Source organism: Copadichromis virginalis, linkage group LG10 (assembly GCF_057382275.1).
Source record: "Copadichromis virginalis isolate Kocher_CV1m ecotype Utaka linkage group LG10, C_Virginalis_male_GT1.1, whole genome shotgun sequence".
NCBI classification, from domain to species: domain Eukaryota; kingdom Metazoa; phylum Chordata; class Actinopteri; order Cichliformes; family Cichlidae; genus Copadichromis; species Copadichromis virginalis.
In genome coordinates this window covers 34,006,595-34,128,490 of record NC_140627.1, presented here as the reverse complement: position 1 = coordinate 34,128,490, position 121,896 = coordinate 34,006,595, and the positions used below count along the sequence as shown (strand labels likewise).

General features: G+C 43.5%; 9 protein-coding genes across 18 annotated transcripts in view; 4 read left to right on the top strand and 5 right to left on the bottom strand.

The window, feature by feature from the left end:
• Nucleotides 1-1,014: 1,014 nt before the first annotated feature.
• On the bottom strand, nt 1,015-6,107 carry LOC146700908 (P2R1A-PPP2R2A-interacting phosphatase regulator 1). Its single transcript, XM_085471151.1, has 9 exons — nt 5,310-6,107; nt 4,523-4,607; nt 3,356-3,412; nt 3,171-3,217; nt 3,042-3,099; nt 2,731-2,795; nt 2,597-2,652; nt 2,429-2,513; nt 1,015-2,354 (listed from the first exon to the last, which is right to left on the bottom strand). The coding sequence occupies exons 1-9, from the start codon at nt 5,396-5,398 to the stop codon at nt 2,231-2,233; spliced, it is 666 nt and encodes a 221-aa protein (XP_085327277.1). The 5' UTR covers nt 5,399-6,107; the 3' UTR covers nt 1,015-2,230.
• Nucleotides 6,108-8,658: 2,551 nt separating this feature from the next.
• On the top strand, nt 8,659-14,595 carry LOC146700907 (uncharacterized). Of its 4 annotated transcripts, XM_085471148.1 has the most exons (8): nt 8,730-8,792; nt 9,712-9,776; nt 9,899-10,094; nt 11,592-11,704; nt 12,476-12,557; nt 13,381-13,491; nt 13,572-13,689; nt 14,427-14,595. In XM_085471148.1, the coding sequence occupies exons 3-8, from the start codon at nt 9,903-9,905 to the stop codon at nt 14,519-14,521; spliced, it is 711 nt and encodes a 236-aa protein (XP_085327274.1). In that variant the 5' UTR covers nt 8,730-8,792; nt 9,712-9,776; nt 9,899-9,902; the 3' UTR covers nt 14,522-14,595. The 4 variants fall into 4 exon arrangements, 3 of the variants coding, with proteins under 3 accessions (XP_085327275.1, XP_085327274.1, XP_085327273.1); XM_085471149.1 differs by lacking the exon at nt 9,712-9,776 and having other exon boundaries at nt 8,659-8,792; XR_014922638.1 differs by lacking the exons at nt 8,730-8,792; nt 9,712-9,776 and having other exon boundaries at nt 9,789-10,094; nt 13,572-14,210; nt 14,427-14,486.
• Nucleotides 14,596-22,630: 8,035 nt separating this feature from the next.
• On the top strand, nt 22,631-25,230 carry LOC146700906 (P2Y purinoceptor 3). The gene is made up of 2 exons (XM_085471206.1): nt 22,631-23,216; nt 24,304-25,230. Exons 1-2 carry the CDS (start codon nt 22,774-22,776, stop codon nt 25,211-25,213), a joined length of 1,353 nt encoding a protein of 450 aa, XP_085327332.1. The 5' UTR covers nt 22,631-22,773; the 3' UTR covers nt 25,214-25,230.
• Nucleotides 25,231-27,952: 2,722 nt separating this feature from the next.
• LOC146700905 (uncharacterized) lies at nt 27,953-38,572 on the bottom strand. 5 transcript variants are annotated; one of them, XM_085471212.1, is made up of 9 exons: nt 38,365-38,572; nt 36,722-36,952; nt 36,308-36,446; nt 34,837-34,982; nt 34,225-34,277; nt 32,696-32,820; nt 32,212-32,319; nt 30,612-30,821; nt 27,953-30,461 (listed from the first exon to the last, which is right to left on the bottom strand). In XM_085471212.1, the coding sequence occupies exons 2-9, from the start codon at nt 36,922-36,924 to the stop codon at nt 30,150-30,152; spliced, it is 1,296 nt and encodes a 431-aa protein (XP_085327338.1). In that variant the 5' UTR covers nt 36,925-36,952; nt 38,365-38,572; the 3' UTR covers nt 27,953-30,149. The 5 variants fall into 5 exon arrangements, with proteins under 5 accessions (XP_085327338.1, XP_085327341.1, XP_085327336.1 ...); XM_085471215.1 differs by having other exon boundaries at nt 36,722-36,947; XM_085471210.1 differs by lacking the exon at nt 38,365-38,572 and adding an exon at nt 37,719-37,925.
• Nucleotides 38,573-39,152: 580 nt separating this feature from the next.
• Nucleotides 39,153-41,194, bottom strand: med31 (mediator complex subunit 31). The gene is made up of 4 exons (XM_085471146.1): nt 40,931-41,194; nt 40,046-40,120; nt 39,871-39,967; nt 39,153-39,755 (listed from the first exon to the last, which is right to left on the bottom strand). Exons 1-4 carry the CDS (start codon nt 40,938-40,940, stop codon nt 39,539-39,541), a joined length of 399 nt encoding a protein of 132 aa, XP_085327272.1. The 5' UTR covers nt 40,941-41,194; the 3' UTR covers nt 39,153-39,538.
• An 11,519-nt stretch (nt 41,195-52,713) lies between these two features.
• LOC146700903 (Na(+)/citrate cotransporter-like) lies at nt 52,714-72,932 on the bottom strand. Its single transcript, XM_085471145.1, has 13 exons — nt 72,672-72,932; nt 65,607-65,735; nt 65,307-65,443; nt 64,977-65,209; nt 62,591-62,758; nt 59,808-59,991; nt 59,599-59,721; nt 59,262-59,474; nt 55,801-55,904; nt 55,598-55,719; nt 55,010-55,171; nt 54,647-54,784; nt 52,714-54,554 (listed from the first exon to the last, which is right to left on the bottom strand). The coding sequence occupies exons 1-13, from the start codon at nt 72,915-72,917 to the stop codon at nt 54,426-54,428; spliced, it is 2,088 nt and encodes a 695-aa protein (XP_085327271.1). The 5' UTR covers nt 72,918-72,932; the 3' UTR covers nt 52,714-54,425.
• An 11,500-nt stretch (nt 72,933-84,432) lies between these two features.
• On the bottom strand, nt 84,433-89,184 carry LOC146700902 (GTPase IMAP family member 9-like). The gene is made up of 2 exons (XM_085471222.1): nt 89,132-89,184; nt 84,433-85,975 (listed from the first exon to the last, which is right to left on the bottom strand). The coding sequence occupies exons 1-2, from the start codon at nt 89,154-89,156 to the stop codon at nt 85,059-85,061; spliced, it is 942 nt and encodes a 313-aa protein (XP_085327348.1). The 5' UTR covers nt 89,157-89,184; the 3' UTR covers nt 84,433-85,058.
• A 7,245-nt stretch (nt 89,185-96,429) lies between these two features.
• serpinf2a (serpin peptidase inhibitor, clade F (alpha-2 antiplasmin, pigment epithelium derived factor), member 2a) lies at nt 96,430-115,748 on the top strand. Of its 3 annotated transcripts, none has more exons than XM_085471140.1 (9): nt 96,430-96,589; nt 101,934-102,002; nt 102,095-102,323; nt 102,899-103,042; nt 103,139-103,181; nt 103,560-103,705; nt 104,084-104,226; nt 105,950-106,145; nt 114,647-115,748. In XM_085471140.1, exons 2-9 carry the CDS (start codon nt 101,949-101,951, stop codon nt 114,988-114,990), a joined length of 1,299 nt encoding a protein of 432 aa, XP_085327266.1. In that variant the 5' UTR covers nt 96,430-96,589; nt 101,934-101,948; the 3' UTR covers nt 114,991-115,748. The 3 variants fall into 3 exon arrangements, with proteins under 3 accessions (XP_085327266.1, XP_085327267.1, XP_085327269.1); XM_085471141.1 differs by having other exon boundaries at nt 96,432-96,500; XM_085471143.1 differs by lacking the exon at nt 96,430-96,589 and adding an exon at nt 98,378-98,400.
• Nucleotides 115,749-115,821: 73 nt separating this feature from the next.
• Nucleotides 115,822-121,896, top strand: part of serpinf1 (serpin peptidase inhibitor, clade F (alpha-2 antiplasmin, pigment epithelium derived factor), member 1) — an 8,856-nt gene continuing 2,781 nt past the window's right edge. The window contains exons 1-4 of the mRNA XM_085471144.1: nt 115,822-117,784; nt 119,923-119,983; nt 120,800-120,995; nt 121,383-121,538. Of these exons, the coding sequence (XP_085327270.1) occupies nt 119,924-119,983; nt 120,800-120,995; nt 121,383-121,538 (412 nt within the window). The 5' untranslated portion in view covers nt 115,822-117,784; nt 119,923. The remainder of the gene's footprint in view (nt 117,785-119,922; nt 119,984-120,799; nt 120,996-121,382; nt 121,539-121,896) is intronic.

The window sequence follows — 121,896 nt, the reverse complement described above, 5'->3', positions numbered from 1 at the left end:
AGCCGCCATGTGAGAGCGTCTGGAACAGGACAGACTCAGAGTCGTGACAATAAAGCAAGAACAGAAAAAGCAGCAGAACTGGACAGCATCCTTCCACGAGGTTATGTCATCAGTCTCTGAATGAAAGGACGATAAAATGGTCACACTGTGCAAAGTGGTGACGGCAAAATATAATCTGCCTCTAAAAAAAACTACAAAGCTTTTGTGTCTGCGTCGCCGATGGCGACCAACGCTCAGCGGGTCTTTCTCTTTAACTGGGAATAAAGACACTTCATCAAAGAGCATATAGAGACTATTTACAAACATGTCTCACTGAACCTCAGGCCTGACCTTTGACCCGACCGCTGCTCCTCCCAAATGAAGACATGTTCAGGCACGATGAGTGATCGTAGGAAACTGTACAGCACTGTGCAAACGCTGGAAGCAGAACTGCAGCTCGTCCACATAAAGCATCGCCTCCGACCTCTGACCTCAGATTTGTGCTCACATCATCACAGGAACATCATTATATCCAGACCGGTGAACTGGTGCTTCCAGCAGGAATACCATACCACCTTTATTTATTGCTGTAATATTCTTACAGCACAAACCTGCTCACTGACATGCGGCGTGAACTTTGAACCATGCACCACATGGATAATACTTCACGGTAACACCACACGGCACATACATCCAAAACCACATCAAGTCAACTGATGTTGGTAACTGTTGCTTTGGTGTCAGTGAGCTTTCATGTAACTAAATGCTGCTAACGCTGAAGAACTGACCGGCCCCTCTCTTTATGGGGGCCTGTACCTGCACAGTCTAGCTTCCCCCGTCAAACGGCCTCAGGAAGCACTCAACACTCTAAACTCTCTGTAGGTCAGGTGTGGCTGATAAATCAGAGCAGACTCAAGCAAACTAACTTTAGTGGGTTGAGTCAAAGGAGCTTGCAAAGAAAAGCGTCTGGACTTCTTTAAGTTGCTTGAAAAGCAACTTAAAGCAACTTAAAGAAGTCCAGATGCTTTTCTTTGCAAGCTCCTTTGACTACGATGACCTGGATGACTGAGAACCTTCACAGACATTTAGTGGGTTGAACGAGTTCAATCATAAATGTATATCAGAGGAGGAAGAGCACGGCTTCTTTCTGCAGGCCGAAGGAAGGTCAGCGCACACCAGCTGCTCAAAGTATTCACATATAGATACACTATTAACAAGAAACCACCTCTTTCCTCTTACTGGAGACCGGCTTAAAAACGGCCTCCAACTGAGATCTGACAAAACCAGAAGGATCCAGTCTCACCCATAACTGGAAGTTTTCATTAAAACACAAAAAGCCTTCGAAGGCTGAAGTGTTGTTCAGAGGCAGAGCTTCAGCCCACCTTCATGTGGTTTTGGGATCGGGAATGATCCTTGATTCGATGAAGGGCTGTGAGTCCAGATGATCATGAACACTCGTGAATTCCTCTAAATAAACCTCATCATTTCTATGTCTTCCTTACAGAAAGATTTCTGAGATTTTACAAAAGCAACTTCAGGAAACAAAAGTTGTGCTGAAGTTTCCAAGTTTGATTCCGATCCCGTCGATTGAAGAGGAAATCAAATGTTCCTGAAGTGCCTCCGAAGACAGAGGGACAGCGGTCTGCGTTTAAGTCCTGAATACAACTCAGGACCTCATTTGAACTATCTCAATAATAAACTACAGAGAAACAGGAAGTTGAACATGAACAGCATCAGCTGATTGGTCCGTTTGGACAGGAGCCTCCAGGTTTCATCCTTCCACGAGCCGAGATCCGTCTTCAACGCGTTTTTAAAGAAAGGAAGCAAAAGAATGGGACATCCTCTGGCTTTTCCTTTTTCTTCTTCAGTCCTAATTTCTGCTCCATGTTCACGTAAGGATTACCCACAAACCCCTTCACTCCAAGCTGCGCTTGTTCAACCCGATTACACAACCAGCGTGTCTTCAGTCCTACAAAGTTTCCCGAGTTTACTTCATGATGTCACGATGACACTGATGTCGAGTCCTCTCGGCACTGTTTGATGGCAGTGGGGTGGAGCCACAAAGTGACATGATTGTGGAGATGAATCTTCAATCAGCCAATGGGGACAGCTGGAAATCTACAGAGGCGGGGCTTACAGGGACACTGGTGGATGACTGGAACAGATCTACGATGTGATGAAGGTTGAAGTTCCTCCAGCTGCTGACGGGCGGTCTGTGCCCACTGTGACGGGTCGGGAGGTGAGCTGGTCTTTAGTGTCCAGGGTGCTGGTGGGAGGTGAAGGGAGTGAAGGCGGGTGGGGGCGAGAGAGACAGGGGGTGGGACTGAGGAATGGACCCTCCCACAGGAGGAGAGTCTGCCGCTGACTGTGAGACGCTGAGAAGAGAGGAGGAAGATCAGGTTTCACGTTTTAGGTTTTGAACACAATGCATCTCTCAGGTCATCCTCACCTAACTGTGTAGCTGCTGTGGTGGGTGGGGTCTGTCACCCCAGCAACAAAGAGCTTCTTTGGGGGTCCATCTGACTCCACCCCCCCTGAGGGATGAGTTTTCACAGATTTACACACTTTTGTTTCAAGACTGCAGAATAAGAATGATCCACAGTAAAATGTTGGTTACCTTTCCTCTTCAGCGGAGTCAACGCCGGCCACCTCACCGTGGTGCTGACCGCAGGTCTGCGGGGCAATCGACACATTCGTCAGCACAGTGGCGCAATGACTACACAATAAATCAGGCTTAGGCGTTAGACAAACCTGAACCTCCTGGTAGGACTCGGGGACGAGTTGGGCGTGACGCCGCTGTCGTGTGACGGAAACCACTGAAGAAAAAAAAGCTCCAGTTTAAATGAACTTCATTCACTGTTTGATCGGGTTTAGTTTCAGGGCTCCAAGTCAGGAGATTCAAACTACATTCAAAACTAAAGCTCTTTCTTATTGGTCTAAAAACTACAATACCCATGAGGCTCAGCAGGTTAGAAAAGAATAAAGCATCCTGACAGGAAGTGCAGTTGTAAACCATCAAAATAAGAGTGAGGCAGCATGAAAGCTGAAGTGGAGAAGCTCACCACTGATGTGTGGTTGTGCCACTGGCTGCCTGGAGGAACTGGGACCAGACTGGAAGGACTGGAAGAGAGACAGAGGGTTACCGACTGCTTGTTTAAACCTCAAAGATAGAAGTAGAGTTTCTGGATTACCCGAGTCTCTGCAGAGTCCCTCTGAGCGTCATCTCCGTGTTCTCCTCCTGAGGTGAAGCAAACACAGACACTGAAGCACTGCTCTTTGATTTAAAAATAGCTTAAACATGTTGTAGACGATGCTGAGCAAAAAGAGAAGGAAAGTGGCGTGCTGGCGGGAAGCAGAGCAGGAAGTCTGTCCTCACCTGCCTCTTGTGGTCGAGTCTGTATCCGGTCAGAGAGAAAGGAGACAGAGGGACGAGCTGAAAGAGGAAAAATGTGTAAAACAGGAGCTCAAAGAGGCTAAAACGGATAAAAAGTGGACTGAAAGGTTTACGTGAAGCTGAAATGAAGAGAGCATCATTTAAAGGACAAGCTTCAGACTGTGCAGGTCAGAGGTCACGAGCTGTGAGTTTGTAAGCTGTGCTGCCATCTTTGTTTGAAGGCTGGAACTGTGCTTTTCCATCAGGCTGAGTCGAGAGAGAAGGTCATTTGATTTGATTCTATCATCACTGATCGTTTTGTAATCGATTGTCTGACCCTTTTTATTCTATGTTACATCCTGGTGTATTTCTGGCCCTGCTGTCTGAACTTAAGTTAAAAAGGTGCAACATGAATAAACGTTTTATTATTAGATCTGAAAACTGTCTCGAGATTTTTTCCAACTCTGAGTGATCTCCACAGTTTATCCTTTAACTTCAGAACAGATGCAGTCAAAGTGCTCATCACAGTTTAGTCTGACTTTTATCACTGTTTGTAGTCCTGCTGAGTTCTTCAAGGATCCAAGCAGGAAGTCCTGACTGGATATTTGCTGCTGATCTTTGTGGTGAAGACAAAAGTACAAAAACAAAGTTACAGAGAAGTCGGAGGAGAACGTGGTGTTTGGCCCAGCGTCTATGATGATCGTCAGATTAGAGACTAGCTCTGCTCTGTGTTTCAACGGCAGATTAAAAGGTCAAATGTGGTGCTTATCTTATAATTTCTCCTCAGTACTTGAACATTTTGAGTTAAAAGTATGTTGAACAGTAAAACATGAGTGCAGTTGGCTCCTTGTTTCCTTCTGCAAGCGTACGAGCAGTCATAAACATCGGCATGGGGTGCAGTTAGGGGAGCTGTGATTGGTTGATGAGACCTTCCAGTTTCAGCCCTCGATAAAAACTTTAATATCCAGATCAGAGGGTTTTTCTCAAAGCTGGTGCAGCTGTCACATCTGGTTCCTGTGCAGCTCTCTGTCTCTTCTGGTTTAAGTTTCGGTCGACCTCTACAGCTCAAAGGAAACACCTGACGCTTCAGATCAGGTGTGCTTAAACACTGTGTTATCTCACTGCTTATGAACATTTTCCGGTAAATAAAGTTTTTGCAGCACTACTGACCTGCGAGGGACAGCTGGGGTTGATGGAGATGCTGCTGCGTCTGTACCGAGCCGAGGACACGGGACTGAAGACCGTCATCCCGTCACTGAGAGAGAGCAATAACGTGATAAATAAGATAATCAATAACCTCTCGTGTAATTTTCACAGAGCCGAGGTTTGGATATTTAAATATATAAATAACTATTTATTGGCATCAGTATCTTAAACAATTATGAACAATTATGTTAAAATTTTGTTCTCGTATGTTCAGGGTTCAAACTGATTCTTGCTGCCCTCATGGTACGTGTCATTTTTAAAATCTGTTTAATGATTTTCAAAGTACAAAAATCAAAAAGGATGCCAGGAGTGTTTTTTATTTTTATCCAAGTAGCCATAGAATTTTTTAATTTCTCATATTTACATTTTTTAGATTTGCAAATTATTTCATGTGTAAATAAACTGTAGTTTAAACTAATTATTATATGGACTATAGTGGCTGCTACTTTCAAGCTAAGACATTAGTATTCACAGCAGGAGATTAACAAACATAAAAACAGTAATAAGTTGGCCATGTTTACAATCTTTCTGTATAGTTCTATTATTATCTAAGTGAAAATAAGCACAAGTAAAATAAACATTTAATTTTATTACATCACACCTGGCATTAAGCCGAATAAAAGACCAGGACTGTTGTATTAAGATGACTTACTTTATCTATTAAAATAATACCTTCGAGCTTTCTGTGATCAATACATTAAAATTTAAGTTCTTTTGGACGGAGTTCAACGTGTGGTGTAGAACCACTAACCTGACACTCGTGATCATGGGGGCGCTGTTCGACCTGCGAAGTGCCCCGCCTCCTGCGCCTGCGCACTGGTCCACTTCCATCCGTTCCATACTTTGGTCCACAGGCCCGACTGCGCCGTCTGCCGGCCTTCAACCGCTTGACGGCGGCTACGGGCTCTACTCGAGCCCGGTGGAAGCCCGACCCGCAGGCCTCGCTAGCAGCAAACCCAGAGCCGCCGAGTCAGCGGGCTGAACAGCGAAGCTCGCCTCTCTTTACCGCATCTCCTTACGAAAACCTTATTATCCGCGTGTGACTGCGGGCCACGGCGACATTTATGACCCACAGCTGGCTTCACTTGCTGCGCCGCTAACGTTATTTTTTACGACTGCGTAAAACCGCGAAAAATACGCAGAAACAGCCGCGATGAAGTTCCCTAAATGTGCCCAGCAGAGCCTCCTCCTGGGCCCAGCTTTGTGGGGAAACTTTTAATCCGCACAGCTGATGCGACTTTTAGGATTAGCTGCGGAGCTAACAGCAAAAACCTCCAGAGATCAGAAAACCGCTAAGCACCCGCGCCACACTGTCCTAGGCGGGACGGTCCGCCTGTCCCCGGGAAGAGGCGGTCACGCCGGCCCCGAACCCACCGAGCACTCCTGCGGAGGAGTCGCGAAAACTCCGAAAATTAACAGTTTGAAAGATTTTTACAACATAGTCCTTCAACCAAATACAGGCAGTTCGCCAACTGTGGAAACAGCGCCGCCGGCCGGCCACAGGGGGAACTGCAGCCTGCCATGCAAATACATAAAAAGTTCTGTCCTGTTTCTTCCTCCAAAACTCAGAGATTATCATACATGACAAGCGTTTCCACACTTTAACATAAGATCCACCGATATTTAATACACTAAAAAATCTAAATGCCTTTAATTTAGTGAAGAATTGGTCATTTTCTTATTGTCCAATGGTTAATCCAGCTCACACCGATTTATCATTATTATCATTTTTAATTATTCTAATCTACAGAACAACGCGTGACATCATAGCATGTAGCTGTAGTTTATATCAGTGTTTGTCACACTGGGTGTTGAAATTGAAGTTGAGTTCTGTGTGAAATTATCTCTTAAAAGATTTATGACTGTAATGTTAACAGTGATGACTTTAAATTTTATAGTGGTAAAATGAAGCATTGGTATTGGTTTTGATCAGTGATTTAGTTTTCCTTTACTGTCTGGTTCTGATTTTAAATAAAACAATTTTAAGATAACTCTTTATTGTCGTTTCAGTCATATTTAGTACAATAGTACAATGACATTGGAAAATTGTCCCACGCCAGAAATAAACACAACGCAGTAAAATTTAAAGTGGATAAAAGTGCAAAAAAGTATGACATAATAAATTCTAGAATGGATGTTTGTTGCACATTATTGCTCCCCAAAAGTCCAGGGAGGCAGTCATGCCAGCTGTTAGCACTGATTAGGGCTATTGCTAGGGCTGGGTATCGATTTCTATAACTGATTCAATTCAGATTCAGTGAGAAATATTATAATTCTGGTCATTTATCCGTACAGTCTATATTTTTATATCCATGTATAAACACAAAGCTGGCACTTGTGAGACTTCGGAGGTGTGAGCATCACAGCAGATGTCTTTGTGTCAAAGTAACTGAGGTAACACAGAAAGATGAAAAACAGAAGAAAACCATGAATCAACATCTGAACATTACCTGATGCTGCTGAAGATGAAGCAGAGCAAAGTTACAGAGGTTTGATTAGAGACACAGCTAAGCAATCATTTGTAAAAGTTTACATTTCTTTGTTATTGAACAGCAGAAATGAGGCTTTTTTGTCAGTGGTCAATGAAAAAAAACACGACGGTAGACTGGGGTGTAACAATCAAGCGAATACTGCAGAAAATAGAGGTTTTTGATGTAACCTGGTCTCTGAGTACACTGAGACAGCTGCACAGGTCCTTCAGGATGTCCAATGATTGATGTTAATGACCCTCTGAAGTGCCTTTTTGTCTGCCGTGGTGCAGCCAGACAACCACACTTTGAATGTGAAGCTAAAGTAAGCTACGTTTATTTGCTTAATAAATTTAAAAATTTGTTTCTTAAAAAATTAAAAATGAATTTAAAAAATGGTGTAACTGTTTAAACAAAGCACGTTTGTCTTTTTATTAATTATCATTAGTTCTGTTTTTCCTGAGTTTACTTTAACAGATGGATGGAAAAGAAATGAGGGACATTCATTTATTCATTTTATACCATCTGTAATCTGGTCTCTAAACTTTCAGGAAGCAGTCATACATCCAGGGTGGCGTCTTCAAGCAGTTAAACTCAGTTAAAGTCATAAAAACTGAGTGTTTAGTATTTTATGTTTAAATGATCATCAGCTCAGACAGGAAGTTCTCATGACTGAGCTCAGTAACACGGAGCGTCAGGACGGAGCTTCGATGGCAGGAATGTTGTGGTGTTTCCTCTGTTGTTGTGAATTCTTCATCTGCGCTGAGTCGTCATCTCCAAAATATGGTGAAACTGGACACCGGCAACCGTAACCCCTTCACTGCCGCTGTGCAGATGTTTCCCACGAGGAGAGAATCAGCTGGACCTGAACCTGGACCAGAGTCGCACCTGGACCGAGTCCAACACAGACATGAAGTTATTAAAAGATTCCAATATTTTACTGAAAAGCACCCAGAGTGTGTTTCAGCGAATCTCCGTTCAACTCTGATCCACATCCAGCAACAAAGATCATTTCAACATCCCAAACCTTCAGGTTCACATCGAGGCAACCACGGCAACATCCTCAGTTGGCCAACCTCTGCATGCAGCAACTTCTGCCCCAAAACCAAATATCTAAGCACAACATACACGACTACAGCAACACCTGTAACCAGCCTCAGCAACCACAGTGAGAATGCCTGCATATGCAACTCACAGCAACACCACCAACTAGTACAATTTGCAACTAAGATGGCAAATATTCCAAAAATAAAAGCAACTAAAGCAAAACAAGCTTATGTAATTGGTGCAACTAAGTAGCCATAGTAACAGTAGCTGCAACCTTAAGCACACAAGGCAACCATTGACACAACAGTGTACAATTAAACACAGCAACTTCTGCAGCCAAGCTAATCGCAGCAGCAACAAGATGGGGCAACTCCTGCAACTAAAGCAACCACACCGCGCTCCTGACTGCACCTAACAGTCCCCACGCACGCACCCGCACACCGGAGTACTCCAAGTACCGTCCCGTTACCGTTAGCGCTCGTGCCGTCGGTCACTTTAACGATCAGACGAGAGGTTAAATCTGGGAGAGCGGAAGGGGAGGTGGAGGAGGTGCTCCTTCCTCAGACGGAGTTAAAATAGTTTCAGGAAACTTTGAGCTGCTTTACTCGAGGTTCCCGAAAAAACTGTGAAGCTTCGCGGGAGGCGCACACGGAGCACCCGGGGGGCCGCACACGGACGGCGACATGCCGGGGAGAACCGGAGCCGCCTGGATGTGACTGGTAGGTGGGGTGTCCCCGCTGCTCCTAAACAACATGCGGCCAGAGCAGCGCGACAGCAGCGGGACACTGCGGAGCCACAGCCGCCGGGAGGGCTCAGAGAGCAGCAGTCACAACTCTGATCATTCACCTCTATCCGCAACCACATGGGCAGATCATTTACAACCAATAAATCTTCCGTAGACATATTTAAACGTTACCAGATTGTTGAAACTATTCCTTAATTATTGATCTCTATTGATTGTATTTGGCATGTGTGCAGCTTTACATGATTATTGCTGGGTTATTAATGATATTAATAACTTTAGCTCACACCACTGCTCAGTCCCAGCTCCAGATGTTTATCCTGGGTTTCTACAGTAGCTTAACATGAGTTAAAGTTCAAAATAAGCCCTCTTTATCTTAAACTGGACCTTCAGTTCATCAAACGTACAGAATAGCATTGATGTTAATACTGTATCGATAAATATCTTTGTGTTTTGACTGTATATTGTATTAACAGCCTGTGAAACCTTTAAACAGCAGAAGCTGAGCCAAAGGGCTTCACTGACAGGACCATTCAAATTCCAGCTCTAAAAAATCCCAGTTTCAAACTACTACTACTTCAAACTACTACTTTTGTTGTGGAAAGTTAAATTCGCTGTGATTTAGTGATCATTAAAATATGTCCAGAATTATCAAATATGTTATGACACACTGAGAGGTTGCCACATTATTAGTATTGGTATCGGCAATACTGGCCCAATATTTGCTTAATATCAAATAGATACAAAAATATGCACCGGTGGCACAGCATTTTAGCCCCTCCCTCTTTAAGCCACTTCCATATTATTGGCTGCCACTCATAAACAGAATGCAAATGGGTGGGGCTTTGCTGCCTGAGATAACCATATAAGGTATTTCTCTGTGTGACTTCTTACAGATCCAGGAGTAGAAAAAACTGCAACATGTTAATGAGTGTTGTGGATAAATCGTCTCAGACATTCTGTAGGTTTGAGTTTCCACTTTGGTCTTCAGAGTTTTTAAATGAAAACAACGCTGTTTGTTGCTTTCTGTGTTTACACATGTTATTGTTTACTTTTTGTTGATCTTGCTTTGGTTCATTCAAGGAGGATGGAGGGAGAGAAAGAGACGTCTGAGGAGAAGGAGGAGGAAGAGGAGGGGGAGGAGAAGGAGCTTCATCAGGATCACCCCATGGAGGCATCCTCTCTGGACCAGGACCTTCCCATCATGCACTGGGAGGAACTGAGCCAGCGGATAGCTGAGCTGGAGAAACAGGAGCAGGAGCGGAGGGAAAGGTCAAAGGTCAGCTATAGATAATGTTCAGAGTTTGAGGCTCTGTTTCTCAGTCAGTGGGAAAGACTACATTTCCCATGATGCACTTCGCTGGACAAAGAAGGAAAAATCAAGCACCAAAACCTGCAGTTCATCTAATGTCCACGAGAGATTCCAGCAGTTAGTTCGAATTTTAAAGTAAAAACAAAAACAAGCAAAAACAAGGCGGTTTTTGGTGCATCGCCTTCTTAGCGACCACCTAGCAGCAGCCAGCCACCTTCAGCAGCCACTGGGCAACAGGTTGGGCAGCACACACAATCCGTAGCCAGCTGTGGTTTCCATAGTTTCAGGCTGTAACCTGGAACTAAGCGTTAGAGCCTGAGAGCAGAATCTGCAGGAATACGAGCAGAATTAAACCAGCAGAGCTGAGCGCAGGAAACTGCCCATCTGTAAACATTGCCGGTTGAAAGAGAAGCTTCACTGCAAATTTTTAGTTTGCTGCTGTTCAGTTGCATTGTGGGAAATGTAGTATCCAGCATGGTTTGCCCCCCCCCCTCTGCTCTTTACTTCAGGTCTCTGAGGAGCTTGTTCCTGATAGTCTTTGCCGTTTCCCCTGTTTTTTAATTCGATCCTGAACAGGATGAGATCGTGTTTGTTGTGTCTGAAGAGCCGCTGCCGTAATCCACACCGAGCTAAAACAAGGAGGAGGAGGTGGTTCAACGACCTGGTGTCACAGCTGCATGTTTATACGTTCTCTGGTGACATGACGATCACTCAGAACTTCCCAACATCAGTTTCCTGTTTGCTCTGGGCGACAGCCTCTTATCTGTGCTGCTTTTTGGGCTAATACCCATCACACTTTAGTTTTTACTACATTTCCTGTGATTGGCGAGAATCTGCTGCTGCTGGAGTACTTTTTTCTTTCACCCTTGCTTTGCTGCACAGAAAAATCTGAAACCAGTCTGAGTGGTTTGTTGTCAACATAAACTGTATATAAAAGATGGATGTGACCACTGTGGCGTCACTCACTAAGTTTTGAAAGGCCAACGTTAGTTCATGGTTGGTTTTTAAAGCCAGTAGGAACCATATTTGTAGTTTCATAACAATTTAACATTATTTCACACCTGCAGTTAAACACAGCAACGTCTTCTAATAAACCAACCCCTGCAACCAGCAACACAAAATAGTCTCAGCTTCAGCAACTAAACCAACTGCTGCAACTAGAGCAACAGTGCTACACTAAGTTTTTGTGCAACTGAACCAACAAAACCAGTGCAAAGCCAGCAATGCCTGCAACTAAATGTCAACTTCTGTAACTAAACCAAAATACTGAAACTAAGGCAACCAAACACAGCAACCAATAAGACTAAACCTTCCGGTCCAAGTCCTGGATGCACCTTTAGAGCATCTAGTGGTCATCGGGGGAACTGCAACTTTTGATGCTTCATTTTTCAGTCCTGGATGTTGATGGTTAGTCGTCAGGTGATCGGTGGAGAATTATCCTCAGGTTATGTTGTCTTCCTGCAGAGAGGGGCGGGGCTGAGGACGGAGGGAAATCCAGATGGAGTGTGGAGCAACGTCTGGGGGGAAGAGGAGGAGGAAGACTTCAGGAGGTGTCGAGTGGCAGTTGTTACATCACGGTAATGAAGCGTCGTGGATAATCTCTGTTTTTTGTTGAGTTCGTGTTTGTTGGTTTGAATCTGTCAAAGTGTTGCCCAGTGATGACGGTGACCTCGCAGGCCAGCTCGCTCCTACACCGGTGCTCCATCATGCAGGATGGAGGAAGCAACACTTGCTGGTTAGCGAGGTCCCACCGTGAAGCCTCCAGATGCATTTTCATCATCTTTGCAAGAAATTAGCGATGTTTTTGTTTCCAGCATCAAATCGATGCATACGGTCGGATAATTCTTCCAAACTCTGATAATCCGATGACTCAGCAGAACGTTTTCAAATCACGGTAAATTCCAGCTAAAGTTACCGTCCGGTAACGTGTGGCGTCGCATAAATGATTGTGGTGAGGCAGATGCTGGCGTCAGCCCGTTGCAGGGATATGGTCTTCCTCACAAAGAGGTGAGAAGTTAGTAGCCAGCTCGACTGTAAGGGCTACGGGCTGTACTCACTCTGGGGGTCTCTCTTCCTACCACGATAGTAGAATGACACCCCCTAGTGGTGCTGTGCTGTAATAACAGTTGTTACAGACTGACTGCAACATGTTGGCAGTCTGAAGTTATAAGTTTGGTCACCTGGCAACCACTGAGTTTCCGTAGTCACGGGGAGGTTGCCGTCCTGTTTTTATTCGAGCGTGGCCGTGCCGTTACCGTCTGTGGATTCGGCCATGAGATGCAGCTAGCTGATGACCGTTTCTTCCCCTCTCATTTGTGAAGAAAATAAAGCATTTTATTTGTTTACAGATTTCACAACCACAGAAACCTGCAGCTGTGCTTCATCAACAACAGCGACAGTGAAGAGGAGGAGGAGGGGGCCAATAAAAAGGTGCTTCCTGCTCTGCTTGCTGCAGCGAGTTTCAGGACACAGATCAGGGACAGATTTTACTGCAAATGCAACAAACTGATTCAGAATCTAAGCTTCAGAAGTTTCATGTAGTGAAAGGAGAGTTTGTCTGTTCGTGAAACCTTCCAGTGTTGCTGTTTGAAATCACTGAACATTTTAAGCTTTTGGGATCTGTGAACCTCTAGCAGAGTGGCAGCAAAGCTGGGTGTGGACACAGCTTTTCTCAAAGGATATTTAGACACTGCTAAACATTTGAGAGCAGCAGCCGAGCCAGTGTTACTGCCAGAGATCTGCAGGAGAGTCCAGCCAGAGCAGGAGAACATCAGTTCATCACCAGGCAACAATAAAAATAAAGAACAGCTCGATCACGCGGAAAAATGGGGTCAACCCTTAGAGTTTTCGGAGTCCATTGTACAGAGAGATCAAATTTTGAAGAAGCTGAAACACTGATTGGAAGTCACTGAGGGTTAAACGATTAGTTCTCTGGGCTCCATGTGGGAATCCTTTCCTTCGTCTCTGAGTCATTATCAGGCACTAACTCGTGTTCTCACTCGTCACTGTCTGAACACATCGCTGCACAAGGAGTGTAACTCTAACTGTTATTAAAGCTACTTTTTGTGATTATCTGCTGCAGAACGTAACGGCAGCTGTCACCAGCAGGGGGCAGCGTTTCTCCAGCGAGTCTTGTTGCTGTTTTTCTGAACCCAGGCTCGCCTTTACCTCACCACTTCCTAATGCTCAGGTTAAAACACAGTCACAAACAGGTGCTATCCACAGTCTGACCTCTGACCTCTGACCCTGTCAGGTCACAAAGGGAACAGGGCACAATGGTTGCCATGCCGCTGGGTTGAAACAGGAAGTGGCCACGGCTCTGAGGACGTTGAGAGACAAGTTGCTGGCCGAACAGAAGGAGGAGGTGAGTCCGAGCCCGAGCCCGACCAGCAGATCGATGACCTGAAGCTCATCTGTGTGTGTGTGTGTGTGTGTTTGCTGCAGCGGCTGGCTGGCAGCAGCTGCGTGGCCCAGCGGAAACATCTGGAGCGCTGGGAGCTGCAGGAACGCTCGCTGCAGCAGCTCGGCAGCTTGAGGGCGTCGCTGGAACGAGACGTTCACGGTACGCAGAGCTTTAACGGAAACACAACGGTGCTGCTCACAGCCTCACATCTGGGTTTCATTTAGAGTCAATCTTTATTTCACAACTTTGTCTCTGTTAGGTTTACGTCCAACAGATTTGTTCTTGAAAATAAAGAAACAAATTTATATATTTGTGTTAATTATATATTTGTCAGTGCGCCCCAGGGTGGCTGTGGCTACAATGTAGCTGCCATCACCAGTGTGTGAATGGGTGGATGACTGGATGTAGTTTAAAAGCGCTTTGGGGTCCTTAGGGACTAGTAAAGCGCTTTACAAATACATTTACCATTTGCAGGAAAAGCCAGGCTGGTTTTCTAAGTAATGACATTCCTCATTAGCCTCATAGTGAATCTTTTACTCTGTCGTGAAGACTTTAAAACTTTGAATAGAAAAGATGTGAAGCTAATCGCAGCTGTCAGTAATCTTTCCACAGCCCTGAGACTTTACTTCCTGTAGAGCCTGTAGACTGAAGGCTGTTTTGTGCTGCAGTGAAGGAAACAGGTGCGTTTCATTTATGACACAAATATCAGAGCTGTTCTGTGAAAAGTGGAGCGTTTGATCACAGTTGTCTGGTTTTAATAATCAGACCTGATTGATCTCTCAGCCTCACCTTGTTGTGGCCTCTATCTGACTCTACCGGGCTCAGAAATTTCTTCCACTTTGTTCTGGGGACAAACGCCTCGTGTTAGCCCACACTCTGCTTTGCTTGTTTTCCAGCTCTGAGCTCCGAGCTGGTGGCCCACCTCCTGGTACGAGACCAGCTGAGGACGAAGCAGGACGCCATGCTGCTGGACGTCCAGGACCTGACCTAACGCCAGAACGGCACGGCGGACACCTCGCACAGTCTCTGCCCAGTGCTCCTTCTTTCAGCCTCTCTGGGACCAGGCTGACTGTTCGGGCGTGTCAGCCCCTCAGCTGTTTACTGCGTCAGCGACAACCTGCCGGTTCATCTAAACTGACCAATCAGCACCATCCAGAGAAACGACGATGACATGATCCTGGAGGACTCACGTCGGTATTCACAGAAAGGAATAACGTTCATAACAGAGCTCAGATGTTGGAGGGTTTTTTGGTGAAGTCAGATTCATTCATCGGGACGGCCAATCAGCTGCTGGCTTGTGACAGTTTAAACCGAAGTCTCGGTCGTTGTTCTGACTCCTGACAATCGGGCTTGTTATGTTTCTGTTGTTAGAGCAGCTCGTTCATCTCACAGCAGCTCCGTATGTGACGCCCCGAGTTCATCCTCAGCCTCAAACAATCCTTGGAGCTCATGTTCCTTTAAGGCCCGCCTCTCTATAAGCACACTCTCTTCTGATTGGTCATCTATTAAGTCCCTTGTACGGAAACCTCAGATAATCTTCTTCATGTTTTTCAGCAGGTGACATGTTCATGCAGCATTTTCTCAGCATGTTTCCAGGATCACTAAATCGTTCTGCTCCAAAACTGCATGACAGGGGTCTTCATCTGCACCACAGATTTACAGGCTCGGCCTCTGAAAATGAAACTGACATTTTGGGAAAGGTTAGTATATTTTGCTGTGACGTTTGGAGAAAGCTGGAGCTTTTCAAATCTTTTTTGATACCTGTGCTCCTCTAAATGCTCATTTTAAGCCACCGTGGTAGCACGGTGTTATTATCCTCACTCTGTCCTACAAGAGGATTTTTGTGGAGACTTTATGTTCCTCAGAGGATCCATTGTCTTCGTCAAACAGCCTGTAACCGTGTTTTTGCCTTGAGACACAGGTCTTAAAGCTACAGGATGAAATTTGGGAGACATAATCATGGTCAGCAGACCAAAAACAATGACTTTGATAAACCCACGAGTCAAACGTTTGTGGTGAGCGACCCCCTGGAAACCTGCGGTTGCTATCAGTACATGTATATTCCCACCAAGTGGTGATTGGTTGCTGGTTATCACTGGGTGAAAATGGGTTGCAAAGGGAGCGCTGCACCCAAAAACCTCCCTGTGATTGATTTGGTTGCCACGTTTGTGTTGAAGACAACATGTCTGCAAACATTCACACTGAGCCAAGCGGTCGGGAAAGGCAAACAGGAAAGTCCTTCAAAGTAAAAGTTGTACCTTACTACTGAAAACAACACATTTCAAAAGGTGCAACTTTTACTGTGGAGGTTTCAGGTTTGTGTTGCACTTTCCTGTTTGCTTTACCACTCGGCTTGTTGGTCGAGTGTTTACAGGAAGAGAAGTCACATCACAGCTGGGAGCGACAGCCTGCCAAACCAACCACAAAGAGGCTTGTCGGTGTCTTCCTCTGAGCTCATCTACCAACCTCCAGCAACCTCACAGTTGGTTAAAACACATTTTTCTGTAGCACCTGGTGGTTGGTAGGTGGTTGCCAACCGGTCTCTAGACCTGTCCAACTTTGGACCTTAGACAACGAATGTTACTCAGTTCATTTAGAAGATGCATTTTGGTAAAACGGTGTTACTTTACACCGTGCTGAAAGCTCAGTGACTCATCGGTTCAAACATCCTCATCGAAGTCAAATTGGTCAACTTTCTGACTCCTAACATTACGTTCAGATTTGGGAGTTTGGTGATCAAATTTCATCTAAAAAAATCCCATTTTCACATATTTTCGCTGTGTTCTCTGAGTTGCGGCGAGACTAATTAGACATAATCAACAAAAGGGATCTAACTTATCTTATTTAAGTTTTATTGTGTTACTTACTGAACCACTTTTACCTGTTACTATAAAAAGGGAACAGCACACAGATATAAGCACGTGGAATTAAAGAGCTTACATGATATCTTGATTATTGGACATTATACTTAGTTTTTGTTTTGTTTTTTAATTAAAGGGGAATTTCACCCAAACTTGATGTCATCATCACATTAAAGCAGAAAATAAATAACTGAAACAACTTCAGACTAACAAAGTTGCGTTTCTGTCACAGTGGTGAAATTCCTCTTTAACTGATGCTAAACTCTTCAGGTACCGTCTGTGATCGCGCTATCGTTGTTTACTTTAAATGTAAGGGAAGAATCCACTGAATATAACCAACTATGTGCCATGATTGCTGCCTTACTTTCATTTTCTTCTTAAAACTAAATGTTTTGCATCTCATCCATCATGTGCTTTAAATAACTCCCTGAATCTGTTTTCATGAGCACAGTAGTCATTGAAACAGTAGTCGAGGATATTTAGCATTGTGCTCTCGTGCCTGTGATAAGAAGCTGAATGTCATTTACATTGAAAGCGATGTACTGTAATGAGAAATGTGCTTTAAAGTATATAAAGTCACACTGAAATGTGCTGTTTTGAGGTTGTGGAAGGTTATGACACTGATACAAGGCTGTTAATCATTTCACCGTGACTTTAAGAATATTTGGAGAAGTATTTTAAAATGTAAATAAAATTAACTACAAATATATTTGTATATGTAAACATTAATTCTGAAATATATTTTTAAAAGCAAAACTTAATGATGTCATATTACTGTGCTTTGCTGTAGTTCTTCATATATGTGCATTTCTATGCAGATGATACCCAGGTTTATCTGCAAAGACACAAAAATCACTTCTTTTATTAATTTTAATGCCTTCGAGCAGGAGTGGGGACCTCCAGGCCTCGAGGGCCGGTGTCCTGCAGGTTTTAGATCTCACCCTGGCTCAACACACCTGAATCACATGATTAGTTCATTACCAGCCATTGAAATCGGCTGCGATGGATCAAGGACACATCCTGGAGTTCCACCCCTGTTTTAGACACATAAACACCTGCAGGATAAATTAGGTGTTTTATCTTCAGGCTATTGTATGCAGCCCTAAACATCTTGGTTCTTATCACTTCTATTATTCATAGAGTTTATAGTTAGGTTGGATCAGGTAATGTAAAAAAAATAATCAGAAAAATCATTATTATGATTATTATTTTTGTTCTGGGATTTGCAGGTCATAATAATCCTGGCTCCACTTCTTCCCAAAAAATGAATCAAAGACTTGGTGGTTATGGGAGCAGACAGCTTGTATTGTCAGATCCTGGATCAGTGCATCGGTTGTTTGATGTGGAGCTGCTGTTTCGAGCTCCAGCCCACACTTCTTCAGTCTGAGATGACTATATTAGAAGTATTTCCTTACTATGACATCACAGAGATCTGGGAGAAGAAAAAACTGAGATAAACTGTCATACACTGAGCTCGGTGTTAGAAACTTTGGCCGTGTTTAACAGGAGGAGGGGATGTGACAAGAATGAGGAGACCGCGGCTGTTTGAACACTGATCCCGCTGCCGTGTTTGATCACACTCAACACAGCTGATAGTGTTTGGTCTGCCCCTCAGCTCTCTGTTTATTTAGTATTTACTGTATGAATCAGAGCTGATGGTGGTGATGATGGAGAGAAGAGAGCGGACGGGTTGGAGGAGGAGGGGCTGATCCATTCACTTTTCTCTCTAATTAAAGCCTCAGATAACTGGAGGCAGAGCGAGGAGCTGAAAGCTTCAGGATCTCCTCCGGATGAGAAGGTGAGTGATCCTGTTTCCACACGAGAAGCTTTTTAAAGTCCACTCTGATCAAATTATTTTTAATTCCTTTGAACGTGTAGACTCTGAGGATTTATGAACATAAACCTTTGACTTTCTGGCTGCTTGTAGAAGACGAGGAGCTCATTAGTTGAAATGTGTGACTGATTTTATCTCGGGTCGTGTGGAGGACAGTTCATCACAATTACAGGAGAGTTGGCGTCGAGCTAATTTCTATATCCAGCATCCAAATACTTCATTCAATCAGCAATAAAAAGTAAAGACATTAAAACATCCTAATAAATTCAACAAATATTGGGTGGCATCAACATTTAAACTTGAGACATTAAAATATTTTATGTCTACTCTGAATTATTCAAACCTCGGCTGCTCGTGTAAAATCATTGGCGCTGTGAGCACCTCCTCCTCCTCTTCCTCCTCGCCCGCTGCAGTCCCTGTATTGGGTTTCATTCCTGCAGCTGTGGCTGAATGAACGCTGATCAATTATTTACAGAGAAGCTGAAGGTCAGGAGAGAGACCCAGAGAGACCCTTTGGGCCCGAAACAGAAACTTCTTAACCACAAGTCTACCAAGAAAAGCCGGAGGTGGAAGCTCAAAGGACGACAGGCTCTGATCCACTGATGCTCGGAAGATGAAGTACTAGAAACAGAATCAATTTCAGGCCAGATTCGCTTCAAATCTTTCAAACGCACCCTTAAATTTCCGTGGACCAGGAATGTCTTCATGGAAATCAGGCACCAGCTGACAGCTGCTGTCAGCTTCTGTCAGTTAATACCATCACAGGTGAGTCCACAAACATACAGACTGGATTTAATCCTCTGCTTGCCTCCAGATGAGATGGTGTGTTTGCTCACTTAGTAATGAATGATTGCTATAACTGATCATAATGAGAGTGATAAATTATAAAGCAACTTACATTTCCTTCTTTTAATTATAAAGAAGAATAAAAAAAACAATATAACCCCAACAAACGTTGTGTAAATAACAAACAAATGCAATGATTTGCAAAGCTGGTAAACCCATATTTTACTCACAACACAACAAAGAAAACATAAAAAGTTTAAACTGAGACTGTTTCATGAAAGATGTAATGGCAGCAACACATCTGTAAAAAGTTGGAACAGACTCATGTTTCCACTGTGCATCAGTCTGTAAATGTTTGAGAGCTAACAGCAGCTGCTGGGCTCACAGAGGAACGCTGTCCTGTTCTGGTTTGATGGAGGTTTCTAGCTGCTCAGCAGTCCTGGCTGCATGCATAGATTGTGCATGCAGCATATGAATGCATAGATTAGTGTGTAATTGTGTATTCTGAAAAAGTAGCCAACATGGAGATTGCTGTTCTATCCGTTCATGCTTTAAAATATGTGGCTAAACACTGGCAGTGTTTAGCAGCTAACAAAGGTCAGTGGAATCTAACAGAGGCTAACAGCAGCTAATGGAGGCTAACAGCAGCTAATGGAGGCTAACAGCAGCACACTGATAAAAAAAAGTTAAGGATGTTCTCTACAATTCACCTCGGTATTATTGTCATTGTACAGAAGGGAGCTTTACTGTCTTTACGGCTCTTATCAGGCTGCTTTCACAACTTTTACAGCCTCTTCCAGGGTAATTAGATTTGGCCATATACTGAGAGGTGAGGTAAACAGCAGACTGACAGCCCACACTTACTACAGACGAACAGCTGTTTGCCCTACTGTGGCCACCATACCTAAGATTATGCCCTTGAGTTGCCCTTGCCCACAGAGATTTCGCACAAGTCGCATAAGTCAGAGTAATACAAACATTAGATGGTTACCTAGGCAACCAGAGCATGTCCTATGAATGCCCAGCGTGATAGTGTAACCACCCATCAGCAAATCAAATCACTTCCTCTGTGGATGATCCATAATTAAAGGATGAGAGTAGAACTTCATGCAGCAATAACTTCAAGGTAGCCCAGCCCAAAACTTGCCCTGGCTTCTGTGACTCTAATGGGACAATGGTAAAGATCTAAAGGTAACTGAGACCATGAATTCATCAGAGTGCTGTACAGTGGACTCATTTGCTTCTCCTTCTCCTTATAATTATGTCAGCTGGTGTAGCAAAATAAATATCAGATCAATACAGTAAAAATATTTGCATTATACACTCAGACTAATTTTTAAAAGCAGACTGATCACCAAAATCATTTATTTTCTGGGGATCATGAATGCTCTTTTAAATTTCATGATAACCCATCTGATAGGTCCTGTTTGGAATAAAGGGCCAGATTTACTAAGTGAGGCAAAAATAGGAGCACTTGGTTTTACAGATGATTTACAAAAGTTGCTTTTTCTAAACACAGTTAAAGTTGTTTTCAGCATGACATGCCCAATCTGCCAAAACCTGCATGATTTGGTTTGTTAAAAGGAATCAGAAAAGTACATAAGTAAAGGTCACAGACACTTTCATGTTGACCACAATAATGAAAATAAGGAGAAGCAGCGAAAAGAAAAACTTTCTGCACCTGAACTGGAGGTCCTAGTTGACCGAAACAACATGTTTAATGAAAATCTGAGCGTTCAGTCTGGCTGTCAGAGAGCTATTCTTTTTTAGAAAGGGTGAATGCAGTGCAGCTCCACTGAAGACGTTAAGAAAGGTGGAATGATTGAGGCGACTCACAAGACCAAAAACTGTACAACAAGGTGTCAGCAGAGGAGACGGTTGTAGGTCCTGTGGGTGAAGTACCAAAACAGTCAACACTCATTGGTTCAGATCTGAACAGGTAACAGGAGTTACCTGTTACAGAGTGTTGAGCTCGAAGCGTTTTCTTCTTCTTCGGCCATGTTCTCTCAATAATGCGCACACTTGGTTTGTTGCTTACTTTTCCCTTTTTCTTTATTGACAGCAACACCGGAGGGAAAAAACATACATTCATTTTTGCAGTTCGCGCTTCAAAACATCAGGAACAGGAAGTGAAGTCACCTATAATCACCAAAATAAAATCATTTCCAAAATAAGATGACAATCAGAAAACGTCTTTTACAAAATAAGATAAATTAATATATTTACTTATGAGAACACAAATCTAACATGCAGCATCTGGTTTAGCAAAAATCGGTGGCTCAACAAGCCACACGTGAAATACTGTGGACTCACCTGAAGACCAACCATCTCCGTACTTTCTAACCTGCAGGTTTTTAAAATGTTTGTTATTCTGGAAAATGAAGACTTTGTGAACAGACCCTGGATGCTTTGCTACAGTGTTGTAATAATGTACATAATGTTTACGGATTTGGAGACTATTTGCACATAAACTGAGTGTGTGTGCTTCTTATTACACAACCCACACTCAGTTTCACATGGGACAATTAAAAATACATGTGTTCTGTCAATTACTCCAAAGATGGGAATCCTGCTGAACCGGCTAAAGGGCGTGCCCAGAAAGACACATACTCTGAACTCTTCTCGTCAGTCACATCGAGACCAGGCCATATTTGAGACCAGGCAAATGGAAACAAAGGCAGTCTTTAATCTCTGCAATGCCTCCACACAGCAATAACTGCCATCACATCAAGCTTTTTTCCGGCGTTGAATATCCCTGCAAATAGCAATAAAACAGGTGTTGTGAAAGTTAGTAAATCCAACTGTGTGCTTGATTGAAGTATTCTTCTCTCTATAGTTTTGATCTTGACAAAGGAAGTCCCAGAAATCCATATCTAACAGAGTCAGTTGCAAAAATCCCAGAGTTCCCACCTCTAACACAGAATATTGTCAATCTCAGCAAAACCACGTTTGTGCTGGTGCAACACACTAAACATCTTCATATGTTAGCTTGTAATCAAGTCACTTCTATTTTGACCTCACACTTCTTCTTTTATAAGATTTATATTTGATCATTTTAAACAGTTAAAAATTCCGAAACACAAACTTGACCCTAAGATGTGCACTGACACTCTGATCGCTGTTCAGAGGTTAGAGAACAATCTGCACGTGGAACCATTAATAGCTCAACTAATAAACATGGAATATACTCTAAAAATAACACCCTGTGCTTCAGCTGTTTCCTCTCAGAGACTTTGTGTTTTTACACGAAGCCACTATAATGTGCAGTATATAAATTCAAAGTAGAGCTCACAGCTGAGTTTCTACCCTACTGTATACTGACTTTAATCATACATATACATGACTCAGCCATTTGAGCAGCTGTGCACGGGGCGTCTTGACCCGCACTTCTTCAGTTATTGTGACACGGGCTTTAAAAAAACCTGACCCCAACATAGAACAGACCACCAGCCTGCTGTACGAACGGTCTGGAAAGTTTCATTAATGATTGAGGGGCTAATTGAGCGAGACAGAGTCTTCATCAGCATAACGTTGGTGGTACATTCTGAACAACCTTTCCTGAGAATAATGAGGCAATAAGGCTGTGTTTTCTTTGCTCTCTTTCCCTCTCTTGTCACAGAGACATGGATCAGTCAACATTGAGCCGAGACCGAGGATGGATAGATGGCTAGATAGATAGCACCTGAAGAGGAAGGAGCTGAGATGATGCCAGACAAGCCTGAACTAATCCTCTTCTGCCACAAATAGCCTCAGCGGTTCATCATGGGGTTGAGTCAAACCTCAAGCATCACCCCAGACATCAGCTTGCTGGCGGCAGTTGTGGCGAGCAACCATCTCAACACGTCAGGCACCTCGCACACCTCGACACTCCCTCTGCCTTCATGCAGTATCGATGAATCCTACAAATATGTCTTCCTACCCGTCTGCTACTCGCTGACCTTCCTTTTCAGCCTTACCCTCAACTCAGTGGTGCTCCTGCGCTCCTGCTGCCATCATGGACGTCGTTGGAACACTTCCCTGATCTATATGGTGAACTTGGCCACCACTGACCTGATGTACGGCCTGTCTCTGCCCTTCCTGGTGGCAAGCTATGTGCTGAGGGACTGCTGGGTGTTTGGGGACTTCATGTGCCGCCTCGTACGCTTCCTGTTCTACTTCAATCTCTACTGCTCCATCTTCTTCCTTACCTGCATCTCTGTGCACAGGTAGGACAGCCTAGAAACAGTGCAGCAAAGTGAAAATGTAAAAGTTTATCTTCCGCATAAATGTTGTCTAAACTTTAACCAAAATACCAGAAAATCTGCACAATAAATACAAATAAATGAAGGTTTTGTGAATATTTGGATTTAATGTAAGACTTTGTGAGTTTAATTTAAGTTTCCTGTCACGACCAACTCTCAGAGTTTACCAAGAGTTGGTTGTGGCAGATTTTCAGTTGGTGCCATTAAAGCTCAAGTTAAAGTCGGCTTGATGGCATCTTGCTGCTTTTTGTTGTTTATCAAATTGTTTTGTAATCGTTGTTATTATGAGACTGGTTTAGTAACTCAGATATCCAGCTCCTCCCCCTTTGTTTCCAGCTCATAACCAGAAGCACACTTTCACCGACACTACAAACAAATAATTACTGCTCATATTATTTCCTGGTAATGTTAATTTTTGATGGATTTCTCATCTTTGCTATTTGAACTTTGACTGGCTAACAGGAAATTAGCAAGCTATCAGATTCTTCTGATCTTTGAGCCCATCGGAAGTTGATCAGATGTTTGCAACAGGTGAGCTGATGGGTTTGACCTCAAAGCTTGTGATCAAAATAAACTGCCGACCTAACCAAAAGCCATTCTGTTAAAGAGCCACATAATTGTTCAGTAGGTTTGAATGGGTAAGCTTCAGCTGATAATTCGACCCCTGATAATCTGAACCTGACATCGTTGTCATCAGTCCATACTAAATAAAGGCTAGTTCTCATTTGCTCCATTAGCTCACTACCTCTAAGGTAGATGTGGTTTATCTGTTAGTTTGTTAGCGGGATCACCTGATATGTTGCAGTCAGATTTGCATAAAAATACTATTTATGTGAAAGGTTGGCTTATACGTTAGTAATCAGGTGCTGAACTGAGATGAGAAGCTGTTTCCTTTCAGATCAACTCTTCTATGGATTTTTGACTTTCTGAGTTTTCTGTTATTTCTGTTTGACACATGGCTGAAAACAGTTTACATGAACCTCAGTGTAAATGCTGAATAAGCAGAGGTTAAACTGATGGACTGAACTGACCACTAGTCGTCTCTCCACAGGTATCTGGGGATCTGTCATCCAATGAGGACCATCACACTGGAAAGTAAGCGGGTGGTGAAGGGGATCTGCGCATTAGTTTGGGTGGTGGTCTTCATTCTCACCTGCCCCATCTTCAGGTTCGCCCAGACCGGATACGTTAGGCGCAGAGCTGGTGAGGCTGTTGAGCCTGGAGAAGGGAGCGATTATGGGAACAGAACTGGAGACCAGGTCGGCGAGGAGTACATAAACTGCTGGGATGATGCCATAGATAAGGAGTTTGCAGACTACGTCCCATATGGCATTGTTCTCCACCTTCTAGGTTTCTTTGTGCCCTTTGTCATCATTGCCTGGTGCTACTCCCACGTGGTCCGGACAATATTTCAGACCCTGCGCTCTCCTCCCAGTTCAATAGAGGGTGGCGAGGATGGACCAGTGGGTGACGGGTCTGTGGAAGGAGTTCGAGGGCGCGAGAGAACCTCCGTCTCTATTTCTGGCTCACAGTACTCACACTACATCCGCCGGCGGCGGAAATCCATTAAAACCATTGTCACTATCACACTGCTGTTTGCACTCTGCTTCCTACCCTTCCATGTGACTCGCACGCTCTTCCTGCTCCTGCGGCGGGGACAGCTTGGCGGCTGCAATGCCATGAAGACCGTCTCCATCTGCTACAAGGTCACCAGACCTTTGGCCTCCTGCAACGCATGGCTCAATGCTCTGCTCTACTTCCTCACGGGCGATAAAGGTGGCCCCAGCTGCTGGCCAGCCGAACGCACCATCCATCGAGACCGCCGGAACGGCTCCCTCTGGTGGCCGCTGAAGATCCTCAAACGAGATGGAGTGGGAGAAGACGATCACGAGGTGGCCGAGAGGGTTGAAAGGGAGGTGCACATAGAGAACGAGTCCAAGTCCTCCAGAGTTATCTTCTAGGATGCCATAGATCCTCAGTGGGTTACAGGCCATGTGGGATTGCTGTTTTTGATTTGAGGATGTCTACAGACTCCTCAATGCACCACACATGGCATCGGTAATTTCTTAAGAAGAAGCATTTCCAACTTGTTAAAGCATACGAAAAAACTGCAGCGATACCTGGCCAGACGTTGTTACCAGTCAGTCTGAACACTGGAATTGTTTGTAAAAATGAAAACAGTGACAAACTGATGGAGGAGATGGTGTCTATTTCAAATATTCTGTAACTGAATTGTAAACAAAGCTGTCAAATTGTTAAGTCCCAACAACAGAAACTCTGATATATTTATTCTTAATTTAGTGATTTGAGCTCCTGATGATTTCATGACCAGCAGCAAAGTGAGCTTGGTTCCTCCCCACTGTTGCCAAGTGGTGCTTATATGGGATGATCTGATTGTTGAGGTCCTTTCTTTAAAATAGTAGGCTATTTACCTTAAGTGCATTAAGAGGAGCTTTTCCATGTTGATTTGCCCGTTGATACTCTCAGTATGGATGATTCTGAAATGATTAGCTACCTGCATTAATCTGTTTTTATTTATTGTATTTATTTCTTTGACTCGCAGGCAGCCGCTCTCGAGCCCTGTAGTGGCTTTCACAAAGCAGAAACATTTCACTTCACACAGGAGGGAGGGACAATTTTTTGCTTTTAACGAATAAATCAAGAATTTCAACAATTCACAGCTGTATCGTCAAAGCTTGAAGGGAGGGCGGCTCGCGCCTTTCTCCTTCCGCCTTCCTTCGACAGTCCAAACACATGTATGCCTGGCTGTCTCATTGTGCTACACCTGCCCAGGTGCATGTCACCTTTGACAGCTGGGATAGGGTTGTGACCACAGCGGCGCTGCTTTGGATAAGTAGAAAAAAACAGATGGATGGGTTTGCAATGTTGAAAATACATATGAATCCTTTTTTATGTACTTTAATCTCTCAGAAAAAAGGCAGAGAAGAAAAATATTTGTACATGAATCCAGTGAAGGCCAAATTTGATTAAAGCTGCATGTTAAATATCTGTGAAATATGTTGAATTTTAAACAATAAGCATACAGATCATACGGACACGGAGTCCTGACCAATCAGTAGAAACTGCTGTGTCCGTTTTAGTCAGTTTAGAAACACACTGTGTTTTCAGCACTGAGTTATTAACATTTTAAAGTGACCATTATGATTTTATGCTGCGACTTTTGCACCTGCTGACTGCAGCCGTGCCGGCCCGGCTGTTTGGATGGATCTCCTTCAGAGGCACGGCTGCAGCTTCCTGTCATGTTGTTGTCCAGCCTGGGTCACTCTGTGATATCACACCTCATTTCTTTGATGTGTTTGTGGGACTTTGTCTGGATTAAAGTGGGTTGTTGAACTCAGCTCTCTGTGCGGCCTTGTTTGTGGATCTGTCTTTGCTCAGAAATGTTTAATCAGCTTTTTCAGAGACAAATCAGCCGGGCTTCTGCTGACATCATACAATAACTAATACTAAGCAGCCTTCATGTCATCACTGTTATTTATTACACAGTTTTAGATTCTGGGTGAAACTTTCATACAAAGTCCAGCTGAAGCTGACAGGATACTAAACTGGTGGCTGAGTGGTGTCACTGCACAGGAACACGTCTCCAAAACATCCCAGACATAATCAAGCAATTGTGTTTTCACTGTTAAACAAATGTTAACCTCAAACTATCATCAGAGAAACAAAGGTTAAATCAGAGGCAGCGGTTTCCCTCTCTGTGTTCATCTTTCACTCATGTTCCAAACGTGCTGCAAATACATCTTCACATCACCAAAATCAGAAGAAAGTGGGAAAAACTCACATCTGACGTTATTTTTTGTACACAGATTAAATAGCACCAGAAATCTTTGGCACAACTTCACCTACTTCTAAGGTGCATGCATGAGAAACTAACACCACACAGGTGTCCAACTCCAGGCCTCGAGGGCCGGTGTCCTGCAGGGTTCAGATGTGTCCTTGATCCAACACAGCTGATCTAAATGGCTAAATTACCTCCTCAACATGTCTTTAAGTTCTCCAGAGGCCTGGGAGCTTGAGGGTCCTGCGCAGTATCTTAGCTGTTCCCAGGACTGCGCTCTTCTGGACAGAGATCTCCGATGTTGTTCCCGGGATCTGCTGGAGCCACTCGCCTAGCTTGGGAGTCACCGCACCTAGTGCTCCGATTACCACGGGGACCACCGTTACCTTCACCCTCCACATCCTCTCGAGCTCTTCTCTGAGCCCTTGGTATTTCTCCAGCTTCTCGTGTTCCTTCTTCCTGATATTGCTGTCATTCGGAACCGCTACATCGATCACTACGGCCGTCTTCTTCTGTTTGTCTACCACCACTATGTCCGGTTGGTTAGCCACCACCATTTTGTCCGTCTGTATCTGGAAGTCCCACAGGATCTTAGCTCGGTCATTCTCCACCACCCTTGGGGGCATCTCCCATTTTGACCTCGGGACTCCCAGGTTAAACTCGGCACAGATGTTCCTGTACACACACGTGTGTATTTTTGACTAATACAGTGAGCCGTCTTTACCAGAAATGACATTGTATTGTCCAGGCTTTCTCAGAGCTAACAATTAGATTCTTTTTCCGACACATGCTGGCAGACAAGCATTCCTGAGTTGCACTTAGAGCATATCTGTGTAGTGGACAGAATTAATATTACACCAACTGCAGACAGTTATTCTGGAGACACAAAAAACAGTCTGTGTGGACTCATTAAGTTTATTTACAGGAGCCGTGCTGTATAAACACGACAGAAAGAAACCTTAAGATTAGAAAGGAAACAAAACTGCAACACGACTACAGCATGTGTGGTGAGCTAACACAAAACAAACACGGATCTCACTCCCACCAAGATAAACTAAGCTTTACACAGTGAACACTTTTATTACTTACTAAACTAAAAATAACCAAAACAAACAAGTAAAATGACGAGATGGACGACAAATAGTGAGTTTCCCTCTAAAAACAAGAGCTGATGCAACATTAAGGTATTTTATTAGGAGGGTGGTGCCTCCATAACTTCTCTCACTACACCCAAGATCTTCAACAAAAAATCAGAAAATTAAGGAACTCATTGAACTAAATTACCAAAGAAAAACTTAAAGCTTATCACAGAACAGAAACAGTGAAGATTATAAATGATCCTCTTATGGCCTCTGACAGCGGACTAATCTCTGTGATTGTCCAGGCCCCATCTTATCTTAATGACCTTGTAGTACCATATCACCCTATTAGAGCACTTGGCTCTCGCTCTGCAGGCCTACTTGTTGTTCCTAGAGTATTTAAAAGTAGAATGGGAGGCAGAGCCTTCAGTTTTCAGGCCCCTCTTCTGTGGAACCAGCTTCCAGTTTGGATTCAGGAGACAGACACTATCTCTACTTTCAAGATTAGGCTTCAAACTTTCCTTTTTGCTAAAGCATATAGTTAGGGCTGGACCAGGTGACCCTGAATCCTCCCTTAGTGATGCTGCAATAGACGTAGGCTGCCGGGGATTCCCATGATGCACTGGGTGTTTCTTCTTCACTCTATGTGTTTATACACCTCTCTGCATTTAATAATTAGTGCTTATTAATCTCTGACTCATCCACAGCGAGTCTTTGTCCTTGAAATAATGAACGTTTATTGTAACGATTGAGGTAGATTTGAGTGTACAATGTTTATTAGAGGCAGCTCTGCTAATCACAGCAGAGGGTGGCACTAGAAGGTGATTAAATCTACAAAGCTTGGTCCTCTGTGGAGCTGGAACCATGATTTCACAGTAATCTGATTACACTTTGAGAGTTCCCGTCAGCCCTGATCCATAGGATATCGCTGCAGGGATCAGCCCATTAAAAACACAGTGACCGTCCAAATCTCAGCATATAAAGTGCAGTTAGTGATAATGTCACTGTGTAGAGCTCACTCTGCCTGCTGCCAGCTGTGGGCAAACACATTTAGATTCATGCTGTGAGATGATTTCTGAAGGCCTGAGAATCAGCTTGATTGGCTCATTTAAAATGAGCTGAATCGACTCCTGAGAGGAAACGGGGCCTGCGATCCTGCCGCGCTCTGCGCTCTAATCACACCTTCAGACTGTGAGGTAAAACCTACTGCAGTGCTTCGCTTTCTGCCTGTCGGTGTCACAGATTTGCTTCTATTTGTGTCATCTAAAACCTGCCAACACCTCGTTGCACAGACTCACAGTCTCATCTCTGTAGCAGCATCAGTGCTGGAGGTCTCTATAACCTGCAAATAATCAGCACCGCCCTTCCTGTGTCTGTTTCTTCACAGGACAACTGTGAGCACTAACTGTCCTTTATAATAGTAATTAAAACTAAAAGCAAAGTGCCATTGTTATAAACTCCAGTCACATATATTAGTGACAGCTCTGGAGTCACACCAGTTTACATCACGGACTCACAGGGAGTAAAAGCAGCCTTCACAAATCAATATGTATTAAATACTTTGGACTTTTAGACCAATAAAATTCTGAGGTGTGTTTTCAACAGCGGCTTTAGCAGGCGAGAACATTTATCACACAGTAAGCACAAAAGTTGAAGCATTGGAATATTTGTAAGGTGGTTCTTGAGACCACTCTTTGTGTTCTGAGCTAAATTGGGGGCTCATCCGAGATTTGTGCATCCTATAAACTTTTCTTGTTCAATGATGCTGCTTTTAAGTGAAGTGTCGATGTATTTTGGTTTGATGACTTATTAGCCTTTATTAGCTGCAGCGGGAGTTTAAATATAAAAGGTTTTCATTGGCTAATCAGTTTATTAAAGTATAATTACGGATGAGGGTGGAAGTCCTCAATCTAAGCAAGTGTAGTAAATTTGAAGAGGGGCAGAGGGAGCAGGCCTCTCAGGTACAGCCTGATGCGGCGCTAGAGACTCAGCTTCCTTTGCACACCTGCCCTTCACCGATTAATTGATCAGCTCCCACTCAAAGTCGCTGATCAGCCTGTAATTGAGCTTCCGGTAGTTTTTGGGATGAATCTGTCGCTGCCGCCACACCTCCTCATACAGGCTGCGTATGACCGTAGGCAGCAGTGGGAAGCCAGCGGTGCGAGCCAGTGTGTTGCAGTACTCCCACTGATCCTGGTCCAAGATCAGCAGGTGGCGATGCTGGACTCCCCGCTCCAGCTTCTCCTGCAGCTCCCGCCGGACCTCATCCTCCATCTGAACTCGAGAGGGTAACGTGACCGAGCCCTCCAACACGGCCAGGGCGAACTGGACCTGCAGCGATAGAAGACAAACGAACCTAACAACCGAAGCTACCTAACAAACGGCATTCAAACCAGAGTAAGTCCGCTCTGCTTCTTAGAAAGTCGACACTGGGACTGCTGCAGTGGAGAACAGTGGGTATGACGGTACACTGCCGCTCACCTGGCAGTTGAAGTTGGGGAAGGGGCAGATGATCTTGCAGATGCCGATGAAAAAGAGCGAGGGGAAGGCGGGTGGCACCAGAAAGCGGTACAGAGGTGACATCATCTGGTCCTGGATGTCCACACCCAGCTGGGCTGCGTCCAAGAACGGAAACCTGAAGTTATACCCGGTGCAGAACATCAGGACATCCGCCTCCGTCACCGAGCCGTCCTGGAACCCATCACAGTGTCAAATACAACCAACCAATCACAGGAGGCGTCTGCTTGAACTTTATTATATGCCGTGGCTTGCAAAAGTATTGGGCCCCCTTGAACTTTCCCACATTTTGTCACATTACAGCCACAAACATGAATCAGTTTTATTGGACTTCCAGGTGAAAGACCAACACAAAGTGGTGCACACGTGAGAAGTGGAACCAAAATCATACATGATTCAAACATCTTTTACAAATAAATAACTGCAAAGTGGGGTGTGCGTAATTATTCAGCCCCTTTGGTCTGAGTGCAGTCAGTTGCACATAGACATTGCCTGATGAGTGCTAATGACTAAATAGAGTGCACCTGTGTGTAATCTAATGTCAGTACAAATACAGCTGCTCTGTGACGGCCTCAGAGGTTGTCTAAGAGAATATTGGGAGCAACAACACCATGAAGTCCAAAGAACACAGCAGACAGGTCAGGGATAAAGTTATTGAGACATTTAAAGCAGGCTTAGGCTACAAAAAGATTTCCCAAGCCTTGAACATCCCACAGAGCACTGTTCAAGCCATCATTCAGAAATGGAAGGAGTATGGCACAACTGTAAACCTACCAAGACAAGGCCGTCCACCTAAACTCACAGGCCGAACAAGGAGAGCTCTGATCAGAAATGCAGCCACGAGGCCCATGGTGACTCTGGACGAGCTGCAGAGATCTACAGCTCAGGTGGGGGAATCTGTCCACAGGACAACTATTAGTCGTGCACTGCACAAAGTTGGCCTTTATGGAAGAGTGGCAAGAAGAAAGCCATTGTTAACAGAAAACCAGAAGAAGTCCCGTTTGCAGTTTGCCACAAGCCATGTGGGGACACAGCAAACATGTGGAAGAAGCTGCTCTGGTCAGATGAGACCAAAATGCAAAACGCTATGTGTGGAAAACTAACACTGCACATCACTCTGAACACACCATCCCCACTGTCAGATATGGTGGTGGCAGCATCATGCTCTGGGGGGGCTTCTCTTCAGCAGGGACAGGGAAGCTGGTCAGAGTTGATGGGAAGATGGATGGAGCCAAATACAGGGCAGTCTTGGAAGAAAACCTCTTGGAGTCTGCAAAAGACTTGAGACTGGGGCGGAGCTTCACCTTCCAGCAGGACAACGACCCTGAACATAAAGCCAGGGCACCAATGGGATGGTTTAAAACAAAACATATCCATGTGTTAGACTGGCCCAGTCAAAGTCCAGATCTAAATCCAATCCAGAATCTGTGGCAAGATCTGAAAACTGCTGTTCACAAACGCTGTCCATCTAATCTGACTGAGCTGGGGGGCCGAATACTTTCACAAGCCACTGTCTCAGGTGGACTTCCTGCAGTGGAGGATTAATACAGTTGAGGTCAGTCACCTGGAAGCGAATTCTGCCGTCGTCCTCGACGGCCTCTACTGAGCTGGACTGTTGAATCCCATCAGGCAGAGGGAAGGTGATCCGAGGGCGGCGGTGACTCAGAGTCACCTGTGAGATGAAGAAAGAAAAACACGCCGTGAGTCTAAAGCTCCGTCACACGCTTTCTGCACTCGCTGCTCGTCCCAGGCTGCAGTTATGCAGCGTAACCTGCTGTTAACTTCTTTAAAGACACAATTATACGTCTTTGCTCTCGCTCCTCTTCCTCCTGCTCTCTAACCAGAGGCTTCCTGTGGCTTTGTCAAACAGTTAATACAAATGTAGGAACATGCACCCTCTGTCTATCACCTGGCACCTTCCTCCCATCAGAGGAGGAACCCACTGGTGCCAAGCTCGTCAGGCATTCTGGTAGGTCAACTAAAATATGCAAGAAATAAAGATAATAATAATAAAAATAATACATCTGCATGCAGATGTTAGTTGTTACCTGGGCACCCACATTGGCCAACTCGAGGGAAATATCCAGACCTGATGCTTTGGCTCCCAGAACGATCACCGACTGACCCGCAAACGGCTCCGCGAATCGATACGAGTGACTGTGGAGCACTTTCCCTGCACACAGAGAGGCACACTGGTTCTAGAATGGATCACTGGGAGGGATGCTCTGTGCAGCGGTGACAGCTGTTCCAGAGTAGGCGGGGTAAAAGTTGTCCCACAAGGCTGGCCGACATGATAGACGATGGGCAGGGCTGTGAATACTCAAGACTGTGTTTATTGAACGCAGTATGGAGAAGAACAACGAGAATTAAGAGACCTGGTGACCAGTGATGGACGTTAGACCAGCTGTAAAACTGGAGGCAGTTTGTTCGCACTAACCACAACAACTACCATCTTCATCTGATGCGGCCCCCCTGGCGCCAGCTGGATGCTCAAGGCAAAAGCTGACGGGAATAACACAACTCTCCGTTAGATAACAAAACAGCTGCTGTGACTCCTCATTCAAGGTCACCGGCGCCGACCGAAGATTGCTGACTTTTGCATAACCGGGTGAAGGGACACTTTCTCTCCGCTGAACACGGAACACACACGCATGTACACTGATGCAGACCTACACTCACCTCCACCCCCTCCAAACGCCTTCGAAGCTTATGTCTTTATGTTGTGAGATGTGCTGATTCGTGTGTTGAGGTGTTTTTTTCTGTTCTCAAACTGATCTCCCTGTTGGAGCTCAGTCTGGGAGGAGTTCTTTTCTTCTCCTCGTCTTTCCTCATGTTGTGCATTTTCCATGGTTTCGGTTCGGGTGGCTGCTCGTGGGGTCGACCGGCCAGAGCTACCTAGCCTGACCGGTCTCCCCAATGTGATGTTTGTGCATTGTATATACGGTCGGCAGGGTATCTATCTTAATTGCCCCTTGGAGATAAATAAAGTCTCTCTGACTGACTTGGCTGAGCTGCCTGTTGAGCTTTCATTCAAACTTCTTTGGTGTCCAGAAGCCTCTGAAACCTCTGATTTTACCAACTGACTGAAACACGAAGGTTTCCCGGAGGTGTCTGAACACACCCGGAGGTACGCTTTGTGGGGATTCAGCACAAAATGAGAACAATGCTGGTGTGTCTAACCAGCCACACGAACATTCCTGAAGCTCACACCGATGCAGCTCAGTTTGAAGTGTCACGATCTGCTGTGAACTCGCAAAACTGTCCACACCTTCAGTGTGCAGCAGACAGAAAGGAGAGGACTGAGCTCTGAGCGCAGTCCTTCCGCTGATCCAATCTAGCACCAGCGAACCTCGATTTACTAAACTGACACAGATTAATGCTAATCACGACTGAGTGTTTACAGATGTTACTGAGGCTTAAACACAAGAATAAACCTGATGAAGTCATCAGCAGTTCACTGCATTCATTCAATCTCCTCAGAAAAACTAATTTCTATCATATCAGGAACTTTTCATTAAAATACTTGCTTGTTGTAAAAGCTTTGTTTTTGTTATGAAGGCATAAATGTTTGTTTTACCTTTAAAGTTCTCGATGCCTGGTATGAGTGGGATGTGAGGGTCTGAGTAGTGCCTTTAAAACAGACGAGAATAAGAGTCAAAATAATAAGAGCCGCTGAAGCAGGTGAACTCAGAGCTTTGGCACCCTCAAGTGGCAGCAGGGGGCAGAGGCTTTTATTCTGAAGTAAAGCCTACAGAGTCATTTCAAAATAAAATGCTCACCTTCAAATTAAGAGCTTTAATACACACTTTGTAACTTTCTGCTTTTGGATAAAATCTTTTTCTTTCTCCAAAACACAAAATCTTAGACTTCACAAGATTCACACTTTTATTTGTAAATGTCAACATTTAAAGACTTTTAAAAAAAGACATCGTATTAAAGTTGCACTCTGGAATAATTAGTGAATGCAAATATGTTGAATCGCAGCCACACGCTGACCAGGTGTTACGGCTCATTAGCCAATGAGATGCTGTAGTTTAACCTTTGATTTAATGAAACTTTAAACTACGTCTGAGACCATCAACTCATGGGCGAAGTGTTGGTCACAGAACCAGATTCATATGTTTCTGCACTATTACTTTTATTTGCCATCGCCCCCTGCTGGTCATTAGAACGCAGTGTGTGATCTCACCCCGAGCAGACGAAGACAGAGTCAAACATCTCAGTTTTCTGATGACCTGAAGAATCAGATGATGTCACTTCCCACGCCGTCCTCTCCTCCACCTCGCCCTCTGTCGTCACATTGACGGGCTTCACGCTTTCCACGACAGTGTTGAACTGACAAAAAGAGTCACAGTGAGGAAAGTGGCGCCGCGGGAGGTTTACTTTTGTATTGTATCATATTTGAGACAAATCAGATCTCTTAGAAAATTCAAGGCGAGCAGATTTTTATTGACGGAGCTGAAATCGTCTCCAAGTCTCTGATGATCCTGGGGTCCACACCGGTGGCAGGTACTCAGGTGTTGGCTTTATACTAGAGAGCAGTTTAGTCATATTAGAAACTCCATCAGTGACGAAGCATCAGGCTGTTCCTGGATGCAGCGATGTTTCCTTATGTTTAACACCCTGTTACAGCCAATCAGATCACTGTCACAGCTTCATAAACCAGAACTAAAAAACTCAGGACAACAAACCACAATCACACTTGTTTCTTTCAGGGATTCTGAAAAATAACCAGCCACGTAACATTAACCAGGTCAGGACTACTATTGGATGGATGGACTTTGTGTTTAGTGCTGTGACGTAGTGTTTGTGTAACTGCTGGATCTTTATTTGGGTTTTATGGTTTATTTAATACAGCGTGTGCCTGCAGAGGGAAGATAAATGAGATGATGAATAAAGAAAAAGGAAATGAAAACTTTGTTTTGAGTTTGAGTTCGGTGTGTCACACCAGGCTTTATGAACAGCTTTCATTAAGCCTGAGGAAGCAACACCGCTGGTACATTTTCATGTACAAAGCATGCTGGGTAATCGCCTTGATTATCTTTATTGCCTATGAACAGCTGTTAGGATTGTCGCTCGTGTTTCTGGTACCAGGAGTTAAAACAGAAAGTTCAAACAAACGAAAGCTGCTTTTATCCAGCTGGGAAACTTGAAACCTCAGATCTTCTACTGCAGAGTGCGTCTGTGATCCTGATCAGGTCTCTGTTGAACCAGATTTTACTCTCTTGGTTAAATACAAGAAGCAGTCGAGCTGGTTGGAGCCTCACTTCAGACTGTGGCTCGGAGTTAACATCTCCATGGTCACGGCTGTGGTCTTTCCCACAAACTCCACACTCTTACTTTTTACAGATGCAGACATTTTTCAATTTTCAATCCAATCAATGTTATTTAAAACAACAGCTGCCTCCAGGCGCTTTATACTGTAAAGACTCTACAATAAAACAAAGAAAGGAATAAAACATTACTGAGTCGATATTTTCCTTTCTGCACTCGAAGGGCATTAAATACAAAATGCTGCCATCGATAAAGATTTTAACTGAATCGTAAAGTCTACACGTATCACAAAGCAGCCACCTGCACCCTTCACTACATGACATCACAAACTGTGTTATGAGAGCCAGCAGCTTAAATCTGACTCAGAAGAATCCCGGGCGACTCACCCGGATGTGAGGCCGGATGCCGTGGCTCTGGCAGTACCTCTCCAGGTACCTCTGGACCTCCTGATGGGGCAGGAAGCTGCTAAGCTGGGGTTCAAAGGGGAAGTCCGGGAACATCATCACCTCCTTGGGCAGGTTGGTCCTGTCGGAATATCAGAAAACATTAACTGCGAGCACAGAAAGGAAACTTCACTGCAGCTCAGCCTTTCTCTCATGTTCATGTCAATGTAGGAGACTGCAGAGAGAACGAGCCCACAGGAAAGGACCAGAAACAACTGTGACTTTAGGCTTTAGTCGAGTCAGGACTGAAGCGTTAAGGATGACTTTACAACATAAATTATGCAAAGCTGCTCTAGTGAAACGTGGAGCCGGCCCTCGCAGCGAGCCCATCGATGGTGTGCAGACAGGTGAGCCTACCTGAGGTCTCTGTACATGCTGCTGTGCACCGGCAGCCCGTTATCAAGCTTTCCAACACGTTCGTCGTAACACCAGGTGCCGCCTACGTTTTCAGAGAGCTCGAACACCACCGGAGGAGCGAAGCGGCCTGAACGGGACAGGATGTGCCTGGCCGCGCAGAGTCCGGCTGCTCCGGCACCGACCACCGCCACCCGCTGCAACATCAGGTCTGTGCTGGTGACTCCACCTGAACTGAGCACGGAGACACAAACGCTCGAGATGAGGTCTGGTTATCACAGTGAGTAAACAGCTAATAATGAGTGTGCATGCTGTATGAATACAGTACGTGCTGATCTGCTCCACCTCATTTCCTGTTGTAAATCTATGTTCCAGTGCTACGTGCTCACATCAAACACAGCACACAGACGGATAACTAGGTGATAACTGATTAATGTGAAATATTTCCGAGCATCAAAATGATCTTTTTGCTGGTTTTGGCTTTGCGCTCCAGAAGAAGCCCCGCCCACCTGCTGATTAAATGTTCTGTTTATGAGGGGCAGCCAATCAGAAGAAAACTGGCATAAAGAGGCAGGAGTTGAAACTAGCGGAACTGAAGCTCTGATTATTTTGAACCCTGTTAGAGTCAAAGAATAAAAGGTATGTGAGTCTAAAGGTCACAGGTGACGCTGTGACTCTAATTTACAGTTTAACCCAGCCTGGACTTGGACCTGCAGGCTGCCACTTTACAGTCCGAGCCATTAGCTCCGCTCCTCCACACTTCACAGATGAGCAAATATGAACAACTCCCTTATCAGAATGCTAACAAGCTAACTCAGCCACAGTTTCATAAATCACGTTTATTCAACCCCATATTGCAAACTGCGCATGCCCACACCAGGCGGCCACAAACTTTTTAAGTCTACCTGTCAGTGCAGATCGCTCCGTTGCTACATTAAAGTCGGCACTTTTAAACAAAACACCCCGATTAATCAGTGATGATGAAGAAACACGGAGTTACCGTCGTCCCGCTCAACCGTTTCCCGTCCCGGTGTCCGCGGAAATCAGCGAAAACATCGCTTAAACTTTAGCTAACTGAACCGCTGGGCGTCCATCCAGGTACCGAGGCACGACTCACGTCTCAACACCGCTCGGTTACCGCACAACGGCCCTGGTGTTACGGAGAAAACGGTCCCGTGTCTTCCGCTAACGTAATCAAAAAACTTCCGGAGTCCTTCACAATAAAAGCAGATAAGGACGTTTAGCGCCAGAAAACGGCAAAAATAATATTTTATTTTATTCTATTTTCAATACATTTTAGCTTCATTTAGTTTCCTGAGTGGATTTACTTTACTCAGATGTATTATTATGATTTTGTTTCCTCTGTTACATTTTATTGCTGGTAATATTTTATTTATCTATCGAACTATTTGTGTATTTATTTTAGCTGAACAGTCCTCCGATCAACGCTTCCTGTTTTTAGATAAACGGACTTTATTATTTTGAAAAAATAGTTCGATGATAGTTTAGGTTTTAGTGTATTAACCATCCTATTACGGCTGCTTGTCGTGTCAGTATTTAACAAAAATGACTTAAACTACATGTCCGGGTTTCTTTTGAAGTTAATTTTATAATAAAATGTTTGTTAGCTGTATCAGCCAGCTGACCTCTGAGAATGGTGTTTGCACTCCTCACTGCACGTTCAGTCCTCGGTCCTTCATCCGTTTTGGTTCCCGCTGCTTTAGATGTCCTGTCATAAACACGCGCTTACACTCTTACAGGTGAGAGCAGCAGGTAACAACGCACCCTCAGTCAATAAACAGAGGGTCCAGGAGGGCTCTCTGTCTGTGTTTGTGCTCAAGGCTCTGCAGCCAGGGATGCTTTGTCTTGTTGCTCTGCTCTTTTCCACCGGATCTGTTTTCGGGATCTAAATCTAACGGGATCTAAAAATAGAAAAGAAATATTGAGTTTCCTCTTTAAATGCACATCATGAGCCACCCTGGTGGTGGTCAGAGGGCCCGGTGGCGCCAGTGTCCGGCAGCCTCGCCTCTGTCAGTGCGCCCCAGGGTGGCTGTGGCTACAATGTAGCTGCCATCACCAGTGTGTGAATGTGTGTGTGAATGGGTGGATGACTGGATATGTAAAGCGCTTTGGGGTCCTTAGGGACGAGTAAAGTGCTATATAAATACAGGCCATTTACCATTTACCCTCACTGAATCACTGTTTAATGCTCTGCTGTAGAAGTGACGATGGAGGGAAACTTTGTGATGAAGTGAGATCTTGTTCATGTGACCTGCATCAGAGCACCTCCTCTTTCCCTCACGTCAGGATATTTCAGGTCAAGGAAAAGTGGTTAGGAAAAGGAGGTAGGTCATTGTTGTTATTGAGCAGACTAACTCAAAGAAAGCCTGCATAACTTTATTGGTTTAATCAACACGCAAACAGAAACAAACTCTTCACATTTCAAACATTTTATTAGAACAAAGGATGAAAACAGGCCGAGCCACTCCCCTCTCCCGGAACACTTCAGTCACACTCAGCTGATCGCCGCAGATAAAAGCACGCCCCCATCAGGCAGGAGCTCACTCTGCAGCTGAGCAGCGGGACTTTAAATGAAAACCTCTGCTGCCTTTTTGTTTTCAGTCTGTTCCTGCTGAGACCATAGGACTGACAAGTTCCAGGAAATAGTTACATCCATAAATCCAGGAGAAATTTTAGCTTGAAAGCTTGATGCTTCCCATCAGCTGATCAGCTCCCACCTCAGTTCCTCCCCCACGGTCTTTAATGTTCACGTGAATGGAGAAATAACCTCGGTATCCCAGCAGCACTCCAACTCCGTCGTCATTTTGCGGCAGCATTGCCGTGCGGCGGGGCCGTCTGTGGCTGCGCCTGCGTTTGCTCAGCGAGCGCCTGCTGCAGCCGCATGCGTTTTCGTGAGTAGTGCTGCCAGTGCAGCAGCTGCTGCTCGTCGATGAACTTGGCGCACTGAGCGTTCACCAGCTCCTTCCTGAAGTGCTCGTACTGCAGCAGCTCCAGCATGTGCAGGCAGTGGGGGTACCTGCAGGGGGCGGAGTCACAGAGCAGAGGTCAGCTGACAGAAGGGTTTACAAACATCACAACTTTATCCTCAAAGAGAAAATCATCTAAACTGAGGATCAAACACGTCGCCGTACTTGAGGAACTTGGCATACTCAGGCTCCTTCCAGTACAGCAGGTACTTCAGGTAGTTGATGAAGGATCTGTCCCTCAGGATGCTTCTCTGAGCCAGAACTGGAAACAAACACACAAAACCTACGTTAAACTCTGGCAAATGTGAAGCTGCGAGTTTCTGATCACAGAGTCACTCACAGTTCAGGTAGTTGGGATTCGCCAAACACTGGACGAACTCGAGCTCCAACTGGAAACGGTTCCTGGCCTGCTCGTCTGCACCGGGAAGCACACGAGTTAATCAGCAACACGACATTCAAACCCACAGCACAGATTATCCTGAGATCATCAGGAGCACATGCTTTTAACTTCTATTATTTAATTACATTAAATCTAAACCTCAATAATATCTCGAAGGATTCAATCCACACTACACACACGCCAACGTAACACACCCACGAGAACGCATGTTTCTATACCAGACTCCATTAGAAAAAAAGCAATTTAGAGGCACATTGTTTTAATTCAACCTGAAAACTTTAAACAGGCAGCTCGGAAATTAAATTTAATATAAGGATGAATTATTGAGAGCCGAATTAAAGAGCGAGTCTCGGAGTACAGTCTTCAGCGTCCATGCCAGGTCATCTTCAAACACACTTACGTTAGCTGATAAATCAGGTTTGTTGTCAATCGGAATAATTTCTTGGGACGTTGTGATCAGGACAGAAAAGGCCGACACTCTGCAGCCTGACTTAAAGCTAATCATGAGTGTACCAACGTCTTTAACAACACATTCAATTACATTAAAAAACAACCAGAACCTTTACTCCCTTTAACTCCCTTAAATAAAACTCGTAATCCCAGCGCCGCCAGACTCCATTCAATTTAACGCCGCTTTGTCTGTTTGCGGAATGCTTCGTAGTCAAAGTAGAAAAACAAGACGGAGCACATGTAAATACCATCAGCTGCTCACAGACACGCTTTTAAAGCCAACAAAGTAAAACTTACGGATTTATTTATGGCGTTTTGTCTTACAGGAAATATTAGCCTAGCAGATTAGCATTGACCAAACAATCTGCTACAAACCTGTTTCCATGGCTACAGCCTGAAGGCAGCAGTATGTAGATGAAGGACTTAAATGTCAGATAAACTGTATAAAAACTTAAGAAGCACAAATAAGAACAGAAAGCCGGGTTTTGCCCTTTTCGGGTTTAATCGCCGCCATCAAACGTGTGCAGACTAAAACGTAAAACGTTAAACTTCCGCCTTCGCGACATCCACGTCGCTTTACGCTGCCTGCTGTTCGTTGTTTGGCCTCAAGAGGGAGGCAACAGCAGGCAAAAGATAAGCGCCTTCAGACTCCCACAGATATGGAACGCCAGGACTGACATAATGAATTAATAAATACACCATTAAATAATTAATTAAATGTGGCAATAATTAATTAAATAAATATTTACAACTCATTTAATTCAATAATTATTGGCACATTTAATAATTATTGACATATTTAATTAATCCATTCATCCATTCGCTTCCGCTTCTCCTTTTCAGGGTCGCGGGGGGCGCTGGAGCCTATCCCAGCTGTCATAGGGCGAGAGGCGGGGTACACCCTGGACAGGTCGCCAGTCTGTCGCAGGGCCAACACACAGGGACAGTTTTTGTGTCTGTAGGGCTGTTTGATGACGGTTTGGACTCTGGGAGATGAGGACACACCCACATCTGTTCCATACTGCAGCCATTGATGGTGTTACAGCTCTGAGGCAGCTTTGGGGCATCAGACGCACACACTGGAAAACCAGCACCTGGACTTCATGCAGGAGAGACGGCCTCAGTGATTTAGGTTCATAAGCGAGTTCAAACACTTCTGGCCTCTTATCACTTAGATTCCTTAATCTTAACAGTGAATGCATTTAAAGCAGGAACTGCACACCTAGCTGTCAGAAGTTTGGCAGCATGAGTACTGTAAAGTTTTGTAGGGTCCTTGTTAAAAATTCCACAAGCACCACGTTTGTCATATAAAGTTCCATTTTTTACAGTACATTGTTGAAATTATAAACTATATATTCTAGTTGTCCACTTGTCAGTAATCTTTGAGTAAATGGATGTCAGTGATAAATCAGTGGTGATTCACCTGCAAATGTTTTTAACAAACTTTGTTTTTTGTAGAATTCATCGGCAGCTGTGGAGAGATGCATTTGAATATCTTCTGGTTCCACTTTTCCTAACCTGGAAGCTGAGGATGGCTGATTGCTGACAAGGACGCACCTCAGTGCTTATCATGGGTGTTACATCCTCTGTGCAGGAATTCCAAAGAAAACGAGAGCAACGAGCACTCGTTAAGAGCAGCCAGAAATCTGTCCCTTTCTGGCAGCTGTGGAAACGTCCAATAAGAAAGTTTGCATTCTTAGAACAATGCTGGTCATGTGTGATGTGTCATCATATGAGGATATTACATTTTGACCTAATTCTGCTCAATTAAGTGTTTTGATCGTTGATCCAGTACGGCAGCTTTGTGTTGTGCTGCAAGTTAAAAACCATTGTCCTCATGAGCACAGCATCTAACAACTCTCCTTTACAAAAGTCGATTGACTTTAACTGGACACAATGGTTTCCAGTGGGAGCAGTGTTGGGGAGTAACGGAATACATGTACCGCCGTTACGTATTTAAAATACAAAATATGAGTAACTGTATTCCGTTACAGTTACCGTTTAAAAAGGTGGTATTCAGAATACAGTTACTTTGTTGAAATAAATGGATTACACTGCGGTACTTTCCTGTTTCATTTTGTCGCGGGTCAGGACTGTTTGGGTTTTGTTTGACAGCTACGTGCTGTTGTTCCAGGCGGCAGGGTTACGGTTGCCATGGTTACAGGGCGACGCTCTCTCTCTCTCTGCGACTGTGTGTTTCCTGGGTGAGAGAGGCCTTTTCGTTGTTGTTGTTGTGCTAAGCTAACAGGCAGAATGCTACAAGCATAGCTCTAAAGAATGTAGCATCATGGGCAGTGTAGTCCGTGCTGCAGGGAGAATTGACTGCCATACACGTTATGTGTCTGTGAGCGCGAGGAGGGAGAAAAAGGGGAGTGGAAAGGTACGAGCTGTCATTGAGGAAAAACGGGAGCTGGAAGCATGTAAATATAATAATAACCACTTCAGCCAAGAAGAGAGCCTGACGAGCCCAGTTGTAAGTAAGCTATTAAGACTCGACTGTACACTGTGTTCCTGTTTTCCTCCAAAAACAATAAGTTGCGTTGGAGCAGCCTTTCAACGCCTCTCTCTGTCTCTCGCAAGAAAAGTTGACCCACACAACAAAGTAAAGCTATTTTTCGGCTACGAGCCGACAGGGACCCCGCCGTATTAGTCAGAGGTCCCTTTACTACAGTTCGGAGTCGCGGACCTTCAGTAATAGTAATAAATCACAGCAATAGTACATTCACGTAGTTGTAAAAAGCATGATAATATATTAAGTAATCCAAAGTATTCAGAATACGTTACTCTCATTGAGTAACGTAACGGAATACGTTACAGAATACATTTTGGGGCATGTAATCTGTAATCTGTAATGGAATACATTTTAAAAGTAACCTTCCCAACACTGGTGAGGAGATACATTCATCACTCATCCCTGACACCGGAGAAGTCACCTGGATGAGTGAAAAAACAATTTTCCATGGAAAATCCAGAGGAACTGAACTTTGTTGTTTCTTTGGGCTCAATTTCAGCTCTAGCAGCATCTCTCAGAAGAAAACGGTTTTCCCAATTATCAGATGAAAAGATTGTTGAACCAGGTGGTATTCTCTGGAGTTGAAATGCAGTTTATTAAATTGGAATTCAAAAATGAATTTACAAATACAGATTTTATTCTACAATTCATTAATTAAGCACAGAACTTTTTATTTCGATGCGCGTGGCTCTTGTGGTCCTCCATACAGCCTGGTGTAACAGAGTTAGAAAATAGCTTAATGAATTTCCTCAAAATTGATGTGCTTTGTGAATAGTTGGAGCCACCTGGTGGACAAACACAGCAACTGCAACTGTTAAGGTTCCAAATTGCTGCACAGCGCATGCCTCAGCAAAGGAAAAAAACTCCCAAGCTGGTGGTAGGTGCTAGTGAGCGATACTGTTGTCAATTTTGTAATTGTATTAATGAAAACACCCTCATAGTGGTAATTGTCAACATGTATTTTGATTGTAAGCAGTACTAGCATGTATCCCGAAAGTTACAGGCATTTTGATGCATGGGTAGTAACTTTATTCACGAGTAGCATTTTTAGTTAGCATGCTAAGCTAATACTCGTTAGCTAGTCGGGTGCTTTTTGACTTGCACTCAGCTCTAATGCTTCTCTATGAGATTGTGATTGTTCTAATTCTTTTTAACAGAACTGAATGTTGCAGTTGCTTTGCAGATTGTTAATGAAGACTGTGTGCTGTTTTCTTTGTACCAGGTAGGCGCTGTTAAGTATAAGTTTTAATTGATGCTGTTGTATAGGAAAAAAAAAAGATGAACAATGATGATTGTTTTATAATAGAAAAGCTGTTTTTATATGTTATTGTTGTTGTTGGTTAGGAAAAAGGAGAAAAATAAATAAATAATATTGCTACTATACGATCACAAGTTTGGTTTCAGCTAGAACTTTTAAAAGAAAGATTTTGTTGATGTTGTGTTGTATAAATATATCTTAGTCATTTGTTAAGTGTTATGTTTGGAAAAGGGAAAAGGAAAAAAACTCCCAAGCTGGTGAACTGAATGTTGCAGTTGCTTTGCAGATTGTTAATGAAGACTGTGTGCTGTTTTCTTTGTACCAGTTGCCAGAATAAAGAGGGAGCCCAGAGTAAGGGCAAGTCCAGCGTTGCAGTGCCGTCCTTTCTACATGGGCATATCACACCACTTGCACAATAGACTCTCAGAACAGCAACAGCTACATTGGTGCCGTGACTCTGTGATTTGAGATCAACTTGATGCAGATCTCCAACCCAGGTTGCAGTGTATTGTGCTTAAAGATTCATCCTTTGCTCGTCTTGGACTGTGAATTACGTTGAGGTACTGGACTGTTTGTTCTTTGATTTGATGGGACTCTCTCCGGACTGCTTGTGCTGACACCTGCAACTCTGAATATTTGTTATTGTCTACGTTTTGTTTTGGTTTGTTTTTCTTGCTTTTCCTTTTTTGTCTGTTTATATGCTAATATGGCAAGCAAATTCCAGCTGAGTGATATATGTGAAAATGTTCTCTCCTCTGTTGGGCGGGGTAGAGGTGCAGCACGTGCTCATTTACTGTCACATGGGTCAGTTGGGAGGGATGAGGGAGCTTCACCTGTGTTGCCTGGGAGGGTTGGAGCCTTTGGGTCGGATTTAGATCCGGATGAGTCTCCCGTGGGGCAATTTTTGCAGGGCGAAGCACGTCACTCCACTCCCGGTGATGGGAATGACACATTAAACCAGTTTAGTGACATGATCTTTCAACTTGGTTCACAGATAGGTGAATCTATTGCGGCCAGACTTATGTCTAGTGGAGCTGTTGGTGATGTCGACCGAAATAATGCTCACTCACATAACCAGACTTCACATTCGGGTGGCGATACGAATACACCTAGTGAAAACACTCAATTCAGTGTTATTGTAAAATCCGACAGGGAACCTGTCATTTTCAGGGGTGATGGTACAGACAAGTACACAGTGACTGAATGGGTTGAGTTGATGAAATCATACATCAGGAAGCAGAGTCTTCATGTGTCGTTGCAGACAGAGGAGGTGATGGGGAGGCTAATGGGGAAGGCCAGGGATGTAGTTAAGATAGGCTTGAGAAGTGATCCTGCGCTTATTACTTCCTGTGCCCCTGATGTCATATTCAACATGCTGATAAGGTACTTCAGCAGCACTTCCTCTTGCCTACCCCTGCAGGACTTCTACTCAACTCTGCCTTCTCACAGGGAGAATAGTGTTGATTACTGGATACGCCTCAACAAGGCTGCTGATATGGCTGAGGAAGGTTTGAAGCGTCAAGGCAGGCGAATGGAGGACATTGGTGGTGAGATCGCTAAAATGTTTGTGAAACACTGCCCAGATCCTGAGCTCGCATCTGTGTTTAAGTACAAACAGATACATGAGTGGACGTGCAAGGAGATTCAGGAGAGGATAGATGAGTATCGGCGCGAGAGGGTGTCTTCTGTGAGAGTGCGCGTGGTTGAGGCCCATGCAGCAGCGCTAATTCGTGATGACACGCATGTTGAGCTCTTGAATAACGATGACAGGAAGTCTTCTGGTGTTGACGCGCTTCCTACGTCACCCCCGTCACCTGGGGTAGGACCCTCTGTCTCACCCTCTCCTCTCTTGTCCCAGACGCAGCAGATGTTTCTTGCTCCAAGCTGTCCCACTGTTCCTCCTCTATTGTCACAGGATGGGGAACGGAATCCGACGACCTCAACTCAGAATAGATGCCAGACTATTCCCCTGCATTACCAGAAGCAGTCTGCCCTCCCTGCTCCTGAGCAGCAGTTCCCCCACAGTCAGCAGCCCAGCGACAATGCTGTGCTTGGTGAGATGATGTCGATGCTCAGGGAGCTGTTGAATAAAGCGAAGGCTGGGGATGGACATTCCCCCTCACGGCAGGGTGGCAGACGAGTACAGAATCGGGCCCCTTTGTTCAATGGCAGGAGCTGTCAGGTCTGTAATAAGGAGGACCACACTACACAGTCCCATTGCCGCTTTGCCCGACTCTGTTTCACATGCTTTCAGCCCGGTCACACACGTCGCTCGTGTGCCAATGGGGCCTCTACGGGTGACAATGCCCAGGGAAACTAGACGACCTATGCTTTGAGGGAGGCTGTACAGGTCATGAAGAACACTCCCACACACATGATGCAGCAGAACTGTATGACAATGTAAAGGACTTAGACAAGTCTGAGAGAGTTATTTTTCAGGACACACAGAGAATCAGCAGCAGTGACAGCCTGTTCTACACTCCTGTTACAATCGGAGGCAAGTCATCCCTTGGTGCTATGTTGGATAGTGGTTCAATGGCCTGTTCTTTGAGTGAAGTAGCGCTGCAGAGGCTTGCTGCTGCTGGTGCTATTGATTTGAGAAATCAGGGGGCGCCCACTGTTGTTTTTGTTGGCTGTGGTGGTGTACGAGTGAAGCCTAAATCAGTGGTGGAGCTTGACATGGAAGTGTATGGGTGTCGTATCTTGGTTCCAACCTTTGTTGTTGAGAATCAACAAGATGACTTAATAGTTGGCTCGAATGTCATCAGACATTTAATCCGTCAGTTCAAGAAAGATGCAAGCTACTGGGAGGCAGTTTCGATGTCGCGTTCAGGGCATCAGGAACTTGAACAGTTCCTCTCTCTGCTTGCTGGCCTGGAACGCTGGTCTGGTACTGAGATACCAGACAAAGTGGGCACAGTCAGGTGCAACAGGGCTGTCACCCTGCCAGGTAACAGTGAGTTTCTTGTATGGGGGAAACTTCCGAAAGATGTTAAGATATCTCCCGGCTCTACTGTAGTTACTGAGCCAACCACCTCTTGCTCTGCACCCAGGGGCATCATGGTCGCTAGAGTGGTGACTCCTCTCTGGGGAGACAGGTGGGTCCCACTCAAGCTCCTTAATGTCACAGACAACCCTGTTATTCTGCGGAGGAATGCCAAGCTTGCTGATGTCTACACCTGCCTTGCATTGGAGGATATGGAGGTTCCAGAGCTCAGTCAACAGTCTACTCGTACAGAGCCCACTGGGACATCTGTACCCACAGTGGATGTTGGTACTGTACAGGGGAGGCTGGACCGTGTTGGCCTGGGTGACCTGGACCTGAAATCCTGTGATGTGTCATCGGACTGGCAAGAAAAGTTGGCTGACCTTGTGGTCAATTATCAAGATGTCTTTTCCCGCCATCATCTGGACTGTGGTGAGGCTAAGGGCTTTGTACACAGGATTCGACTGACAGATGACAGGCCATTTCGTCTCCCCTACAGGCGTGTGCCTCCTGCTGAATACCACAAGCTCCGCCAGGTTCTTAACGAGATGGAGGAGAGAGACATAATCAGGAAGTCTACTAGCGAGTTTGCCTCACCTCTTGTCCTTGTGTGGAAGAGAAATGGCGACTTGCGAGTGTGCACCGATTTTCGATGGCTCAACAGGCGGACGCTAAAGGACGCTCATCCCCTGCCACATCAAGCTGATTGCTTGGCAGCCCTTGGTGGCAATGCGTTTTTTAGCACGATGGACTTGACTTCTATAACATGCCGCTACATGAGGAGGATCGCAAATACTCTGCATTCACAACACCCATGGGTTTGTACGAGTATAACCGCCTCCCTCAGGGTTTGTGCAACAGCCCAGCCAGCTTCATGAGAATGATGACCTGCATTTTTGGCGATCAAAATTTCCTCAGCCTGCTGTGCTACCTTGATGACCTGTTGGTCTTTGCACCATCTGAGCAGTTGGCTTTGGAGAGATTGGAAATGGTTTTCAGCCGACTTCGCCAACACAACCTGAAATTGGCCCCAAAGAAGTGCTGGCTTCTCAGGAGGACGATGAAATTCCTCGGGCACATCATTAATGAGTCTGGTGTGTCCACAGATCCTGCTAAGGTCGAGGCTGTCAGCAATATGACCATTGCGGACCTAATGGAGCCTGATGGGATCACCCCATCACAGTCCCGTGTCAGATCATTTCTGGGGATGGTGAACTATTACCAGCATTTTGTGCCCAATTGCTCTGCCTTGGCAAGGCCCCTCTTTGACCTTCTGTCTGGCCAGAAGCAGAAGCGCAAGGGGCGGGCACGTGTGAGCCGTGCTATGCAATCTCGGAAGCTGACACCTACTGACTGGACACATGATCATCAACAGTCATTTGAGGATCTGAAGGCTGCTTTGGTGTCCTCAGTAGTTTTGGCCCATCCTGACTTTGCTCGCCCTTTTGTCTTGTCCACCGACGCCTCCTTGGATGGGCTGGGAGCAGTTCTTTCACAAGTTCAGGAAGGTGATTTTGTGGCTAGACCAGTTGCATTTGCCAGTAAATCCCTTTCCCGTGCCCAGCGTAATTACCCTGCTCATCGCCTTGAATTCCTTGCGTTGAAATGGTCTGTGTGTGACAAGTTCAGCCACTGGCTCAAGGGACATGCCTTCACGGTGTGGACTGATAATAATCCACTTACACACATTATGACTAAACCTCATCTGGACGCCTGTGAGCAGCGGTGGGTGGCGAAGCTGGCATCTTACGAGTTTGATATCAAATATGTCCCTGGTTCTAAGAACATTGTCGCAGATGCACTAAGCCGTCGACCGTTTGTGAAGTTGGCTGTCGGAGAGAGGTTGCTCTGCTGTCCCTATAGCAACCTAGTTGGAGAAGCTCTTCCCATCTCTGTTGGCTCAGTACACGAGGCATTTCGACAGTCGAACTCCAGTCAACATCTCTTCGATGGCCAGGTCGAGGAGGAGCCTAATGTGTCGGTGCATGCTAAGAACCAGTCCTTGACTAAAGAAGAGGTCTCTGCCATCTTTGAGACACATACCCTTTGGGAGTCGGGTGCCAGAACGCGTGCTGTTGACATCCTCCAACAGCTTCCACAGCTACTTCTCCCTGCAACGGATGCTCAACCTGTGTTCTCTGAGGGTGAGCTTCGTGAGGGGCAGTTGAGGGATCCTGTCCTCTCCAGAGTGCTGTACTTTGTGGAACGTGGCCGTCGACCTTCCCGGAGGGAAAGATCCAGTGAGTGTGCCATGGTCATTAGGTACCTTAAACACTGGGACAAACTGACGATGTGTAATGGTGTCCTTTACAGAGTATCTAGGGATCAGGTCTCCAAGAAGAAGAGATACCAATTTGTTGTTCCTGATGCCCTTAAACCCGAGGTCCTCCAGGGCACACATGACAATGCTGGCCACCAGGGGCAGTTTAGGAGCTTGTGTCTGGCCCGCCAGAGGTTCTTTTGGCCGCACATTGACAGAGATGTGAAGGATTATGTGCGACAATGCCAGCGGTGTGTCATTGGTAAGGCAGCTGATCCTGAGGGGAGGGCACCCCTGGAGAGTATCAAGACATCTGCACCTTTGGAAATTGTGTGCATTGATTTTTGGACTGCGGAGGATTCTAACAAGAAACCTGTTGATGTGCTGGTAGTGACAGACCATTTTACTAGGATGGCCCAGGCCTTCCCTTGCCGAGATCAGTCTGCTAAACAGGTTGCGAAGCAACTCTGGGACAAGTATTTCTGCATTTATGGATTCCCAGAGAGGGTCCATTCTGACCAGGGCGCATCATTCGAAAGTCAGCTGGTTGCCGAATTGCTCAGGGTTGCTGGTGTGAAGAAGTCTCGGACGACGCCGTACCATCCAATGGGCAACGGTAGTGTGGAACGTTTTAACAGGACACTGGGCAACATGATTCGTGCCCTCCCTCCTGATGCGAAACACGACTGGCCCCGGCGCCTCCAGACCCTGACATTCATGTATAACTGTACTGTGCATGAGACAACAGGTTACGCTCCTTTCTATCTCATGTTTGGTAGGGTCCCCCGTCTTCCAGTTGATGTGCTGTTCAAAAACATACTGAAAGATCCTGAAATCGGTTGTTATGATAGCTACGTGGTGTCCCTGACAAAGGATCTTCAAGAGGCAATGGCTATTGCTCAAGGACATGTTGACAAAGAACAGAGACGTCAGGCTGAGCTCTATAACCGCCGTGTGAAGGGGAACTTGATCGCTACGGGTGATAGAGTCCTGGTTTCCAACAGACGTGAGAGAGGGAAGCGAAAAACAGCAGACAGGTGGGAGTCCACCATATACACTGTCGTTGGTGTGAAACCTGCTACTCACACATATGTGATCAAGAATCCTATCACTGGACAGGAGAGGGTTGTGCACCGTAACCTGTTGATGCTTGTTAACTTCTTGCCTGTGGACGTGGACAGTCACGCAGATCGCACCTTTCAGTCTTTTTCTGAAGCTGGATCTGGCGATGCCATGGATGCGACGGGATTGCTGTCTTTCTCAGAGAGTGGGGATTCTGTGAACAGAACTCGGCAATGGGTTGACAAATTGTCGGCTGCACGTTCGGACAGCTGTGAGGGCGCTGAGCCCTCTGGTCATGTTTTGAGCATGGCTGATGAGCCTGAGAGTGTGAGTGATTTGCACCATCAAGCCGGTTCAGTGACCTCTGAACGAGACTGCTTATCGGCCCCCTCGACTATCACTCAGGGAGGGAACAGACAACTCACGCCTTCCACCCACTCTGGTCCTGGCGATGTACAACCAGTCAGATCTCGTTTTGGACGCATTGTCAAACCAGTCAATCGGTTGCTCCATGTAATGTCCACTCAAGAGGTTGTTAATGATGCAAGTCAGATGATTGGCAAAGTCTCTAAGTCATTACGTCAGGCTTTTCAGTAAGTTTTTTTTATTTTCTACATTGTGGTTTCCAGTTTGGTGTATTCTTTGTTCCATTCTGGTTTTCCATTGCACCACCATGTTTGAACTTCGGTCCCGATGCGGGGACATTTCTTTTTCTGTGGGGCATGGTTTGTGTGGGGTGTAGACGGCATCCTGCATCCAGGAGCTGGTAGTGAGTTGGCGCCACTCACTCTGCTTCATCCTTTTGGGGATACTTCTTGAGTTGGTGTGTCTATATAACCATGTCGGGTCTGTTTTCTTTTGGGTTTCTCTTTTGTTTTGTTGATTTTGGTGGATGCTGTGGGTTGTGCATCTTTAATTTTGAGTGAAATTCTGCGGGGGTGGATGTAACAGAGTTAGAAAATAGCTTAATGAATTTCCTCAAAATTGATGTGCTTTGTGAATAGTTGGAGCCACCTGGTGGACAAACACAGCAACTGCAACTGTTAAGGTTCCAAATTGCTGCACAGCGCATGCCTCAGCAAAGGAAAAAAACTCCCAAGCTGGTGGTAGGTGCTAGTGAGCGATACTGTTGTCAATTTTGTAATTGTATTAATGAAAACACCCTCATAGTGGTAATTGTCAACATGTATTTTGATTGTAAGCAGTACTAGCATGTATCCCGAAAGTTACAGGCATTTTGATGCATGGGTAGTAACTTTATTCACGAGTAGCATTTTTAGTTAGCATGCTAAGCTAATACTCGTTAGCTAGTCGGGTGCTTTTTGACTTGCACTCAGCTCTAATGCTTCTCTATGAGATTGTGATTGTTCTAATTCTTTTTAACAGAACTGAATGTTGCAGTTGCTTTGCAGATTGTTAATGAAGACTGTGTGCTGTTTTCTTTGTACCAGGTAGGCGCTGTTAAGTATAAGTTTTAATTGATGCTGTTGTATAGGAAAAAAAATGATGAACAATGATGATTGTTTTATAATAGAAAAGCTGTTTTTATATGTTATTGTTGTTGTTGGTTAGGAAAAAGGAGAAAAATAAATAAATAATATTGCTACTATACGATCACAAGTTTGGTTTCAGCTAGAACTTTTAAAAGAAAGATTTTGTTGATGTTGTGTTGTATAAATATATCTTAGTCATTTGTTAAGTGTTATGTTTGGAAAAGGAAAAAGGAAAAAAACTCCCAAGCTGGTGAACTGAATGTTGCAGTTGCTTTGCAGATTGTTAATGAAGACTGTGTGCTGTTTTCTTTGTACCAGTTGCCAGAATAAAGAGGGAGCCCAGAGTAAGGGCAAGTCCAGCGTTGCAGTGCCGTCCTTTCTACATGGGCATATCACACCACTTGCACAATAGACTCTCAGAACAGCAACAGCTACACTGGCATCAGTTAAACTTCAGCTGATATCACTTCAATATAAAACAGACGTTTTGGACATCAAGTCCAAGCTTCTGTTTGTTTCTGTTCTAACTTTAGTTCATTTTGGAAGATTTTTGTTTAAAAAAAAAAAACAGCAGAATTTACAAAAGCTGCATTTAAAGATCAATTTTTATTAATATGAAATAAAACTGTCAACAAGATGGTACAAAACTCTGAAACGTCATGTACATACAGAACACTCATCAGCTCGCATAAAAATGGTGTTATTATGTTTAAATATGAACCTTAAAAATGCGAAACATATTTAGTAATTATGCTCAAATAATTCCAGTTCACAGGGAAAATAGTTTCTTCACTGGGAATTTTCCCAGTCAGTACAGTTCTGCTGCAGCTGTGCTAGAGTCAGTCCTCCAACAGTGAAATAATCACAAAGAAAATAAAAGACCAGCAATCTGGAAGAAAGTTTTAATACAGCATCATCTGCAGAAGAATCAGTCTCATTAACATAAACTGCAGACCTGGAACAGAGCCCGGTGGCACGCCTGCTAACAAGCAGTTTCACACATTTATGATGAGCAAATAAATATCAGGACTTCAAACAAAAAGAACAATTTTAAATGACATGGTTCTTACAGACAACACTAAGTGTTTTATAATCATCCTGTTTTCACCCTCTGTTAAACTTCTTCCATGTTTCCGTGGTTTCCTCGCATTCCTCACACTGTGCTTTCATCCTCTCATTCTTCACAGCTTCTTCTGTTTCACTGCCTTTAAACAAAATAATATTACACCACTGACAGTCAGCTTTCTGCAGATGTTTCAAATTAAAAGCCGGTGATTTTTTTTTGTTGAAATTCAGGTTTCTTTCAGCTGTTAAATTTTCATCAATATGGTAAAATGGTAAAAATGGCCTGTATTTGTATAGCACTTTACTAGTCCCCAAGGCCCCCAAAGCGCTTTACACATCCAGTCATCCACCCAGTCACACACATTCACACACTGGTGATGGCAGCTACATTGTAGCCACAGCCGCCCTGGGGCGCACTGACAGATCGTGGCTAGGGCGACCGTGGGTCAGGGGGTTGGGAATCGCATCTGTAACCGGAAGGTCGCCGGTTCGATCCCTGGGCTCTCTGTCCGGGTCGTTGTGTCCTTGGGCAAGACACTTTACCCTACTTGCCTACTGGTGTTGGCCAGATGGCGCGATATGGCAGCCTCGCTTCTGTCAGTCTGCCCAGGGCAGCTGTGGCTACAACTGTAGCTGCCTCCACCAGTGTATGAATGTGAGAGTGAATGAACAGTGGAATTGTAAAGCGCTTTGAGGTTCTCGAAAAGCGCTATATAAATGCAATCCATTATTATCACTGAAGAGTTCTTTTTTTAAATTAAAGGGTCAACAGGAATGTGAATGTTTGTAGTTAGAGTCCACAGTCCAGCTCAGAAAACATTTTGAGAATCTATTTAAAACTTGGGGACTTATTGTCACTGTTGTCTGGCCCTAAGATTGCTTTAAAGACACTAAGAACGAATACTGTGACCTCAGTTTGTGTGTATTTCTCTTACACCATCTGTACAAACATATAAAGGTAGATCTAGTTTTTCAATCCACCAAAGGTAACGTCGACTACATTGCTTGTGTGTGGAAGTCCATTAATTGCCATTATTACTACTTTGTAGACAGTTTACTAGAACGTGTACACGCACAATGACACAAACAACAAAATCGAGATGATGTTTCTTGTGGGTGTAACACGAATATAAAAAACAAACTCCTGGCTGGGAAATGCCAGATGCTGGAGCTGAAAGATCAAATCTGAAAAGGTCTTTATGTGCATAAATAAAGATGTGGGAGGATGTTGCTCCTATACGGGTGCAGTGACGTTGGCCCACGAGGGGAAAGTGTCCAGAGAAAACATGACCCGACCCCAGCTGTTGATGGCCAGACTAATGCAGCCGATGCCGATGATATTCATCACCACCCCTGTTTTTGCCTGTAGGGGGCACAGTGGGGGGGGGGGGGCTATGATGACATAATGAATCAGAATGATTATTTCTTTCCAACTGGAAGAAATGAAGAACTCACCATGTCGGACACTTTGAGGAAACCGGAGGAAAACACAATGGCATTGGGTGGAGTGGCCACTGGCAGCATGAAGGCGAAGGAGGCGCTGAGGGTGCAGGGGATCATCACGTACAGAGGGTTCAAGCTGATGGACTGGGACTGGGTTGGGAAAACAACAGAGTCATCAACTTTACCCATAAACTGGCTTCAATGGCTTTTTTCCTGTTACATTTCAACACTTCCTGTTTAGATGTATCATAATAAAAGTCTGTCAGTGGTTCAAGGGTGAAGCTCCTTCTGTTCTCTGTCACCTTATGATATGAAACATCTGTAGGAACATCTGCAAATAACAAATATAGTCTGTGCTGGCTGTGTTTTTGGTACCATGGAAGCCAGGATGGGCAGGAAGAGAGTTGCTGTTGCAACGTTGCTTGCACATTCAGTGAAGGTGGCAACGAGCAGGCAGAGGATGATGGCGATGGCCCATGGAGGGATTGAGTGGAGCGGCGTCATCTGATCACCGAGCCAACGCGACAAACCCGACTCCTGAAAAACCAACAAGAAAAAGCCGGACTTCAGTCTGAGTCTGAAAGCAAAGGTTTCTCTGTGGTCTTTACTTTGAATGAAAACTCCATCTGGTGTCTTCACTTTTCCAAAATATATATAAGATTTACTTAATCTCATCAAACCATCTGCACTGTGCCCATACAGAGCAGAAGCGTCATTTTCATTTACTCACAAAGTCTTAGTTGTGTTGTTCTCTTGGCTATTCAAAATGTACTTTTAGTTTATTCCTTCTAAAAATATACAAACTAAGGCTGCATAAAAGAATGTAACAGAAGGCCGGAATCTGTAAATGTCTTTGAAGTGTCAGCAACTATAAATCAAGGCTGATGTAGTAAAAAAGCCTTGTGGTGCACTTGGTGGAGCGATTTGTCTTATTGGTCCTTGTTTACTCTTCAAAGGTTTTACCTCACTGCCTTTGGCCAAAGCAAAGCCGCCTCCCAGCAGCAGGACAATATTCCAGGGCATCTTCTTCTGAGTCACCTGCCAGGTGAGCAGAGAAGGGGCGGGGCCTCGAGAGACCTGAGACTCTAATTGGATCAAACGAACAATTTAAATCACGAACATAAATCGCCTTTGTGTCCCATCCACATGTTGTGTGTTTGTGGTACCTGTGTCGGAGCGCCTCCAGAAGCAGAGGTATCGCGGCGGCTCGGAGGGAAGAACAAACAACAAAACAGCAACAAACAAGGCAACGGTTGCATCTGTGACGAACCTGCAGACACAGAGAGAGAGCTCAATGCAGGATCTACTTTCATCCACTCAGCATCAAACAACAAACTAGATACTGTCACTTCCAAAGACCACAGGTGGTTCGGGAAGATTAAAGCCTTAAAGAGTTATGTTGAGTCGAACATCTGGGACTCTAATGGCTGTGCTGTAATCTGGCAAGATCACCATGGTAGCTTTTGCAAAATGGTTATGCTTATTCACTGACTCATTACGCGATATCACGGTCAAAGTGCAAATAAGATTCTCTGTAACAGGAATAACAAAACTCGGAGCCTCCTGCTGCTTCCTGCGACTGAAGCAACAGGTTCTAGCACCTTCTAAACACTACAGTCGGTCACGGGGCTTTGAAAGAGGAACACTGTTCAGCTTCTGTTTAAAATCTGCCGAGGAGAAGATGTGACAGCATAGCAGGTGAATGCCTGATCCCAGGGTTGTATTCATGAAACATCCCAGCTGTGTGTTCAGGGTCCAGGTCATTTAATGACTTATAAACAATAACCAATACTTTGAACTCAGGTCTGGGTCAGACACAGGAGCCAAATCACCTGACCTGGTGTTGAAGGGGGAGGGGTCTAGTTTTGGTTACCTTGGACCTTTGGTTTGTGCAAACAGAGGATTTTGAAATGTTTCCTGATTACACAGGTTTACAGTCGACGTGCAGTCGCCCTCAGCTGATGTCACAGCCTGACAATAACATGAGCAGCAACTATTTTCAGTAACTATAACTATAATAAATATCTACAGTGAACTACGTCATCAATGACTGTGCAGCAACAAAGGAATTTTCCTTCAGTGAAAACAAGACATTCAGATCTCAGAGTCTGCCTGCAGCTGACTGCTTCCACACAGATGTTACCAGGCACAGGGCACGGCCTGCTTCCTGTCTCCAAATCAGTATTTCAAATAACTGAAACCCCTAAAAGGTCAAAAAGTACAAAGCTCACAGGAGGTGGATGTAGAAACATAAACCCAGTGGTTGCATGGTCACTGAGTGTGTGCAAATACCAAACCTCCGGCTGTGGTGAAACTCCTTCTCACGAACTCAGCGGTCGATATTAGACGGGAGGTGAACAGAGTCAATGACAGCTGAAGGGCTTTCACTTAAGACGGAAGAGGGAGTTAAAAAGTCCTCATGTCTAAGAAATAATGACAATAATAAAAATAATTATGAGCTTTTCCTGCAGCCTTCATCGGTGGACACAGACCTGCTGACTCGCAGGTTTCTTTGGGAGCATATTGATATTTTTCATCTTTGCTGAAAAGTTGAAGGCTAATGCTCCTTCGCTTCATCAGCAACCTGCAAACTGATGCTCAGTAACATCCAGAACTGCGACCGCTCGGAGAAAAATCGGAAAAAGTCTGAAAAAGCTTTCCAACAAAACCCTAAAGCTTCAGTCCACAGAGGGCAAACATCTGCCATCCAGCTGTTTCTTCATTTTAACGTGTTTTATGATGAAAGCTCTGAACACGAGCTCACGGTTTCTGGAAGCTTCTTCAAGACTTTGTCTCCACATTCATGCTCCAAAGAGAAAAACGCTCTGATGGGACTAAACTGTGAATTCAGTGACAAGAAAAACCCCCCAAAGCTGTTGTATTTCTCAGTTAAACTGATTATTGATGTTTTTGAATATTCTAAATGTTTCTGTTTACGTGTTAAATCTCACATTTTTCTCAGAAACTGAGGAATTTTTTATTTCCCGTCTCGGCCTTAACAACAACACGACAGAAACAAACAGGTCGATGCGTGACGTCTGCGCTACTCTCGCTGGTCATGTGACCCCACCGGGAGTTTATGAATGAACAGGAAAGTCATGTCATGTGTTGCCAATTTCCCACATGGTTAAATACGCATGTGTGTTTAGCTGTGGTGGTGCTGGTCGGGGTTTAAAGTCAACTTTAACGTCTCAGAGTTACAAAACATACATTTACAGATTAAAAATCTTCCTGTATGAGTCAGACAGACAGACTCTGCTTCCTTATTTATGAGCTTGTGCTATACTCACATACAGTCAGACATATATGATTTCTGATACTGCAGAAGCGAAGCAAATAAACGTGACAACCCTCAGGCTGCTGCTTGTTTCTGTGATTTTGTTCTGGACGTTTTCTCAAACGCAGAAACTCTGCAAAGTGCAACAACACGAACACTGTGCAGGCGTCAGAGAGTCGCAGCTGCGGGCAAAGAACCGACTACACGGAAAAGCTTCTAACTATTAATATAATCTAATGGATTAAATACATGGTTAACCTAATTTGGAAACCAGTGAGTCCAGTATCACCAGCTGATACACTAAAATTTAATTCACAAAAACTAATCATGCAAATGCTGCTGAAAGGGTTGAATAATAAAAGCTGAGATAATAACATTTAATTGAAAGAAAAATCAGACTAACTAGGCCCGATGTGCGGTGTGGAGGTGAGCTCAGTTCATGCCTCCTGCATTTGTGTAACACGGGTCAAAGCTGCAGCTGTGACACTAAAGTCCAGCATTTGTACCCAGGACACGTCCAGTGTTTGTTCCTCGCCTCTGAGTCCTGTTTATTCTGGGAGTTTGCCCCGAGGCAGGCCCTTTCTTTCCATCTCACATTACTGCAGGAACAGAGACGAACACGTGAAAGTTGGACCTCAGAGTTTCTGCTCAAAAAAACTCAAAACACCCCTTTAAAGGATCATTCCAGTGCTTCACAAAAGATCTACTTTCAGTTTGAAAATGAGACTTAAATCCAAATTCTTATATTTTCACTTAACACAATAAACAAATGAATAAACTACAAGCTTAGAAAGTTGTTACGATAACGTGGAGAGGCAGATTCATCTAAAAACATGAACCAGAACAAGAAAAGTGCATTTTAAAAAAAACACACCTTGGAAATAAAACAGGACGTAATTTAAAAAGGAAGTAATCTGGTCTTTTTTTAATGACACTATCTGACCAATAGAGCGGCTCCTGTGTGAAACTCAGATGTTATTCTGTTGGGTGATGTTCGTCGCCTGGTTACAGCTTCCTGCTGCTAAAGTAACACTGGCAGAAAGCTTGCAGCAAACCCTCCGACCCTGAGCGCTGTTAAAGCCGAGAGCTCGCCGACCCGGCCGAGCGGGTAACACTGGATGAGCAGGTGTCAGTGACCTGCCGGTCACAGCTCGTTGGCCGAGGAGGCTGGGCCCTCAGAGTCTCAGTTAGTCTGCTTTATTAAAAGGCTGAGATGGCGGTGGAGATCTGGGCAGAGCCACGCACGAGGACGTGACTGATTTGGGTTTGGTCTGCGCCGCTCTCTGAACCGCCCAAAACACTAAAACAGCTTCAGCAGCGAGCACTCATGAAGGTTTCGCTGGTACTCACTCAGCTTTGGAGTTGAACATGTGCGTCGCCCAGCCGTCCATGAAGCGCGGGTCTCGTGTGAACCACAGCGCCACCATGAGGATGAAAAGTGCCAGAACGCTGAACTCTCCGTAGCTCATGGGTCCCAGACGGGAATGCTCGTCCCTGATGACCTGGTATGCTGCCCGCTCCTTCTGCGACTTGACCGCACCGCAACCCCACGTCTTCCTCAGGCTGTGGTGCACAAAAGCAAAAAAACCCAATCATGTTCGTAACTGTAAAGTTGAGTTGTGGGAGCTGTGGGAGCTGTGGGAGATGTCACAGTAATGTTGGGGTTGTGTTTTGGTGAATGACTTACTTGCAGCCCACGTAGAGGAACTGCAGCCAGAACCAGGCCAGGGTCAGCGTTAGCACCATGGTGGGGAAAGCAAAGGCAAACCAGGAGGCAAAGTTGATCACGTCACCGTTCTGAGGGAAGAGCCTGCGAGGAAGAAACAGGAAGTTGAGAGTCAGGCCTCACAGGACACGTGGTCACATGATGTGGGTGCCGTTGCTGTGAGTTCGTACTGGTTCATCTGTCCGATGAGGACCAGGTTTGGCCCGGTTCCTGTCAGGGTAGCGATGCCTCCGATGCTGGCGGCGTAGCAGACCGACAGTAGGAGGCCTTTACTCATCCTCCTCGTCTCCTCCTCCACGTCACTCAGCTCCTCCAGCTCCATCTGACAGAAGTTGCTCTCCACGGTCACGACCGCTGAAAACAGTTAACAGTGTTAACCAATGAACCTATTACCCACAACAGCTACTGAGCGAACACTCACATTTATCTGAATGTATTCTCCACGTTATGTTTGACTCTTTATTTCTGATTTGGACTCATTTAGATAGATTGATTAAATCTTTATTGTGAACATGTTGAAAAAGTACAACAACATAGAAACAAAGCAAAACAAAAGGAAAACGAGCAACCACAACTACAAATAACTTTCATGTTCAAAAAGGAGCAGGAAGAAGCATAAGCTCATATAATCCCATACATATATACATATATGCATACACATTTATATACACATTTTCAATAACCCCAGTAACACCTCAAAGGATACACAACCTACAGATATGATACATGAAAGTATTGGACAAGAACAGCCGCTCAGATCTCCGCCTCCTCCCTGTACGCTGTAAAAACCAACATCCTTAAACCGCTGTTTAAACTGCGCCATCCTCGGACTTTGCTTCATATCTTTACTTAGTCTGTTGCACAGCTTCACTCCACACACAGAGATGCAGAAACTTTTTAATGTTGTACGGATACGAGGATGTTTTCAATTTAATTCCCCCCTCAAATTGTGTCCCCGTTCCCTTCTAGAAAACATTTTTAGAATATTGTCAGGAAGCAGGTTATTTATTGCTTTATACATAATGTGTGCAGTGAGAAAATGAACCAGATCTGTGCATTTTAGAATTTTTTGAGTTTAAGAATAGTGGATTTGTATGATCTCTGTAACCAGTTTTATGGATTATCCTTATGGCCCTTTTTTGTAATATAAAGATTGATGATAGCGAACATTTGTAAGTATTGCCCCAAACCTCTGCACAGTAATTCAAATACGGTGCAATCAGGGAACAATAGAGAATGTGGAGTGATTTGTGGTCCAGAATGTGTTTTACTTTATTTTGTTATGTATATGATTTATATGAGACTTCCAGTTTAATTTATCATCTATAATCACACCAAGAAACTTATGTTCAAGAACTCTTTCAGTTCCACACCATCTATATCAGGGGTCCCCAATCCCAGTCCACGAGGGCCGGTGTCCCTGCAGGTTTTAGATGTGTCCTTGATCCATCACAGCTGATTTAAATGGATAAATTACCTTCTAAACATGTCTTGAAGTTCTCCAGAGGCCTGGTAATGAACTAATCATGTGATTCAGGTGTGTTGACCCAGGGTGAGATCTAAAACCTACAGGGACACCGGCCCTCGTGGACTGGGATTGGGGACCCCTGATCTATATGAATCTGCACTTGTGCCTTTCTAAGGGAATTCCCAAATAAGATTATTTTAGTTTTACTTAGATTTAGCGAGACAGCTGGGATTGGCTCCAGCGCCCCCCGCGACCCTGAAAAGGATAAGAGGTAGCGAATGGATGGATGGATGGATGGATGGATGGATGGATGGATGGATGGATGGATGGATGGATGGATTTAGCGATAGTTTGTTCCTGTTAAACCATTTTTCAGTTTTGCACATTTCTGATGTAATTGTATCCAGCAGCTCCTTATTTTCCCCCCAGAACAGAAAATATTTGTGTTGTCTGCAAATAATACTAATTTTAATATATCAGATGCCTTACAAATATCATTTATATAAATAATAAATAACTTTGGACCCAGTAAAGAGCCTTGTGGAACACCACAAGCATGATGAGGAATGGACACCCAGCTTCACAAATAGTTTCCTGTTACATAAATAATTTTTCACCAGTGCAGTACAACCCCCCTGATCCCGTACCGTTCCAGTTTATTAATTAATATGTCATGATTGATTGTGTCGAATGCTTTCTTGAGATCCACAGATACTCCAGCTGCATACTGTTTCTGATCTATAGCATTCGTAATCTCCTCAATTGATTCGATTAATGCCAGAGATGTTGATCTTTTTGATCTGAATCCATATTGACTGTCAGAGAGTAATTTATATTTATCTAAGAATTTGTCTAATCGTTTATTAAACAGGTTTTCTAGGATTTTGGAGAATTGTGGTAGTAAAGAAACAGGCCTGTAATTTGTGAAGTGGCGTCTATCCCCGGTTTTATACAGCGGCACAACTTTAGCATTTTGTTTGGAACATTCTGAAGTTGCAAATATTGAGAGGCCCTACGATTCCTTCGATGACCTTCTTTTCTTTAACAGTGACAGAACAAGCATTCCTCCCTCAGGCTACTTCAGCCATTTGGACAGTTGGTCCAAAGGTTGTGACTCACTTAACTCAGAAACAAAAACGTTTGATTACAGCTTTTTCTTCAAGGTGATTTCTGTATCTGCTCATCAAAATTACACATAACATATAATGTAATTGCAAGGAGGTATTTCTGTAGTCTATTGATACTAGATAGTGGAAAAGGGGTAGGATTAAATAAGCTTATGCTTCTTCCTGCTCCTTTTTGAACATGGACGTTATTTGGAGTTGTGGTTGCTCGTTTTCCTTTTGTTTGCTTTGTTCATTTGTCTCTTTTAATTCTATTTTTTTTATACTTTTTCAACATGTTCAAAATAAAGATTCAATCAATCAATCAATCAATCTGTCTGTTTCCCATAGATGTCAGGTTTCCTTGCCTCTGTGGACTTACCGGGACTGCTGCTGCTGTCTGATGGAGGTTTGTCTTGTGGTGCTGGTTTGACAATCTCCTTTGTATCCATCTGACCCAGTGACACCACTTTATGCTCAGGCAACATGTTGTCTTGTAGGTCTCTGGTTTTCTCTGAGTTGCCTTGAGTTTGGGTTGATAGATTCAGACCTGAAAACAAACCTATAAGTTAATACCTCGGGGTCAGACTACAGAGGAATATTTGAGCTGTCTCATGCAGTGTTAGTGACGACATGTTTAGGGTTTTCACATCAATACCAAAGTGACTTTTCTTCCTCTTTCCTTTCTTTAATGCTTTCATTCAAGCAAACTTTATCAGACTCAGCCTGACTGTTTCCCTGAACGAGGACCTATTCTGTACTTTGTATTCAGGGTCTTGACCAGAGTTTCCTCGTGATTCACAGTTATTATTCTGACCACTCATGCACCCCCTCAATTTATGGTAAGTCTGAAATAAGCGTCTCTTGAAGGCCACCCTCTCTAACAGCTCACTTTTTGGAAGCCTGCTGAGGGGCAGCACCTGTACTACCTCAATGTTCTGTTAAATGAGAGAAAATAAGGAAAGGCAGAATAAGGCCACTTTAAAACCTGTCTCACAAAACTGCTAGCATGTAGTCTGTGATAGACCAACCTGACAGGTGCTCCACTGTCTTTGTAATGCAGTACGTTTAGTACTTTATCAGTACCTTAGAGGAATGCTTTTTCTGGCATCGCTTCCATGTGGTTAGAAAGTAGCTACAGTGGGGCAAAAAAGTATTTAGTCAGCCACCGATTGTGCAAGTTCCCCCACTTAAAATGATGACAGAGGTCAGTAATTTGCACCAGAGGTACACTTCAACTGTGAGAGACAGAATGTGAAAAAAAAAATCCATGAATCCACATGGTAGGATTTGTAAAGAATTTATTCGTAAATTAGGGTGGAAAATAAGTATTTGGTCACCTCAAACATGGAAAATCTCTGGCTCTCACAGACCTGTAACGTCTTCTGTAAGAAGCTTTTCTGTCCCCCACTCGTTACCTGTATGAATGGCACCTGTTTGAACTCATCATCTGTATAAAAGACACCTGTCCACAGCCTCAAACAGTCAGACTCCAAACTCCGCCATGGCCAAGACCAAAGAGCTTTCGAAGGACACCAGGAAAAGTATTGTAGACCTGCACCAGACTGGGAAGAGTGAATCTACAATAGGCAAGCAGCTTGGTGTGAAAAAATCAACTGTGGGAGCAATCATCAGAAAATGGAAGACATACAAGACCACTGATAATCTCCCTCGATCTGGGGCTCCACGCAAGATCTCATCCCGTGGGGTCAAAATGATCATGAGAACAGTGAGCAAAGATCCCAGAACCACACGGGGGGACCTGGTGAATGACCTGCAGAGAGCTGGGACCAAAGTAACAAAGGTCACCATCAGTAACACACTACAACGGCAGGGAATCAAATCCCGCAGTGCCAGACGTGTTCCGCTGCTGAAGCCAGTGCATGTCCAGGCCCGTCTGAAGTTTGCCAGAGAGCACATGGATGATACAGCAGAGGATTGGGAGAATGTCATGTGGTCAGATGAAACCAAAGTAGAACTTTTTGGTATAAACTCAACTCGTCGTGTTTGGAGGAAGAAGAATACTGAGTTGCATCCCAAGAACACCATACCTACTGTGAAGCATGGGGGTGGAAACATCATGCTATGGGGCTGTTTTTCTGCCAAGGGGACAGGACGACTGATCCGTGTTAAGGACAGAATGAATGGGGCCATGTATCGTGAGATTTTGAGCCAAAACCTCCTTCCATCAGTGAGAACTTTGAAGGTGAAACGAGGCTGGGTCTTCCAACATGACAATGATCCAAAACACACCGCCCGGGCAACAAAGGAGTGGCTCCGTAAGAAGCATTTGAAAGTCCTGGAGTGGCCTAGCCAGTCTCCAGACCTCAACCCCATAGAAAATCTGTGGCGGGAGTTGAAAGTCCGTGTTGCTCGGCGACAGCCCCAAAACATCACTGCTCTCGAGAAGATCTGCATGGAGGAATGGGCCAAAATACCAGCTACTGTGTGTGCAAACCTGGTAAAGACCTATAGTAAACGTTTGACCTCTGTTATTGCCAACAAAGGTTATGTTACAAAGTATTGAGTTGTATTTTTGTTATTGACCAAATACTTATTTTCCACCCTGATTTATGAATAAATTCTTTACAAATCCTACCATGTGGATTCATGGATTTTTTTTTCACATTCTGTCTCTCACAGTTGAAGTGTACCTCTGGTGCAAATTACTGACCTCTGTCATCATTTTAAGTGGGGGAACTTGCACAATCGGTGGCTGACTAAATACTTTTTTGCCCCACTGTATATGCCAGAAGCCTACATCGTACCTATCTCCATCATGTTTGGGTTAACAGCTTGAAGGATGCTGATGGTTTTCTCCTGATGCTCCTGAGGTAGTGCCTCACTCCTGTTCTTACTCTTGGCCGAATGCTCAGGGTCTACGTTACTGTGGAGCTGATCCAGGACGGCCTGGACGATGGGAACCATCATGGCGGTGGTTGCCGTGTTGCTGATCCACATGGACAGGAAGGCCGTCACTCCCATGAACCCCAGCATCAACCTGTGAGGGGAAGGGATTGGATTAAGCCTGAGAAACAGGGGAAGTGATCGGCTTCCACTGCAGCCCTGTGGGGACAGATTAGGTTCAGCTGACTCACAGGGCAGGTCGGACTCCAACTATCAGCAGCACCCGGAGTGCGATGCGTTTGTGGAGGTTCCAGTGCTCGACGGCTACGGCGACCATCAGGCCCCCGACAAACAGCATGTTGGTGTCCTTCAGGTACTGCATACACACCTGGACAAAAACAAGGAGGAGACAAAATAATGGAAATACAAAGTTAGCATGCAGCAGGACAAAAAAAAATCAGTTTGATAATTCGGTATCATTATTTGTATAAATGTACATGTAAAGTTGTAGTACCAGATGTAGTATACGATGTGTATGTGCACGGTCTTACTTCTTTGGACTCCATGATGCCCAGGACGGGGAAAAGGATGGTTGGCAGCAGCGCTGTCACCGCCAGCGGCAACACCTCCGTGCACCAATATACCGCCATGAGGGCTATGACATAAGCACAGGCTGCCTCCTATGCACACATCAGAAAACACGTCCAGGTCAAAATGTAACCTGAAACCTGCAGCTTTAACACAACATCCACAAGATGTGAACAAATGGGTGTTTCAATGCACTAACGTAGTGTTCGTATAATACAGCAGAGGGCGCTAATGCTCCAGTGGCTGTTATTAAGCTTCTGCAGAATAAATGATGGTTAAACAAACAAACAAACAAACAAACAAACAGACAAAACTTTCAGACAGATGCTTCAAACGGACACGTGTAACCGTGACTGATCTCACAGGTGTAACGTGTTACGCAGTAGCGTGCTAGCGCTCAGACCACGTTTTTGCAATTAGCTTTCTTCTCTGTGTATTAGTAAAATGTTACTCGCATTTTTTGAGTCTTTCGTTGTGACAAAAGAAAATTCATCCAGCACTTTGCTGCCAACAGAAAACATCCAGTCCAGTTTCACTGCACATGTTGAGCTCAGCAAGGATGATATTTATGTAAGCTTACTTTACACCCCCCTCCCTCAAGGGAGGAGGTCTGGGTGGATGGCTGGCTCTCCAACACACAGACTTAAAAGGTAAACGTGCTCTTCTACCCCACGGGACCTCTCAGAGCACCTTACTATTCTTTACTGAGGTCCATTTAGCCACAAAATGGTAGGAATGGTTTGTAATACAGTAATTTTTTATTTTTTTTACACTGAAATATTTTGGAAAATAGAGTGTGTGCTGTGACATGACCTCACTTCCAGCCTCTGCTTGTTTTTGGAACAAACGCACAGGAAATTAGTATCTATGGTTTTGCTGTAGTCGTTTCTGACACTGCTGCACAGAGTCAGCAGATGAATCAAAGGCTTAATTATCAAATAGAAATGTTTCGGCTCTCTTCTTGCTTTTGTGTCTGAATGACATTTAAATATTAAATATATTTGTATGTATTTCTCAGTTTTTTATTTATTCTTGCTGTTTTACTATTTATTGTTTAATCTGGCACAGTTGGTGTGGAGCACCCACAACTGTGTTACATGGGCAATGACAATAAAGGGCTATTCTATTCTATTCTATTCTATTCTATTCTATTCTATTCGAGTCTATTAATCTAACCAAACTCTGTCTAACTGAGGCTTGGAGCAGGATCACACACCTCTAAGCTGTCAGGTTTAAACCGTGACGCTCTTTTCACTTTCCAGCCTGTCGATACCCAAAACTGTAAAAACACGTTGAAGTTGTTGTTGTAGAAGAGGAGATGTGTTGATCAGGACTCAGAGGGCTTAAGGTGCTGAACCCAACACGTGTCAGGATTTACTAGTACTGTACCCACCTCCATACATCGAGCTGGTGGAAACTTGTAATTCTGAGGAGACGGGGGAAGAGTGCGTGACGATGAGGGGAAAGATTGTATTTCTTTCTATGAGCAGAGCCCCAGAGGCTGCTGGGAGTCTGCTGACAGGACCCACTGAGTCCAAACAAAGTGAAAGACAATGAAACCTGCAATAACACTGTGAGCAAGTCTGGGAAACGTGACTAAAGTCTCAGACGTGGACCCTGCTGTCACTGGTTAAGGATTTCCTTCGTTGTGTTTTCATTAACTCGTTGTGTTTGTTTCCCCAATAGCAGCTTTACATCCCACACCAGATGTTATTTCTTTACATCCAGATGTTGTATTTCAGAGGACTGATTCATTCATTCACCCTCCAAACTTTCATAAAGGTTTTAGTCCTGTGATCAGGTGACTTCGTTATTTATTCTGTTCAATTCAATTCAATTTTATTTATATAGCGCCAAATCACAACATAAGTCGCCTCAAGGCGCTTCATAGATACAGAGTGTTGAGACTAGTAGTTAAACATATGCCATTTTATGACCAGTAGTCAATGTAGTAAATTAGGTTAACAGCTGTAGGCCATATATTATCCTTTAGTTCTGATGGTGTGCTATGTATGTAGTTTAGTCTTTATTATACTCTTGAATAAAAGAAACATAATCATTTTGTAGTTCATTAGATAAAGTGTGCATTACTCTGTATCCTTGATCGGCTGTGAATGTCTTACACTGTTTTCTTGAAATGTTTTATTGCTGAATCATATGAAGAAGGTTGTAAGCAGGGGACTTGGTGTCTGGGGAGAAGAGATAAAACCACATTCCTTACCCCCCTTCCTACTTCACACAGAAAGACAGGGAGGCAAGGTCAGGAGCCAGGCTCGCTAAGAATTAGAAAAACATGTGAAGATGCAGCTTTTAGGACAAGGAGGGGGGCTGTTACTAGCTATAAAAGTCTGTGAAAGTTGCTACCATTTTGAGACATGCTGTTGAACCTCTGCAGGCATCTCTCCCGTCCGGACGCTGTAATGCTCTGATTGTTGAATTGTATGGAAATAAAGAATTGTTGATTGAGCATTTATACACCGAGTATTGTCCTTCCTTCAGCCCAAAGATTAAAAGAATTGGGAGATTTTAACAACTTGGTGCCGTGTGACCCGGATCTTTGGCGTGCTGAGGAGGTGCAGCCCAACAATCATATGACCCCCTATGAGCAAGCACTTTGGCAACAGTAGGAAGGAAAAACTCCCTTTTAACAGGAAGAAACCTCTGGCAGTTATTAGCTGTTTGGGAACTTCCCATGATGCATTGAGCCTTTCTCCTCTTTTCTCTCCTTTCCAGCTGCAGACGGCCGCCCCTCCTGCCCCTTGGCTCTGCTGGACGTCTCTTCCTGTCAAAACTGGATTCTTCTTCCTCACCTTTGCCACGTACTGCTGATAGAGGATGTCTCTCAGATATTGTAATTTCTTTATATTTCTTTATCTGATAATATCATGTTTGGTGACATCATTGTTGTACATTAGCAGTATATAAATACAATTTAATTCAATCTTTAGAGGGATTTTATAATCAGAATCATCAGAATCAGAATACTTTATTGATCCCTGGGGGAAATTATTTTTTGTTACAGTGCGCCATTATAAACCAACATTAAGACAAGACAGACAATACACTAACTAAGAATAGTACAATATATAGATATATATACACATACATACATAAGTCACTCATTAATAAATAGCTGGAAAAGAAACGTGTAGCTGTTGCAGTATACAGTGTGTTAAGAGGATGAGTTGCACAGGCAGGAAAGATTTCCTGTGTCGTTCAGTGGTGCATCATGGGTAATCTCAGTCTCTCACTGAACGAGCTCCTGTGACTGACCAACATGTCATGGAGTGGGTGGGAGGTGTTATCCAACATTGTCTTTATCTTGGACAGCATCCGCCTCTCCGACACCACCTTGAGGGAGTCCAGCTCCATCCCCACAACATTGCTGGCCTTACGGATCAGTTTATTAAGTCTGTTGGCATCTGCGACCCTCAGCGTGCTCCCCCAGCATGCAACAGCATAGAGGATCACACTGGCCACAACAGACTCATAGAAAATCCTCAGCATTTTCTGGCAGATGTTGAAGGACCTCAGTCGCCTCAAAAAATAGAGACGACTCTGGCCCTTCCTGTAAAGTGCTGTGGTGTTTTTAGCCCAGTCCAGTTTATTGTCAATGTGTACTCCAAGGTATTTATAGTCCTCCACAATGTCAACACTGACCCCCTGGATTGAAACAGGGGTCAAGTGTTTCCTGGTCTTCCTGAAGTCCACGATCAGTTCCTTGGTCTTTGCCACGTTGAGCTGCAGATGATTCTGCTCACACCACGTGACAAAGGAGTCGACCACAGCCCGGTACTCTGTCTCATCATCCCTGCTGATGCATCCAACCACCGCAGAGTCATCAGGAAACTTCTGAAGATGGCAGGTCTCTGTGCAGTGGCTGAAGTCTGTGGTGTAGAGGGTGAAGAGGAAGGGGGAGAGGACAGTCCCCTGTGGTGCCCCTGTGTTGCTAATCACCTTGTCAGACACACACTGTGGGAGACGTACATATTGTGGTCTTCCTGTCAGGTAATCAACAATCCAGGACACCAGAGAAGCATCCACCTGCATCGCTGCCAACTTATCACCCAGGAGGGTCGGCCTGATGGTGTTGAAAGCACTGGAAAAGTCAAAAAACATGTCCCTCACAGTGCTCGCCGGCTGGTCCAGATGGGTGTAGACACGATTGAGCAGGTAGATGATGGCGTCCTCAGTTCCGAGACGAGGCTGATAAGCGAACTGAAGGGGATCCAGATGTGGTCTTACTATGGGTCGCAGCTGGTCCAGGATGAGCCTTTCCAGGGTCTTCATGATGTGGGAGGTCAGTGCCACGGGCCTGTAATCCTGGGGGCCACTGGGACGAGGCGTCTTTGGTACAGGGACGAGGCATGATGTCTTCCACATCACCGGGACCCTCTGCAGACTCAGACTCAGCATAAACAGTTTATGAAAGACTCCACACAGCTGGGGGGCACAGGCCTTGAGGACAAGGGGACTCACTCCGTCTGGTCCAGCAGACTTGCCTGAGTGAAGTCTCCTCATTTGCATCTCAACCTGGTATTGAGTGAAGGTGATGGGTGGGGGAGGGGTGTCAGGAATCTCACAGGAGGCAACATGTGAAGAGAGAGGCTGGCACAGTGGTGTGGCTCTGGATTCCAGGCTGACTGCAGGTGAGGTTGTGGGGGTGGGAGCAGACACTGTGGTGTCGAATCTATTGAAAAACAGATTCAACTCATTGGCTCTATTCTCACCTCCCTCAGCTCCCCTGCTGTTGGTTGGCCTAATCTCTAATAATCTGACTGCATCAGTCCTGATCACATCGGGCACCAAGCAGCCTTCGACCTGCCAACAGTCCAGCTGCCCTGTGCAAAGGCCGGACTGACTGCTGTGTGAGTGACGAAGAGCTGCTGCGAAAAACTACCAGGAATCCACGAAAACGCCTAAAAACTGCAAAGTGGACGAGATGTTTGGAGTGTGAAATACACGACAGTGTGAAATCATTTTCAAATGAGTTTAAATAAACCCCCCAAAGTCTTCTCAGGTTTGTAGAAATGCACTCTGTGTTTTCAGAGAGCGTCTCCGTGACCTTTCAGACCGTCTGCAGTCTGTTTGTCAATCAGTGACAAGAAACTGTGAAAGAAGCTGCTGTGCAAACACGCAGCGGCTGCACATCAGCGCAGCGCTCAGGTTATTCATCACCGAAGCATCGAGCTCACAACGGCCAGTGACAGGAAAACAAAGACACTGTTTCTATTACACACACAGCTGCAGTTATTCCAAACTTTCATGATCTCTTATCTGAGAGCAGATTATTAGGAACGCCTCTGCTGTGAACACTTTTACAAAACTTCAGCGTTTCCAGAAAATCTGCTGTTTGTTGTTTTTCAGCTCACGCTGAGCGCAAATCAGAACAAAGGTTCAAAGGTTAACTAACTAAGGTTAACTAATACACCTGAGGAGAGCAAAATATTAGCTACCTCCCGTGTCTTCATTTTGACCTTGGTTTCTAAATCAAACCCAGTAAAGAGTAAAAAACTCTTTAGTGCAGGGCTGTCAAACTCAAATACACAGTGGGCCAAAATTCACAACTGGAACAAGGTCGCGGGCTAACATTAATATTTACTGAAAAACAAAATCTTCCTCCTGATATAAGAATGAATCTTTTCTTATGGACACGTTTTGCTGGAAAACTGAATATGGAACAAGCAAAGCTTAATACTAAACAATATATATATTAGCTGTATAGCAGTAGGCCAGCTCTGATAGTAATTTGGTGTGGCTTCGAGGGCCAAATGTAATTAGGCTGCGGGCCACATTTGGCCCGCGGGCCAGAGTTTGACACCTATGCTTGTGTAAAACTGAGATCAAAATAAAGTAGAAAACGATGATGAAACAGCGACACAAGGCTGATTGTCCGATCGTAGAGGTTCTTTCACACGCTGAGTTTATGTTGGTATTTATTCACGTGTTCACTAAACTGCTAACTTTAACTAATCATACAGAAAACTGGTCATTTTAAACACACACGGGTATGACATCAGTTAGGCTGGTTCACTGCTGCATTACAGTCTCAGTAAACTGGCCATTCATACTGGTTAGTGCTCAAACGCTTGTAAACAGCACTTATTGATGTGTTAGTGATCAAAACCAGGTGAATGTAACCAGTTTCGTCTCTGTCCTGATAAACTGGTGACTTTCACTGGTCATTGTTCGGGAAACTTGATCTCTTTAGACTAAACTGGTTGCTCAAACACGCTCTGAAACTTTTAGGATGTACTAGTTAATAAACTGCTCAGTAAACTCTTAACTGGAGTTGGTAATTTCTCAGAAAACTGGCTATTTAAACTGGTTGCTGCTCAGTTTAAACTGGCAGGTTCTCATTAACAGCTTCATTAAACAGGTTTGTTCTCTGGAGTGTAAATCAATAACTTGAACTGGTCACTGTTTCAGAAAACGGATTATTTAAACAGATTACTTAGATGAGTGCTGATTGGTTGAAAGTTTGTTCTTGGTAATATTTAGACCAATAAGTGCTCATTAAACCTGTAACTATGCTGCACTAGTTCACAAATAGCAAAGTCGGCAGAAGCTACAGCAGTAGCAAGAATGGAGGAGAGCTGGTTAGTGTTCAGTTTAATAAAAAAAACAGAAAATAATAATTTTGTAATTAAATTATTTTAATCATCGTTCTTCAAATTTGATATTTAGATCACTTATGTTACACTGGTAGGTTGGAGGTGATCTGTTTGGGACTTTTAGGCTGCATTGCCAAACTGACTCTTTGTTGTGCCATAAACTGGTTATTTACACCAGTTAGTACTAACCCGAGCACTTCTCTGTGAGATGGTTATTCAGGACAGCTAGTACTCAGTAAAGTTGGAAGTATAACTGGTTACTTGTCAGTTAACAGGTTAAAATGAGTTTGTCCTGTACATTGGTTCACTGGTAACTTTAACCAGTCATTGTTCATGAAAACTAGTTAAAGTGCTCAGTGAACTGGTCACCTCTCAGTAAACTGGTGGGTTAAACTGGTCAGTGAAGCGTCTCACCGTGGTGCTGACGGCGAGCGGCAGCAGGAGGAACGGGCTGCAGACGAGAATCACGACGCCCTTCAGCCTCCAGACCTGTCGCAGCATTTTCACCCGCAGAGGAAGAACTGACATGGCTGATGGTGGTGATGAAGATGAAGATGAAAACAAAAAGTCAGTGCTGAATGAAGCCGAATCGGTGCCTCGCAGCTGCGTCCTGCTCGCAGGCTGCTCCCGGGTTTCTCTCTCACTCTGTCTCTGGCACATTTGTGATGCATTTCACAACACTAAATATTAACTTTATGTGTGTTACAGCACACACACACACACACACACACACACACACACACACACACACACACACACACACACACACACACACACACACTTTATCTAAACTCTCAGCAGAACAAACACTGAAGTGGAAATCAGATCCGTTTGCGTCAGTCTCACCTGTTATCTTGCTGCTCGGGGTCAACACATCCGAGCACTTCTTCATCCTCACTGTGCCAGCACTCGGATGGATCACATGAAAAGCGGAGCTGGATAAAAGTTCAACATTTTTAAAATGTTTAAATGAAACAAAGGACATGTTGAAGAATAAAAATATAGTTAAAGTAAAGTAGCCTACTGTCCAGGATCAATTTTTTTTTTATCCATTAATGTTTCATAACCAATTCGATTTAAATGAGAAAAAAGGATTAGATTTAAGGGGGAAAGACATCAGACTGAGACATAAACACAGACAAACCACGAAAGAACCCTTAAATGTCTAGATCCAAAGACAAGAGACACACAAACAAAGAAGTTGACTCTCCACCTTTTCTTTTTTTAGAACCAAAGAAGCATCTTAGGCTAAAGATGAAACATCTCCACAAACTTAAAGACGTCCGTCTGCTTTCTTTGTTCAAGCTCTTGAGACTACCATGACCTGGAGGAGTGAGAAACTACAGACATCCTGTGTGCTTACATAGCCTTTGTCCCAGACTTGATGTTCTTACATCTGCTTGTTGGACTTTGGACTACTTTCTAACCACCATTGGATGTTGCTTTTTATGTTTAGCTCTGCCTGTCTGTAGTGTACGCTTTCTGTCCCGTTGACTGTTGATTATGTCACAAGGACATTAAAATTGTACTTACAGTCAAACTCCGGCCCTATTGATGCTCCCATCCAATGGCATTGAGAGAAATGGCACTGAGCCCCCAATAGACAGTAGGGTGTAGTCCAAGCAAATATACACTGCTCAAAAAATCTCAATGGGAGAAAAATCAGGCAGGATCTCTCTACTGAAATGGACTGGGCAACGTGTTCGGCACTAAAGGGCGTCACATCGTTTGATGGAAAATAAAATGATCAAGAGGGCTGAATTCAAAGACACCCGAAAAATCAACGGCAGGTTAGTTCGTTTTGCTGAAATTTCATTGAAGCAACTCCAAAAAGTACCAGTTTGTTTGCATGCCTGACAATGTTGGGGCATGCTTCTAATGAGACAAGGGATGTTTAGGGAGAGCTCATCGTTGACCTCCTGGACAGATGAACTAAAAAGTCCCAGAGGTGTTCGACTGGATTAAGGTCTGGCGAGTGCAGGGGAAAGTCAGTGGTATTAATTCCTTCATCCTCCAGGAACTGCCTGCATACTCTCGTCACATGAGGCCGGACGTTCTCATGCACCAGGAGGAAACCAGGAACCATCAGCGCAGGGTCTTACAGTGAGTCCAAGGATTTCATCCCTGATACCTAATGCCATTCAGGATGTTGTTGCCTGAGGATGTCTGTGTCTCCCAACATGGATATGCCTCCCCAGACCATCACTGACCAGCACCAAGCTGATCACACTGAAGGATGTTACAGGCGTGGCTTCTCTGAATGTGCTCAGGGTGAACCTGCTGTCACTATGAAAAGAACAGGGCACCAATTCTGGTATTCTATGGCAAAATGCCATTCGGACTCCACAGTGCCAAAAAAGGAGCACAGGGGCCATAAGAGCACATTGGACCCTCAGGCCACCCTCATGAAGTTATCTGTTTGGTCAGAGACATTCACACCAGCAGCCTGCTGGAGCTCCTTTTATAGCTCTGGGCATGCTCATCCTGTACAGAGTATATACCAGACCCACTGATGGGTTAAGGCCTTCTATGGCTCTGTCCAGCTCTCGTAGGGTAACCGCCTGCCAGCTGGAATCTCCTCCATGCTCCTCAGACTGTTGGGAGACACAGCAAACCTTCAGGCAATGGCACGTATTCATGTGCCATCCTGGAGAATTGAAACTAGCCCCCCCGCCCCCCCACACACACACATTGACCAGATCAATATCCCAGCTTGATATTATGCTCCAATTAAACAGTGTTTCTAAAATCATGACCCCCCCTTTATTCCTGTCACCATGCTTGAAATCAGACGCCACAAGCACAGATGAAACTGAAGGACGCTGCATGGTCATTGGACAGTTGGCAGCCTTTTTGACTCCAATCAGACCATAACTTACAAAGTGATCATTGCTGTACTCAATAAGACTTTAAACTAGTGACTGAGACCAAAAGTGCAGACAAAGTGTTTACAAAGAGTCATTTTCTCTCATATTTTCAATCAACCAGAACTTTTTTGTTCTTGGCCAACAGAGGCCTTTTGGTTATTAAAATATTTGCAGTTCAAATGAGTGAAACTAAACTAAAAATTAACATCATTATGTACAACTGAGTTTTTCTCTCAAACATTTCTTCTTCTTTTGTAATTCCTGCCCTAAAATGACCTTCCTTGTTCTTCCTCTTCACTCCAGCTTTTGCTCCCCTCTCTCCAACTCTGATTATTTGTTCTGTCGTCCTCCTGCTGTGTTTTAGACTCAGTGAGACCAGCTGAGTCAGACAAAGGCCATCTGTCTTTGTAATTGGGGCAACGCTGCATTACACAAATAAATATTCTCTAACCCTGACCTAATAATCAGCAGTTAAGGCCATGTCAGTAGACATGGAAACACCTTTTAAACAGTCTGGATAAACAAGTTAGTCACAAGTAGAAAAATCGGGTTCTGGCACATACGTGGATTAAAATACAAGACACTGGTACCAACATAATGAAGTCAGCTGAATAAAAAACCCCAATCTGTTACTGATAAAAGGGTTGAACTAAACTATAAAAGACGAACAACACTTGTGACCGCAAGGGGGTTAAACGCCGCAGGGTCAGTAGATACAGGCTCTGTATGCTTTGCTTGGGTTTTCTCATTCTGTGCATTTCTTACTTTAAATCCAGCACACATTCATTTGTTTAGTATGTAAAAGATGGATGTGTCACGGCGATTGAGAAGAGCTGTGTGGAAAAGGAAAAGGAGGATCCAAACGCAGGCAGCCGTGAAGGTGATTTATTGAACACGGAAATAAAGAGAGACAAACGGAGAACTAAACTACTGAGCACGAACACGAACCTGAACCTGAACATAAAGGAAGGAAGACAATGGTACATGATGATGCCGGCAGGGACCACACGGATGAAACATGGCAGATACACAGACAGACCAGCAACTACAATGACAGAGGACACGACTAAAATACACGCAGAGAAACACAGGGGAATAACACAGCTGGGAATAATCAACGAGACGAGAGGTAAAACTGAACACTCACATGAGACAGACCTTCACAATAAAACAGGAAACAAGCGATCACTACACGAGGACGCAGAACTAAACTCACACAAAACATGACACAAATCCTTAACCACGAGTGAACAGAAACATGGAACTTAAATAGTAACCAACAAATCACAAAGGTAACACAACGATCATTCAAGAGATAAACGAAAACATAATAAACTCAAAATGCCGGGTCGAACCGAGCCAGAACCGTGACAGGATGAAACCACAGTGATGTCATCCAGTGGTCTTTGGACTGTTTGTTTTATGGAGATAAATGTTTCATCTCAGTTTGCTGCTCCGTTTGGTCCCATTTCATTAACAGCTAGAATCTAAAGCTAAACTAACTGTAGCATAGAGCAGCTCCAACACCACAGTGCAACATGCACGTATATAGTGCATATGTTCAGACAATCTGTGTGCTGTGCTGCACACCTGCACTGTTTTGCTACTGTCGTTAACTAAATGTTTTAATAATATTCCATCACCTTTTAATGTTATTTTATCCTTTTTTTTAGACTTTACTCTTTTTGCCAGAATTAAATTGAGAAATACAAGTTTTAGTTTATTTGGAGAGAAAGGTCACAGGCATGTTACAGATGCACGTCGATTCAAATCAGTTCGTAGTGTGTTTGGAAAAATGACAGCTGGATAAAATGTTTGGCTTCTGTCGCTTTTACGGTCTGCAGTTGGTCCTCTGCTGCCGCTCAGTGGACACAGGTTGAACTGCACCAAGCCTCCTTCAGCTTTTCAACATTTATCTGTTTTCAGTTATTAAAGTCACAGAGCAGATATCTGGTGTCTCACTTGGCAAACTCTTGAAGGCCAAAATCACCTGTCCAAAGAAAGAGTTTAAAAAAGTAAACCAGTGCCGGCTGGCGAACAACATAAGCCTGAGATCGTCTGTCCACAGCTCTGATCATTTATTTTAATCTGGAGAGTCTGTTTGACGAGTGTGCTGGTTTATAGTTTGAGATATTAAATAGCAACACAGACTCATAGCAGCATGAAATGAATTTCATCCACTGGTTCATGTTCCTGAACATGAAATTCAGTGTTCATGTACCGAACTGCAGTATGTGAAAAACTGCTGTAACTCAGAACAAGCATGAAAGTGGACCTTTACATATGGACCCACATAAAATATGCAGTATGAGGCTTTGATGACTGCTTTGGAATTTAATTAGAAAAAAAGAAAACTTTATATTTTGAGACATTAAATTTTACTCAGTTTATGTTTCATAGTAAATGTGGATTGTTGTGCCAAACTGATGTGAGTTCACACTGGTTCATTTTAAGTTTGTTGCATTCATTTTTTCTCGCCTTTATTCCAACTAAAACACTGAATTAAAACTGTTCACTGCCAACTCATCTGTAGTATTTCTTGATTGAGTGTGAATGTAATTTTGTCGTATCATATTCAGCAGATAAAACCTTTGAAGCTAATAATATTATTTATTGTTATTCATTGGTGTCACACTTAGTCACGGTCTGCTGTGCTTCACAGTGTTTGTGTGATGGCAGTGAGTGTTGTAGGTAGTTGAGATCACGCTGCGACTCTTCAGAGGTCCATACACGCAGGTGTCGTGTCCCCAGGATATGGGTGGTGTGTAGGGTGGATGATGGCTTTTTCTGCTTCTGTTTGGGAAGTGACTTTGTTATAGCAGCTGCTTGTGGGGTCTCAACACCTTATAGGGCTTTGGAGTTGACGTCACGCCGCAATGTATAGTGGGAGCGCGGCGCCACAAATCAAAACAAACACACTGTGTTGGAACGACGACGACAAGAAACACGGTTAAAAGCAGCTCAAAAGAAAACAGATGATATAGAGACCGACTGCGTCCAGAGGCGAAGCGGCGGTAGGGGAGACCGGGGATAGTTGTAACGTGGGTCAGTTGTAACACTTCCAATTTCTCCAATCAGGGCTAAGTTTCAAATGATGTGACTCATCCTGTGCATGCCCAATTCAGTTCTGCTATCACATGTGAAAAATCAGCACATTTTGTCAAACACAGACAATTTAACATGAAAAAAAGTAATTTGTATGCCAAAAAGTAAGTTTTTCTACTTTATTTCAATTTCTAATAGCATCATCTGCTTTGCAGTTAAACTCATCAAACTTAAATTATGTTATTTGTATGTCTATGGGGATATATTCTGTGTAGGTCTTTAGTGCTAATGTTTTAGCCGTTGGCTGTAATGTTAGCTAGTTCATGGCTATAGGAGTCGGGGTCAGTTGTAACAATAATGTATGTTACAACTTACCACACTATTACTTTAACTTATATTAAACAAGTTGGGGCAACGACATCAGCAGAGAGAGGTTCACTGGTCGCTTTTGTATATGTGGTTAATGCCATTGGCAACACAATTCCTCCACTGTTTGTGTTCCCACACATACATTATGCAGACCTCTGTGTCAGAGATGGACCAGTAGGAAGTACTGGTAGTGGAAATAAATCAGGATGGGTGCAAGAAACAGATTTCCTCATCTTTCTGAAGCACTTTGCAAACCTCACCAAGGTAAGCCAGGATAAAAAGTAATGGAATTGCGATGCTGGTGAACAACTACATTTTTTCAGCTTCATTGTTATGTTCAAAATTGGTGCAAGAGTTGTAGGTTATAATGCCCACTGAGCCAATGAGGCCAAACTCAAGGAAGACCAACCAAAATTAAGGAAATATTCAGTTGCAGAAAATTCCATAATTTGTCTTTTTTGGGGGGTTGGAATATGTTCAAAAGCTAGATTTCTGCATTCTGTCACACACACACACACACACACACACACACACACACACACACACACACACACACACACACACACACACACACACACACACACACACACACACACACACAGCTACATAAATGGCTCTAAGTGCATTCATGTGTTGAATAAACAAAGATTACATGTTAATGTTTTGTTAGTACCCTTATTTCATTGTGTTACATTTCACCCCAGGATATGTTACAACTAACCCAGACTATGGGGTTAATTGTAACATTTCACTCTTTGTGTTTGAGGCCATACCATGCAATGGGTAATTGTACTGCAGAGAAAATAGCTGCACTATTTAATAGCCGAGACATGTAAATACTTTGCATTACATTTTGAATCCACTACCTTAAAAGAGCTCCAATTTACAGATAGAAATGTCAAAAATGTTACAACTCCCCTACTTGAAAAAAATGGAGTGCATCGCAAATGTGGACCCGTATGAAATACGGCCGTGGAGTAAAGACCCCGACCACTTACCGCCACTGTCCTACCTTCACATATCTTGTTTGTGGAGTACGCGCTTACACTGCGAACCAGTTTCGTAATTACAAGTCGCTGGAGGCTCACATCCAATTTACTAACGGCTGGGTGCAGATTTGGCTATTTTCAAGCCGCCAAACTGTGAGTACGTCATCATTCAAACCAGGGTAAGTCAGCTGGAGCGCATCGAGTGTAATAGCCATGGTTCACCCCCCACCACAGTTGATGTTATACATTAATCAATGAACTGCTAAAATCTCGTTGTCATATTATGTGTCCATAATTGTAAAGTTGATGCAAACTCCCACATTGATAATCGGGCAACATATTACATCCATTTCATAGGCAGGCTTCCCTACAGTTGTGCGAAAGAATTAGCGAATCGTTACATAACACGCATGTCCGCAAAGTCACTCCATTCGATGTTGGTTCGCAATTTCTATGACCTCCGAAACCACCAACGATAATATTATTAAGCTATAAAGAGTGATATGAACACATACAGTATGTAGAACTTACTGGAATGAAAATGTCCGGTAAGTTAAGTGACCTGGATATCAGCTCGTCTCACGGCTGCTATCCAGGCTGGACGCCTTCTTTTTGTAACGCCGCCATATGAGCTGCCTCATGGTGCTTCCAGATTGGCAAAGAATAAAAACACAAACCCTTTTTAAGTGTATTCCTGTGCCGGTTGTGCGATCGAACATTGCAGCCGACCACACAGCAAGTACGAACCACGGCTGTTGTGTGTGCTTTCGCTCCTTTGTCGCTTGCGCTTTGTTTGGACCCGGAAATGGCGCATCAGGCCAAAATCCTTTCCACGCCCACCCCTGTGACATCACGCTCCAAAGCCCTATAAGTGTTGCTGTCCCTGAGGAGTGTGCTGATTAGGAGTGACACAGTGCATCCACACTTTATCAGCCTCATAGCCTTCACACGCTGTGAATACTGTGAAAAAACAACACGAAATTATAAATTTTTTCAGAAGTTAACTTGTCTTGGAACGTATACACACCCAAAGTGGCGCGCTTTTACAGAAAACCTCCTCCCAAACACACCCCTCCAGGTCTCTTTGCCAATGTGAGCGTAGAAATCTCCCAGAAGAACAACACAGTCACCAGATGAAGCAGCTCCACTGCCCCACTCACTGACCAAACTGTAAGCAACCTTCTCATCCCTCAGTGAAACCTGCAGCATACCCTGCTCACTGCCTTTCACCAACTCCAGACTAGAACAGAGTCCAACCCCAGAGCTGGGCGTTGAGGTGAGCACGGGTATGTCTAGTGAAAATACTGAATATTAACTACAATACTAACACCACGTGTGTTTTAGTGTGTTTGACTCACATGGTGTGGGGCACCTACTGTAAACTGAAGCCTGCTGAACTGAACATTTTGTCAAATTAATGCCAAAAATGATGAAAAGAAGGTGATAAAATGTCATACTTAGATTCACATTTAGATACTTTATAGGAAAGAGTCTAACCTCGCTGACTGATTGCTTTCTTTTTCAGAGAAGCCACAGCACCCTGCGTCACACGCACTGAGGATGTAATAAGATTAACAACATGATCGACTTCTGTGAGAGCAGGATTTAGGTAGCTGCTCTGCACACAGATATAGGAAATGACAGAGGAAGGATCGCTTCCTTAGAGTTGCACACAGAAACCAGCCCTCGTGTTTGTCTTTCCTGGGGAAATACAGGTCTTGCATCATTTAGTGCTTCGCACCCAGGGGTCATGATAGCAGCTGAAGGCTGACCTGAAAAGTGTGATGAAGAGTGACATTCATGTGGTGTTGCATCATTCTGAAAAATTTCCAGTTTTGAGCAACATAAGAAACCAAAAAATAAAAAGGGACATGATAAGTGTTTTCACATAAATGATTCGACTTGTTGTGGATTATTTCCTGGGGTTCACCAACGTCTACACCAGCTTCTACTTGTCATCACAGAAGCTATAGACCCTGTGCACGAGAAAATGCTGACCTCCTGTATTAAGACCTGATGTAGAGTTGACCGTTTCCGGTAGCTTTATTTTGCGGTCAATCGCTAGTGCGAAGATGGACCCAAAAAACACAAAAACGGAAAGATTGCATTAAGTGACAAAGAGCAGGAGGTGGGAACACCCACCACTGCTGTGTCATAAAAACATCACATGCTTAATTTTGACGTTTGAAGAGTGCAGATCGATTGGTTGTTTACATCACTCAACACAAGCAGAGCTGCATTACAAAATCAGAAGCACATCTCTGTACGGGGACACTTCTTATGATTCAAACTACAGGTGAACAATAGTCAAAGGTTCCCCGTTATGTTGATATCAGCTGGTCAAGTGCACACCTACACAGCATGTCAACAATAAAAAGCCACAGAAATAAATAAATGAATGATTGCTGGTAGGGGTCTCTATATATTAGTATTTACGAAGGGTATGTTGAGATCTTCTTATGGCTTCTGACAGCAGACTCATGTCCGTGCTTGTTCTGCTAGACCTCAGTGCAGCACTGCAGTGGTTTGTATCATATCAATCTAATAGACTTTGTTCACATAAATGGAGAGTCCTCTTTAAACACTAAGGTTCTGGAGTTCCACAGGGTTCAGTGCTAGGACCAATTCTGTGTACATTATACACTCAACAAAAATATAAACGCAACACCTTTGTTACTGCTCCCATTCCCCATGGGATGGACGTAGAGACCTAAAATTCATTCCAGATACACAATATAACCATCCCTCCCAAACAGTGGTCACAAATCAGTCCAAATGTGTGGTAGTGGGCACATCTGCTATATTGAGATAATCCATCCCACCTCACAGGTGTGCCACATCAGGATGCTGATCTGACATCATGAGTAGTGCACAGGTGTACCTCAGACTGCCCACAACAAAAGGCCACCCTGGAATGTGCAGTTTTTTGCACTATTGGGGGTCTGGGGACCCAGAACCGGTCAGTATCTGGTGTGACCACCATTTGCCTCATGCAACACATCGTCGCATGGAGTCTATCAGATTGTCAATTGTGGCCTGTGGAATGTTGGTCCACTCCACTTCAATGGCTGTGCGAGGTTGTTGGATATTCGTGGGAACTGGTACACGCTGTCGTATACGCCGGTCAAGCACATCCCGAACATGCTCAATGGGTGACATGTCCGGTGAGTATGCTGGCCATGCAAGAACTGGGACATTCTCAGCTGCCATCTGCCCTGAACAATGTGAACCATGATTCATCCGTGAAGCGCACACCTCTCCAACGTGCCAGACGCCATCGAATGTGAGCATTTGCCCACACAAGTCTGTTACGGCGACGAGCTGGAGTCAGGTCAAGACCCCGATGAGGACGACGGGCATGCAGTTGAGCGTCCCTGAGACGGTTTCTGACAGTTTGTGCAGAAATTGTTTGGTTGTGCAAACCAATTGTTCCAGCAGCTGTCTGGGTGGCTGGTCTCAGACGATCTTGGAGGTGAACCTGCTGGATGTGGAGGTCCTGGGCTGGTGTGGTTACACGAGGTCTGCGGTTGTGAGGCCGGTTGGATGTGCTGCCATATTCTCTGAAACGCCTGTGGAGACGGCTTATGGTTGAGAAATGAACATTCAATGCACGGGCGACAGATCTGGTTGACATTCCTGCTGTCAGCATGCCAGTTGCACGCTCCCTCATTGCTTGTGGCATCTGTGGCATTTTGCTGTGAGACAAAACTGCACATTCCAGGGTGGCCTTTTGTTGTGGGCAGTCTGAGGTACACCTGTGCACTACTCATGATGTCAGATCAGCATCCTGATGTGGCACACCTGTGAGGTGGGATGGATTATCTCAATATAGCAGATGTGCCCACTACCACACATTTGGACTGATTTGTGACCACTGTTTGGGAGGGATGGTTATATTGTGTATCTGGAATGAATTTTAGGTCTCTACGTCCATCCCATGGGGAATGGGAGCAAAAACAAAAGTGTTGCGTTTATATTTTTGTTCAGTGTACATGCTTCCCTTAGGCAGCATCATCAGAAGCCATAGCATACACTTTCATTGCTCCATCACTCTGCATTTAATCATTACTTATTTTTCATCTCTGGCTCTCAGTGTCTTTTGTCCCGTCTTCCTCCCCTCACCACAGACTGATCGTGGAGATTGCTGGCCATCCCTGAGCCTGGTTCTGCTGGAGGTTTCTTCCTGTTAAAAGGTTTTTCCTTCCCACTGTTGCCGGGTGCTAGCTCACACAGGGTTTTCTCTCTATTGTTGTAGGGGTATACCGTGTAATATAAAGAAGCTTGAGGTGACTGATGTTGTGATTTGGCGCTATAATTGAATTGTGTTTTGCTGTTGTGGTTCTGTTGGCTTCATCAGGTAGTGGCCTTCAGCATACAATGGACTGGTTCACAGGTGAGTCTAAACCACCAGGAATGGGAATCAGCACCTCCAAGTCTGTTCATGGGGGAGTGGAAGATTAACCGATGGATTGGTCTGTGGTTAAGAGAGAGACTGCACACTTCCTCCAAAGGGTGCATGGGAGTTGCTGACACTTAGAAATATGGCAAAGAGTGTAATCATTTAGGAGAAACTCAGAGTGGAAGTGCAACTCCATATCGAAAGGAGCCGGGTGAGGTGGTTCAGGCCTCTTACTCAGATGGTGGCTGGATGAGGCATTCTGTGAATGTTCTACCAACAGGAGGTCCCGGGGCAGACCAAGGACATGCTGGGGAGATTATATGTCTCGACTGGCGTGGGAACACCTAGGTGCCTCCCCACATGGGCTGAAGGAGCTGCTCAGCCCCTGATAATCAGGAGAAGATTAATGGGTAGAATATGATATAACAAACACTGGATGATATACATATATACTATATTAAACTGTAACATGAAAGAAAATGGAAAAAATCAGAGGAAACCATGAAGCAAAGTACGATGCAATGTATTTGAATCCAATTTCCTACATTTGATCAGTTTCCTTTGATTTTACATTTAAAGTTGTACAAGTTGTACATGGGAAAATGTGATTACAATTATTATCATGCACACAGTGTTGACTCATGAATAAATACAGTACATTTTCTAATAAGTGAAAAAAAATAAAAGGATACAACAGCAACACAAAGCGAAAATTACCAACAAAACAACAGTTAAACCAATTTTTTCTTTAGTCTTTTGTGGAGGCACAGTTTTTATTTTATATGAAAAGAATAATTCGGTGCTCCTACTTCTGATTGAAAACTGACCTAAAACAGAGTTTTTAATAATCTGAAAGCTTAAACGTTTACCCGTAGCGTTATTATTTGAATAGGGATACCACTCCTCAGCTTTCATTATTAATGTGTTTGATTCATGCATATACAGCAATAATCTGACCTTCTGATTATTTTCGATTGAAGAGTTCAGGAACATCTCAATAATCACTTCATCAACATTCATGATAAACAAACATCTGAGTAAACGTGATTCAGTAAAAACACACGATATGATAATAACCTCACTGTTGATCTTCATGTTAAGCTGACTTTAATGAGTCACAGCTAAATGAATTTCACTGTATAGGACATGCACCGCTTTTCACGGCCACAACTGTAGCTCCAGCTACAGCTCCCACTACAGCTCCCACTGCAGCTCCAATTGGGCCTCCTACAGCTCCAACACCTGCTCCAATAGCAACTTCAACAGCAAGTCCAACACCAGCTCCCAGACCAATACCAGGAATTGCTCCAGCAGCAGCCACAACGGCCTGGATGAACCAGTTGTCTTTCTCTGCCAGTCTCCGTGCTTCCTGGGATGTCATGCCTGGATTTTCCCTCAGAAGTCGGCCCATCTCCTCTTTTATGGCTTTCTCTGCCTCCAGGAATTTTTCATTGGTGTAGCAGCTTCCTCCGTTTCTCTGAACCATTGTGTTGATCTTCTCCAACAGCTCTCTGACCTGAGTGGGATCTTTCTTTCTGTTGTTAAAAACATGATATCTTCTCTGACACTGATCGAGGAAGTCATTGAGAGCTTTACTTTTATGGATAAATGTTTCTATGTTCATGTCGTCGGCCTCCAGGTTGTCTCCATGTGTGAACAAGGCCATAGTGTACTGTGCTGCTGTTTCTCCAAACACCTTCTGAAGGATTTTCACTGTTTCTTGTTCTTCTTTTGTGAATCTGCCAGCCTGTAGCACAACCAGGAACACATGAGGACCAGGAGCAACAAATGAGATTGATCTAGCGATCTCTCTTTTCACCTCCTTTTCAGTTTTGCTGGTGTCGAACAGACCCGGAGTATCAATGACAGCCAGCGCGTGACCACCAAATTCTCCCGTTTCCTTTCGGCACTCTAACGTTACTGTGGAAGGAGATGTTGTGGATATAAAAGTTCTTGTTCCTAAGATGGTGTTTCCTGTTGCGCTCTTCCCAACTCCAGTTTTCCCAACGAGGACTATCCGGAACTTGGGTTCTTCCTCTTCTTCATCATCTGCCAAACAATGTTAAAAACATGACGCTGATGTTAATGTTGATCAGATGTGTACATCTGACATTTTCGTTCCATTTTCCTTTGGAAGGAAATGTTTTTTTTTTTTTTAAAACATCAGCTCTAAAAAGTATGCTTTAGTTATCTGGAGCCTAAACAGTAGTAACAGACAGTACCAGGCTGCTGAGATGGATGAAGGAGAAGCAAAACCTTGCAATTGTGATGAATTTTGCAAGAAAGAACTGCAAGAACGTTATATTAATACGAACTTTTAAAACAGAAGTTACATAGAATTTACAGGAAGCAGAGGGTCTGTTTTACGTGTGGACCAATCCATCTAAAATCAACCTGTTTTTACAACATTAACATTATCGTGTTAAAATGTTTAATAACTGGATATTTACAATATGAAAAGGTTCAGCAATCCCATATTTCAGCACACACTAATAGAGATTGACAGACCACGTGACTTTCGCGCATTGCATTTTGCATTTTGTATAAGTTCATACTCAAGTTTAAAACAACAACTACACTAAAGCTATTCTGTTATACCTGTATGCAAAAAAAAATATTTCATAGTTCAGCAACACTGATCAATCTAATAAACTTAAACCTACACCATCCTCCCTATTCTGGTATTTTAAAGAGTACTTAGCGTAAATATTAAGCAACCTAACTAATAGGGTTCCAACTCCCAGCAACAACAAAAATAAATAAATAAAAAATAGGGAACCACCCCTCACGCTCCACCTCATGATGCTTAATCGACGTAATCAACCTTAATTTGATGCAGTGTGAAAAAAAATGCACAGAAATCAATTATTTTTCAAGAAATATTAAATAGATTCAACATCTTTCTTCAGCAAAATTGCAGACTGCACAGATGGTACCTTCCCAAAGTAAAAAGTACTATAGCTTACTAGGGTATATATATTAGACTTAATAGTTACTATATACAGTAATGGACTTCTATACATTTTGCATCAAATTAAAACTTTGGGTGTCAGATTCGGATAATTATTTATTAAAAGCTCGACATTTTAAATGAGAATAAGAAAGAAAAGTGTGTCTTTGTGCCCCCTTTTCCCTGTTCATGCCCTATCGGCCCCCCTGGCTAAACTTTGCTAGATCCGCCCCTGCACAGTTACCAGCGTCAGCAGTAGAAAAAGATCCTCGAGTAGAAAGTAATATTAAATACATTCTAACAACAGCTGATCAAGCTTAAACGTGCTGCTGTTGTTCAGCCGCTGGTTTCCTCTTTCTGGTGCAAAGTGGGCCAAAAACAAACCAGAGACACGGACTCACGACAGAAAAGCCGATCAGCTGATCGTTAAGCAGTTTCATGATTGAAGTAGCAGCAAGAAGAGGCAGTCGCTCCATATATCGCTTGTTAAGCTTAACGCAGGAATGCTTTACAAACATTCAGAGATGGACTTACACACTTGCTTTACTTCTCTTGGGGATAACTTTGTCGGAGATGAAATGCCGGGTTGCTAGCGAAGCTCCAAATGCTATCCAGACCACCGACAGGTCCCGCATGCCACAGCCGCTCTATCACGTGATGCATACTGCTCCGACGTGCTAACGTTCTGAGGTGAGTTACGGCGCGTTGCAAGTTTTGTGAGGTGCTTTCGTGATATTTAATGGATCGATTACATTTTTTATTTTTCTCCAATATCCGATCCAGTAATTTAGGTCAGTATCGGACCGATACCGATACGTAATATCGGATCGGTCCATCTCTAGTACAAAGACAGACTTGATGAAAACTCAAAGAAAAGATACGAGGAAAAAATCAAAGGAGCGAAAGGGTTAGACCCTTACGAGCACACAGAGGGACAAAAGACGTCAGCGTGCTGCCCAACTTTCACCACGCTCATATTTATAATCATACGGTTCTTGGAGTGAGTGCATACACTCATGAAGTTTAGTAACTTCCGGTCACTGCAACAAGCCCAGGTACAGTTTACCGACGGATGGGTGCAGGACCTTGAAATGCACCGTGTAGAACGAAAGACCATCGTACGTATCATAAGTTTACCAGTCTCACAAATCGTCTCCATAAATACACATTCGTTAACCATTTATTAATACGACCTTGAGCTCAACGGTAATTAATTAGTAGTGGAAATAATTTCTGGTTCATTACAGAAATGTAGCAGTGACAATAATACTGTATGTTGTAATCGTACTGGACAATTAGTGATACAAAACAACTGTTTTATCCTGTGAATAAAAGTATATGTTTTTGTCAATGTACCATAATAACAGAAGCGAAACGCAATATTGTGTCAGGACAATTTACTATTTATGCACAATAAATAAAGGAGCATAGCGCGACAATTTCTGTTCAGCGCCAGACTTGCTTGTAACCTATATCACCAATTATGTTATGAAAATGACGCATTAACTACCAGTGATTCCTGAGATTAGGGACAAAACAGGTTTTAATTTTCTAAAATATATTTTTTGATTTTTCAAAAACATATTTGTATATAATTGTTTGAAGACAAAATCATAGTTTTGTTGTATAAACATTGCCTTGGTTTGTCTTTTATCTGCCCGACATGTTTTGTCCCTTCTCTCAAGAATCACTGCTACAACAGCAGACTGAGCTGTGTGTAAATGCTTGGAGCAGACTAACCTGTGAGAGTTCTGGGACGTTATATTTGCTCTTTGAATGGCTGCAATCCAGACCATCCGTGGCTCTTTGTTACTTCGGAAACATGGCTGAACAATTTCTCTTCAACGACGTAATCCGTTAACAACGATCTCTTTACTCGTCGGCTTCCCGTGGCTGTCATGCGACCGGCTACTACAGTTAATAATACAACGGCTTCTTGCCATTTTGTGTTTCTTTTTATCGCTGTGTGACTGTTTTCATGTGAAAGCCTGCGTGCGCTAGTACCTCTCGCCACGAGTTCCCAGAATCCTTTGCGGTTTTACCCCTGAATGACGTCATATTTTCAATCTCTATTTAAAAAAAAAAACATAAAAAAACCCCCAAAACAATTACTGACTGAATATGTTAGATCAGATTCTACAAATAATAATAAAAACATAAAAACAACAAAAACAAAACAACCAAAGAAATAGAGAAGAGAACATAAGTCCTAAAAACAGACGTGTAGTGAGCTCTATTAGTTTCCATGTACTTACCTAGCAGAGCATATGTGCTGTCCATGTTTGTCCCTCTGTAAGCGGCTTGTTTGTAATTGTGTTGCATGTCTGACTGCTTTCTGTTTATAGTGTCTCAGTATGAGAGTCTGCTTCTAGTCCTGCCCTCAAACATGTGACATCGTTATACGCACTCACAGATAGAAGAGATGAGGAAAAATGGGTAACCCAGGTTACAAATGTTACCATGATGCAGCTATAAGAAAAGAACAACCTGAACAATGAATGACATCAAATACAACGTTTGATTACAACAGCTGATTGAGCTGAAAATTAATTGCAATTTTCCTCTGTAGGTCTCTGTGGACCTTGTTTACATCCACAACACTAATGGTTCCATTTAACACGTCATAATCTACGCTCATATACTCATAAAGTAAAAAAATCGTTTGTGGCAATGGTCCTAACATGATGTGGTGGTGTGACCGTGAGTTTGGGAACTGTGGGGGAGACCCAAGCCAAACCCATGTGCTGTTACTGTGGCCGAGAGTGAAAGAGAAAGTTTCATATGCCCCGATGACTGGACAGAAAACCGCTGCAAGTGTTACGCAAGAAAAGAAGGAGAGTATTCATAGTAGGAATTATGACCGCTGGCCCCAGTCTTCTCTAACATTTGGAATAAAAATGGCTGCGTGGAAATGAACCCTCCAGAGAGGGCTTCTTTAACAGAGTTTAGACTGTTAGACTGTGTTTTAGTGTTTCCACTGAGATCTCAGTGAAGTGGTTTAGAGGATGTGGGGGTAGGGAGGGGGGATCTGGGTTTAGCTCTATGAAGATCAGTCATTTTATTGGTTCTATATTCAAAACATTGTTCATTCTTTTCCAATGAAGATGATGAAGATTCAGTGTGATAAGATAAGATAACCTTTATTAGTCCCACGCGTGGGAAATTTGGTTTGTTACAGCAGTGGACAGTGCAAAGTTGCACAGAAAAATTAGAAGAAGAAAAAAAACACTGGAATAATATATCCATAAGATATTGTACACAATAGAATAGAATAAAACGAAATGCTTTATACAATATGAGTACAATACAACGATGCCAGAAAGAGTACTGCAATAGATGGGTAGACCGAGAACCAATCACAGTTAGTTTTAAAAGGATTCTGGACGTGTGACCGTGGTTAGTGATGGAATGTGAAAGACAGTAGTTCCCTGAATTTCATCTGGTTGTCACAATCAACGGAAGCAGGACCCAAACACAGACACGTGAAAATGAAACTTCTAACGAGCCGTTTATTATGGCTGATTAAGCAGTACAAAAAGAAAAAGGCCAAGTCAAAACAAAAGTGGACAAAACCTAAACTGGGAAATTAGAAACATGAAAAAACCCTAAACATGGAAACCTGACAAAAAATATCTGAATATCTGAAAGTGTGAAATCCTGGAAACATGGCAGGAACATAACAAACGACCTGACCGAGAATGAATGACAGCAGAACATAAAGGGAAGTGGACGCACACGGGGTACACCGTTGACACACATGAACATGACGCCTCATGGGAAGCAAAACTAAACACAATGACCACGGAACACGAGGCTGTCAAAATAAAACAGGAAGCAGAGACACAAACGTAAGTGGGATAGTTAAGGAGATGATGGGAGACAAAGACATCACCAAAACACACAAAGGGCGAGGGGGACTTGACAGATGTGACACTATAAGGCTTTGGAGTTGACATCACGCCACAATGCATTGTGGGAGTGCGGCGCCATTTTCGGGGTCTACGAATCAAAACAAACACACTGTGTTGGAACGACGACTACAAGATGCTTAAAAGCAGCTCAAAAGAGAATGAACTGTATAGAGACCGATTTCATTCAGAGGCGACGCGGCGGTACTTGCAGAAAATAGCGTGCATTGGAAATGTGGACCCGTATGAAACACGGCCGTGGAGTAGAAACCCTGAAGACCGTAGCCTGACATATTCTCGTACCTTGTCAGCGCGTACAAGTCGTCATTCAAACAAAGGTAAGTCAGCTCGAGTACTGCGTGTGAAATGCGTTTGATTTCCCTGCAAATATTCAGATTACTGCAGCATAAATTCATTCATGAGGGGAAATTACAGTGAGAACATGTGGAGGCTGTTAGGTGTATAACACAGTGAGTTCAGTGCATTGATGAGACACTGTCCTGAAGGATTTAGTTATTCTTTATGGTTAAAGAAATTGCAATCATTTATTCATGTTTATTATAAATAATCCTAATTATATATCTTGCTTCCATGTTTGTATCTTGTGTCACTAAAAATACATTTTATTGTAGTTTTATACTTTGATCAATGACCTGCAGAATCTCCTTATCATATTAAGGGATTCATAATTGTCACTTTATGCTTTCTCCATCTCTAAAGTGATGGCATCCTTGCATTACATCCTTTAGGTTCATTTTCTGCAGGCAGGTTTTTGACAGAACAGGCAGATTTACACTATAACCTGCAGCGTTCTATAGATGGACACATAAAGAAATGCATAATTACATGTATGTGCTAACTTTCTAAACACTTTGTTACATTTATGATAAAGTAGATTAAACACATTTACGTCGGCCTTGGCTCATAGTTCTTGTCATAAATGAACTTTGTGTGTGTTTCAGGTCCTGCACTCTCAAAGACTGAATGAACCAGCATTGCAGCCATGGGTCACTGTGAGCATCACAGGGAAGGTTGAAGCCGCCCACTGCAGCTGTATGGCCGGAGTCGTGGAGACCTGCAGCCACGTCGCTGCTCTTCTGTTTAATGTAGAAGCAACAGTGATCTGTGGCACAAGGACTGTTACAGATGAACCTGCATTCTGGGTTTTTCTGGGTAATATGACCAAGATACAGCCAGAGGTTGGCCATAAGATAGACTTCTCCTCTTCAGCTGCCCAAAAAAAGGCTCTTGATCAAAACATAAACAGACCATCTGTAGTGACAGGTAAAAGGAGGCGTCCTCAAAACAGAAACCTCCCACCTGCTACTGTGGAGGAGTCGTCACTGCTATAATGCCATCATGTTTTATCTAGGGGTCTAGATGTATGCCTGTAGTGCACTGCCGTGTAAATAATTTGCATTTACTGAATATGTACTGACTGAGTCCCGCTGTTCAAAAGTTGAATAAAGAAACAAAGTAATTTTTGCCTCTTTTTTTAAAATTAAAACCACTTTATAGAACATCACATCTGTTACAATGATGATGTCATTTATAGTTTACAAATGACAAAATGTTTACACAAAATCATGACAGTGTTTACATGATATCACCCACTACTAACATTACTTTATTTACTGTATCTTTTGAAAAAATACAGCAATTTATACAGCAAAAGACTAAAGAATATTTAACAGGAGCAGGTTTCATTCTTCCCTGGTTTTATTATCACACTGTTCACCAAACGCAGCAAACCTTCACCATCTTATCCAGGAGGGTCACCTCTTCACCCTCACATGGAAGAAGTAATCTGATTGGCATGGTGGTATGTTTGCAGCAGGTCCCTTGTGTAGCGCTGGAACCCAGTCACGATGTTTCATCCATTTCATGGGCTGGTTTGCTGCAATAATGCCAAATAATTAGCAAGTCTATAAACAGAAGGTAGTTCTGCAAAATCATTCAGTAGGATGTTTGTTCTAATTTGCTATGAGCTCAGAGCGCATCAAAAATAAAACTAATAGGCTATAAAGATATGAACATATTTAGAACTTACCGGAATGAAAATGTCAGGAGCACCAACAGATATTTGGAGATGGAAGAGAACTGCACGTCAGCTCGTCTCACAGCTGCTCTCCAGGCTGGACGCCTTCGTTTGGTAACATCGATACACGAGCTGCCTCATGTTGCTTCCAGGTGAGGAAAGAATGAAAAGACAAACCCTTTTCAAGCTTATTCTCTTGCCGGTCGTGCGATCAAACATTGCAGCCGACCACACAGCAAGAACGAACCATGGCTGTTGTGTGTGCCTTCGCTCCTTTTTCGCTTGCGCTTTGTTTAGACCCCCGAAAATGGCGGCTCGGGCCAAAATCCTTTCCACGCCCACCCCCGTGAATGAGTCAGTAATAAGCCTTAAATATTACTGAATCACTTTAAACCAATAATATAATAATTCCCAGGTCTTGTCCACACATATGTGGGCATTTTGTAAAATGCTGCTTTTTCTCAGTGTTTTGGCCAAAGAGGTGAAACTTTTTAGATGCAGAAGGAGAATGCAGATCACCCAACCCTCTCCCCGGCCAGCGGTCTCAATAGACCAAGTACACAAAATCCTGAGGAAGATCACCCCCCGCAAGGCAGACCAGACAACATCCCTGGACAGGCCCTTAAAGCATGTGCAACGAGCTGGCTGATGTTCTCACCTCCATCTTCAACCTTTCCTTCAGCCAGAGCATCGTTCCCACATGCTTCAAAACCACAACTATGATCCCTCACCCCAAGAAAAGCCCAGCCACCTGCCTAAACGACTACAGACCAGTTGCACTCACTCCAATTATTGCAAAGTGTTTTGAGAGAATGGCGCTGGCCTACATCCAGAGCAACATCCCAGACACTCTGGATCCCCTGCAGTATGCCTACGGCCCAACAGGTCCACGTCAGACGCCATCGCTGCTGCCCTTTACTGCTCACTCTCCAACCTAGAAACAATGACTCCTACATCAGGGTACTATTGGTTGATTACAGCTCCGCCTTCAATACTCTCATCCCACACAAACTCATCCACAAGCTGGCAAAACTCAGCCTGCACCCCACCCTACAGGACTCTTTGACTGGCAGGCCACCGTCCATCAGGATCGGCAACAGGACTTCAGCCAGCATTATTACAAACACTGGCGTTCCACAGGGTTGCGTCCTCAGTCCCACCCTCTACACCCTGTACACCCACGTCTGTGTCGCCTCCAACAAAGAGAACATCATACGAGGCGGCTTATAGGAGAGAGGCGGCCGGTCTGGTGTCATGGTGTGAGGACAACAACCTCACCCTCAACACTGATAAGACAAAGGAGATGAAAGGGGACATGAGGAAGAAGAGGAGGCCTCACCAGCCGCTGTTTATCCGGGAGCGTGAAGTGGAAAGAGTGAGCAGCTCATCTCAGAGGACCTCACGTGGACACCGAACACCACACAGCTGGTCAAGAAGGCCCAGGAGCGGCTTTATTTCCTGAGGAGGCCGAGGAAATTTGGTTTGTCTGCCAAGATCCTCAGCAGCGTCTAGCAGAGCAGCACTACTGCTACGGACCGCAAACGCCAGCAGAGAGTGATAACAACTGCAGAGAAGATCACCAGGACTCTGCTGCCCTCTCTGCAGAGCATCTATCATCGCAGACCCCACACACCCCCAACACGGACTGTTCTTCTGTCCTCGGGGCGAAGGTGAAAGTGATGAAGTGTGAAATCTAGAACATCTCGACTCAACAACTCCTTCTTCCTCACTGCCATCAGACTCTTGAACAGCGAAACTACCTCAAATGCAATTTTGCACATCAGGACACTTTGCACATGTTTTTTTGCACATTAAGCTCCTTTGTACATCCATCTACATTGACATCTGCATACACACGTCTTCACTTACTTATATTTTGTACTTATTTATTTATCTCCATTATTTTTCTATCCTTATTTTTATCTTATTTATCGCATTCTTTTAAAACTTTACCTAACTTGACATTTGTGTTTGGACAGCAAATGGAGGAATTTCATTGCACAGAGAAAATTTCTTCTGTATGACAATAAACACTTTGAATCTTGAAGGTGAGTCCTTCGTCTGTGTGGTTAGGGTCACATCTCCACCCGTTGCACCGACATTCTCTTCACAGCACTTGGGTTTGGCTTTTGCATCGTCATGTGGAGATAATTCCCCAAACTAAAGCTGAAACCTTCATTTAAACACACGCCTGTATGTTTGATCGTAGCCTCGGTGAACTGCTCTATCTACACCGACAGACGGGGTCTAGAGGGCACGTGCACAGTCAGCAAAACCAAAAAGGAAAGCCACGCAGCTAAACGTGCGCTAAACTGCTAAAATCTCAAATGTTGCTGTCATCATTTGAACAGTAACAGGAGCGACTCTTGAATTAGGCTGTGCATTTACTTATAATGGAAGCTGTGCTGAAACTCGAGGGTGAAAGTGGTTGTAGGCGGAGGGAGGACGGTGTTTGTTTCTGAGCTGCTCTGTGGGGGCGTCAGGCTGGAACCCGGCGGTCAGAACAAGACAAACACTCGCCCACTCTCTGCTGAACGTATGTGCACGCAACACGAAGGCTCCAACGTGGAGGATCATTGCACAAGAAACTGTGTTTCAGTCCAGGGAAACGTGGTGGCTCCAGCTTTGATTACCAGCTGTGCAGCTATGTTTAACTTAGCTTTCATTGTGAAGTTTAATTGATGTTTATTTGCTTTGTTCACTGCGGCCCAACGTTGGTATTAAATTAATTAAGCTTTTATCATTTTCCCTTGAAGTCTAACTGGGCACAGCTTCGTTACACTTATTTGAGCTTAGCTGTTTTAGTAACCTAACCTGTGCTGACTTGTGCAGAAAGAGGCTTCTTTGTTTATGGTTCTACACATTTTCTCAGCACACAATCATTTTCAAACTGCACTTAATGATTATAAAATACCAGCCTGCACCTACAAGTTATACTCGATTTTTTGGCTCCGAAATCAAACGGCAGTAAGCTGCTGTTCCAGCTCTTTATGACGCGTTTTCCCAGCTCTTTGGTGTTTTTGTGCCAGACGGCGTGATTGTTTAATTTTCCAGAAGATGCTTCCAGGGGCCAAATGATTGGTGGAGTTTGAAGGTTTAACCTGTTATTGAAAGAAAGTTTTATTATTTGTAATGTGCTCTGTAGATTCAGTTACTTTATTTGTCATTTTATAATATTTAACAAAGCTTCTTGCACTGTTGCTAAAAAAAAGTCTCTCCTTGTAAAGTAAAGAAAACAAATGTAATAATAAAGTAAACATTTACCCAGAGGCTTCATGACTTATTTACACCATGTGTACGCTGTCAGTGTTAAATGATATCATGCTTTTTACCATAACTGTTGTTCTGTGTGAGCTGTGACTAAAGTAAAACCTGTGTTGGTGAAGGGGACTCACTTCATGCAGAAAGTATTTTGGACTATAAAGTTAACATTAAGAGAAAGTACAGCATCGTAGTATTACTTCCTGTTCATTGAAGCTAAATAACTTCCCAGCAGTGTTTTCAGTCTGGCAGCTTGTGCAGAGAAACATCCTACAGTTTGAAAAGCAGCTTGTCTGTCAGACTGTAGGATGTTTTTTACATTGCGTGGCGGCAGCAGGCACCGAGTTGATCATTAACTAGCCAGCAGAGGGGTGGTAGTAGTCGGGTCCAGGCGCTACGCTGTCCAGCCTGGAGAAGGTTGGTTTGTCTTTCTTTACTTTTATTTTATCTCACCTTTTAAACCCTTTTGATCCCCATCATCTGTCTCCACATCGGACAAAAACCAGGTGAGTTCAAGGATGTCTTCATCTACCGAAACCTTTGTGCATTTGATCTCTAGAGAAAAATTTGCAGTCAGCAACTTTTAACTACAATATCCGTACGTAAGTTCTTACATGTTGAAGTGCACTCTGCAGAGCAGTATGTATATAATGGTGAGCCTGATCCTTTTATGTAGTGATGGTGTATTTATGCGGTTCTGTTCATTCCCTGTCATGTGTATGCTGCGTACTGCAGCCAAAAGAGGTTCTGAAACAGTAACCTTTAGTCTCCTGGTAAACACAGCAGCCATATCTGAAACGTCAACTGAGTCTGAACCTAGCGAGGGAATATTTACATATCAATAACCCTGAAAGCTTTCATACGGAGGAGTGTGCAGATGTTGGTCTTATGTTTCATCTTAAACTGTTATCTTTGGTTCCTAGAGGATGAGACACAACTGTCACCACAGGGATGTTCTTGGTTTAGCATTCAGAACAGGACGTAAACTCTACTTGTTCAGTGTTTAGGTCCAGTACAGAATATTTCTGAACCTGTTTCCCTGAGCCTCAGGCATAGCTGGACTGGCCATTGGGCATACCGGGCATTTGTCCGGTATGCCCGATGGTAATTTTTCGTTTTAAATGGGCGATGTTTTGTTGTTGTCTTTTTTTCGTAACCGTGTAAACAGTGAAAGGTGGCGGATTGGACAGATGCTGACAGACGTGTAAAAATAACTCAATTGTTTGGTAGTGGCTACGGTGGAGCTTTCACAGAGTCAGTAAAATTAGCAAGTGGTGGAGGCCAGCAGGTGGATGGGGGAAAGGGGAGGTGGAGAGACCCGAGGCGGCTGCTGGTGCGAGCGTCAGGTGAACTGAACTTCAGGTAAGAAGTTATGACCTGCAGTCTATCTGGGTCAGATATAAACCAAGTTTACATGGAGTTTATTTTTGTTATGCTGACTTTTTACAGTCAGTTACAATAACTCGCACTGCTACTAGCTAGCATGACGGAGTTTCTATACAGCTGGGTGGTGCTATGATGTTACTGATAGTGAACTTTATTTTATTCATAAGGTTAGTTAGTAGAGTTGCCAACTGTCCCGTAAAAAACTGAATCCTCTGGTATTCAGAGTTAATATTACGCGTTTCGTATTGAGCTGAAAATAAATGCGATTTGTCCCGTACTTCAGCTGCAATAAAAAAAAGACAAAAAGCTGGATTTTTTCTTCCTCTTTGCTGCACAGCTGCCTCTTCTTCTCTCATTCTCCCCCCTCCCTCTCCTGCTGCTACTTCAATCATGAAACTGATCAATGATCAGCTGATCGGCGTTTCTGCTGCAAGTCCCGTCTCTCTTGCTTGTTTATCTCCCGCTTTGCGCCAGAAAGAGGAAACTAGCGGAGGTCGCGTTAAACAGCAGAAGCGCCTTTAAACTTGATCAGCTGTTGTTAGAATTTATTTAATATTAGTTTCTAGTATCAGCTGATGTTTGCTGGAGCCACAGCTGTAAAGCTGCTGGTCATGATGTTGGTTTGTATATGTGGTGAGAGGGAAACATGAAGATGAAACCAGGAGATGTCCTTACTGGATCATCAGAGCTGAACAGGTGATGGAGAAACAGGTTTACCTTTTAGGTGACATGAATGAGTTGAAGGGAAGTTATGAACTGTTTCTGAGAGAGTCTGTGAAGGTTCTCAGTCATCCAGGTCATCGTAGTCAAAGGAGCTTACAAAGAAAAGCGTCTGGACTTCTTTAAGTTGCTTGAAGATACTCCCACTAGGTTTATATCTGGGACTCTCCACCATTTGACCTTAGAACTGAAGAAGCTTCTCGGATGAGAGGTGAAACATTAAATTCTTTTAATTTTACATTTGGAAAAAATGACAATTGAGAGTTAAATACACACAAAAGGACAGACAATCATTTCAAAATGAAGCAAACTGACAGAATAATCAGGGCTCTGCTCCAGGAAGCAGGTTCACAAACTCAAGTTTATTATATCCGAGATCGCCAAGTCAGTGTTTTTAGTTCGGTCAGAGTTAGTTTGACAATTAGCCATCATCAGAAGAGCATGACTCACCATGGCAACAGATAAGTAAAGGCCAGAACGTCCATTTTAATCCACTGGATTGAGGAATATGAATATGCTCGTGATACTAGGAGGGGAGAAATGATGAACTGCAAAAAGGTCGTCTTCTTTTTTTTATCGCACTCTGTTATTTCTGCCATTATGGAAACAATTAGTAAGATTTAGAAGATAAATCTGATTTCATCTTTAATCTAATCTCAGTCTTCACTGATACGGACACACCAGGCCAATGATAGTGACCGTTTCACACTGATGGAAGAAAGAAGCAGAATTTTTTTCAAGACTTAAGTAAAAGCAAACATGTTAAAATAAACATTGAACTATAGAGCTGTCTGTGTGTTGGACAGATAGATTTGAGATGTTTCAGTTTAATTTTAGACTGTGGACAAAATCAGCAGCTATGATACAGGGGTTTATCCGGGGTAATCTGGAAAATGAGTCACGCTAAACCGGATCCAGTGTGAATCCTTGATCCATCTGGGAACTGCCCTGTTACAGAGCCTCGGATTCCTTCAGCGGGATCTGGTTCTGGGTCCACCCACTGAGACTGATTTAGCTGATTTTCAGTAGAAAAATATTGAGGCTCAGAATGTAAACATTTAAAATGTTGTTTGACACCAATCTGAATTTCAACATGATATGTAATCAGATTACAATTAGACCGTCTGCAGCTGCATTTAAAGTGATCGTGTGCGCTTTGCTGTTACACCACATGTGAGCTGAAGTTCCTCTGCTGCCTCTGGCGGATATCACTGGACACTCAGAGGTGTTGGCTGGTGAGTCTGGACTGCAGAGTAATTATCAGCATTTCATTAAAGTACAAATGTACTCATTTACCTTACATTTAAAATGTTGTGAACTGAGCTGATGGAGTCATGTCAGTGTTTCTCCTCAGCATCCTGCAGCTTTAAGGCTACGTCCACACTAGCTCGGATAGATTTGAAAACTCCACGTCCACACTAGCGTTTTCAGTCGTTTTCACAGAGTTGCACATCCACATTCAAACACTTACATTCCAGTCCTGCGCATGCGTGAAACACAAGACGATTCAACCTGCAACCTCAAAGGAAAACGCATTAGTGTGGACGTAGCCTCAGAAACTTTAGTCCAGAACAACAAGGACATCACACACAACGAGGACTTCTTCAAGCTTTGCTCACAAACTTTCTGTCCTTTTCCCTCCGTCTGGGAAGTGTTTCAGGAATCTCAGACGGGGTAATTGAGACCACATGTGTGCACCACACTGATGTGTGACCCACACCTCCCTGTGAACATTATAATCGCCCGTCTGAGAATGCTTTCCACCTCTGCTTACATTCTATTAAATGTTTCAGAAAAGTGTGATTACGTCAACTTCTAATGATTCACTTGATTAGTTTCAGTGGGTCAGGACTGCAGCTGCCGTGTGTCGTATGACAAAAGCACCTTCAGGTATCTCTGTAACCTATTAAAACATGTTGCCAGTAGCGCCCTCACAAGGCTAGTTATAGAAGTCAACTTAGGAGTTTTTCAGCCTCCTGCTGTCCCACACGCTTATATGTTGTTGTTGCTTTATTGTTAATTTATGATGTGATCTCCAGTGTTTTCCTGAAACTGGGGTCACCTGTTGTTCATGTATGACAATACTAATAAAGTTATAGTTCAGTGGTGTTCATAACACACACACATTGCGAATACAAACTGAGCTCTCTGTCTCACGGTTCCCTCTTCTCACTCTGCTGAAGTTCCAATGAAATGCAGACTAAAGAACTGGAGAGAGGTCTGAGAGCTGGAAGAAGCCGAACGTTTGTCATCTGGAAAACCTGGAACAGATGCAAATGAAGCCAGGCATCAATGAATAATTCATAATTCAAAAGAAATATCAACATATTGACAGCAGAACATGAATGCAATTCAATTCAGTTTTATTTACAGAGCACCAAATTCCAACAATCAGCTCAAATCACCTTAAACATCACCGTCAGCTCACAGTTATAGTACAGAGATGAAAGCCTGCACAGCTGGTGTGCTAGCAGCTGTGTGAGGCTGTACTTTGATCTAAATGCTAATATCACCAGCTAAGAGATATTCTGATCTTACCCTTCTGCTGGAGGTTTCTTCCTGTTAAAAGGGAGTTTTTCCTTCCCACTGTCGCCAAAGTGCAAGTTTTTTTCAGGGTCCCAACATAATTTCTTCAGAAGAAAGTACTGTACATGATGCCAGCATTTTCCCACATTTTCTAGATTCTGTACCAGTACTTTGTGTAAGATGCCATCAAAAAGTCAGTTAAGTTTTATTCTTTCTCACCTGTCTTTCTGTCTCCTTTCACTTTTAAAAGCCATGTTAGAAAAATATTTTGCCGTGCTGTTTATTGATGTGGTAAATAAATAGTTTATGAAAATATCACTAAATCTGTCATTTATTATTTTTAATATTCAGTAATGGTCATGTCTCACCTCTAGTCTTCTCTGTCTTAATTTCAGGTTTCCACCATGTGTTGTAGAAAGTTCAGGAGGTTAACTCGACCAGCTCTTTGGGTTTCAGCTAAGCACTGTTTAGAATACCAGAACAGGGAGGATGGTGCAGGTTTAAGTTTATCAGATTGATACATATATACCAACAAGACTGTACATCACTATCACAACGACGTTTGTTTTCATTCAAAGGCTTTATGGCTTTTCCTATAATACCTGGTGGGCCGGTCTCCAGTCAAAATGCCCGGGCTGATTTTTTGTCCCAGCCCAGCCCTGAGCCTCAGGTGTACTCGGGTGTACTCTGAGGTGTAACTCATATACTGTGTTAACATGGTAACATGATTTTTATTCCTAAAACATTGTTGTTGTTGTCTTGCTCATCACATCAAAACACAAAACAAGATTGGGATGGCAAAACCAGCGAGTGACATCACTGTAGCTGCGTTCTTATTGGTGCAAATGGAAAAAACTACTGCTGGATAATATTTTCTCAGCATTTCTGTAGCTGTGTTCTTTCTGGTTAAAAGACTTAAATTAGCAATGAGAAAAATAACATTTTTTTTAAAATAAGAAAGTAACATTTTATAAAGTAAATAAATAAAAATCACTGAATTGCACCCAGTGGGACTTTCTCTCAGGGAAACTGGGTGCCTGAATTCTTTTAATCAGTTCAAAACTCAATCAAAAGAGATCTTAAAAAAGAGTAACTCTGTACACGTGTCTGGGACGTCTCCAGTGTCGGACTTTGATGGCTCTTTCCATTTTCATTTTGCTGTTGATGAATAATAATTCTCATTAAAATGAAATATGTTCTTCTTCCTTACATTTTCAGGTTGACTGTTCAAAGATGAAGCTGTATCCTCTTCTTCTCTTGCTTTGTCTCTGCCATCTGGGACTCACTGTAAGAAGAACCTCAGTCTAAATAACTAAGGGGAAATACTCTCCCTGTAACTGTACACTAGAAAATAACCCAGTCTGTTCTCATGTCTTCAGGAAGAGCCCAGTCCAGCACCTACAAGTGTCAGTAAAACAGAAGAAGACGAGGCGTCAGAGGGTGACAGCTGTGGAGGAGCGTTCAGCCCTGAGGCACACAGGGCAATAGGAAAGGCCACCGAGCAACTGGGTTTGCAGCTCCTGGAAAATCTTCCTGTTAGTCCACAGCAGCCCAATGTCATCCTCTCACCGCTCAGTCTTGCTTTTGCCCTCGGTCAACTCACCTTAGGTCAGTTGTGGGTTAGAGGTTCATCTCTTTATCTGACAAACGTTGTGAAATATGATTTGCGAGCACCGTCACAAGACGAAACCTGTGAAATTCTTGATCACTTCCTGAAAATATGAAGACGAGGCACTGAATTTGATGGAGGGGTCTGGGCTTTACTGTCAACAATGTTAAAAATGGTCATTTCCACCTTCTAATGAAGTTTGATATTTGACTTCGTTGTATCCAGTGCCAGCTGGCTGAAAGTTTGGTTTGAACTTAAAGTGAACAAGAGAGACAGAATTAATATGAAAATAGGAGAAGCACAACTCCTGAACCCAAAACAACAGAAAGTCTGCCAGTAATTCTGATCTGGTTTTAAATGTGGTTTCATTCAACTACAAAGAAGCTGTTTGTCTAATGTGAGTTTTCTTTTTTCTGTGGCAGTGCACATGCAAAAGGAACAAACATCATCAACACCAGCAGCCTACATTTAGTACTTTTCTACACAAGACAGAAGCAGACATGTTGTGATGAAGTTCAGGAGCTGGTATGAAATGTTTCTTTGGTTTTATTATGTGATCTGATTTTTCTCGAAGGTGCTCGCACTGAGACAGAGAAGCTGCTACTAAAGACCCTTCATGCCCACGGTCTGGCATGCTACCATCATGCACTGGGAAGCCTTGTACCTCATTTTAGCCACACATCATTGGAGGTAGCGGCACGCATGTACCTGAAGCCAGGTATGAGATGATGAATATTGTACTTGTGGTGATTTATCGTAAGATTGGTATAAATCTGGACTTCTATTTGTATTTTTCCTGTCCTTTCTCTCTCAGGATTTAAAGTGAAGGCGTCCTTTGTTGAAGAGTCTCTGCACAGGTATAATTTACATTTGGGAAAGTATTGCACAAAGTTCCAGAGAAGCAGCCAAGTTAAAAAAAACACTTTTTTGGTGGAATAAAGGGATAAATCGAATTTGTTTCATACGTCCCTGTTTGTTTATGGTTTTACAGTCTTCCAGTTTGCTAGGTGGTGCAACAATGCTCAAAATCAATTAAGATATTAAGAAGAAAGCTAAAGAGGGCCTGAGAGCATGGTCAGAAATGTTCACTGCATAATACAAAACGTCATGTTAAAATATATAATTTTATATTTGATGCAGGTAAAAAAATAGGTAAAAATGAGAATAGATACCTCTCTTAAATGTCTGTTCATTACTCTTGTCTTGTATGTGCCATGTTGATATGAATTTTCCAGGTACAAATCACAGCCTGTTCCTTTAGTCTCTATGGACGAGGTCAACCAATGGGTTGAGAATGTTACCAATGGACACATCCCCAACTTCCTAGAAAGTATTCCACATGATGTGGTGCTTATGCTCATGAATGCTGTATACTTCAAAGGTGACCCACTCCACAAAACAAAACTCTTCATTATTGTGTTTTACAGTCAGAGAAAAGATGGAACAAAGCTAAATCCTTGCTCATTAACAGGACAAATAAATCAAAGTTTTCTAAAGGGAGAAAAAAGCTCTCAGAATTGTGAAAACTGCAAAAAAAAAAATCTGTCCTGGCCAAGGAGGACATCATTCTCAAGAAACAGTACCACTGTCATATAACCAGACAGCACATTGTACAAACCAGGGAAGCATCTCATGCTATTAATGAGCACTGTAAAGACAAGCCGTGATACAATGTGATTATCTACAGCCGCTTCAACAACTGAGAAATAAACTGAATTTAAGTTGCTAATGATTCTGACTTTTTTCCACTTTTCATCAGGTCAGTGGCAAACACAGTTTGACCCACAAGCAACATCAAAGGGAGAGTTTTACTTGGACAGCCAGAACTCTGTGTCAGTGGACATGATGAAATCTGTCCAGTACCCTTTACGCCTGATGTATGATTCCAAACTGGAAGCACAGGTAACACCAACGTCTGGGGTAGCACAACATTTAACATAGACAGAAACCATGTGCAGTGTTGCCAACTCCTCAGTAAGGAAAATCGCTATTGGTTGTCCTAAAAGTCGCTAGAAGTCGCTAAATGACGTCATCGCCTAATTTGCATAATTGGTCATGCTAATCTAATTGTAACCTATGTTGTTGGAGAGAGAAATGACATCGTGGAAGAGACATAAAGTGAGTAAAAAACGTCCTAAATGCATTTAGAGTTTATTTAGAACTACAAATTAAATTTATTTTAGCAATTATTGTTTTTTCAATGTCACAATTCCAACCCTGCTCCTTTACCCGGGCTTGGACCGGCAAAAGTGACCCGAAATAGGCGCTCTGGTGGAGTTACTGTGTGTGTGTGTGTATAAGTAGTTTTACACTTTTACACTAAACAGCATAAGAGTAAAAGAGTAAAAGAAGAACTGACTGCGTTACAGCACCCGCTGCTTGTTGAGAGTAAAAGCGCTTTCACGTCTTTTTTTAAGGGGTCTGAAAGCTCGCTAAATATAGCAACAAAGTCGCTAAGTTGGCAACACTGACCATGTGACTTGAAAAGCATATTTGTTGTTTGTGATAAGATCTCAAGATTAGTTATTTTTTTTAATTCTATAAAAATCTTAAATTTGTTTGTCTTATAGCAGCTGTGGAAGCTCACCTATGCCATGCCTTAATCCTGAGAACCAAAGGAAAATGAATCTTCCTATTAAACTTTTTTTGTGATTTCCTTCCTCTTTGGAGTTAAACACACGAGATATCAATGTAAAGCCCAGGATGTCATCCATTTAATACACCAGGACTTATTAGTCCCAAAAGTTGATTCTGTTCATCTGGACGTAACGTTTTCAGTGGGAGAAACGTTTCGTCACTCATCCAGGTGACTTCTTCAGTCTCAGCTGACTGCAGCTTTGCCCAACCTTATAAACAGTATATTTGCATAATGAGGTCAGTTGCTTGATCATTAATATACAACTTGTCATGCTCACTGATCAGTGGCCATGAGTCCCATTCACAGAGAGTTGGGGAATGGCTGCAATCACAGCATGTAAGATGGTGACAGATGTACCCTTAGGCCCCTCCTCCATTCAGAGATGGTCTTTCCCTTTTCACGTAAATGGCCTCCTTGACTCCGCCCTCAAACCAGCGTTCCTCCCTGTCCAGGATGTTACATCCTCATCATTGAAAGAGAGTCCACTGGCCTGTAGGTGTAAATAGTCTGCAGAGTCCTGGCCTGACGAGGTGGCTCTTCTGTGTTGTAGCCAGAGCTTGTTTGGTTTCCCCGATGTATAAATCCTGGCAATCCTCCTGCACTTAACAGCGTACACTATGTTACTCTGTTTGTGTCGGGGACCCAATCCTTGGGGTGGACCAAGTTTTGGCGCAGCGTGTTTTGTGGTTTAAAAGCCACAGAGACTCTTTGTTTAAAAAGGACGTATTAGGATCGGTCAAAGAAATCAAAAGATGTAGACCAAAAACAAAAGTACATTACAGAGGACATAAATGAATAGGCTGGTTCTCAGGAGGTTAATCCATGGTCTCATGCCAAAGGCAACAACAAAAGTTACAAATGATTTCTCAGTTTCCCATCCAAAGTTGCAAGGCTCATCTTCCAGCCTGTTCCCTTCAACTTTTAGTTTATATGTTGAGATGAAGTTGGGGAAAAGACACAGACAAAATATCATCTTCTCTTGTCCAGGTTGCCAGTTTTCCCTTCAAGGGAAACACCAGCTTCTTAATCATCCTTCCCAGAGGAAACCTGTTGTCAGTGCTTTCCAAACTAAACATCTCCGACCTCTACAGATCTCTACCTCAGGAGAAACTGATGCAGGTGAACTTGCCTAAATTGAAGCTGGAGTACCAAAAGGAGCTCCAGGCGGCTCTGACCAACATGGGTAAGAAACTGAACGAGTCACTGAAGACATCTTGAATTTCGAGGATTTCCTTGGTCTTTGGACTTACAGTTGAGGACAAAATTGTTAGTCCTGTTATGAATTTTGGATGAACACCGAAACAAAATTATTAAACAAACAAACAAACAAAAAACATAGTAGGGCTAAAGTTTTTAGGTCTCCTGATACTGACAGCCCGCAGTCACTTGTTGTAGTTTTCAACACGTCTCATATGCTTCTCCTGAGCAATCCCAGCCCATTCTTCTATGGCAAGTCTCTCAAGCTCCTCCAGATTTTACGGTCTTCTGACATTTACCTTCAGTTCATCACACACTGGAAGATTTTATATTTCAAAATAAGTTTTTCTGTCAAAAGTGTCTCCAAATGGGTGTTAAAGGGGGTGGATGCAACCTATTCAACCCTAGATGGCTCCCTACAATCGTACTGTGGGTGCTCTACAGAGAAACGTTTAGGTGACCTTTGACTAATCAGACAGTTGAAATTCAGTATTTGCAACCACAATAAATCAGAATCAGAATCAGAATACTTTATTGATCCCTGGGGGAAATTATTTTTTGTTACAGTGCTCCATTTTAAATCAACATAAACCAACATTAAGACAAGACAGACAATACGCTAACTAAGAATAGTACAATATATACATACATACATACATACATACGTAAGTCACTCATAAATAAATAGTTGGAAAAGAAACGTGTAGCTGTAGCAGCAAACAGTGTGTTAAGTGGATGCGTTGTACAGGGAGCCACAGGCAGGAAAGATTTCCTGTGTCGTTCAGTGGTGCTTTTCGGTAATCTCAGTCTCTCACTGAACGAGCTCCTGTGACTGACCAACATGTCATGGAGTGGGTGGGAGGTGTTATCCAACATTGTCTTTATCTTGGACAGCATCCGCCTCTCCGACACCACCTTGAGGGAGTCCAGCTCCATCCCCACAACATTGCTGGCCTTACGGATTAGTTTATTAAGTCTGTTGGCATCTGCGTTGGTTGAGTGCCACTTAAAGTTGTATTTAAACAAAATGGAACAACAGATAGCAGTTGTCCAACAGTAAAGTTCAGAATTTATTGACTCTTTATGAAACCGTGTAGCTTTGAGGTCAACGTTATGGAAGTTGAGATACCCACAGATTGTACTGGCACCCTAACATAAACTAGTTTGTCAGCACCACTCAGAGTCAGGATGGGTTTTATTTTAAAGATACTGCACAAACTTCAGAATGCTGATATGCTCACTTCTCTTCATTGCATCCACCATATTGTCTTTTAAAGGCTTACATGAACTCAATTATTCACTTGCACACTTTAACACACAGAAACACATGTACTTAAAAGCCTTCGAGCAAGACAGGGTAAAGATACATTTTTTATGCCTTAGTTTAGATTTCAAATTTGCCTTATGTTATTTGGCTTTGACCGTTGACTGTACTTGAGTGTATATATATATATATACACTCAAGTACAGTCAAGTATATATATATACTTGACTGTACTTGAGTGTATATATATATATATATATATATATATATATATATATATTAGTGCTGTCAATAGATTTAAGTCCAGCTCCATCCCAAGGTTTTGGCAAGATGGCGCCGGTGTGTGTGGCTGCTTGTCTGTCACCGCCAAGTTTGTTCCTGTTTATGTTATTTCTAATTTGTGTCATCCACGAAACAAAGTCTCTGCTGAGGTATGATCGCCAGACACTATTGGACCTCAAACCTGTGGTCCAAAATATTGTGTCCTTTGGAGCTGGTGGGCAGCAACCCCTGCCCCCATTTGCATCGGAAACCCCGGGTTACCTGTACCGGGTTCCCACGCTACCTTCCCGGCGAAAGCGTCCTCGTCGCCGGGGTAAACGAAGCGGTCGCCTGGTGAAGCTAAAGGTTTACCTAAAGAATTATTCTGCTGTTTTCCGACCAGTGCATGGATTCTTGCCAAGGTTGTTTGCGTCTCGGCGTTTTCTGGATCCTGTTGATGCCTGTTTGGTGCCTGTGGTCGGCTTTGATGATGATGCTCCTCGGCCTTGCTGCCCATGCCCTCCCAGGCTAAACCTCCGCTGTCAACATTATCGGAATCTGAGATCGCTGCGGCGGGTTTCTGGACCTCCTGAACCCCGAGCGCCAACTCCAGCTCCCGCTAGGATTGGCCTGGTGAACACCAGATCACTTTTAAACAAAACTTCTATTCTTCGGGACTTCTTCAGTTCCCGTGATCTGGATTTTCTGTGTGTGACTGAGACGTGGCTGAGTGTTGGTGAGTCCAGTGTTCTATCTGAACTTTTACCTGTGGATTGTTGCTATTTTAACTCGCCACGGACGTCAGGCAGAGGTGGAGGCACAGTGACTGTTTACAAAAAGGATTTTAAATGTAAGCAGTGTTTTCTACAGCCTTCGTTCTCCAGCTTTGAACTTACCTCATTTGAGGTGAGTCGTACAAACCCGATTTTCTGCGCTGTCATCTATCGCCCCCCGAAATACAATAAGAACTTCATAAACTACTTTTCTGATTTTTTAGCTGGGATTATGCCCAACTATGATAGTGTTCTTATTGTTGGAGATTTTAATATACATGTATGCTGTCCTGATAAGCCACTGGTAAAGGACTTTTTAAGCCTTATTGACTCTTTTAGCCTGGTACAGTCCGTACGTGGCCCTACACATGAGCACTGACACACACTGGACCTTGTTCTGTCATATGGTCTGCCTGTCACTGACTTGGAGATTTGTGACTGTGCACTCTCAGATCATATGCCTGTGTTATTCAACGTTGGTTTGACATATACCGCAGTTAAACCTGGCGCTGCTACTCGGTGCTGTCGGGTTATTAACCCCGCCACTGCTGCACAGTTTTCTGCTGCTTTTAATCAGCTCGGCGGCCCTTCTGACTTTGTCTCCTCTGACACAGAAGACCTACATTCCTGGTTTAATTCTTGCTGTCAAAAAATCATGGACTCTGTGGCTCCTTTAAAAACCAGGCAGCTTAAGGCTAAACCTGAGCCTTGGTTTAATGAGAGCAGTCGTGCTGTTAAGAGGGAATGTCGTCGAGCAGAACGGAGGTGGAAAAAGGATAAACTGCATGTATCATTTCAAATTCTCAAAGACTGCTGGCATCGCTACCAGAACACTGTTAAAGAGGCAAAAAGGGAATATTTTGCAAATATTATTTCTTCCAACTGTCATAACCCACGTGTGTTATTTAGGACCATTGACACTGTTCTTAATACTCCTTTGAATGTCTGTTTGGAAGTTTCTCCTGAGATTTGCAATGATTTTCTGAACTTTTTTATTGAAAAGGTTGTCACCATCAGGGCTCTTATCACAGCTCCTGACTCTGACCCTCTGTCTCTGTCCCTTGCGCTGCTGTTTTCACTCAGTTTGAGCTTGTGACGCTCTCCTCTTTAGAGGATGTGGTTCGCCATATTAAGCCCACAGGTTCCCCACGGGATCCTGTCCCTCCACAATTCTTTAAAGAAATTTTTCCTAGTATACAACAGTATGTCCTTGACATTATTAACAGCAGTCTGTCTTCTGGTGTGGTTCCTGCAAATTTCAAACATGCAGTAGTACAGCCACTGCTTAAGAAACCTGGCCTTGATCACACAGTTTTAGCGAACTATAGGCCTATTTCCAAGCTGCCTTTAGTCTCCAAGGTTTTAGAGAAAATTGTTTTTAGTCAACTGAAAGATTTTCTAGATGAAAATGGAATCTTTGAGGTTTTTCAGTCAGGTTTTAAAACCCTTCACAGCACAGAATCTGCATTACTAAGGGTTTTTAATGACATCCTTCTGGCATGTGATTCTGGTAACCATGTTGTTCTTGTCTTGCTTGACCTAACTGCTGCCTTTGACACAGTAGACCACAATATTTTAATTTCTCGATTACATGATGTAGTGGGTATTGGTGGCACTGCACTCAATTGGTTTAGGTCTTATTTATCAGATAGAACTTTCTCTGTCAGCCTTCTCGGTTACGAATCGTCTTCTGCTCCTCTGTCATGTGGTGTCCCACAGGGCTCAATTTTAGGGCCACTGCTCTTTTCTCTGTATCTACTGCCTCTGGGTTCTATCCTTAGAAGGCATGGGATCTCATTTCACTGTTATGCCGATGACTGCCAAATTTATTTGACACTAAAACGCAAGGATGCCATCTCCATAAAACCTCTCTTGACATGTCTAGATGACATTAAAGCTTGGTTGGCTCGAAACTTTTTAAATTTTAATAAAAAGAAAACAGAAGTGTTGGTGTTTGGACCCAGTGGTCCCTGTGAGTCCTCCTCTGTTGTTTTAGGATCCCTGGAAGTCTATTTTAAATCTGTTGTTACTGACCTTGCTTTTAAGTTGGACAGTGATTTTAAATTGGACAACCAAATCAGAGCAGTGGTGAAGTCCAGTTTTTATCATTTAAGGCGACTGGCACGAGTAAAATCTTTTCTTTCGAGGCAGCACCTTGAAACAGTGATCCATGCTTTTATTTCTTCCCGCCTGGACGACTGTAACTCACTTTATGTGGGGGTCAGTCAGTCGTTGCTCTCACGTCTGCAGCTGGTTCAAAATGCGGCTGCACGACTCCTAACAGGAACTCGAAAAAGAGAGCATATAACCCCTGTGCTGGCCTCTCTGCACTGGCTGCCTGTGTCTTTTAGAGTTAATTTTAAAATTCTTATGTTTGTTTTTAAATGCCTACACAGTCTTGCCCCGCCTTACCTCTCTGAGCTTCTTCATCCCCACATACCCTGTCGGTCTCTCAGGTCAGCTGACCAGCTGCTCCTGGAGGTACCGAGATCCAGGAGGAAGCTCAGAGGGGACAGGGCCTTCTCTATTGTGGCTCCAAAATTATGGAATAATTTGCCCATGCATGTTAGAGAGGCCTCTTCACTGTCCACTTTTAAATCACGTCTTAAAACCCACTTTTATTCCTTGGCTTTTAACCTCAGTGAGACTTAGTTTCTTTTTTAATGCAGTAGTTATTTAATTAATGATTTCACTCTTCTTTTATTTGTTTTTTATTTATATCTCATGTAATTTTATTTTACAGTTCCAATGTACAGCACTTTGTGTCAGCTGTGGTTGTTTTAAAGTGCTTTATAAATAAAGTTGATGATGATGATGATGATGAAAAAAATAACTAATTAATCTTACAATTTTCTGTTATTAATTGCAATTACTTGATCAATAGCCTGGCTCCAATTACATTTTTTCAACTTTATAATTTAAGATTGTAGCAGACATTTACGCAATTCAATGAAGTAAATGCAGAATAAACACAAAGAATGTATGCTGGAATTCAAAGAGAGTTTTAATAGTTTTCATCAATCTTTAACACAGTGAATACTTACAAAAAAATCTTTAACCCTTTAAAGCTGGTCGGAGCGGGCACGCTCTGTTTTGCGCAACTATTTTTAAATCCCGATAGAACTGCAACCTCGTAAGCTAGCGCAATAATTTTTTTTGCATATGAAACCGGAGGAGTCGTACTTACATCTTATGCCATCAGCTTGTCCTAGGTCACGGTTTCCTTCCACATATAGCTTTGCAAAAATTGCATAAAAAGCACTTGCAGCAACAAAAACACAATATTCAGAAACACGCTTTGCCGATCCGATCAGCTGTTTGTAACACTTCCTACGTTGGAATAGACGTCAGCTCAAACTATCGCATGTCCACCATTACCTGCCCCAAGTGATGTCATTTTTGACGTATATATATATATATATATATATATATATATATATATATATATATATATATATATATATATATATATATTGGTGGTGGCTAACCAACCGGACATAGTGGTGGTAGACAAACAGAAGAAGACGGCCGTAGTGATCGATGTAGCGGTTCCCAATGACAGCGACATCAGAAAGAAGGAACACGAGAAGCTGGAGAAATACCAAGGGCTCAGAGAAGAGCTCGAGAGGATGGGAGGGTGAAGGTAATGGTGGTCCCCGTGGTAATCGGAGCACTAGGTGCGGTGACTCCCAAACTAGGCAAGTGGCTCCAGCAGAACAACACCGGAGATCTCTGTCCAGAAGAGCGCAGTCCTGGGAACAGCTAAGATACTGCGCAGGACCCTCAAGCTCCCAGGCCTCTGGTAGAGGACCCGAGCTTGGGGATTGGCTGCTTGCAGGGATCTCATAATTAATTATAATTATGAGAAATTATTGCCCTTAAAAATGTAAAAGGTTGTAATTTTTTTGTGCAGATAAAACAAAAAAACTAGTGCTGTTAGCAATAATCTCGTTAAAATGACCTTAACGCCATAACTGCATTAACGCGGCAAATCTCCGTTAACGAGTTACCGCGGATCACCCCGTGCATGGGGCTGGACAGCGTCAACGCGTTAGCGTGGTAAGCTCGTTAACGGGATGATCATTTTAATGAGATTAACAGTGACAGCACTACAAAAACATATCAATTTCTGAAATGGAAACCAATAAGGAGTGCATTCTGAAAAACCTTTTAGTTTTTATCTTTTTAATATTTACTATTGCTCATTAACAAGTATAAAGTATTTCTTCTCTGATTATGGTTGTTATAATCTATATGGCAGACTTAAAATTATTGGTTGGTCTTTTACTTTTTCTATTCTTGGTTTTCTTTACACTTGCAGTCACTGCTGGATGGCTGAGAAAATAAGATGGCCACAGCAAAGTTTTATAGGAGATTGGGGGTGTTCCATTTTGGGATGTGAAATGTTTCATTCTTTGCTTGTCAGTTACACTGAATAGACAAAGCTAATACTTTTTCAAATGTTATAACCAGTCAATAGTTTTCATTTATCATTATGTTAGAGGGAGTTGTTGTGCTGTCCAAGGTTTACTATTGGCAAGGTTATTACCTCTGTCTCTCCCTCCTCCCAGTAAATTATAATCTGGTCTTTAAGTGATGACTTGATGAATCCTGCTTCCGGGTCCAAACTACCCTGCGTTTAATAAGGCTTTTGTGTTTTTAACATGTTTTAATGCTTTATATCTTGTTCTATTTAATCTCAAAAAGCCCCTAAAAACAGTCAGTAATCACAGTCGGCTTCTCTCGGTTTTTATTACCGTTAATCATTTTAAAAACCTTACGATGTAACTACAGCCCAGCCCATGCAGCAGTATATGAATGACTAACCTCGTATTGTGGATGGATTATCTCAGTTGTTCTCCTGACTGAAGTTTGGTCCGTTTACAGCATCCTGCCATGTGATTACATTTGTCCCTAACCATCAGGAACCCTCATGTGAACTTTTACCGTGTGGAAAAAAAAGTTAGCGTTCATCCTCCACCTTCACTGTGTTTATGTTATGCTAACATAGCTGTGTAATTCAATTCAATTCAATTCAATTCAATTCAATTCAATTTTATTCATATAGCGCCAAGTCACAACAAAAGTTGCCTCAAGGCGCTTCATAGATACAGAGAAAAACCCAACAATCATATGACCCCCCTTTGAGCAAGCACTTTGGCGACAGTGGGAAGGAAAAACTCCCTTTTAACAGGAAGAAACCTCCGGCAGAACCAGGCTCAGGGAGGGGCGGGGCCATCTGCTGTGATTGGTTGGTCGGGTGTAGCTAGCGATCACGTAGCACATCATTATATAGCAGCTAGCCCAACTTCAGTAACCCTACAAACGTCACTGCTGTTTAGTTTTCTGTCTTCTTTTATGTTGGAAGTGATAGCAGAGCTGTACGTTTGAATTTTTCCAGAAATCTCTCAGTTAGAACATGCTATATTATATTTAGATAGGAGCTAGCAAGCTAACTTCCTGCTAACTTCTATCTTCGTTAAATTTAATAAATTCGGTTCTCATGGATGCCTGGATCCCCCATCCCATTCGCATTCGCTTATCCTTTTCAGGGTCGTGGGGCAAGAGGCGGGGGTACACCCTGGACAGGTCGCCAGTCTGTCGCAAGGCTAACACACAGGGACGCACTCACATTCACACCTATGGGTAATTTAGATACTTCAATTAACCTATCCCCACAAAGTGCATGTCTTTAGACTGTGGGAGGAAGCCGGAGTACCCGGGGAGAACCCACGCAAACACAGGGAAAACATGCAAACTCCACCCCAGCCTGATGGTGGAATTGAACTCAGGATCTTCTTGCTGGCAACAGTGCTGACCACCGTGTTAAACTTAATTTTTACACCTGGTGGAGCAGCCACAGTGATCATTTTATTACAGATGAAAGAATTTAGACAGTTTTTCAACTCTCAGTGATCCAGCAGTGTTCGTTTGATTTTGGGACCTGCAGCGGAATTTGGGCACAGACATGGCTAATAACGTCAGAATTAAAGACCTTGATTTTACCGCCAACCGCCAACTGACTATTACTCCAGTTCAGCATTCATTTTGGTCCTGAGAATGAAAAAAAAGAGCCAAACTTATGAAATTGTGTGGTTCCACAAGTTGTTGTTACCTGCAGGGACTGACCAAAACTTGTTAGTCTGCAAGCGTTTGACATTTTTCTCTCTCTCTCATTGTATCTATCAGGCCTTGGCTCTCTGTTCTCTGGTCCTGACCTCTCTGGGATATCGGACCAGCCCCTCACGGTGACCGGCATTCGGCACGCCAGCACAATAGAACTCAGTGAAGAAGGTGTCGAGGCCTCGGCCACCACCGTTGTAACCTCCATGCGCTCAGTCTCCATGTTCTCTGTAAACTCCCCTTTTCTTTTTGCTCTCGTCGATGATGCCTCCTTGACCCCCCTCTTCATGGGCATCGTCACAAACCCTGCCCCCGACAACCCCATGCTGAATGATGAGTCCCACAACAAGCAGTCATACAAACCCATCTCTGGTAATGGGAATGGTACTATAGACTTCCCTGAGTTTTGAACTGTGTAAAGTTAAAGAAAAGATTTTATTTTGGGAAAACAAACAATTTAGATTTGCTTACAGTAAGGGACTGGAAATCAATATACATGTAAAAGCACTTCTAAAGTTCATTAATTATACTTGATGTCTTATTTGTTTTATCCTAACTCCTTCTCTGTAAAGCAAAATTAGCTTATTTTCAAAAGTGTCAGTCATTTCCCCTTTAAAGCAGATTTAAGGCCCTTTCACGCTGGAAGCAGCACATGCAGTGCTGTGCTCGGAAACACATTCAGTTCTATTGTTTGCACTGCACAATAACAGTTTCCTGCTGTGCCAAGGAAAGCGCCAGCGCGGCAGCGTGAGTACACGTGCATGGTCAAAGTTCAAAGTTGAACTTTTCTAGGTAGCGGTGAGTGCGGTGCATACTGCATCTGATATGAAAGTGCATTTAGAATTACAGCAGAGGAAGCGCCTGGTGTTCACAAGTTATTGTAGATTAACAAAAAATACAGATGCAGGAATCGGTTGTTCCAAAAAGTTCATGCAAAAACTTTTAACAATGACATTTTAAAACATTTTAGGTTTCTGATGAAGTGTTCAGTGACTGCTGGTACATTTCAGAGCTTTACACAAAAATTCATAAAAGTTGTTTGATACAAAAAAAAAACGTTTTCCACAAAATTGTGCATCATGAATGTTGTTTTCTTACAGAAGTTTCATTTTTAGTGTGTTGATTTTATTTTAAGAGATGAAGTGGAATAAACAAAAAAGCTAACACACCTGTTACACAGTAAAAATTACCCACACACACTCAGAATGTATAATTCACATTTTATCATGAAATAACCTGCAGATGATTTTTTGTACAATGCCTGTATGCTGCAGGTTTCAAAGGTTTAATGTACTTCGTACTTTAACAGCCACTTTCTGTGTATGCAGCTTTGAACAGACCTGAAAGAATGAATGTTGGCATAGTTTCAAAATCTGGCTTACGTCTCTTGTGCATCTTAATGATGTTTCCTGTAGTTTACAGGTTACTTTAAAGTAATCCATCAGTCGTTCTGTTGTCTCAAAACACAGAAACAGATTTTTTCAGAAATTTAACTTAATCAACATCCAGTGTGAGTGACAGAACAAAGGAGAAGTAATGTAGCAGGCTCACAGTTTAGCGGAGGCAGTTAGTCACACACTGTACAGTTTTTATAGATCATTAGTTTCCCTATCAATGCTAGCGAGAGCATTCTCATTCTCAATGCGTAACATACCGATGATTTGTCACAGAGGTACCCTTCTGCATCCTTATGAGACGCTCCGGATCCTCTTTTGAATCCAACAGAATGCCGCTCACGGCTCTAACACGCGCTTGAGCAGAGTTTCCAGTCCTCCAATCCAGCCCTAACCATAACTTTAACTGTATCAGTGTTTTGCAAAGGGATTCGGGATCAGAATGTAAAACACTTTTACATGTATGGATCCATTGGCTCTCATGCCTTTGGACATGTAACATACCTACGATTTGTCACATAGCATCAGTATGTTATATGTTGTGGTGCTAGCAGCCACATTAGCCACACTAACAGGGTTTTCTTATTGCTGTCATTGACTCGCTGCATTGTCAGGTCACAGAAGTGCAAAGTCAAGACTCTGTATAACAAACAGGCCGCAATGATTTGATATCAGATGTTGAAAGAGAGACATTGCATGAAAAATATTATCGACACTAAAAGTTGGGATGGTGGCAAAAAATAAATAAATAAATGAAAGATGCTGGAAAAGAAACAAAAGTAACAAGTAAAGAAATGGATGGATGGGCAGCCAATCAGGTTCATTTTCAGTAGGTCAGTAGACAGTCCATTAATCTACAAAAAACTGCATCTAAACATCTACAAATACAGCTACAGAGTAGTGCTCATCAACGTCAACAGTGAAAACTGAACATCTGATCAGAGTATATTATATCATCGAAAGATTTGAACAATCTGGAGAAATCTCTTTACGCACAGGATGAGGCTGAAAATCACTGGCTGCCCATGACCTTCAGGCGCTCAGCAGCACTGTGCAGAAACAATGAATTTAATAAACCAAAATAAAACAACAGTGGGACATGTAGTAGAATAAAGACAGCCAGATCAGTCACAGGTCAAGAAGGTGCTTTAACCAAAGTTTGAGGGTTTGATCAGGAACAGATGACAGATTTTTATCTGCTAGCAGGACCTCACATCTCCAAATAAAGTTCCCACGTGTGGGATTAATAAAGGTTATCTTATCTTAACTTAAAAACAGTGGTGGAGATATGTCACATCCTGGACGACAGCAGTGTTCAGATAATATAACTGACAGTTTTCATTCTTTTGATTCAAATGCACTCTGGGTAAAAGGGGCGGAGCATGAACACCTCCAGGTTTTTTTTATGTAGATGCAAACTTTGTGTTTGAACAGCACTTGGACCACAAACAGGCACAAGAACGTGCACAGAGACGTGTGGAGGCCAGAAACCATCGGGTGGTGTCACATGATCACATACATCTTTCATCTACAGTCTTTGCTTCGTGTCAGCTGATTTCTCTGAAACACTCCTGAGCTGTTGTTTCTTTGTGTTCTCTCAAAACTTCAGTTATTTTAAGGTGCTTACACTTTTTATTAAATACCAGAATTTTTTAAGCTTCGTTTTTTTCTGGATCTGTGCGCGCTCCCGCTGCCTCTGCTGGCAGCAGCTGGATGCGCGCTGCTGAGGGTGCCGAGACAAGAGGCGTCAGCGGGGTGGAAGACTCACTTTCTGAGCTGGCAGGGACGCTGATCGACGTGGAGCAGAGAGGTGAGTGACTCTCGCTGCACTAGATGCATTTCTGCGCTTTTTACGCACACATTTGAACTTTTTTTTTTTTGCATCGTTTTATTTGCGCCAGCTGGAATAAAAAGTGTAAAACTTGGACGTATTCGTAGCAGCGCAGCTCAGACATGAAGCACAGGGAGGTTTTCTGCAGAATTCAAAGCGCTTTGATTCAGACTTTGTGAAAAACTTGCTGTTTCTCAGACACGCTGCGTTTTTCCTCCTGTTCAGCAGCCAGTCTGGGCTTTTCCACTCAGCAGGTTATATAAGAGCAGCAGGTCAGAGTCACTAAAACCAAGTAAACGATCATCAGCTTCGGTCTGTAAGGACATTTTTAATTTTTCTAAATTCTCATTGTTCGGATAAAACGGATGATTTTTAATAAGTTTGCAGGTTTGAAGATATTTGGGGTTGTAAAGAATTTCGTGCCAAGAAAAACATTTCACTGTGGAATATATTCAGGTTAGTGACCTGGACTTTAAAAATCCCTGATGTGATATCAAAGAGTTCACAAACAGCCAATGAAGAAACTTTCCAGTGAGGACCGGAGACAAGTCAGTGCAGGAACGGGAGCGCGCTGAGTCAGCTGGTCTGCAGGGGCGGGGGGATTAGCGCGCGAGCACACACACACACACACACACACACACACACACACACACACACAGTAGTCCAGGATGAGACGTCAACGACGTCACCTCTCTGCACTCGTTTACACTGACGTGTGTCGTTCTGCAGAAACACTGTTGTGTATCTCGGGGCGCGTGCGCAGGTATTCTTATCCACGCACTAAAGGGACAAATCATTAGGTACAGCTCACCCAGCCCTCAGTGCTGCTGCATTTTGATGCATCTCAATCATCCAGGAAAGTAAATCTCCAAAAGTTGATTCTTCATCTGGACGTAGCGCTTTGTGGGAGATCTTATACACAGGACATTTGCATGATGACTGAAACCAGCCCTGACCTCACAGGTTATGTAACAAACTCTGACCTGACCTCCTTCAGTGGGCTGGTTTCAGTCATCATGCAAATGTCCTGTGTATAAGATCTCCCACAAAGCGCTACGTCCAGATGAAGAATCAACTTTTGGAGATCTCTGCTGCAGTTTTCATTAACCCTGACCTCGGACTCACGGGCTCGAGCTTCCTGTCACTCCCTGTCTCACATCTCCAAGAAACCAGTTTGAGATGATCTGAAAGATTTTTTTATTTCTCTCATAAACGTTTAAACGATCTAACTGACGACATGTTATCTCTGAGTTTATGAAGCTGTAGGAAAGAAAAGATGAGACACACTGCGACGATCAGGAGGTTAAAGAAGAAGAAAGCATCTGGGTTTTCCATCAGGCCTGTGGTTTGTGGGTGTGTGTGTGTGTGTGTGTGTGGTTTTAGGTTCAAATGACAGACCTCTGTTTATGTAAAAGCTCGAGCACCAGGTCCAGATGTGTGTGGAACAAAGCAGGCCGTGTGTGTGTGTGTTCCTGTCTAGCTATCTTTGTGAGGACCAAAATCTGCATCCTACTATACTTGTGAGAACCAGCAGTCACTTGTGAGGACACGCACACACCGGTCCTCACAAGTTTGAAGCCTTTTTGAGGCTCAAAATGTGGTTTTAGTGTCAGGGTTACAATTAGGTTATGGTCAGGTTTAGGGTCAGGGGCTAGAGAAAGCATTATGTCACTGAAGGTCCTCACTAAGACAGCTGAACGGGGTTGTGTGTGTCAGACTTACTCTTTCATGAACGCTGAGCTCAGACCTGAGATCATGATTTGTGTCCCGATGAGCAGCTCAGAGTTTGTTACATAACCTGCTATAAACTTCACAGAGTTTCCACAGCTCGGAGGTTTTCTGGCTCTGACTCTAATCTTTGTCTTTGAATTGTGTCTTTGTTTTGGATAATTTCGTCTCTGTAGCCTCTGTGGCGGCTGAACTTGTTTTCTGTACTCGTCCTCTGGACTTGGTTTGGCTCAGCCTTTCTTTGCACTTATGGAGAAATTAGGGGCGTTTGGTTTGGCGCAGAGGGTATCCCTGCCTGAGGAACAACAGCTGTGTGATGAAATATGGTTCATTTCCTTCACTGTTTGAGGAAATGTGTGAAAACTTGTTTCCTTTTGTTTGGATTTCAGGATGAAGGGAACGACTTTCCTGCTGCTGTTTGGAGTCGTGCTGAGCTTCTGTGACGCTCAGGTATCAACATCTGCCATCTGCACATATTTTCTATTCTTCTGCTTCCTCAGTTATGTAATTTACATCCCCAGAGCCAAAACGCTGGAGCCACAGACAGTAAAAAAGATGGATGTATCCAACGTCACCCCACCCACTGGTTTGATTTATGAAGCCTCGAGGTGAGCGTCTTCGCTCTCTCCTATTCTCACTGTAAAGCCGCACACTGATTGGCTAACTAATCTAAACCACGAGACAGACTTAAAATGAGCGAACGCGCCCATAAAGTGTCAGACGTCTCTGCAGCGCAGTCCCTCTGCAGACAGTCGCCCCCTGGTGGCCTTTAGAAAGAGCGCAGATTTCAGATACCTTTACTGGAAGCTACATCCATCTTTAATCAGTCTGTGGCTCGGACTTTGAATTTTAAAACATGTTTGAATTTGATGGCAGCAACATGGCTTAAAAAGCTGCGACATCAACAACACGAAGATGAAACATTGGTGGAAAATCTCAGAGCTGATGAGGTAATTTAGTGATGTGACTGTGTGTAAAAATACCACCTCACCATGCCCTCAAGGACGAGCTTTGACGCTTCAGGGTAGATCAATGAAGACGTGGTTTGACAAACATTAGAATGGTTTCTGGGTTTTTCCAGAGGTGGCTGCACAGGCTGAGACCACCCTCAGTTCAAAAAGATGGTTTATGGTTTATGAGCAACATTTGCTGCCATCCACATGATGTTTGCTTCAGAGGAGCCCTGTCTGTCTGAGAGTTACCGGTGGCACGAAGTTTTAAAAGTTCAGTTAATCATGAAATCTTTCCATCATTGGTCCGTTGCAGTCTGACACCGGCGGCGAGGAGGCAGCCGGAGAGGAGGAACACATGGAGCTCTTCACGACTCCGACTACAAAGATGGGTGCTGCCACCTCCGACTTCGGTTACAACCTTTTCCGCATCCTGGCGAGCCGCGACGCTTCCACCAACGTCTTCCTGTCCCCGCTCAGCGTGTCCGAGGCGCTGACTCAGCTGTCCATGGGTGAAGACACAAACACACAAACTTAGTCCAAACCTGAGCTTCGGCTTTAGTGTTGGTACGAGCTCAGAGGCCAGACTGGCTCAAGGTCATTCTGTTTGCTGCTCCCAAAAACACCGTCAGTGTCACGGGACCAGTTTTGTTTTTTCTACTTCTGTCTGTTTTCGTACTTCCACAATTAGTTTTCCTCTGTTCACTTTCAACTAAGCTAAGATTGTACAACAGCGCCACCGTGTGGAGGAGGTGGACACAAGGGCCTTAGTGGAGAATATTAATTTAAAAACAGAGACATTCTTACAGTAAAAGTGATGCCCACGTCTGTTTCTCTAGTGAATAAAACAGTTGTGTCAGAGGTTTGTGACCTTAACACAAGCCCTCCTGTCCCTCTAGGAGGATCTGAGCATGCTCAGAGGCAGCTGTACAGGGCCCTGAGGTACCACACCCTGCAGGACCCTCAGCTCCACAACACCCTGAAGGACATGCTGGCCTCAGTCAGGACGGCGGGGAAAGGCCTGAGTACCGCTGCACGCCTGTACCTGGCGAGACGTGAGTTCACGTTGGGGTTGAGATGGAGTCTAAACATCAGCTGTGACTTTGCAGCTAAACCAAAACAACAGAACACAAATTCAGCTCATTTCTTTTCTATGTCCTGCGTCAAGTTTTCATTCCTACTCCTCCGAAGGAGCTTAGCATGATTTATAAAAACAAAAGGTCTTATTTATTTGATGTGTTACACAGAAACTTCAAAAAGGCCAATGAAAGGTGCAGTTGTAGTCCTGTACTGCCTCTTTAGGGACCTTATCCATTAAACCCAACATTTCTGGTTGGCTTTCTTCTGGAAGCCCGCTGAGGGGCAGCGTCTGGTGCGTGAGCCGGACCCGATGACCATAGAAAAAAAATGTGT

Bases quoted from the DNA above. Each gene is read 5' to 3' on its own strand.
- LOC146700903 (XM_085471145.1), bottom strand. From the start codon at position 72,917: ATGTGCCAGAGACAGAGTGAGAGAGAAACCCGGGAGCAGCCTGCGAGC. The intron at 62,759-64,976 runs GTACGATGTAGG...GTTTGTTTTCAG, and splicing joins CCCAAACATGATGGAGATAG to GTCTGAATCTATCAACCCAA. The intron at 55,905-59,261 runs GTGAGTACCAGC...CTGTGTCTGCAG, and splicing joins ATGTTCAACTCCAAAGCTGA to GTTCGTCACAGATGCAACCG.
- LOC146700908 (XM_085471151.1), bottom strand. From the start codon at position 5,398: ATGGAACGGATGGAAGTGGACCAGTGCGCAGGCGCAGGAGGCGGGGCA. The intron at 3,413-4,522 runs GTCAGTAGTGCT...TTCCTCTTTCAG, and splicing joins ACCCCAGCTGTCCCTCGCAG to CTCGTCCCTCTGTCTCCTTT. The intron at 2,355-2,428 runs GTGAGGATGACC...CTCTCTTCTCAG, and splicing joins CACAGCAGCTACACAGTTAG to CGTCTCACAGTCAGCGGCAG.
- med31 (XM_085471146.1), bottom strand. The intron at 39,968-40,045 runs GTGAGTGACTCT...GTTTGTTTCCAG, and splicing joins GAATCCCAACTACCTGAACT to TTCTGGCTCAGAGAAGCATC. The intron at 39,756-39,870 runs GTACGGCGACGT...CGCCCCCTGCAG, and splicing joins GAGTATGCCAAGTTCCTCAA to GTACCCCCACTGCCTGCACA.
- LOC146700902 (XM_085471222.1), bottom strand. From the start codon at position 89,156: ATGGACAGCACATATGCTCTGCTAG. The intron at 85,976-89,131 runs GTAAGTACATGG...ATTGTTTGGCAG, and splicing joins CAGCACATATGCTCTGCTAG to ATGATGAAGAAGAGGAAGAA.
- serpinf2a (XM_085471140.1), top strand. From the start codon at position 101,949: ATGAAGCTGTATCCTCTTCTTCTCTTGCTTTGTCTCTGCCATCTGGGA. The intron at 103,043-103,138 runs GTATGAGATGAT...TTTCTCTCTCAG, and splicing joins ACGCATGTACCTGAAGCCAG to GATTTAAAGTGAAGGCGTCC. The intron at 103,706-104,083 runs GTGACCCACTCC...ACTTTTCATCAG, and splicing joins GAATGCTGTATACTTCAAAG to GTCAGTGGCAAACACAGTTT.
- LOC146700905 (XM_085471212.1), bottom strand. From the start codon at position 36,924: ATGTTGCAGCGGGTGGCGGTGGTCGGTGCCGGAGCAGCCGGACTCTGC. The intron at 34,278-34,836 runs GTGAGATCACAC...TCTGTTTTAAAG, and splicing joins TCTGTCTTCGTCTGCTCGGG to GCACTACTCAGACCCTCACA. The intron at 30,822-32,211 runs GTGACTGACCTC...GATGGGTTCCAG, and splicing joins ACGGCAGAATTCGCTTCCAG to GACGGCTCGGTGACGGAGGC.
- LOC146700907 (XM_085471147.1), top strand. From the start codon at position 9,816: ATGAAAACAACGCTGTTTGTTGCTTTCTGTGTTTACACATGTTATTGT. The intron at 10,095-11,591 runs GTCAGCTATAGA...GTCTTCCTGCAG, and splicing joins AGCGGAGGGAAAGGTCAAAG to AGAGGGGCGGGGCTGAGGAC. The intron at 13,492-13,571 runs GTGAGTCCGAGC...TGTTTGCTGCAG, and splicing joins TGGCCGAACAGAAGGAGGAG to CGGCTGGCTGGCAGCAGCTG.
- LOC146700906 (XM_085471206.1), top strand. From the start codon at position 22,774: ATGGGGTTGAGTCAAACCTCAAGCATCACCCCAGACATCAGCTTGCTG. The intron at 23,217-24,303 runs GTAGGACAGCCT...GTCTCTCCACAG, and splicing joins ACCTGCATCTCTGTGCACAG to GTATCTGGGGATCTGTCATC.